The sequence below is a fragment of the Saccoglossus kowalevskii genome, chromosome 1 (assembly GCF_978046115.1).
Source record: "Saccoglossus kowalevskii chromosome 1, keSacKowa6.1, whole genome shotgun sequence".
Classification (NCBI taxonomy): Eukaryota; Metazoa; Hemichordata; class Enteropneusta; family Harrimaniidae; genus Saccoglossus; species Saccoglossus kowalevskii.
This window is the reverse complement of record NC_140641.1, coordinates 32,493,470-32,637,648: the sequence shown is the minus strand read 5'-3', so window position 1 is coordinate 32,637,648 and position 144,179 is coordinate 32,493,470. Positions and strand designations below refer to the sequence as shown.

General features: G+C 35.5%; 2 protein-coding genes across 3 annotated transcripts in view; one reads left to right on the top strand and one right to left on the bottom strand.

The window, feature by feature from the left end:
- LOC100371313 (uncharacterized) overlaps window positions 1–55,726 on the bottom strand; it is a 62,481-nt gene extending 6,755 nt beyond the window's left edge. The window contains exons 1-29 of the mRNA XM_085497586.1: window positions 55,534–55,726; window positions 52,797–53,022; window positions 51,690–51,796; window positions 44,994–45,059; window positions 44,603–44,764; window positions 42,503–42,648; window positions 41,590–41,734; window positions 39,554–39,725; window positions 39,387–39,466; window positions 38,258–38,402; window positions 30,353–30,540; window positions 26,356–26,534; window positions 25,990–26,113; window positions 25,127–25,248; window positions 24,496–24,556; window positions 23,964–24,101; window positions 22,392–22,538; window positions 21,641–21,817; window positions 20,964–21,149; window positions 19,463–19,594; window positions 14,087–19,127; window positions 13,483–13,704; window positions 13,252–13,359; window positions 11,553–12,139; window positions 9,508–10,822; window positions 8,599–8,703; window positions 8,338–8,375; window positions 3,797–4,655; window positions 1–2,226 (exon numbers count right to left, since the gene is read on the bottom strand). The exon at window positions 1–2,226 is cut by the window's left edge and continues 861 nt beyond it. Coding sequence (XP_085353712.1) covers window positions 1–2,226; window positions 3,797–4,655; window positions 8,338–8,375; window positions 8,599–8,703; window positions 9,508–10,822; window positions 11,553–12,139; window positions 13,252–13,359; window positions 13,483–13,704; window positions 14,087–19,127; window positions 19,463–19,594; window positions 20,964–21,149; window positions 21,641–21,817; window positions 22,392–22,538; window positions 23,964–24,101; window positions 24,496–24,556; window positions 25,127–25,248; window positions 25,990–26,113; window positions 26,356–26,534; window positions 30,353–30,540; window positions 38,258–38,402; window positions 39,387–39,466; window positions 39,554–39,725; window positions 41,590–41,734; window positions 42,503–42,648; window positions 44,603–44,764; window positions 44,994–45,059; window positions 51,690–51,796; window positions 52,797–53,022; window positions 55,534–55,605 — 13,276 coding nt within the window. The 5' untranslated portion in view covers window positions 55,606–55,726. The remainder of the gene's footprint in view (window positions 2,227–3,796; window positions 4,656–8,337; window positions 8,376–8,598; window positions 8,704–9,507; window positions 10,823–11,552; window positions 12,140–13,251; window positions 13,360–13,482; window positions 13,705–14,086; window positions 19,128–19,462; window positions 19,595–20,963; window positions 21,150–21,640; window positions 21,818–22,391; window positions 22,539–23,963; window positions 24,102–24,495; window positions 24,557–25,126; window positions 25,249–25,989; window positions 26,114–26,355; window positions 26,535–30,352; window positions 30,541–38,257; window positions 38,403–39,386; window positions 39,467–39,553; window positions 39,726–41,589; window positions 41,735–42,502; window positions 42,649–44,602; window positions 44,765–44,993; window positions 45,060–51,689; window positions 51,797–52,796; window positions 53,023–55,533) is intronic.
- Window positions 55,727–64,793: 9,067 nt separating this feature from the next.
- Window positions 64,794–137,095, top strand: LOC100371466 (fibronectin type-III domain-containing protein 3A-like). 2 transcript variants are annotated; one of them, XM_085500903.1, is made up of 20 exons: window positions 64,794–64,871; window positions 101,540–101,815; window positions 102,738–102,962; window positions 109,665–109,904; window positions 111,598–111,820; window positions 112,832–112,891; window positions 113,738–113,930; window positions 116,197–116,321; window positions 118,388–118,550; window positions 119,515–119,601; window positions 121,692–121,830; window positions 122,609–122,674; window positions 123,350–123,468; window positions 127,508–127,789; window positions 129,691–129,879; window positions 130,602–130,936; window positions 131,421–131,630; window positions 131,750–131,916; window positions 133,719–133,846; window positions 134,193–137,095. In XM_085500903.1, exons 2-20 carry the CDS (start codon window positions 101,572–101,574, stop codon window positions 134,499–134,501), a joined length of 3,504 nt encoding a protein of 1,167 aa, XP_085357029.1. In that variant the 5' UTR covers window positions 64,794–64,871; window positions 101,540–101,571; the 3' UTR covers window positions 134,502–137,095. The 2 variants fall into 2 exon arrangements, with proteins under 2 accessions (XP_085357029.1, XP_085357028.1); XM_085500902.1 differs by having other exon boundaries at window positions 102,738–103,115.
- Window positions 137,096–144,179: the final 7,084 nt, after the last annotated feature.

Genomic DNA, 144,179 nt, shown 5'->3' with positions numbered 1-144,179 from the left:
CATTAGGTTTCAGTTCTGATACAAATGTTACATCACTGTCATCAAATTGGGGCTTATCCTGCACCTGTTGACTGACAGCAGTTTCTGCATATCCAAGACGATGCATTGGAGATCTATAACGCTCCTCGTTCCCAGCATCATCATCATAATCATCATCATCCTCCTCCTCACCATCTTCTTCATTAGAGTAAGCATAATAATCCTCATATTCATCATAATAATCTCCATCTTCACCTTCATAATAGCCATCATTGTCATCTTCATCCTCTACTTGGTCTCCGTAAGATTGCTGGGAAAACGATGAAGGGACAGTGGATGGTATGGAAAAACCTTTGAATGCAGAATCACTTAATGTAAAAGTACTTTTATTGGATTCAACTGTTGTGGTTGCTACACTAGCAGAAGCAGCATTTGGTTCTTCATCTTTCTGTCTTTGTGCTGCAAGAGCACTAAGTGTGGCAGCAGCAGAACTGCCAAAACTGAACCCACCATCTGTCTGCGAAACTGGTTGCAGTTTTTGTTCTGGGGACACAAAACTGAATGAACTTTGAGATGCAGGTGTTCCAAAAGAAAACTTTGAAGTTATTCCTGTGAATGCTGTTGCTGGTGTGTTTGTTGACTCAGAGGTAACAGCTCCAAAACTGAAGCCTGAGGTCTTTGGAGTTCCACTGGTTGTCTGATATGAACTTGTCCCGAAGGAAAATCCAGTAGTTGCTTGAGACACAGAGGTGCCCACTTGAGGATTCATTCCAAAAGTGAATCCAGTACCAGTTTGTGGTACAGACGTACCACTACCAAAAGTTGTGGTACTACCGCTTGTTGCTTGAGACACAGAGGTGCCCACTTGAGGATTCATTCCAAAAGTGAATCCAGTACCAGTTTGTGGTACAGACGTACCACTACCAAAAGTTGTGGTACTTCCGCTTGTTGCTTGAGTCACAGAGGTGCCCACTTGAGGACTCGCTCCAAAAGTGAATCCAGTACCAGTTTGTGGCACAGACGTACCACTACCAAAAGTTGTGGTACTTCCGCTTGTTGCTTGAGACACAGAAGTGCCTACTTGAGGACTCGTTCCAAAAGTGAATCCAGTACCAGTTTGTGGCACAGACGTACCACTACCAAAAGTTGTGGTACTTCCGCTTGTTGCTTGAGTCACAGAAGTGCCTACTTGAGGACTCGCTCCAAAAGTGAATCCAGTACCAGTTTGTGGCACAGACGTACCACTACCAAAAGTTGTGGTACTTCCGCTTGTTGCTTGAGTCACAGAAGTGCCTACTTGAGGACTCGCTCCAAAAGTGAATCCAGTACCAGTTTGTGGCACAGACGTACCACTACCAAAAGCTGTGGTACTATCACTTGATGCTTGAGTCACAGAAGTGCCTACTTGAGGACTCGCTCCAAAAGTGAATCCAGTACCAGTTTGTGGCACAGAAGTACCACTACCAATTGTTAACCCAGACGACTTTTCATTTGTGGTTGATGGTTTACCAAAAGAAAATCCTGGTGATGCAGAGGCAGTCATTTTTACATCTTTCCCAGAAGCATCACCGCCAGGTCGTTGATAGCTACATGCCATGCATTTATTTTTATCTGCAGGATTACTTATGAGACATTGTGAGCATTCCCAAGATCCAACTTTTGGTTTAAATATGTCACTGAGGCTTTGCTTCTCAACTTTCCCTTCAATTTGTTTTTTTGTAGCAGTTATCTCAGTAGTTGTGGGTGCATTCTTCAATAATTCCTGACATTCTTCAAACTTATTCTTAAATGCAACAGCCATTTCTGGTGTCTTGAATTTAATTGCGAACATCTCTTGCTTGGGTTGTTCATCAGCAAAGTCAATGGCTGTCCACACTAGAGATCTGTCTGAGGTGGTATTGGGTTTCATCTTAATATCTGGTGTGAGATACTGATTAGCACACACTTTGAATACTTGATCCCTTCTCATCAGTATACGTATTCTTCCACTAACTCTATGTTTCAGCAGTTTGAACTTGCCAACACCTCTTTCTTTCCACTGGTTGACATCAGTGTCATACCGATAAAGCTTTGCTCTTTCCGAATAAACTACTTCTTCATCTTCTTCTCCTGTGATTAATTCGATGTGTTCATTTTGAATACCAATTTCTCTCATCATATTTTCCTTAGATTTGCGAATTTGGACACATGGATCTTTGTTTGGCTGTGTTTGATGACTTAATTTACTGGTTATTGATAGCCCACAGTCTGAAATAAAACAAAAGAACATAATCATATTGTAGATAGCAAAAATTACACATCAGAATCTTTTTCAGATTGAATAAACAAATAACTGACATAAATAAATTGTATGTGCAAACAATCACAATCACGGTCTCAGCACTGCAATCAGACACGCTACCTACCATGCCACACTCACTGCATAGGTGATCAATTGAGACCAGCCTCATTCTCATGTCATTGTCGAGAATTACCAAGAACTAATGCTAAGCTTTTATCCAGTGTTGACATGACTACAGCAAATCTCACATTGCATCAGAATGTATTTCAACAGTTTTGTAGATGTAATAATACCAATATGTACGTTTAGACATTTTTTTCATATTTTTTCTGTCAAAGACATGGATATTATATATTAAAATATTACTCCAACGACCATTTTTCACGAGCGATGCACAATTTCATCGTGTGTAACATTTATGTGACATGGAAACAAAAACAAATGATGATGTTTTTTACTGTACAATTTTTAGATAAAGACACGAATATCAAGATGTAAGCCCTGTAACACAATATCTCATATAATGTGAGACTGTTAGAATCTGAGTTTTCTGAGCATTCAGTGAGGGATAAATCAAATATGTATATGTATACAACTACTATGCCATAATTAAATAGCTAATGTAATTGTTGGCAATGCTCAGTGTGCATTGAACTGAACTGATCACCAATAATTTGACATAAGGGTTGATTTTTTGTGACATTTGATATTGAACTCAAACTGTCAACAAATATGAACAGCGTCGTCACTGGATGTCATCCAAAGTTATATGGTTTCAACAATAGAATAGCGTCATCAAGTGTCGACTATTTGAGTGATTTTGTTTGATTTATCCTCGTTCAAGGAGGGTTCATGCCGAAATTAAAGCAGTATCATACAACTTAATACAGGCTAACCAAAATGTTTGGTATAACCAGTATTACTTATACCAGGGTCTATATTTTGGTGTTTATGAATGATTGATTTCCTATGAATATTGTATGCTCAATGTTACTGATGTTGATAACATGTTCCTCCTGTAAATGTTTCCTGTTTATGTTGGCATGATCTAAAAATTCTAGACAGATCACTTTTTTAACACTGAAACGACACTGGCAAAACACAGGATTACCTCGACCCAAACACTGCCTTTTATTTCCTTGTGCCATTACGTTCTACATAATAATAATATTAGTTTTTTAACTGACTGGTAAATACAGTACACAGAAAAATACTTACACAACACAATTACGTGTTATATTCATAGTCGTTCCAATAGAACTTTGAATTAAGATATTATGCCAAATGTTCATATATTTATGCAATGGGACTTTAATTTTACTAGTAACTTTATGAACATTGCACAGACTGTTATCTATTTTGCAGCAGTGTAGACAAACTTCAGTGATTACCCTTATCATTGGATAATCGCAGCTGGATATTAGTATTATACATCTAGTATTTAAATGCACCCTTTATATTTATTTGCAATACGTGTTTTGAATAGGTACATTATTTCAAATGATTGAGATTTATCTGACAAATGAAAATATTTACCTGCAATAACCATAAAGGTGAAAGGTGACCCATGTATTTGCCTTTTCAGAATAGATATAGACAGGTGATGAAGACCAGGCTGCTCCATACAAGCTTCCAAGATAATCATCCTCTTCTCATCCAAGTTGTTTTCTATCACCATCACTTCTACCATATCACCAGGTGTCTCCAGAGTTGCTTCAACGTCTTCTTTTCTTGCTCTTACTTGATTTCCTCTGCTCAATATTGTAAGCTGCAATGTGATGGTTTTACCCTTTCTAACAGTATGGGGGATATTGCTGATTTGATATGTGAAGAAAACAATTTCCCCTATTGTTCCCGTTTTGTAAAAATTCATGGTTTGTTCAAACTTCATAAATTGATCTTTGTACACCAACAGCTCTTGACGTTTTGCTAATGATCTTTGTATTGCAGAAGTCATTTCTTCCTTATAAGACAATAAATGACCGGGGCTACCATAGCGTACCAGACCTTCAGCATATTTACGTAGTTGAATAATTCCTCTTGTGTGAAAGTCAATTTGTGTAATTTTCTGGTCCAACTTACCACGTTGGGACACATATTCGTCTTTCAATTTATTTCTGATTTGTTGACAGTTGTTGTGAATTTTATCTTTGAATTCTTCAATCACTTTAGAAGCAACATTGCTAATGTTCTTTTCTTGTTCTTGAAATTCGCTTAACAATGAATCTATCACACGCTCAATGGACTGCTTAAAATTGATGTTTTTTTGTTCATTCTCTTTGATTTGCTCTATCAACACTCCGAGATCTTGGCGTATTTCAGAGGTGGTGTCTTTCAAATACCGTTGTTTATGGCCATGATGGTCAGCCGAAAAGCATTCAGAACATAATTGCACCTTGCATGAACAACAGTAAAACTTTATTTGCACATCTGGATGTTTTGAACAATATTCCGGACTTTGCACTGTAACAGGATCTGTGATCTTTGCCCTGTGGTACGTTTGTAGGGTCATCAACCTATGTGCTTTGGTCGGTGGAAATACAGAGTGCCCGTTCACACAGACACGACATATATTTACTGCGCAATCTATGCATCTGTTTGTTGCGGCATTTCTGCAGACATCACAACTCTGTTCTAGCACATTCATTTGTGAGTGTCTCAATCAGGTCATTTAAAAATAGGTTAGCTGGTAGCGCACTTACGTTTCCAATTGGAATGTCATGTTTACGCCCACACAAAAAGCACGTAATACGTGTTGCATTGTCAGCAACGCTGACTAAACACTTTTCACAGAAACTATGTTGACACGGTAGTAATTTAGCGTTCTTGTATCTACTATTACACACACTGCAATTCAGTAATACGTCATCACAATCCTTGGAAAAGAATCCTGGCAATGTTGTAGCTTCCATTTGTATTTGCCTGTGTAGCTTGGTGATACTGAACAATTGTGCTGTACAACGCAAATGACCTTATTTTTGATTGACCTCTTGTAAGTAGCCCCAAGTCATATATGACACAAGCAATTTGATTGGTTCCCTAAAATGCATGTATGACTGATCGATAAATTATGATTAAAGACAGCAAAGAAAGTAGATGGTACAGGGTGATGCATGTGTACACGTTATCTACTGTTTAATGTAATCATTGTTGGGCACTCATCCACATGTAATGAAGTTGTTTATGACGCTATTAGGATAAATCCCTCGGAGCCTGGACATCTCACTCTGCCGGCTTCCAGCAAATCAAAGGTGTTTCTTTCCGAATTAGGGACAATATGGTGTAATGCCCAAGAATTTCAGTATGCTCTAATTTAAATCTAAAACTAACCAGGCATTGTAACCACGTCTTGTAAAAATGGAATAATTGGTTTTGAGATATCTGTGCAAACATGGTGATTAGTATGCAAGGATTATAATCACAAACTAATAAGGTATGGGGCATTGTACCAAGTTACATTAGAATGTGATGTTCAGTTTTTGAGATGATAGGAAGCTGCAATTAGACAATTAGAACACTGTCAAGTTATCCGTAATCCAAGTTCGACATGTGGTAGAAAAATTCTACTGACTGAGGCTTGGCAAACACCAAGTTTGGTAATACGGTAAGTGGCCAGATTGTGCTCCAGGAGATGGACTGGAGCACGGTGTTTGTCTGACGAAGCCTTGTAACAATTTGAGCATGCGATAGGCTGTAGGCGTGAAGATGGCAGATCCGCCCTGTAAGAGATTATCAACAACTCTGGGTCACGAGGTAACGCCTTCATTTATAGAAGCAGTGGTTTTTGACAGTTTCTCGAATGGCGACATTACCAGTGCAAATATAGGGAAAAGGTTTGTTCCAACTGTTGTCAGAGCATCCAAAACCAGCACAGACCGGCAGAAGGGTGTATCACAAGCTTGATGTTTGCCAAACTATAATTCAACAGCAACATGTAATGAGAATTGTTAATGAAGTCAGAGACAGTGTGTCAGTGAAGGTTTGTTCATCCCCCCTGATGTGTCTGAACTCAAGTGGGATGTTATGTAGAAAACTCGAACAGCTTTTCTGCAAGGTTGCTGAGCGATGATCAAATTCCTCCTTTGACCCTCCAAAGATGGTTAAGAACGGGAAGGGGGTATTCCAACAAACCAGTGTTCAGATATGGTCCACTACAGCACTCATCAGACAGTCTGACTGGCAAGTGCAAAAATGTCACATTACCAAGAAAAATAGGCCTACTGCACTACCTGAGATACCTGGCTTGTTCCAACATTTGTCCAGGATGCTGAAGACAATGTCAACAATGTCCATCCAAGGTTAGTCAGATCTTAGAAAAAGTTTGTGACTGGGTGTACAGGTATGTGCAGGTACAAATCTAGAGCCAACAGAAAGTTGATAGTCTACATGATAGGTCATGTGATATTGATATGTTGTGTACACAGGAACCATACAAGATGGAAACACTAATAAGGGGTTCATAATGAATGCATTTACCAATCATGACATCCGATGTGATTAAAATCTGATGTATTGTACGACATGCATTTTATTTTCTATATTTCTTTTACTTTTATTGCAACAAAGGATGCAATAATGAAAGTGACAACGGTATATTATAGTAGAAAATACACACTAATGTTTGCTCAACTCGGGCTGCGACAATACGAATTTGTATATATGGTACTCCCACTGACCAACATTGCCAGGTAAGCTGGGGTTCGTAGCCCAAAAACCCTATTTGTCGAGTTTTTAATGGTTGGTGCCCACCAATTTGGTCGATGTGCTTAGTTCTTGGGTATATAAAAATAGTAAATATATATAATTTGCCATTAATGAAGTTAGTGGTTCAGTAATGAATAAGTTAATTAAAATTTAATTAGGAAAACTACATTGATAATTGCTGCTGTAACTATAATTGCTATGTCTTTATGACGTTTTGTATATCATATTCATGCCAATTTTTAACAAAGTTGGCGGCACATCTGAATCAAAGAAAGCTTAGAAAGAACTCCTGTTTGCTGAGAGTATTGGAGACACATTAAGATTTGCATTTCAAACGAGAAGCTTAGTAACTAATATTTGTCTGCTATTTGCGATGCACAACATGAAAACAATGTGATTTACATTATCAAAATTTTATTTACTTGATAATTCAAGAGCACCTCTGTGATGAATTAAATTTAAATCTGATTTTTTCAGACATCAGAAATTAGCTAATAATAGACAATATGCATATTTATAAACATTAAACTAACCACGTATGTAGACTACCTCAATGAACCAAATGAATTAGGCAATTATTATGCATATATTTAGGTCTGTGTGTTGTTTCAGGGCGCACATGTACAAAGTTTCATTATGTGATGATTATATTAGTGGAAAGCTGAATAGTAAATTATGCAAATTAGATAATTATTATAGATGTATATAAACCTAAAACTAATTAGATCATCACATTATGTTAGAATATATATGTACCAAGATTCAGTGAATTTAAGTACTATCACAACCCATCTATGTATGGGTTTCAATGAAATGTGATCAGAATTATTATGCAAATTAGGTAATTAATATGCACTGATTTTAACCCAAAACTCAGCAGGTCTCTGCATTGTTCTAAAGCACCTATGTACAGAGTTTCATTAAAAAGTAATGATGTGATTGTACTTGAAATATCAAAAGCTACAGACAGGCTAACTGCAAACATCATTGTGTGCTTTGCACACGGGAGACAAAAGTCACATGATATGGCATACAAATTAACATACATACAAATTAAGGCAAGACAAAAGTTGTATTGACAAATTTACTATATTAATTTGAAGAAAAAAAACAATTCATTAATTATTTAGTATTAGTAGTCTTCGCACAACTTAATTTTAGCTTTATTTTAGTGTTATAAACATAACAAAATCTTCCCATTACACTAAAACTCCAATAAAATTTGATATTATAAACTATAGGTTAAAGCAAAATATCAATTTATCAAGAAATAGACATAAAGCAGTAAGTGACGAATGAAATGACATAATTTAAGAATACGTTAATTTTCTTTAGAATTGATCCTAATATTCCAGAGGCATGCTCGTCTTTCACCTTTCTTCTTGGTCATTCACATATCGGTCTGTGTCAACTGAAAGATACAACAGTAAAAGTACTTTAATTAAGCATTAAAACATAGAAATCATAACCTTGTTATTATGTCAATCTGGTGACAAACACTGAGTCTGTACTAACCGGAATAGTCTGAAATACTTTGAAAAGTTACACTGGCCATATTATACCTGACTGTTTACACAAACCTAACCTAATGAGGTAATTACTTAAGATCAAAGCATCTTCAATTACATACTGACCTTCTTCAATTACCTCTTGTAAGGCTTCTGCTAAATGTGGGTCACATGATCTGATTATATCATCTAAAGGTTTGTTTGGTGCACCAGCAATTGTAGAACTGGATTCTGAAATATGAATAAAGTTGAATTTAGATAATGAAGTAACTAATTAAATACAAGGTTCAGTTCAGTTCGAAGGGATATACACTTCAATTGTAATGCTAACGCAAGAATTGCACGATTTCTTACAATATGATGACATTGAAAGCCCTAATATAGTAGGCAGTTAAAAAAGTCTCAAACCATGTATGGTTGTGATAGGTACATGAAGTAAATATCAATTGAGCATGGCTACTTCTCATTATTCAAATTATCACAGAGATGATCTATTTTCCAATCCAATGTACATGATGAATAGAACTAGAGACAGTCACAAATAACCTTCCTTTTAACATACCATACAGAAACAATATGAATTTGCTAATTCACAGTCCCTCTTGTATATTTAAAAGTTAAAGACAGTAAGCATATAGAATTCTGTTATTTGGTAAAAAGTAAAGTAATAAAAGTAGTTTGGGGATGACTATTATTATCTATTCTATATCGTCCTATTATATCCACATATGTCGTGATAATGAATGATATCACGTTTACAGCAAAATAACATATCAACAACATAAAGGTTCTTAGCCATAATTGTGACACCAGATGACCAGAGCATATACATGTACTTAATTTGTGTTCAAACTAGCTCCTACTCCTTAATATTGTGAACATATTAGATGGATCAAGTTGGCCTTTTAGTTTTTGTTTTTACTTTAAGGGTCTGACCCCAAATACATGTATATTGAATGAAGCCCTATCAAGGTGAGTGAATGTGATCATGTGTGTGGTTAGTACTTATGATGTACATTATATCATTACACTGACCTCTGGGATTTACTGTAGAGTCTGCTTCTACTTGCTCTACGGTAGTTGCTTGTGTATCATCCTCATCACCATCATCACTTTGTACAGTATCTATACATTTCTTGGGTGAGCAAGCAATCAATTTCTGGGCTTCCTCGAATTTTACTTTGAACTCATCAGCGACATCTGGAGTTTTAAACTTCACAGCTAGTTGTTCTGGCTTGGGCTCTCCATCTGAAGCATCAAGAGCATTCCAGACCCATGACCGATCAGAGCCTGCATTAGGAACTAAGGTCATCTCAGATGTTAAGTAATGATTGGCACATACATTGAACACTCTTTCACGTCTCATCAAAATCCGTACATGTCCATTCTCTTTATTTTGAAGAATTTTCAAATCTCCAGTCCCACGATCCTTCCATTGTTTCAGCTCCTGATCAAATCTGTACATTTTGACTCGATGAGAATATAATATATGCTCATCTTCTTCACCAGTTACCAAGTCTACATTCTCTGGTAAATGGGCAATTGGTTCAAAGTGAATACTATCTCCTTCCTCTTCAGATTTATAATAACTGTCATCTTTTGAGTCACTGTGTTTGTATTGTGCAGGGCTGTGTGCTTTGTCTGGGCTATCAAGTTTCTTGGGACTTAAAGCTTCTTCCAAGTTTATAGAGAAAGAGAATCCACTTGTATCTGATTTAGCAGCTAAATCGAGAAAAGTTGGACCACTGAATGTTTTGGACTTTAGCTCTTCATTCACAGTTGTACTAGATAATTTAGATGTAGTTGTTTGTGAGATATCACTACTGCTGCTGACAATATCATCTGACTTGATGCACTCAATTGTAGTCCCATCTTTTTTGCCAAAGTCAGAACCTATTGAAAAGGTAGGTGCAAGGTTGAATGAGAAAGCAGATTTAGTCTCAGAACCACTTGCATCTGGCTTTTCCCCAGCTTTACTTGGTGTTGTGAAACTTTTCCCGAATCCAAAATTAAATCCACTACTACTGGGAAAGGTGGAAGAAGTGCTAGATGTAATATTTTCTTCCTTTGGTTCTGTTGACTGTGACTGCGCTGAAGGGGGAACTCCAAACAAAAATCCTGTACTTGGTTTAGAAGAAGCAGGTGATGAAAACAGACTAGATGAAGGAGTTCCAAATTTAAACTGCTGTCCCTCAGATTGGGAAGTAGATGATGTTACAGGTTCTGTTGTCTCATATCCTGGTCTTGATGTTGCACACGCAATACACGAATTACTGTCAGCAGAATTGCTCAAATAGCAGGCCCCACATTCCCATGCACCTGCTTTGGGCTTAAATTTGTCACCAAATCCCTGAAATATACAATTACATGCATAAATTTAGACATGCATTGCAAACATTAAGTTCATCAATACATTACTTCTGTGAACACAGAAACTATTGAACCAACTCTCCAAGAAAATATTTTTTTCAGTTTGCCATCTTACAATAACAAAATGTTTATGAATGCAACACCAATCCACATTGACCTTTTCATTCTAGTCACAGTATTATAGTGACAGTGTGTCAATGTGAAAAACACTGAATACTGGGCAGGGACTATATATGGACATACACGTGGAGGTCAATCCAGCAGGCACAGTTTACATATTAGCAGAGTAGCAGGAGGTAATTAATAATCACACATGTTCATCATACTTTCAGTACTATGGGTTTGTGTCATCAGGATACCGTGATACCGGAAATGAAATATTGTCATGAAAAATGGTCAAACTGGCATTTTTATACTTAGTCTAGTTCTAATGGTGAAATTATTTCTTGATGTCTCTAACTTTTGCTAGTTGACATGAGATGAAAAAGTTGTATATTATGATTGACATGAATACTAAAATTGTAAAAACATATCAAAAAATGAACATACAATTTAGTGAGTTTATATTAATTTTCAATTATATACAATGGGGGGGGTGATATTTCCTATAATGCATTGCATACACATGCAGTAACATGCTCAGCAGGGAAAAAATTGACTTCAACCTAAAAACGTTCTTAATTGATGATAAATGCAAATGGCAAAAATACCTGAGTGACGGCTTTAGCATCTGAACTGCTGGATGGATTTTCAATTATCACTTCCTCTTTTACAGCTGGAAGATCACTGATCATTTTTTGACACTTTTCAAAAACGTCTTTGAAGTTCATAGCTAGTTCAGGTGTCTTAAACTTCACAGCTAATTGTTCATCTTTTGCTTCTTCTTCAGAAAAATCCAAAGCACACCAAACCCAAGATCTGTCGGAGCCAGTATTGGGACGCAATTCCATAGCAGAGGTGATATAATGGTTTGCACACACTTTTAAAACTTGATCTCTTCTCATGAGAACGCGAATTCTACCAGTTTTTGAATGTTTTAAGAGTTTTAGAATTCCAATTCCCCGTTCTTTCCACTGTTGTGCAGACTGATCAAAGCGATACAATCTTGCTCGTTGTGAAAACATTGGCTCCTCTTCTTCTTCACCAGTTTTAAGATCAACCTTCTCAGGAAGCAACACTATTGGTTCAAAGTGAATATCATCACTCGGAACAACTTGATCTCCTTCTGCATCTGATATTCTAGAAGACGAAGAACCAAACAACATACTACCAGCTCCTTGAAATTTAAAAGATGGATCTAGAAATGAAAACGCCCAGTTTAGTATAATTTGAAAGTATAACTGCTAGAATACTACATGAATACTTTCAAAAAATCATGTTAAATTATTTCTTTTTATGCATCCATTATATACATATATATATATTATTACATGTGTACTGCAGTAAGTCATAGTCACAAATTTGCAAAATAATATTGGTATTAACAGAACAAGCAGCCTCACGGCGGAGATAGCTCCACTGTTAGCAATTCACATTTTAATTAAAAGATTGAAGATATCTTCAGAAAATCGACAAATCTGAGAGGTCCAATTGTAGTACCTATGCTTAATATCAAAGCAACTAGAAAATATTCTTTTTACCGACAAAAATATTCCCTAAAATTAGAGAATTAAAGATATCATCATGAAATGAATAAATCCAAGTGAGGTCTACCCAAGGTACATATACACCTTGTATCAAAGCATTCAGACTTGTAGTTCTCAAGAAGTAGTCGAATAAGTAAAAAGTTGATACGGACGACGATGGACAACAGCCGCTGGCGGACAATCACTCATATGATAAGCTCCGCTTGACTAAGTCGACAGCGGAGCTAACAAATAACTGGCAAACAATCAACAATGACATTATGCACACAGTCAATAAGTCAGAGAAAGGTACATGTATATAGACATCATGCTATACAATAGAGTGATACCAGATTTTTCGTATAGAGTGAGCACATCCTGTCCCACATAGGACATCCACCATATATCATTTGGAGTCGTAATTAAATACCGAGGATAGTTTATGTTTGAAATGTGAATTCTACACCGGACAAGTTTATGTGGGTGTATGTGTCTAAGTATGACATCGAGAATGCCATAGAACAACTCACACCTACAGGATGTTGAAAGGCCGAACTGCCACATAGTACTGTAGAATACTTTTATTTTTGCTTGGAATTTATTTTTACTATTTTCGCTGAAGGGATGATTCCGTGAAAATAAAATCCAGCGAATATACTTTTTTTCCTATATTTCACATTAAACTCATAAAAAAATCAGTGAAAATAAATTCCATACAAAACGTCCAAAAAGCCTTTTCAGCGAAAATTTATTCCAGCGAAAATAAAGTATTCCACAGTATTACCTTTCTTTCCAAATAGAAAACCATCTGGTGATTCTGATGCCACAGTACCAAAAGATGCACTATTGGAGCTGTCAAAATATTTATCTTTCTCTCCTTTCATTGTAGATTCTAGAAATCAAAATAATTAAAGAAAACGTAAGTAAGTATTTGTAATTCTAAATTCAATTGTTTTTGGCTGTAGCATGTTATGGTAACAGGTAACAGGTTAAAACAAATAATGAACCATTTTACCTGGTCTTGGTGTTTCTGCACGACTATCATCAAGATACAATGGTTTGTTAAGTCTATCAGTCCAACTATCCCAGTCATCAGGCAATTTGTCAGAACAGCCTCGACATCCGATACAAGGAGGTTTTTCTTCATATAAATAAAATGTTGCAGGTAATTTGTACTTCTTAGCGTCAGTCACTTGCTGTGATGAAGGCTTGTTTTCAAACACAACTTCAACAAAATCTAAACAAAAAATATTTATTATGAATGAATAATAATAATGTAATAATTGCCCTCATATAACATTAATTGTAAAAAAAAATCAAATTTGGTATGAAATAACAAGCCGAAATTAAGTTCAAGTAAAAAGAGGAGAGCAAAATGATTACAACATTCAAAAACACAAAATACATGTATTACATGATTTGTGTATAAGAACACAATCGAAAACAGTATGAGATGAACACTAGTCAGATCCTTTCACTAATTTACATTAGAATTTCTGGAAATGTAGGTTTGTCTTGTGAATGCATATCACACCACTTCACAGAACACATATACAAACAAAAGTAAATGAGATATTCAAGATCTGCTCTACATGATGAAATTCAATGTCCTTCCTTACCTGGATCTATAGCCGTCTTTTCTTGAGACTTTGATTCACCAAATATACTTGACGTTGATGATGATGGTTTTTCATATTGTTTTCCAAATGAAAATGTGGCAAATGTTGATGGCTTGGCAGCTCTTGCCTCGGATGAAGTAGCTGATGAATCTCCAGAGTTATCTGACACATGTGGCACATGTGTGAACTTCGGTGGTGATATCAAAGTTCTTAAACAACCTTCTTTAACAGGGGATGCTATTTTCTGTGAATCTTCTGCCTTTGCTAGTTTCTGTGATTCTTGTGCTGCTAAAAACTTATCATGGAAGTATTTTGCAGTATTTGCAGTTTTAAATTTTACAGCTAACTGTTCTGTTTGTGGTTCTCCTTCAGAACCATCCACTGCATTCCAAACCCAGGAAAGATCTGATCCTGCATTGGGTTTAAGAGTCATCTCGTCTGTTATATAATGGTTAGCACATAATTTGAGTACCTGTTCCCGTCTCATTACGATTCTAGCCTTGCTTGTTTCTCGGTGTTGTAATATTTTGATATCACCAACTCCACGTTCCTTCCACTGGCTTAAACCTGCATCAAAGCGATAAAGTTTGGCTCTGTGACTGAAAATAGATTCTTCATCCTCTTCTCCTGTTTTAAGGTCAACTTTTTCAGGCATTGAGACAATTGGTTCAAAATGAATGTGATCTCCTTCATCTGAATTGTAATAGTCATCCCCCTGTGATGCAGTGGACTTATTCAGTTGACTCTTCTCAGAACTGCCTTCCACAGAAGTGGTCAAAGAAGTAAGTGACAAGCCAAAAGCAGATTTGCTGGTACTTCCACCATCAAATTCAACAGGAGCACTAGTATTACTCTTCACAGAACCGAAAGAAAATCCTGAAAATGCCTTTGGAGTATCTTTATTATCAGCGTCTGATTTGGTGCTACTGAAGGTGAATCCAGTGAAGGTTTTCCGATCTGTTTCAGATTTCTGAGGCTGATAACCAAAAGTAAAGGATCCAAGACCTTGACTCTCAGTTGATGTGCCAAAAGAGAAGCCCTTAGTGCCACTTGCTGATGATTCCTCGCTACCTTCAGCACCATCTTTAGGTGTACAGCAAGCCAGACATGCTGTCTTGGATACTTCATTACGTACCTCACAGACCTTACATATCCAAGATCCTGGAGGTGGTTTGAATAATTGTGTCAAAGTTTTCCCTTGCTCAGTCTTTGAGTCAGTAGTTAATAATGACATTAGCAATGGAGAAGCCTTTGAATTGGGAGACACACTTGGTGGTTTCTCTGGAGTTGTTGGTGCACAATTTGCAAGCATTTCTTGACACTTTTCAAACATATTTTTGAATTCATTAGCAATGGTGGGGAATTTGAACTTCACTGCTAACTGTTCTAGTTTTGGTTTCTCATCGGCATAGTCCATAGCATTCCAGACCCATGTTCTATCTGATCCAGCATTCTCAGTCAATTTCATTGAGGTTGTAATTCGATGATTAGCACAGACTTTGTGCACTTGGTCACGCCTCATTAAAAGTCTTATATGTCCAGTCTTGCAATGTCTCAGTAGCTTTAATGTTCCAACTCCTCTCTCCTTCCACTGCCCATTAGAGTGGTCAAACCTGTATAATTTGGCTCTCTCTTTGTATAGAATCTCCTCATCTTCTTCACCAGTTGACAAATCAACGTTCTCAGGTAACTGAGCAACTGGTTCAAAATGAATGTTATCTCCTGCATCATCTTCAAAGTACCCATCTTCATCCCCTTCATTTTTAGAATGTCCAAACAGCTGACTACCTGCCCCTGCAAATCCTTTGAATGAGCCTGAGGTTTTCCCAAAAGAAAATCCATGACCCTGACTTGACGAGGCAATACCTTCAAAAGTTAGTCCACCTTTCTTTGTATCACTAAATGGTTGATCACCAGGAGTAGATTCCTGGTTTTGTTGAATGATCTGTGTACCTAGAGCTTTCCCAGGACTTGTAACGATGACAAGTGTTTTTCCATCGCTGTGAGTTTTCATAGTTGATAATTCACTCTTTTTAATCAAACGAGGTGGTTCTCCCATGTAGCTACTTAAAGATTTCTCAGGTTTTCCAAGGTCATCATCACATCCTCTGCAACCTGGACAAGGAGGTGACTGTTCATACAGATAAAATCCATCAGGAAGCTGAAGTTCTCTTGCCTTTTTAAGTTGCTCTTCATTAGGTTTCAGTTCTGATACAAATGTTACATCACTGTCATCAAATTGGGGCTTATCCTGCACCTGTTGACTGACAGCAGTTTCTGCATATCCAAGACGATGCATTGGAGATCTATAACGCTCCTCGTTCCCAGCATCATCATCATCATCATCATCATCATCCTCCTCCTCCTCACCATCTTCTTCATTAGAGTAAGCATAATAATCCTCATATTCATCATAATAATCTCCATCTTCACCTTCATAATAGCCATCATTGTCATCTTCATCCTCTACTTGGTCTCCGTAAGATTGCTGGGAAAACGATGAAGGGACAGTGGATGGTATGGAAAAACCTTTGAATGCAGAATCACTTAATGTAAAAGTACTTTTATTGGATTCAACTGTTGTGGTTGCTACACTAGCAGGGGCAGCATTTGGTTCTTCATCTTTCTGTCTTTGTGCTGCAAGAGCACTAAGTGTGGCAGCAGCAGAACTGCCAAAACTGAACCCACCATCTGTCTGTGAAACTGGTTGCAGTTTTTGTTCTGGGGACACAAAACTGAATGAACTTTGAGATGCTGGTGTTCCAAAAGAAAACTTTGAAATTATTCCTGTGGATGCTGTTGCTGGTGTGTTTGTTGACTCGGAGGTAACAGCTCCAAAACTGAAGCCTGAGTTCTTTGGAGTTCCACTGGTTGTTTGATATGAACTTGTCCCAAAGGAAAATCCAGTAGTTGCTTGAGACACAGAGGTGCCCACTTGAGGACTCGCTCCAAAAGTGAATCCAGTACCAGTTTGTGGCACAGACGTACCACTACCAAAAGTTGTGGTACTTCCGCTTGTTGCTTGAGTCACAGAAGTGCCTACTTGAGGACTCGCTCCAAAAGTGAATCCAGTACCAGTTTGTGGCACAGACGTACCACTACCAAAAGTTGTGGTACTTCCGCTTGTTGCTTGAGTCACAGAAGTGCCTACTTGAGGACTCGCTCCAAAAGTGAATCCAGTACCAGTTTGTGGCACAGACATACCACTACCAAAAGTTGTGGTACTTCCGCTTGTTGCTTGAGTCACAGAAGTGCCTACTTGAGGACTCGCTCCAAAAGTGAATCCAGTACCAGTTTGTGGCACAGACATACCACTACCAAAAGTTGTGGTACCTCTGCTTGTTGCTTGAGTCACAGAAGTGCCTACTTGAGGACTCGCTCCAAAAGTGAATCCAGTACCAGTTTGTGGTACAGACGTACCACTACCAAAAGTTGTGGTACTTCCGCTTGTTGCTTGAGTCACAGAAGTGCCTACTTGAGGACTCGCTCCAAAAGTGAATCCAGTACCAGTTTGTGGCACAGACGTACCACTACCAATTGTTAACCCAGACGACTTTTCATTTGTGGTTGATGGTTTACCAAAAGAAAATCCTGGTGATGCAGAGGCAGTCATTTTTACATCTTTCCCAGAAGCATCACCGCCAGGTCGTTGATAGCTACATGCCATGCATTTATTTTTATCTGCAGGATTACTTATGAGACATTGTGAGCATTCCCAAGATCCAACTTTTGGTTTAAATATGTCACTGAGGCTTTGCTTCTCAACTTTCCCTTCAATTTGTTTTTTTGTAGCAGTTATCTCAGTAGTTGTGGGTGCATTCTTCAATAATTCCTGACATTCTTCAAACTTATTCTTAAATGCAACAGCCATTTCTGGTGTCTTGAATTTAATTGCGAACATCTCTTGCTTGGGTTGTTCATCAGCAAAGTCAATGGCTGTCCACACTAGAGATCTGTCTGAGGTGGTATTGGGTTTCATCTTAATATCTGGTGTGAGATAATGATTAGCACACACTTTGAATACTTGATCCCTTCTCATCAGTATACGTATTCTTCCACTAACTCTATGTTTCAGCAGTTTGAACTTGCCAACACCTCTTTCTTTCCACTGGTTGACATCAGTGTCATACCGATAAAGCTTTGCTCTTTCCGAATAAACTACTTCTTCATCTTCTTCTCCTGTGATTAACTCAACATGTTCTGGCATCTGAACTATTGGTTCAAAATGAATGCCATCATCAGTTGTATCACCTTCTTCGCCGGATTCCTCTTCGGTAACATCTTTGTTTTGCTCAAACAATTTACGACCAGCCCCCTTGAAGGCTCCTCCATCTCCAAAACTTGTTGTTTTATTACTGTTTGCCATGTCCTGGAATGTCAACTCTGATGCACCAGTTCTAGTTCCAAAAATGGAAGTCTGTGCAGGAGGAGCTGGTGCTTCTTTCGGCTTATCAGGTATTTCTGAAGACTCTGAGCCAATCAAATAAGCCTGATTTGATGTTGACAGAGATACAGAAGTGGTTGTGTTGTTATAACTCTGTATAGCAGAGCCAAAGTACGAGTCCGGTCTTGGAACAGTTTCATGTTGTATCAGTGGTGCAGCAAAGTTGTAATCCCCAGTACCTTGAGATGCAAAACTGAATCGAGGAAATATCCCACCACTTTCCACTGTTGTAGTAGATGCGACAAATCCTGGCCTGGAGGGAAGACTGGACTCAGTTGATGTGGTAGCAGCATGGAAACTATCAGTAAGAGTAGATATAGCTGTGACTGGTTGTGATGCCATAGAGCCATAAGCACTATCAACATGTGGTGGTATAAGACCAGGCATACCACCTACATAACCATGTAACGCCGATGATGTAGCAGTAGTGACTGTTACAGACCCAACACTTGAAGGCTGAACTACAGAGGCAGTGATAGGTGGCATTAGATGTGGGAATCGTTGGCGATATGCATAGCTATAATGTAACTCTTGCATAGATGGTGGTACCATAGGCACTGGTGTGACTGACAATCTTTTAATATCTTGGACATCAGACTATGAAAATAAACATATTGAAATTTACAAATCAAAGTGTTATGCTATGGCTGCCACATAATATACATGTAGTGAATTAACATTATGATGGCACACTATCCATAATTGGCCATCAACTGATAGCTTCTGATAGACCTAATAAACATACATTAGAAGGCAACATCATGGGGACATATTTAATGGCATAATCCATACTAAGTGCCATATTGAATTCAAAGAGTGCCATATTGGATTCAAAAAGTGCCATATTGGATTCAAAGAAGACTGAACACCAGACACCCTGCAGTATGCATGTTATCTCACATACAATAGACTTCTCAAATCCTAATACTTACTCCAATCTGCTGTAGTTGATGGGCTAGTATCAGTATTTGTTGTTCATGTGTCATGGTTGATTTTGGAGATGAAGCAGCTGCTGCTTGTGGTGGCTCAGGACGCTGTGATGTCTGAATGTCTTTTAATTGCTTCTATAAAAACAAAACAAGCAAAGATTGTGACTATATCAGACAGAATAAAATAGTAAATACTATCATGAATGACCAGATCATGGGGACACATCTGAGGGCGAGAACGTCAGACTGTTAGGCCAGTCGTTCTCCTGTGCCACAGAACTGCTAGTTTAGCCTAGGCTCAACAACACAGGTGTTGGACGTGTCAACAGCAGTCATCTGTATCTTCACAAATGACTCAAGGTTCACTCTGAAGAATAATGATGGCCGTATTCATGTTTAAAGATGCCCTGGTGAGTGATTCATAGATGTCAATGTCCAAACAGCACTACGTATTTGGTGGCAGAGAGTAGCATAGCATGGATTAACTTTCCCTATCATAGGTCTTTCTCTCCTCGTTATTGATGGCAGCTTAACTGGACAATTGACCATCATCCCCATCTGTGAATCTGTGGCTGATCCCAAATAATTACAAATAATCCCCCTACATCACGTCTGAGACATCATCCATGAATGATTCACAAACCAGGAGTTTTCATATGCAAGCCCTCTCTCGTTCAGTTGTCATGTAACAAAACGTGCAATCACTACATGCAGGTTTTATAATTTCATTCATTTTGCAGTTGTTTCTCATCAATTCTGTAAAACATTGTGATCTATTTTTATTACCATCATCGTCATTCTCATTCTGGTATTGCCTGAATTGGTTTTAGCAGTACATATAGTTAGAGCCATCTTTGGAAAGCTCATTCAAATGCCTCAAGGTTGAGAAAGAATTTGAAAACCTGATGATTTTTTTCTTTCAGTAACAGTTGTGAATATGATACAGATTCAACAGGCCAGTCAAAGCCACTGCAAATGTTTGGACAGATTTTTGATTTACTGCATAACGTGCCTTTGTTGATGCAATCTGAGGACATTTATGTGTACCTTCATCCCTGGCACTTGCAGAGACAATGTTGATATTCAGCGTTGGTAACTGTAGTTTGACATTTAATTTACATAACTGTATCAATTATATTACACATGGAAGATAAAAATCAATGTTGGTTGACAAATTGACAGTCATTGGTTATGTCATTTAATTAATATCTATGACAATAACTATAGAAAGGTCACTTGTCCATAAAACAAACTCAGAACATGAAAACCTCCATCAAAAATTTTTTTCAATAATAATTTGTAAGTTCCCTGTACTAGATAAAAAGAGCAATCTGATTGGCTGAACATTTCTCCATTTCAAATATAGTGGCTCTATTATAAGATATGATGTAATAAATATGTGGAGGCAGTAAGCTGGGACAATACACTTAAAAATTCAAAATGACATCACAGGACAACAATGCATTAACACATGAAATACACTACAATAAAGAAATTCACATACCATAACATCTGAGAGTTGTTTTGATAGGGTTTCAATCTGCTGCTGACTTTTACCATAGTTGTTCTGTAACTCTGAATATTTCTCAAGTAATTTGCTATGGTTTTCAACCAGTTTAGTGTGAGAGGAATTCAAGTTCCTCAATTCAGCAGCAATACGTCTTGGTGAGGGATCATACAACACACATGGCTGTAAGCAATAAACATTTCAATATGTCATATATGTGTAAGAACATTCAGGTGAATTCAAATAATGCTCTTTTGATAATGACACAGTCGTGATTATAATAATAAACAAAAAATCAAGTCAAATATATTCAGGAATTTCTGAATATCATCAATGGCAACTGCAACACAGCAGTGATTTATCAATGTTGTAGTACAATTTTTTAACATTAATTTAAACGGGAAAATCGCATGATTTAAAAAAAAAAAGGCAACAGAAAATTTTTGGAAGAATGAACAGAGCATTGAGGAAGAATTTAACAGTTTTTATGGTGATTGCCGAAATGATGTTGACCCGTTCACAATAAACATTGTCTTCTTGAATAGTGGCTGGCAAGTATAAAAATTTAATTTAAGGTGCCATTAATTTAGGTGCCAGAAAAGATTGAATTGTTACAAAAAAATGACACCTAAATTAGAATATGATTGGAGCTTGGTTGATGAAATCATACAAACCTGATCCTCTCTGACTGTGCTTTCTAAGACAGGTCTGTCAAGTGGTGACGTCACATCTCCACTTTCGGAAACACTACTTACACTACCATTAAAGTTTAATCGCCTTGTCACAGGGGTCAATGTATCAAGTATGGAATCCACCTCCTCAAGAGCTTCAGCAATTTTTCTATTTAATGGCTGTGGAAAAATCAACCATGCCAATTACTGAACATAGAACCATTCATAACAGAACTTAAGAAATGGTACAGGTTTACGAAGCAATTATACTAGTCAATGGGTAAGCAAACATTTAGCTGTGAATTTAGCCAATTTCTAATGGGCTTATGATTTACTGTAAAATACTTTATTTTAGCTGGAATAAATTTTCGACTTTTTGGCTGTTTTGTAGGGAGTTTATTTTCACGGATTTTTGATGAGTTGAATGTAAATTATAGCGAAAAAGGTACATTTGCTGGATTTTATTTTCACTGAATCATCCCTTTAGTGAAAAAAACGAAAATAAATGTTTTTACAGTATACGAGAAATTAAGATATTAACAATGAAATATTAGCCTGCTTTACCTTTGTAAATTGTATTGTTGACGGCTGTGAAGCTCTTTTTTTACATAGATTGGTTTGTAAACCAGCTATATTTATATTGCTAGCAAAAAGAGATGAAAGCCAACAAGGCAAACATACATAACCATATGGGGTCCACAACCATTACAGTAATTGTAACTCCTACCATCATAACACTATAATATAAACTCACATCATCAGAACGAGTTCCTAGTTTGTCTACAGCCATATACAAGCACTCTCTGGATTTCTTCAGCAAGTCTAATTTCTTGCGTTCATCATCCGAATCAATATCCCCTTCTTTATCCTCCATAATTCGCTGAGATAACAATTTATAAATCTAAGGAACAGAAACATTTAACCACATCAACATTAACACATAGTAGTATTGCATTAAGCATTAAGCCCATTTTATTTATCACCCCCAGAAAAACTTCATTTGTAATTTAAAGTTACTAATATATTGCATTTTTGTATAGGATAGCAAAGAACAGTGAGAGCAATCTGAATACCAGTTTTAAGGGGAGAAAAAATTGATAATAGATAATGAATGGCAGATGGATCACCTTATTTGCTCTACTAGTAGCACAGAATACAGTCTACAGTCAAAGTAAGACATATTTCAATGATCTAGCATACAATATGTGACATTTTGGGTTTTATATATTTTGAGAAAATATGGTAATCAGTAGGACCATAAACCTTACATCCAGTTGACAAGCAAATTTAGAGTTTATACGCATCATAATTCAAGATGTTAATATCATAGCATAATACCGTACTTCCCCGAGTACAAGCCCAGGGGCCTGAACATGTAAAATCGTGAAAATTAGGGGGTGGGCTTATACTCGAGGACCACCTCAGAAAAGATTATTTTTTGGTGGGTTTAAAATTGTAACCATCTTCCCAACCACGAAAAATTATCCAAATTCCATTTTTAGTTCACAGTGCCGGTCTCGGTGAAATATTACGTTTTTTTGAGGAAAAAAATGCCAAATGATTCGTCATTGATTTCAATGAAGAATGAAGAAAGAAAGATGTTCATAAAAATACACACATTTTATTACAATACGGTTTACATACTGTCTGAACTCAGATTATTGACTAAATAATTTTTTCAATGCAATGCTAAAAAGTGAATTACCGCGATGTTAAAATACAATCTGCTAACACTGATTTCTACAAAAGAAAAGTATTTAAACCATTCACGGTAACAAACAAGTCATGTCGAAGAATAGTTTGCTTGTTCACGATAATCTCAATGGACACGATTATTGGGAAAATTAAAATGATGTTCAATGACCAGGTTTCACATCTTGACGATCATAGTTTTGGCGTTTCGAAAACTACTACTCAAAGGAAATATGGATTACTTCAGTATTGCAACATCGGGGTTCATCCTGACTACATGTAAATAACATAATAGAAAGGATGCAAACCATGTTTCATACGTTTGCCATGCACTCTGAAATTAATGCAAGTTTTCTGGTGAAAGCAAGAACCAAACTACCATAGCAATCATGATTTTTATGCAATGAAATATACTTTTAACATGCACATTTTAATAATTGTCGTTGACGCCCAGTAAAAACACTTCGGACCTATACTCCCGGATGCCCTCAACTCGTTAAATATCTAAAAACAGAGGGTAGGCTTGTGCCCGGAGAAGTACGGTACATGTATTTACAATGTTTTCGGAAGTATTCACTCTGATTTCAGAACTCACTTCAACCTTAGATATTTAAACACGTTTAACTGCACTTACCATTGCTTGGTTGAAAACAGCATCAGCATTTCCAATGGTTTCAAATAGTTCTAGGGCTTTCTCATGATCTCCCTTCTCAAACGTCATAGATGCAACAAACTTCATTCCCTCTCTAATATACTCTCTAACTTGAGATAGCTGCAAAGCAAGTTTTTTATAATTAGTTTTTAAGGCAACATGCTTATAGGATGGCATGCTTGTTTTTTTGTACAGGACTTGGTTGGCAAGAACTGTTTGCATCTGAAGGTGGAAAGTTTGCTGCTGCTGTTATGAAATAGACATGTGTATTGGTTTTAAAAAAACATTACAGCTGATCATTGGCTAGTGCTGATTTTTTGGCAGAAATGCATATGAGCAAAACACAAACGACAAAATGGAGAATGATGAGAACAAGGTCAATGTCAAAGTAGACTGTCATCACTTGATGATCGACCTTGCCCTCATCTTCCTCCATGTTATCATTTGTTTCTATTTTGTTCATATGCATTTCGGCCAAAACGTGCCATCTGTTTTTTCTAATTCTGTAACTTACTTGTAAAGAAGATTCCACATGTTTGAAAAATGGATTAGATGGCTTGGAGACGTTCATATCCCTGAAAACAGAAGACAAAGTATATAGGTAATGATCAACACAATTTACACATCGCCTACTGATGTTTTTTCCTTGTAATTTTGGCGATCCATAGAGGCTTTCATCAGGTAATGTGTTGACTTTGATGGAATAAATTGTTAGCTCCGTTGTCGACATTATCAAGTAAAGCTGTTGATATTACTGATTAAACATTGTCTGTGTCAACTTTTTGTCTTCTTGAAAATTGCAGGACTGCTTGCTTTAATACTTGCTTGGGAGGACCGTTCTCAGATTTATTCATTTTATGATGATATTTTTTTATTTGTGTAAAAAGTGCTATTTTGACTTTTACTGGTAAATAGGTAGCCAAATTGCTTCAATATTTTATATATAGACACATTGAGTGGGACCTTTGCAATATTTGTATACTTGGTGACGATATCCTCAATTCTCTAATTTTAGGGTATATTTTTATCATTTTTGGTAAAAAATGCTATTTTAACCCAATTGTTTCTGAATCTATATAGACATCTCATGTGGACCTTAGTCAGATTTTTTCATTGTTCCCAGTAAAGATATTGTAATAACTTACTGAGCGAATCTTTCTAGTATTGGTAGCACTCCTTCCCAGTAAAGAGCAGCTCTTGACTGTAAACACAGGTACTGATCCTGAAAATACCACTGCTGTTCTGACATCTGCCGTGTTTCGTTCATCTGCCAATCAAAATAATATCAGATGACTATGAGAAAAAACAATGCACTTAAAATTGTGGAGAACACTGATATAAGATAGTGGAGTACTTCAACAAAAAAATAAGAACATTTTCTTGTACTATTTTTCATATGTTGATTGATTTGCAACTAAAATGTGAGCAATATGGAGAGGCTCTAGTTCAAAACTAAGCCTAGTGGCCCTGAATTTTATAAGTGATATTGAAATGGATTTCTGTTAAAAGTGATGACTGTCCAGGTGTGGCTCTATGTTCTTTACAGAAGTAATGATGACCAGTTCTATAAGGCAAACAAGAATGGTGGTGGTGAATGGCATTTGCTGGACCTTAGACCAGTCTACCAATCATACACTGCAACTTAGCTTGGCACACTGTGGTAATAATTTTCACACAGTTCACATACAGCCTCTTTAGATGCTTGTTAAGGGGGTTATATAACTGCAAAACATACGGTAACATAAAACTCAAACTTTGACATGCACATTACGGCTCCCAGGTATATTTGTAAATTAATCTCTACGTCATGGACGATGGTCACCATGCAGTGGACATTCAAATTGTATTTAATTGAACAGGGTATTTTACAACAGTTTGCATTGCACAGAACTCATTCCAAATCTGATATGTCACAACTACCACTCTCCATTAATAAAAAAGGTTGCAGGCTTACAACTTTTTAAATCATGGAAAACATGCATAAATAAAATATATTATGTGAGATTACCCTGGAAGCAAAGCACTTTGCCAGATGCACTAATAACTCAGTTTGTATACCGTGTTTGCCTATAACACGAATCACTTCCAAACCTTTCTGTGCTTTCAGTCGAAGTTTACTTCGTTCACTGGCACTACAAGTAAAAACAGAGAGGTATATTAGAAATGCAAAGATCATTAGAAACATCATGATGCGACTTCCTTCCAAAAAAATCCTACATGTTCTGGTGACGTTTTTGTATATTTTTATGTATTTTTTTGTAACATCATCACAGTCTGGCATCAGTGCTTGTATTTTCATATTTCTCACAGAAAGAGACATTACTGCTAGTTTTATATGAACATACTGCATACACATACACTAGAAAAGACTTGCCTTGCTTTGCCTGTATACAACGAACATACAGCATTCCACCATTCCTCTTGTTCAGTTGTTACTAGTTTTTTTGATAAGCACAGTGGCAGCATTTCCTGCTGGTAATCACTCATATGATGTTCTATGTACTGTTCTCTAATTAAATGTTTACTGCAGTACACAACAGCATAAACAAAGCTCTGTAATTATAAAACATGGTAAAACAGTTTAGAAACCTTGATCACGATGTCGTTGGGGATTGCTTGGTAAATGTGAGCATTACAAATAAATAAACAGATCTGTGCAACATACAATATAATGATTCAACAAATAACAGAGGATGCAGACATATGGATTCAATGCTAAATTACAAGGATTTATTCTCATCTGATCTACAAACAATTTTGTATTGTGATACCATACTTGTTTTGATGAGTTTACGGCTGATATTGTGAAGGATAACGTTTATTCCTTAGTACGATGTATAGTTGTGGTAATCCGCCGTGTTTTGCGTGACATTCAGTTTAAATAGTGTTTACTTATTGTAGGTTATAAATCATAAGCCGACTATTGTTCTATTAATTCAAATAAAACAGTATTTTATTATAATAGCTGTGTGGATGGAATTTCAGATCATTATTCATTATTTTTATTTGGGAACTATTTACTTGTGCCGAGAGCACTCCGCGGAGAAGACAAGAAGGCAAGATTTGCGACGCCATGCGGGAGAGTCATATTCGAAAACTAGATTAAATAAAGTCCGGGCGTCAACATACGCAGTACACCTGAAGTAATAGCAGTTTCAAGCTCACTTGGAAGAAGTTTCATCCTGTTTAAAAGATAACTAAAAGGAATCGTCATACATCCTGAAGTCGGTAACTGTGAGTACAACTCCCCGTGGGCGAACGCCCCATGATGCATTGCGAGGAGAGCTAAACATGGCCACCTTCATGCTACGCTAACGTGTTGTGCGATTGATTGAACTTGTCTTGTAAATCATTGAACTGACGTTCTGTTCTTCGTTAATCGGGGATCACAGGCAACCTATTCTCGCCTAACAACTGACTGCTGTTACCGATGTCTGTCAGTGAATAGGATTAATGAAAGCCTTTGCGAATATCCATGAATGTGAAGCTACGCTAATTCATAGCAACCGAATCAAGTCGAATCGACATATAGATACATGTTAGTAACATTGGCCTATCAACTCTGAATTTAGAAGAGTCGTGAACACTGTTAGCCTCCGCCGTGAACTACAATATCCAGTCGTGTGTCGTAACTGATCTATGACGCGTGTGTGTTTCTTTCGTACTACTACTACGTCGTCTAGAACACCAAAGTGAAGCGTCGGCGAACCTCCTATAACCAGAACACTGATTGAACTCTCCCTGTAATATCCCACCATGCTATTGTAATGAGTTATTACATTTATTTGTACGATTTTTGTTTTGGATCTCTTGTATAATATTCAAGCTGATCAATATTGTGACCCTAGTCATTGAGTGATTATTGTATTGTTATCACTTTATACATTTATTAATATTTCTGTAGTGCGTTACCAAGGCTGTAGGCCTGGGCGATTAATAAGGTTTAGCATTTATTGTAATTATATCACACTTAAGGTAGCGGGACTATTATTTGCATACTTGTTTTCATCTTCTAATTGTGACCAAATGACTACAAATAGACCCAGGAAAGTATATATTTTTAGAATCGCCATACTTCAAGCTTGTCAAAAGTGTGTTTTTCATGCTCGTATCTGCATTCTACGATGCGTTACTCAATCAAAGGTGAAAAATTACTTTTTCTGTAAAAAAAATAATTACGCATTTATGCTAGCGATAAGAAGTATTTTTTTCACTTTTCCTAGTTGTTCAATAGTCTGGTAAATTGAATGTGTCTGGTCAGTTTTATTCACGCAACGCGTTTTAAATAATAGTGTGCTGAATTTCAATTACTGTTTTAGTCGCATTGCCCCCAACTCAAACCACAACTCGTTGCTAAATAATAATGAAATAGTTTGTCTGGACACATTCAAGCTCCTCTCACTGTCACCCAAAAGCTGTGAAAATTTGGTGTTACTCCGACGACAATAAGTATAAGTTATTTTCTGTTAAAGACCTTGTATTTTGAAAAACATAAACTCCTAGAAAACGTCCATGAAGTAACAGCAAAGATTTTCAAGCTTGTTTATCGGCACAATCAATTTGTTTTCAGATCAAGGTCTGTTTTAACATGTGTAGGACATCCAAATGTGTAAGGCTATTGGAAACCAAAAAAATAAAGGAATGGGATAGCTATAATTGGATAAATTCGGCATATGAAAACACCAAAATCAATGATTTTTTTTCAGTGGCTGTGTGACCTTGTGTCCGACACATTCATATGCAAATGACTAATCTGTGAAATAAACAGGGGCAGAGACAAACCACTCAAATGTTTGGAAACACTCATTGGGTGTCAGATAGCTACTGATAACACATTGCTTTGTCTTGAGTTTATCTTTGAAACTTATAGGCACACAAATTAAACCTGTGTTGTTGATTTTGGAAAACACTACTGAGGCTGCCTTACTTCCCTTCAGAAAATCTACATTTTAACCAACTTACATGACATTCTATGTTATGTTGACTTTATCACACGAAAGTTTATAGTGCATTTCATCAATTAACAAATAAATGTGAAAATCGTAATTTTCAACACAAATAATAGTCTCGCTAACTTAAGTGCTGACCACTTGAACCATTCTATGTAGATTACATAGGGTTTTGCTCCTATTCAAATTTCGACGCATTGTCATTTGTTGTTACTTGCAAAGTACGGGTCAACTCAATTTGCACTGATTTTATTCATGCTCTATTTGTCGAGTGTGTGAGCAACCCCTACGTTGCTATTCCTTACCATTGACTATACCTGATTGTAAGTGCGCCCTCTGTTGTAATTGAGGAGTTATTCTTATTCTCTGCGAAGCAAGAGATATCACTCTGTGTCTTAGTTTGTTGTATGTTGTGGTGCTTGTATGTGGGTGAGACCGACTGAACATCTGGCGGACATACCCCTGGTAAATTGGGCCATTCCAGTTTATATCTGCACCCCCCTGTTGATGAGCTTGTTTGTCTACTTCATACAGGGTATAATTTCCATGGGTGTACAAGTCATACAAAGTTTTATTTCCAAATCACCATTCACCATACAGTAATGGAAATCCAAAACTATAGGTCCTACTTATGGTGTTGATGAGTTTCTTTGTGACACCATACAGAGTAGGATTTCCAAATATAACTCTCATCATATGCTAATTTACCAAGTTCAAAATTTTATATCTGATAATGGAAATCCAAACTCGTCCTGATTCACGGTGTTGATGACCTCATTCGTGCCACCATCCTTATCTAATTTCAGTAATAACTATTTCATACTGGCCCAATTTTTTTACCATATACAGTCAGAAGTTTTTTTAGTCATAGTGTTGGAAATCCAACCTCATCAACCGGTATATGGCGAGATAAACAAGGCCATATTTTATTTAGTAGCCATAACTGCCTGGATTTCCAGGAATTTTTTTCCATACTCGTCTGGATTTTCAGATTCTGTTTCTCCATATACAGTTGGAATTCCGGGGTATTTTCCCTATCATACAGTGCTGGAAATCCGACCACATCAACAGGGGGGTGCAGATATAAACTGGAATGGCCCATTGTACCCGTGCTAGTCTATTTCGAGAGGGACTTGTATTGTCGTTTAATTTTGACCTCTCTGTAAACTGGTAACAATTGCACTCATTTTGTGAATGTTACAAGTCTTATGTGGAATCAAGATGCGATGAACTACTAGTATACTTATCATGAACAGAAAAAAATTAACATTGACAACAGACAATATAATAGTTTGTCATCTTCATTAACATTACAAGCAAAGTAACATTCCAGTGTAGAGGGTTTGAACATCTTAGATTGAGTGTTAAGTGTTATATTGTTCTCCACACAAGACTTGTGCCTTGCAAAATGTGAACACTTACCTGTATATCAAGCTGGCAGATGGTTTCCACGGCTACGCTTTGCAAATTCTGGACATTATAATGAAGCTTTTCAAAGGCAGGTGCAAGAAGGAAAACAACGTCAGGCTGAACATCACTGCTTTGTGAAAACCACTGCAATGCCAGCCATATAATATGTCTGAGACTGTGAGGCTGATCTGCAACAACTCCTACAAAACAGTTGCAAAGCAGAATAAGATTCAATGGCCACATTATTTCAGGTCAATTCTTTCAGTGTATAACATCCTGGATTTCAGTTAATAGATATCATAATAACGTACAAAGCTCATCAAAAAGAAACAGTAGACAGTGGTCTATGCACGATGACAATAAGCTGACAGTGGTCTATGTATGATGACAATAAGCTGACAGCCACCAGACAGTGGTCTATGCATGATGACAATAAGCTGATGGCCACCAGACAGTGGTCTATGCATGATGACAATAAGCTGACAGCCACCAGACAGTCGTCTATGCATGATGACAATAAGCTGACAGCCACCAGACAGTGGTCTATGCATGATGACAATAAGCTGACAGCCACCAGACAGTGGTCTATGCATGATGACAATAAGCTGACAGCCACCAGACAGTGGTCTATGCATGATGACAATAAGCTGACAGCCACCAGACAGTGGTCTATGCATGATGACAATAAGCTGATGGCCACCAGACAGTGGTCTATGCATGATGACAATAAGCTGATGGCCACCAGACAGTGGTCTATGCATGATGACAATAAGCTGACAGCCACCAGACAGTGGTCTATGCATGATGACAATAAGCTGACAGCCACCAGACAGTGGTCTATGCATGATGACAATAAGCTGATGGCCACCAGACAGTGGTCTATGCATGATGACAATAAGCTGACAGCCACCAGACAGTGGTCTATGCATGATGACAATAAGCTGATGGCCACCAGACAGTGGTCTATGCATGATGACAATAAGCTGACAGCCACCAGACAGTGGTCTATGCATGATGACAATAAGCTGATAGCCACCAGACAGTGGTCTATGCATGATGACAATAAGCTGATGGCCACCAGACAGTGGTCTATGCATGATGACAATAAGCTGACAGCCACCAGACAGTGGTCTATGCATGATGACAATAAGCTGATGGCCACCAGACAGTGGTCTATGCATGATGACAATAAGCTGACAGCCACCAGACAGTGGTCTATGCATGATGACAATAAGCTGACAGCCACCAGACAGTGGTCTATGCATGATGACAATAAGCTGATGGCCACCAGACAGTGGTCTATGCATGATGACAATAAGCTGATGGCCACCAGACAGTGGTCTATGCATGATGACAATAAGCTGACAGCCACCAGACAGTGGTCTATGCATGATGACAATAAGCTGACAGCCACCAGACAGTGGTCTATGCATGATGACAATAAGCTGATAGCCAACAGACAGTGGTCTATGCATGATGACAATAAGCTGACAGCCACCAGACAGTGGTCTATGCATGATGACAATAAGCTGATGGCCACCAGACAGTGGTCTATGCATGATGACAATAAGCTGACAGCCACCAGACAGTGGTCTATGCATGATGACAATAAGCTGACAGCCACCAGACAGTGGTCTATGCATGATGACAATAAGCTGACAGCCACCAGACAGTGGTCTATGCATGATGACAATAAGCTGACAGCCACCAGACAGTGGTCTATGCATGATGACAATAAGCTGACAGCCACCAGACAGTGGTCTATGCATGATGACAATAAGCTGATGGCCACCAGACAGTGGTCTATGCATGATGACAATAAGCTGATGGCCACCAGACAGTGGTCTACGCATGATGACAATAAGCTGACAGCCACCAGACAGTGGTCTATGCATGATGACAATAAGCTGATGGCCACCAGACAGTGGTCTATGCATGATGACAATAAGCTGACAGCCACCAGACAGTGGTCTATGCATGATGACAATAAGCTGACAGCCACCAGACAGTGGTCTATGCATGATGACAATAAGCTGACAGCCACCAGACAGTGGTCTATGCATGATGACAATAAGCTGATAGCCAACAGACAGTGGTCTATGCATGATGACAATAAGCTGACAGCCACCAGACAGTGGTCTATGCATGATGACAATAAGCTGATGGCCACCAGACAGTGGTCTATGCATGATGACAATAAGCTGACAGCCACCAGACAGTGGTCTATGCATGATGACAATAAGCTGATGGCCACCAGACAGTGGTCTATGCATGATGACAATAAGCTGATGGCCACCAGACAGTGGTCTATGCATGATGACAATAAGCTGACAGCCACCAGACAGTGGTCTATGCATGATGACAATAAGCTGACAGCCACCAGACAGTGGTCTATGCATGATGACAATAAGCTGATAGCCAACAGACAGTGGTCTATGCATGATGACAATAAGCTGACAGCCACCAGACAGTGGTCTATGCATGATGACAATAAGCTGATAGCCACCAGACAGTGGTCTATGCATGATGACAATAAGCTGATGGCCACCAGACAGTGGTCTATGCATGATGACAATAAGCTGATGGCCACCAGACAGTGGTCTATGCATGATGACAATAAGCTGACAGCCACCAGACAGTGGTCTATGCATGATGACAATAAGCTGATGGCCACCAGACAGTGGTCTATGCATGATGACAATAAGCTGACAGCCACCAGACAGTGGTCTATGCATGATGACAATAAGCTGACAGCCACCAGACAGTGGTCTATGCATGATGACAATAAGCTGACAGCCACCAGACAGTGGTCTATGCATGATGACAATAAGCTGATGGCCACCAGACAGTGGTCTATGCATGATGACAATAAGCTGACAGCCACCAGACAGTGGTCTATGCATGATGACAATAAGCTGACAGCCACCAGACAGTGGTCTATGCATGATGACAATAAGCTGATAGTCACCAGACAGTGGTCTATGCATGATGACAATAAGCTGATGGCCACCAGACACTGGTCTATGCATGATGACAATAAGCTGATGGCCACCAGACAGTGGTCTATGCATGATGACAATAAGCTGATGGCCACCAGACAGTGGTCTATGCATGATGACAATAAGCTGATGGCCACCAGACAGTGGTCTATGCATGATGACAATAAGCTGATGGCCACCAGACAGTGGTCTATGCATGATGACAATAAGCTGATGGCCACCAGACAGTGGTCTATGCATGATGACAATAAGCTGATGGCCACCAGACAGTGGTCTATGCATGATGACAATAAGCTGATGGCCACCAGACAGTGGTCTATGCATGATGACAATAAGCTGATGGCCACCAGACAGTGGTCTATGCATGATGACAATAAGCTGACAGCCACCAGACAGTGGTCTATGCATGATGACAATAAGCTGATAGCCAACAGACAGTGGTCTATGCATGATGACAATAAGCTGACGGCCACCAGACAGTGGTCTATGCATGATGACAATAAGCTGATGGCCACCAGACAGTGGTCTATGCATGATGACAATAAGCTGACAGCCACCAGACAGTGGTCTATGCATGATGACAATAAGCTGACAGCCACCAGACAGTGGTCTATGCATGATGACAATAAGCTGACAGCCACCAGACAGTGGTCTATGCATGATGACAATAAGCTGACAGCCACCAGACAGTGGTCTATGCATGATGGCAATAAGCTGATAGCCACCAGACAGTGGTCTATGCATGATGACAATAAGCTGACAGCCACCAGACAGTGGTCTATGCATGATGACAATAAGCTGACAGCCACCAGACAGTGGTCTATGCATGATGACAATAAGCTGACAGCCACCAGACAGTGGTCTATGCATGATGACAATAAGCTGATGGCCACCAGACAGTGGTCTATGCATGATGACAATAAGCTGACAGCCACCAGACAGTGGTCTATGCATGATGACAATAAGCTGACAGCCACCAGACAGTGGTCTATGCATGATGACAATAAGCTGATAGCCACCAGACAGTGGTCTATGCATGATGACAATAAGCTGACAGCCACCAGACAGTGGTCTATGCATGATGACAATAAGCTGACAGCCACCAGACAGTGGTCTATGCATGATGACAATAAGCTGACAGCCACCAGACAGTGGTCTATGCATGATGACAATAAGCTGACAGCCACCAGACAGTGGTCTATGCATGATGACAATAAGCTGACAGCCACCAGACAGTGGTCTATGCATGATGACAATAAGCTGATAGCCACCAGACAGTGGTCTATGCATGATGACAATAAGCTGATGGCCACCAGACAGTGGTCTATGCATGATGACAATAAGCTGACAGCCACCAGACAGTGGTCTATGCATGATGACAATAAGCTGACAGCCACCAGACAGTGGTCTATGCATGATGACAATAAGCTGGTGGCCACCAGACAGTGGTCTATGCATGATGACAATAAGCTGACAGCCACCAGACAGTGGTCTATGCATGATGACAATAAGCTGACAGCCACCAGACAGTGGTCTATGCATGATGACAATAAGCTGACAGCCACCAGACAGTGGTCTATGCATGATGACAATAAGCTGATGGCCACCAGACAGTGGTCTATGCATGATGACAATAAGCTGACAGCCACCAGACAGTGGTCTATGCATGATGACAATAAGCTGACAGCCACCAGACAGTGGTCTATGCATGATGACAATAAGCTGATAGCCACCAGACAGTGGTCTATGCATGATGACAATAAGCTGACAGCCACCAGACAGTGGTCTATGCATGATGACAATAAGCTGACAGCCACCAGACAGTGGTCTATGCATGATGACAATAAGCTGACAGCCACCAGACAGTGGTCTATGCATGATGACAATAAGCTGATGGCCACCAGACAGTGGTCTATGCATGATGACAATAAGCTGACAGCCACCAGACAGTGGTCTATGCATGATGACAATAAGCTGACAGCCACCAGACAGTGGTCTATGCATGATGACAATAAGCTGACAGCCACCAGACAGTGGTCTATGCATGATGACAATAAGCTGATGGCCACCAGACAGTGGTCTATGCATGATGACAATAAGCTGACAGCCACCAGACAGTGGTCAATGCATGATGACAATAAGCTGATAGCCACCAGACAGTGTGGTCTATGCATGATGACAATAAGCTGATGGCCACCAGACAGTGGTCTATGCATGATGACAATAAGCTGATGGCCACCAGACAGTGGTCTATGCATGATGACAATAAGCTGATGGCCACCAGACAGTGGTCTATGCATGATGACAATAAGCTGACAGCCACCAGACAGTGGTCTATGCATGATGACAATAAGCTGACAGCCACCAGACAGTGGTCTATGCATGATGACAATAAGCTGATAGCCACCAGACAGTGGTCTATGCATGATGACAATAAGCTGATGGCCACCAGACAGTGGTCTATGCATGATGACAATAAGCTGACAGCCACCAGACAGTGGTCTATGCATGATGACAATAAGCTGACAGCCACCAGACAGTGGTCTATGCATGATGACAATAAGCTGATAGCCACCAGACAGTGGTCTATGCATGATGACAATAAGCTGATGGCCACCAGACAGTGGTCTATGCATGATGACAATAAGCTGACAGCCACCAGACAGTGGTCTATGCATGATGACAATAAGCTGACAGCCACCAGACAGTGGTCTATGCATGATGACAATAAGCTGGTGGCCACCAGACAGTGGTCTATGCATGATGACAATAAGCTGACAGCCACCAGACAGTGGTCTATGCATGATGACAATAAGCTGACAGCCACCAGACAGTGGTCTATGCATGATGACAATAAGCTGACAGCCACCAGACAGTGGTCTATGCATGATGACAATAAGCTGATGGCCACCAGACAGTGGTCTATGCATGATGACAATAAGCTGACAGCCACCAGACAGTGGTCTCTGCATGATGACAATAAGCTGACAGCCACCAGACAGTGGTCTATGCATGATGACAATAAGCTGACAGCCACCAGACAGTGGTCTATGCATGATGACAATAAGCTGACAGCCACCAGACAGTGGTCTATGCATGATGACAATAAGCTGACAGCCACCAGACAGTGGTCTATGCATGATGACAATAAGCTGACAGCCACCAGACAGTGGTCTATGCATGATGGCAATAAGCTGATGGCCACCAGACAGTGGTCTATGCATGATGACAATAAGCTGACAGCCACCAGACAGTGGTCTATGCATGATGACAATAAGCTGACAGCCACCAGACAGTGGTCTATGCATGATGACAATAAGCTGACAGCCACCAGACAGTGGTCTATGCATGATGACAATAAGCTGACAGCCACCAGACAGTGGTCTATGCATGATGACAATAAGCTGATGGCCACCAGACAGTGGTCTATGCATGATGACAATAAGCTGACAGCCACCAGACAGTGGTCTATGCATGATGACAATAAGCTGATAGCCACCAGACAGTGTGGTCTATGCATGATGACAATAAGCTGATGGCCACCAGACAGTGGTCTATGCATGATGACAATAAGCTGATGGCCACCAGACAGTGGTCTATGCATGATGACAATAAGCTGATGGCCACCAGACAGTGGTCTATGCATGATGACAATAAGCTGATGGCCACCAGACAGTGGTCTATGCATGATGACAATAAGCTGATGGCCACCAGACAGTGGTCTATGCATGATGACAATAAGCTGATGGCCACCAGACAGTGGTCTATGCATGATGACAATAAGCTGACAGCCACCAGACAGTGGTCTATGCATAATGACAATAAGCTGATGGCCACCAGACAGTGTGGTCTATGCATGATGACAATAAGCTGATGGCCACCAGACAGTGGTCTATGCATGATGACAATAAGCTGATGGCCACCAGACAGTGGTCTATGCATGATGACAATAAGCTGACAGCCACCAGACAGTGGTCTATGCATGATGACAATAAGCTGATGGCCACCAGACAGTGGTCTATGCATGATGACAATAAGCTGATGGCCACCAGACAGTGGTCTATGCATGATGACAATAAAGCTGATAGCCACCAGACAGTGTGGTCTATGCATGATGACAATAAGCTGACAGCCACCAGACAGTGGTCTATGCATGATGACAATAAGCTGACAGCCACAAGACAGTGGTCTATGCATGATGACAATAAGCTGATAGCCACCAGACAGTGGTCTATGCATGATGACAATAAGCTGACAGCCACCAGACAGTGGTCTATGCATGATGACAATAAGCTGATGGCCACCAGACAGTGGTCTATGCATGATGACAATAAGCTGATGGCCACCAGACAGTGGTCTATGCATGATGACAATAAGCTGATGGCCACCAGACAGTGGTCTATGCATGATGACAATAAGCTGACAGCCACCAGACAGTGGTCTATGCATGATGACAATAAGCTGATGGCCACCAGACAGTGGTCTATGCATGATGACAATAAGCTGACAGCCACCAGACAGTGGTCTATGCATGATGACAATAAGCTGATGGCCACCAGACAGTGGTCTATGCATGATAACAATAAGCTGACAGCCACCAGACAGTGGTCTATGCATGATGACAATAAGCTGACAGCCACCAGACAGTGGTCTATGCATGATGACAATAAGCTGACAGCCACCAGACAGTGGTCTATGCATGATGACAATAAGCTGATGGCCACCAGACAGTGGTCTATGCATGATGACAATAAGCTGATGGCCACCAGACAGTGGTCTATGCATGATGACAATAAGCTGATAGCCACCAGACAGTGTGGTCTATGCATGATGACAATAAGCTGATGGCCACCAGACAGTGGTCTATGCATGATGACAATAAGCTGATAATTTAAAAAAAATAAGGATTACAACGTACCTTCATCGTAAGTGATGAGATCATCATCGATGTTAGCCAAAGCATCGTTACCATTAACTTGACAAAATTTAATATCTTGATGGAAGAATGACTTTGCTGAATTGTATCTACAACTAAACAGCTTATAAAATATCTCTTCTCGTCCCTGCATAAAAAAATAAGTATGGACAATTGAGTCACTGTCAATAACACCAGTATCTAACTTAATTTGGCTGAAATGACAGAGGAAACCAAAAAATTGTCAAAGCACATAGTTCTCTAAAATTTCGTTCACCTCAGATTCATGGTTTTGGATCAATAATTTAATTAATGAAAACAAACTGTTGAACTGACTGAACATGATGTTAGGAAGAATGTAAACATCATGCAAACAATAATCTACTATATAGTGTACACATAAAAATAACTTACTTTTTCAAAGTTCTAATATATTGCTTACTATTAAGACGTGCCCCTCGATACAAAAATACAGAAGTGAATTTTAAAGTTACAGTCCGATCTGTTAGTAATTTGGCTGCATGATGTTTTTCAGCACTTTTTAAAAGATAAACTGAACAGTTTTCACAATAGCAAATGACATAATAGCATTTTACCTTCGAGCAACAAATCTGCAAGTTTTTTCTATGGTTGTACTTTTTTTGGAGGGGGGATGATGAGATATCACAAGTAATTGTGTTGTGGCAGGAATTTTGCTCTTTGGCAATATGTATGCCATATAATGTTTTTGTAATCATTAATTTCAACCACTTAAAAATTTTGTCTTCTATAAACTCAACTGATTATTTAAAAGTTGTCAAAATTTTAGAGATTTCACCGTAAATCAACAACAAATACAAGGACAGACATTTTCTCTTCAAAACCTTTCCCTGGCGAGAAAGGCAACAATATTGGTCAAGTGAATCAGAGAATCATTTAAAAATAAAACAAAATGTCTGCCATTCAGCCATTTTGAATTAAAATGCGAAACAAAATAACTGGCACCAGTAATAGTTCACCACGATGATGTTATTACCAAGTTTGAATAATATTGACTAATGATGAGATTAAATTTTGTGATATATAAACAAACTTGGAACTTTTCATGATCTGCATGCAATACTAAAGTGAAGTATCAAGCACCAAAGATTACCTGTGGACTGCACCATTTCTCACAAGTTTTATCAAGCCATTCTCCACCATGATGCTCATATAGATTATCCACAAGATGAGCTAAAATTGAAATTAAAAAAACATAATTCATACTTGATTACTTTCATTGAAATACATTTACTGTAATCCAAAATAACTAATACTCACCAACTTGACTGAGTCTGTTACAAGCGATATAATACCATCTCATTGGTTCCTGGGCATTATTTCTCATAGCTGTGGCCATCCAAGCTGTCTGTGTATTTGGTAGTGAGATTTCAAGACTTGCTAGATAACAGACTGCCGTCAGAGATAGTGCTTCACTCCATTCTATGGCACCCTATCATAAAACAGAATTGGGGCTCAAACAATCTAATGAAAATAATTTACTTCAATTACAAATATCACTGAATCTAAAATAAACTTATTTGATATAAATTATATTGTTAACAATGTCTGTCATGTGACCTCATTAATATGCATAACTGTAATTCTAAGCATAAATACAGTTATTCTACCAAGTTAGCAAGGGTGTGCAACCATGACTGATGCCAATAACAGCCACTTCAAAGCAGGACATTTCCTTCATTTCATTCATCTATCTGTCTGTCCTTGTCTATCTGTCCATCTGCTAGTCTGTCCTAGATTTTTGACTTTTTGAAAATAACTAGTCTGATACCAGCTTTTGATACTTAATATGTAGGTATTTTAGGTGGACTTTAACTTATTTTGTGACAATATCTTCAATTTTCTATTTGTAGCAAATGTTTCATTCCCCCTACCGTAGAGGGCGTTTATTTATTTGTCATGTGACAAATAGGCCAACAAAACTGTTTGTTTTTTTTATATTTTATATTGTTTTCTGCCACATATGATGATTTTTTTTTGTTTTTACATGTATGTGTTAAACCGTGCCCTTGATTCACAGTATTTTCCTCACTTTTACTTGTTGTTAGCAAGGAAAAAATGGGTCAGTGAAACAAGTTTTTATTATTCAGAAAACCATATCTTCGCATATAGATGGTGTAGCACGATAAATAAGATATTGTTAGAGAGCTGAATGTGTCAACTACAGGTTCAATGATTTTCTTGAAAATCACTCTGTTTCCTTACACAACATTTGTAAACAGATCTGTGATTAAATATGTTATTTCCACTTTTACAGAACATGCCCAGTGTGGCACTGTGATAGCATTTTTGTCATACCCTTCCAAGAAAAGACACACTTTTTATATTGTAAATAGAAATGATAACCAAAGCATTTCTCATACACAATATTGTTCAATGGGTGGAAAAATACAGTACTTGCATTTTTGTGGATTAAAGAATGGATTTAATTCGTAAGCAATACTGCTTAGCGGTACTTTGGTAAAAGGTTCAGATTAAAATTAGCGAGAAGATGACCAAACACTGCATATTAGTTCATCACTTTAAATTATGAATTATGGCTGAGATTCTAAAAAAAAAAAAAAAAAAAAATTACCACATCACTTCAGCATTTAAATAAGAACATGCTTTCACACCATTGGTGGTGCTACTCAAATCTATTACTCATGTCGTATTGTCCGACAATGGTTAAATCGCTCAGCTGCATTCCGGCTGATTTGCTATTAAACATGACAATTCTATAGCTTAAAAAATCATAGATGTATAAAAACCTCCCCAGTCAAACTAACACTCATTCACTATAGATAGAGGGCGCTATATTAACAGCCAGTAGATACTGTAGAATACTTTATTTTCACTTGGAATTAATTTTCGCTGAAGGAATGATTCAGTGAAAATGAAATCCAGCGAATATACCTTTTTTCCTACCTTTTACATTCAACTCTGCAAAAATCAGTGTAAATAAATTCCACAAACACACCTAAAAAGTCTTTTCAGCAAAAATAAATTCCAGTGAAAATAAAGTATTTTACAGTACATGTATGAGGCAGAGTATTCAATCAAATCATGATGACCAAGCAGTTCTTAAAATAATTACTTGAGAAACTATTCAACTTGAGTTTAGACAAGTTGTATGTCTGTGATGTCACTCACAGTTGTGTAATGCAATTGTATTCATAGTATTTTTTATGCCCTAGAAATTATGATAATATGATTTAGAAAACGAATGGTCATCTTCTATGTGTAAAAAAATAGATCATCACATTACTTGACATAAAAACATTCATGCACATGACGAGGAGACGAGGTAAACATACCTTGAACGCCATTTTTGTTATAAGAACGCCACAAAGATAGTAAAGTTGTCCTCGCATCTCCCTAAGTGCAACAGTCCATTCTGTTTCTTCATCATCATTGTTGATTGGACAATAATTGTAAGCATTTAGTAAATATTGATCAAATCTAAACAAGAGAAATAAATATAGTATAAAAACAGTTGTAAATTGTAATTGGAGGATATCTACACCACTATATTTGCCCATACATGTAGGTTCTAGAGAAGAAGGGCAAGAGAAACTGGGAAATTTCCTTTGATGCAGTTGACTTTCTTCTCATTTATTGAACACCTCCCCCCTAGGTCAAAACAAATGATTAAACTCTTATTTTGACTACTAGTATATAATGGGCCTAAAACAAAGTTAATGGTAATTGGAACAACCACACTTCTGCCTATGGTGCTTTGGAATCTTATATCAAAATATCTTGCATTTGAGAAAGGGTCTAATATGAATTGTACTGTATATAGCTAATTGTTGTTCAGTGACACAGATCTTGGATCTACTAATCACATGACATACAATCAATGTGCCAGAAAATGTGTTAAGACAGATAATTGACAATTTAGAATTGTTGTTTTCCAAACTATTTCAAAAATGCTGCACAAAATTTAAAAATTGCTTAAACAGCACTGCACATGGCCACTCTTTTGTTAACCTTAGATAATGCAATTATAAACAACAGTTAATATAACAAAGCTTGTACAGTTAACAATCTAATTACTTTTGTTGTTTGTCAGTTTCTTCTCTAGGTTCTATGATATTGAATACAAGAAAAACAATGCATTTTTACATCATATCTGGCATTTGCATATACAATATAATGATAAAACTCACGAATTGTTGTTAAAATCATGGATTTATAATAACTACACTAAATAATGCAGAGTCTCACCTTGCTAGACAATCTGTGCTCTCGGCATATGCATCGTGCTGCTCCATCGATAGCAGTACAACTTTACTAGCGACGTTCAACAGATTAACATAGATATCCTGAATTAATTTATTGTTATTAGACTTTTCTTTACTTTTTAAATAAGCCTGGTAAACAAAACAGAAATGACATGCAGTGGTTGTTCAACTTAATATGTATACATTTGTATGATAAAAGGGGTAACTGTATGCAAATGAGAAAACAAATGAATTCAGATGGAAATAATATTTTTTCAACACAAGTCTATATGTACATTTGTATATACCGGTAGACAGATACAATATAGACGAATTTGTCTTCATTATTATTGTTAACCTTTTTACTACCTACTGCTCTTTCTCGCCCCAAATCTTTCTGTACTTTTTCCTTATATACTTATATATATATATATATATATATATATAATATTTCTAAAAATGAACCCTAATTTTCGAGCCAACAGACAAAATTTGAGTTCAATTTTCAGGTTTTACTCAAAAAATTTGGCTATTTTTGTCCCAGTCTTCAGAAGGAAAGTACAAACTATAAACAGAACTATTTTGTGAATTTGTTATGAAAAGTGAGAGCTGGTGGCGAAAAGGTGTTACATATGTGACAGGGCATATTGCTAACAACATGTATTGTGATTTATCAAAGACTAAAAATTGAGCCTTTGCAGAACATTACATACATGTAGTTTTTTTGTCCACAAGTGCCACAATTGTTATTGTTTGTATCAAAAAAATCAGCGTATATGCGAATTAGAGAATTTGATTCTTTTATCTAATGAATACTTTTACTGTTTTTAGTTTATGATAAATCATAATCCAACATCCATCAACATCCACGACACGATGTTTCAATCGATATCATTAAATAAAGAATTTATTCTTGCATGCAAATTTAGCAACTTAAGCGAACAATTCTTCTGTGAAAAGTAACACAATATATCATTCCCATGACCTCATGCACACATATGTGGGGTATGTATGAAGCAACAGCAGGGGATGTCGCATCGCTTGAGAAAATAACAAACCCCTGCCTGCAAATGTCATAGTGAGGTCACTAGGTGCAATCGTATTACCACAAACTCTGCTGGATGTTCCACTTAGTATCACCAGGAATTAAGGATCAATCCCTATATGTACATTTATACCAAGATTTACATGACACAATGTCAGCAATATAATACAAATGTGACTTCAATAATAATGGTTGGCTAACTTTTAGGTTGGCTTAATAATATTTGGACCCAAAATGCCATTTGTTGCAGCTAAACCAACAAAATTCCTTGTTCATTGGACCCACTCTTACCTGCCTGATCACATTTTGGAAATTTTTATTTTGATTTGTGCTGCGAGATTCTAACAAGTTGTGAAACCTCGCGCCCAGAGTTGTCAGAGTTCTTAACCGTATTCTTAGCCATATTTCATCACTGGTGATCGCCTGCTTAAACGTTGGCAATATTTTCTTTCTACGTTTTGTATATCATTTAAAAAATTTGTGAAAAAAAAAAATCTTCACTACACTTTCAACTGTTAGGTCCACGCTAGGAATCAAAACATACGAACTAACAAACAAAATTATGTCATATTTAAATATGTTCAATTAATGTACAATTTAGTAAAGATAATTTAAATACATTCTGCGGTGTTAATATCAGGAAAAATTAGTAACACAGAGGGCAGATTGAGAGAACATATTTGTTATTATTCTTATAGTATTTTTTCAAGTTCACAGCAAGAGGGGGATATATTTCATTAGACATTTTCCATGTTTCACTTCATCTGCAGTTCTAACTTTGTGTACATTTGCATTCTGAAATGGATCTTCTTAAGACTACTATGATTATTACAAATAATTCCTGTGGCAAACATGGTGATAGGTGGAGTTATCTGACCTCAGCTAATAGCATACAACAACATTATTAAAATCATGCAAATTATGCAAATTACAAAACAAAAACTGCAGTTAACATGTTTTACTGGACAACACTTGGAACAGATTGCAACTTTTTGTGGTGTCAGTTGTCAGTGATCACAGATATAAGAGACTCATCAGAGGACAATGAGATGACCTCACCTGTAATAAATCAGCCTGTAACACAAACCACTGTAAGTTGTTGGAGAATAATTTATTCCTTTCACATTGGATACATCGATTGTATGCTTCGTCCAAACGTTTGTTGTCCTTGTACAGTTTCACTAGTTTGATATGCAGATCAACATTATCCGGACTACTTGCCTGTAAATAAACACAAGACTGTATGCACATCTATAACCAAACACAGTATAATTTTATTAAATTATTCAACAAAAGAAACTCCATGCTAATACTCAAGGAAAGAATCACATGCTTGTTTAACCCAAGATTATTAACTATGATTAATAATTAATAATCATAGTTAGACAACTAACACCTTCACTGTTCCGTTTACACACATAGTTCATACTGCTTTAAGCCCAACTCTTACCATCTCTGTGACCAAGAAATCTTCTATTTCTTTCACACTTGCTCCATTGATCCTCAAAAGGTGTTCCTGAAACAATTCACATAGAAAATATTAAATACAAGACAAGGGGCACACATTATGGGAGGGATCACCAATTACCTACTACAGTCAAACCTTGATTATCTGAACACTGATTATCGAAATTACGGATTATCCGAACATGTTTCCAAAGTCCCATATGAAATTTATTTACGGAACAGAACTGCATTTTTCAGCTCCATTGTTTGTTAACAAAAGAGTTGAAGAATGGGGTTCTTGTCACCTCTTTGTTTTGACGGACTTGCTAAGTTGCGTCTTTTGTTTACCATGATGAAAGTGGTGTTACCGACACACGCTCCATCATCGCGTATTTAGCACGTCCGTGTCGGACAGTCATTTTATCACGGTCGGTTCCTTTGCTCAGCGGGAATAAAATAATTCACAGGTAAAAATGATTGACGTACACAAACAATGATTTAAAATGAGAACATTTTCTGGAATATCATCATTCACTCAACGACTTTGTCACGAGTACGATCTACGCTTATACCTACGCTATTCTACGCTATTTTACCATGTCATCTATGAAGAGAAAACGTACACCACTAACCATCGAGCAGAAGAAGGAGATTCTACAACGACTAGATAAAGGGGAGAAAGCAGCAAAACTGGCACAAGAATACAACATCGGACGAGCAACTGTTTCGGACATTAAAAAAGCACGGCCAATGATCGACAAATTTATAAGCCACAGTGATACAGCGAGTGCTCTAAAAAGAAAGTCTATGAAACCAGCAAGAGACGAACAACTAGATCAAGCTGTGTTTTTGTGGTTTTCACAACAGCGTGAGAAGGGAATTCCGATCTCTGGTCCGATGCTACAAGAAAAAGCTGCAAGTTTGCACGAGCGAATCCATGCCGATGAAACGCTACCCCCGTCAGATCACACCGTATCAAGTGGATGGTTGCAACGATTCAAAGATCGGCATGACATTAGACAACTCAGTGTCCAAGGTGAAACGATGTCCGTAGATGACGGTGTTGTCGAAGAATATCATCAGAAACTGCAGGTCATAATACAAGAAGGAAATTATGAACTCGAACAATTGTACAACGCCAATGAGAGTGGTTTGTTTTGGCGTGCTTTGCCAGACATGCGTCAATGCTACCGGGATTTGTAATACACGTTTATTAATTAAATGTAATGTACATGTATCAATAAAACATGAAATCAACGTACACTCTATTGTCCTTCATTTTATGTTAATTTTACGTTCGGATCGTTTATCCGAACGATTAATTAACCGAACAAATACGTCACCGCCGACTGTGTTCAAATAATCGAGGTTTGACTGTATTCAGTGTGCACATAGGGGTCCTAGCAACAATAATCTACTTTCAACTCGTAATGCAAATATATCTAACTGACTGGGCTATTGTATACTATCATAAAATTACAGCCAATGCAGATTTGAGCAGGTAACTTCCAACTTCCCTAGGAAATTCCCTTTCAAATGTTGCAATATACCTATTTACTTCCCTCAGACGGTTGCAGCGGGTACAATAAGATTTTAATGGGTAAATTACAACTTCTTTTGTACAATGTATACTCATAACAATTACATGATAAAAATTAATAATTATTACTTTTTATGAATTTCGCCTTAATTGTGTGTACTTTTTGATTACCTGAGAATAACACTATATTTAATCCTCTTATGACCACTTGGTGTTTATTGTAATCACCAGAAAATTCAAGATGTTTCAACTCATTTGAAACCACTCTTGATTTAGTGTGATTGAGCCAAAAGTGAACATTAGACCTATAGTGATTAAGTGTGAACATATGTGGGAGTGGGGAATATGACACTGCTTTTATGATATCAGATTGAATTTCACTGTCCTTGAGCAGGAATGTTTAGTGTGAGCTAGTTGTTGTTTGACAGGAGTGCAGTCAATTTCCCTGTGTGCAAAAGTGGCAAAAAGAAGCATTTTCCCAATCCAGTGGAGAAAAATATTGGATTTAAAATATCATTTTCAGTCACAGTCGGACAATCATCCATTGACAGTAAGTACCAAATGGCTTGTATTCTAATCACAGTAAGTTGCAATCGGACAAGTTTACAATCACAGTGTATGTAGTGTGGGCACTGATTGAGTCACAGTAATGCCTATGCGGACAGTCCTTGAGTTCACAGTAAATACCATATGGACGGCAACTGATCACACAGAATAATAAATGGACAGAAGCAATTTCACAGTAAATGACAAATGGATAGACATACAAAATAAATCATGTTAACAAGCTTGTTTTTCAATTATTTTTTTTACTTAAATTTTCAGTGCCTTCCAGGAGAAAGAAAAAGCATATTGCCACTTTGGGTGAAAACATGACTCTGAGAGATTTAGCAGCCCTAAACCTTACTCAAGCCGAAAATACTCTGCTGATGGAGGGGAAAAGGACCAGATCAGGTGAGGTATCAAGGTTATATATGCATAAAGCTGATGCAACTGCTGATGCAACTGATGATGCCTCTCATGGCCCCTCAAGCAGTGGTAATTATAGTGCCTCAGTCAGTACTGCCAACACACAGTCAGATAATAAGAGAAAAAGTAGAAAAAGAAGGCGTGAGAAGAAAAAAGAAAAACGTATGGCGAGTACCACCTCACAGTCAGAAAGAGAGGAGAGTGAGCATAGGAGAAAAAAACATCGTAAGAAGAAAAAAAGTAGAAAAACAACAAAAAATGAATGCAGTAGTGTCCCTGAGCCAGACAGGGTAGAGGGTAGTGAAGGGCAAATTTATGACAGGGAAGATGGGGAAATTGTCTCAGAAGGAGACTATGACAAGCACCAGACAGGGGGAGAGTCAATGGACATTGATGAGTCGGGTAATGAAGAATTTAACCAAACTAAAATAGTGCAACATGGAGAGACTGAACATGGTGATGGGAAAGCAGGTGAAAAACCAAACCATAAAGAGCCTGAGCTTTGTGATGGGGAAGCAATTGAACAACCAGATAATGGGGAGGCTGAACATAGTGAAGGGGAAGTAAATACACAAACAGAAGCAGCAGAGACCACAGAAATAGAGTATGATACTGATGCTGGCAGTCTTGTTTTCCCCAGTGACTCAGGGGAATCAGAAGGGTCTGATATGGATACAGTTAATCCCTATATTGGACTAAGCAATAGATCCAGGCAACGTATAGGCAAAAATATTGCTGTTAGAAGAATAGAAGACACATGGACACATAAATATAGGTATGATGAGCCACAGGAATATCCTAATGATAGCAGTGATGATGATGCAGATGATGAGGGGTGGTCATCACATTTGCATCGCCATTCAGAAAAACCATTCACTGGCCCTGAGCCTGGGCCAAACATACACATTGCTGAGAATAGCACTCCCCTTGATGCATTTCATACAATTTTCACTCATTGCTTAATGAAAAGACTTCGCAAAGAAACTAACAAGTATGCTGAATGGAAGCAAAATAAAAAACGCAAAAAAGATGTATCATGGTATCCTGTTACTGATGAGGAGATGCAAGCATTTTTGGGAATAGTCATAACCATGGGTGTTGATCCGAAAATGGCACTTAATGATTATTGGTCTACCACAGAAAGCCTAAGAAATGAATTTGTAGCCAAAACCATGTCCCGTAACAGATTTAAAAAAATAATGCAGTATTTTCACTGCAATGATGCTGACAAGGATCCAGCCAATATATCCATGCCTTTATTACGTGATGCTGGTAGACGGGCACAGCCATTGTACAAGGTAGCACCAGTGATGGATGAAATTATGGAAAAGTCATGTTCATCATACAACCTCCACAGACAAATTGCAATTGATGAAGCCATAGTGGGCTATAAAGGGAGCAAATCTGGTATTCCCACTGTATTCATCCATGGTAAACCTCGGGCCAAGGGGTTCAAAGTGTATGTAATGGCTGATGCAGTATCCAGCTATGTAGGTGCAATTGAGTTCATGACCACAACTGCAGCTGACCACACTAGAGCTGACAAAGTAACACTCAATTTATGTGTTGACTTGATTAGACATATCGGTGGACGTAACCACATCTTGTACACCGATAGTTATTACTCAAGCCCAGAGCTTGCAATGACCATGTTGAATGAACATGCTGTACTCACCATTGGTAGCACTCGCCAATCAAGGATAGGATTTCCTACTTGCCTCAGAGGGGAAAAAAAAAACCCAAACATGGCTAAAATAGAGCATTTAGAGCGGGGTCAGTTTGAAGCCAGACAAAAAGGAGAATTGGTTGCAGTGGTTTGGAAAGACTCCAAACTATTCAGTGCCCTAACAACATGCCATGATGGATTTCGCCATGGAGATAGTCGGGTAGTTAGATATGTGAAGGATAAGACGACTAGAAGACGTGTTGCATTTACTCTGCCTGCACCTGATATGATAGAAAACTACAATGAATATATGGGTGGAGTTGACAGGGCAAACCAGCTGAGATCATACTTTTCTGCACAGCGCCAGGCTCAGAAATGGTGGAAGTATGTTTTCTACTTTTTCTTGGATATTGCTCTGGTCAATAGTTTTGTAATATACAAGGAGGTGACAAAGAGCAAAATGGCACACAAGCAATACCAAGCTGAAGTGGGTATTTCTCTGGTAGGTGGTTATACATCTCGAAAACGACTGGTCCGAAATGCTGAACAAACCATTACAACATACAAAAACCATGTATTGGTGAAATTAGCAGGACGTGGCCACAGCTGCAGATTTTGTATAAAAATGGGGCGCAAGACAAGGGCTGGAGGATACCACATTACTAAGTACCTATGCAGGGAGTGTGGCATCAATCTGTGCAAAGATTGTTTTTTGCCATATCACCACGTATCCACAGGAAAAAGCACCATAACCTGTGAGACACAGTATGATGAAGCAGACCAAGTGCAGGCACAACAACTATGGGCAGATAGAAGACTCACTACAGGCAGAGGAAGAAACCCCACAGTGAGAGGAAGACCAACACTGAGAGATGCAGGCAAAAGGGGACAAAGACAGCGAGGAAGAGGAAAAAAAACATAAACCAGGATGGGCTCATTGGGGTGGGGGGACATGAACAAAAACATGGAGTAGGAACAAGGAGGTGGGGGATGGGGTTAGTGTTGGGGGCATATGAAAAAAAATTACCAAGAAAGTTGGGTTTTGGAGCAGGGACTTGGTCAGTATTATATAATCCTGACCATGTGCACTTATATTTTGCAGGATTTGAAGAAACGAAAAAGATACATCTGCCATAGTTGAAATTTAGCCTGTAGATACTAGGTAATAGCATTTATTTGTGGCAAAGCAAACATTATTTATTCAGTAAAAATTTATAATTTTGTGTGATTTAGTGATAACTTTTGACTAACCAATTGTGATTCACCATGATTTAGTGCCTGTCCAATTGTCATTTACTGTGATTCAATGCCTCCGATTGAGATTTACTGTGAATGAGTGACTGGCCACTCAAGATTTATTGTGACTCGATGTATGTCCAATTGGGTTTCACTGTGAAAATTTACCTGACCAGTTGTGACTCACTGTGAAGCCAAAAAGTCAAATGTAATAAAGTGTCTGCCTATTGTGATTTACTGTGATTCATTGCCTCTCCAATTGAAATTTACTGTGAATGGGTGTCTGTCCGATTGAGATTTACTGTGAATGAGTGACCGTCCGATTGAGATTTACTGTGAATGAGTGACAGTCCATTTGAGATTTACTGTGAAGCAACATAGGTAAGTGGAATACAGTGACTGCCTATCGTGATTTACTGTGATTCAATGCCTCTCCGATTGAGATTTACTGTGAATGAGTGACCGTCCATTTGAGATTTACTGTGAATGAGTGACCGTCCGTTTGAGATTTACTGTGAATGAGTGACCGTCCGTTTGAGATTTACTGTGAAGCAACATAGGCAAGTGTGATACAATGACTGCCTATTGTGATTTACTGTGCCTGATGCCTGACCATTCAAAATTTACTGTGATTCAGTCTCTGTCCGATTGTGAATAATTGTGAGTTTGCCTGCCCAGTTGTGAATAAATGTGAACCATGTACAATGCCCGGTTGTGATTTAGTGTGTCGGTCTACAAGGCTCAAAAACCGGCCAGCCAAATCCCATTCACATTAAATCACAACTGGGCTAGAAAGAGTCTTACCCCCTGGTCATAAGAGAATTAATCTAGTACATTTGACTCACAAATGCAAATCTGATTGTTATTCAAACCCAGGTCAAACTTGCACAAGGTACAATGAATCAGAACGCCGTGTCTACTGGCAGTTTGGATACAATCATAATAATACTAGTATAAGTAATAGAGAAGTCATTAGCGTAGTCGCTCATTTGTCTATTTAAATAATTAAATAATATATAAATATGACAAAGAAAACCTTTAAATGTGTGTTACCATAGCATGGATGTACTTTAAATGAAAACAGACATACTGTAACTACACAAAAAATAAATAATCCATAATCAAGTGGCACCAGGGGAAGTGAGATTGTTACAAAATGTAGCGAATTGTTTTCATAACATTAGATCATTTGACAGTGGCTATATTGCAATGTCCATAAGTTTGTTAACTTCCCCAAACGTATCTTGTTTGCACTCGCTGTAAACACAAATAAAACATAGTTTACTCACTCGAAGCTTGAAGATAGTTTTGTGACCTTGAAAGAACCGAGTTGCCTGGTCAACCCAGTACTGCGCACGTTGTGGGTCTGTTCGTACATGACAGTAAAGTTCAGCAACTGAAAGTAAAATGAATATATTGTAAATATAACATCAGTGTACTATATTGTAAAGATTATATCAGTGTACTGTGTTGTACATATCACATCTATGTACTGTATTGTAAAAATACGTACAACATCTCTGCAGTGTGTTATTGCAAGAATACCACAAAACATACACAAAGGCAGTATTGGTTACTTGTATCAACTGATCAGACACTGCCCCAGTACATATGTTGTGTATTCTTGTGATAATCTTAAAGGCAAACAACATAATGATTTTAGAAAATAAAGCTTTACAAATGTAGGAGAATACAATTTACATTTTTTTTTTTATATCACTTTACATTTTCTAGATATGTCAGAGTAATTTTCAAATCATTTTTCTGCAAAGAATTGTAATTGAAACATGCAATATTTGTTTATTAATATAATTGCTTATTTCGTTTTATACAAGTTCAATAATATTCTGACTTATACAAGCCTACATTGTTTCAAAATGCGGATTCTGAAGTGAGACGACGACACAAGTGCGAACATGGTAGAAACCATCGCAGTGTGTTCTTTTGTTTCAATTTTTAAATTCATCCAATTAGAGGCTTTCTCGCTAATTTTCTTACATGGCCAAGATCTTATTGATGTATATCAAGGGCATACTGCAAGTTCTGTGTCATTCTTACAATTTGTGTTATATCGTATAATCTTGCGTTGTAAGTCTTAGAATTGCCAGCGGGATTTCTATCAGTAAATAAATCCTGAATGTATTACAAGTCTTTCTACTGTGGTGGTTGGTGCTGCTTGTGTAACAGATAATTTTGCATACTAATTTTTCGCTATTTTCCATAACCGCAACATATCGTTCCCCACAAGATATTCAACTTCTCATCACTATATGTAGTGCACTAGCTTAATTCTCCGTCCTTCAAGATTTACTGGCAATTCTAAACCTAAAACAGAATGGCTTAAGCTTGACCGAATTCTTGGCTCAAAAACCAGGCATTAGAACATATTTAAATACCTTGTAAAACTAAATCCCTCTGGGTATTATTCAACTCATATGATCTTCTATAGGAATCAATTGCCTTCTCATAATGTTTCTTTGTCTGTTGTATCTTTCCTAACAGTCTATGACCTTTAGCATCTGATTGGTTGACACTCAAGTAGACAGTAATGTAGTGGATTGCTTTATCATAGTCTTGTGCTTCGTAATACATACGAGCAAACGCATAACCTTTAAGATTTTGCTGAAAAAATAAGAGGAGTACATCAACCAATAAAAATTATTTTCGTTATGTTATTTGCTATTTTGTCTTCTGATTTGAAGATGACCATATCACAAAATTAAGAAGAATTCTTAATTATTTCCTGTATAGCTTCCCTTCAGGATGTATATAATCACCAATTGTCATATATCGTCACTGCAAACATAGAAAATCACACACATACTTCTTTGACAGGTTGTGTTTAGTGAAATAATTTCCAGGATAGATTTTTTTTTTTTGCAGGAAAAACATCAATACCCAAATAAATATGTCAGGGTTTGATCAGTGGTCAGAATAGCTCAGACACCTTCAAGTCATTGGTATATAACCAGTAAATGGGGAATAATCTAGTATTTTTTAAGAGACAACTAAATGCCATATTGTATGTTGTTTCAGGTTGTTGTGGCATTGTATAATTGCGTCAGAATGATTTCCATTAATCACATTGCATGTGTAAGAAGATTTCTGTGGAATAGACTATTGCCCTGTCCTCACTAGAAAAAAATTAAGCAATTTCAATTTGGATCGAAGTTGGTTCAGTTGTCGCCATTTGAGCTAATCTTGTTCAAAACCATGTTTAACTAATTCAAATTGAAGCAGAGTCAAGGGGTACATGCAAGTTTGAATAAAATTAACTAATATAGTTTATTGATCCAGTGGGGACAGCAAACCAAATTTTATTCAAATGAAATCCACTTTTTCTCAGGAACTTTGAGGTTGAAGTGCACTCATGCATACTAATTTTGCGATATTTTTTTTCAATAATAGGTGCGAAAGTTGAATGTCGAGGCCATCAATTTATTGCCCCAGTAGAGTGTATAGATTGAAATGGAACTGCCACAGCAAAATACATGTAGTAGAATATATACTTAGATTACCAAATGTCAAAATGAGTATCCGGATGTTAAACATATGACTTTGCAATGTAGAATCAAAATTTGACACAATCTTATCATCACCTCAAAAAGACTGCTTACCACATTTTTCTATTTGTGAAACAAAATTAATGGATTTAGTTATGCAGGAAAAGCTGACAACCCAGGCTGAATAGCGTGTGGGACAGCTAGTTTGGTGATTTCTAGACATCTCGACCCAAAAATTTCTTGGCCCAAGACACTTCGACCCAAATTGGACATCTCGACCTAGACACCCTGGGATTCTCGACCCACCAAATCGACCAGACCCTATCTAAGTGTGGCGACGCGAACCTCTATCTAGTTCAACGTTGATAATGTTGCTCTTTGATAACTTAAAATTCACGCCCTTTGTTACGTGTGAATATTAGTGGCAACACGTTTCGGTGTCACCTCCTTGAAAAATAACTTATCACCCATCAAGCGCGACAATGGATCAATCAAAAAATGACGTCACTTTCAGGGGTCGCGTGCTGTGAAATGAACAGCAAAAGCAGCAAAAAAAAAAAAATCAGTGAAACAAACACTGTGGTCTACGCGCACTGGGAAAAGTACGACGCTATTGAGAAAAGTACGACGCTATTGGGATCGGGTCGAGGCGGCGGGTCGTCTGAAATAGGTGGGTCGAGATGTCTAGGGGTCCTGGGTCGAGTTGTCCAATGAAAAATGGGTCGAGATGTCCAGCACCCTGGCTTGGTAATTACAGCGAGACAAAAACTAGTTTGCATCTGCATTATAAACTGAATTGAATTAGTTAACATGGATTTGATTTGATTTGAAGTTTTTCGTTTCTAATCATTGTATTTGAAAAATACAATCAGTGTGATTGTACATTTATCTTTATATATAATTTCAACATTTATTCAAAATTATTGTCTATAATTGTCGCAAAATACAGATTCTGGAGAGGTGAGATGACAGAGTGTGAACAAAGTAGAAAACACTACAGTGCTCTGTATCCTTCCTTACAGCTTTGGAATAACTAGTTATACTGTGTTGTAAGTCTCCTGAATACCAGTGGGCTATCAGTTATGCAACAAATTCACTATTGTGAATTCATTTATTGCAAGTTGCTCTACTGGGATGCAAATTGCAATACTAATTTCTGCTATTTTCCACAGCTACAGGTACTATGTAGTAATTTGGAGACTAGGGAATGCATACAGTGATTTTAATTTTGTTTTTTTCTTTGTACCACTGCCGAGATGTCGGTGGTTCAGGATAGTCTTTTCTTATTTTGGTAAACAATATATCGTCCCATGGATCTAGACGTCTGTTTATACTTCCGTGTTGATGGTTTTATTTCTGGGAACAATAGCAAAGAAATAATATTCGCATATCTGCTTCGTATTAAAATGTCAAAACAAACACAGACACAAAGACAAGTTTACTGTTCGACCTCGATAATGAATGCATACACGCAGTACTACATCCACTGATCGATCTGGTGGAGTGCATGGAACGAAACATCGGCACCACCCGCCACATGTTGTAATTCGTTATCAAATGGCACCCTCAATGGACACCGGACATTCAATTTCAAACAACGGTATCCATTTCCGGCGAAAACGGTACTCACCTCGTGTGGGCTTGAAAGGTTACGAATTGCGGCAGACACATATTTATCAACCTCCTGCCTGCTGCGGATCATTTTTGGTATATATGGGTAAGTTGAATTCACAGAAATAAACAGTCAAAATAAATGCACATCATAAGAAACATGCCTTCACGAGCCGGTTAATTCAGAGACGTCACAAGATCGGACCCTCCAGCCTATCGATAAATAGCAATATGTGCAGGAAGAACAGGTGAGTGCCATGCATATTATAAATGAATCCGCGGCGGGAAAGTTTCGTTGAGCACAATTTTGCAAGTTAAAAAGTCAGCAAAATAATTGCGTGGTGACCAATGTCTATAGTTTAGGTTACTTTCAAGAGGGTCGGCAAGGGATATATTCGCAAGGTGACAGTAATCAATTATTTTATTTTCGTAATAATGTAATTTAAAAAAAATAAAAAAACGTAAATTCATAGACATGGGCAAGGTGTAAAATCGTTCGTAAAATTATTCGTCCGTATTTTGTACAAAGATATTATTTTTTGTAAGCGTATATTAAAGCATTTTTCAAATGTCGTAATTTGTACACAATTTTCAATTATGATTTGTAGATACAAATTATCAAAAATATTATAAAAATGTATTTAGGAATTTACTTTATATGTAAAGTGTAAAAACCTATTTTACTATAAATGGAACTTTCGTTTTATTTCCTGTAAAAACGTGAAATGCCTTTTTTATTTTCTATAACCTGTATCACCTACCCCTTGCCCCCCCCCCCTCAAATTTTCAAAGGCGCGATACAAGAGACCCTATGCCACCATTTATATTCGTGTGGGCTATTTAGATCTTTTTATATAATTTAATCATGTAATGATGTACCTATTATATATAATATGTACATGCCTTAAACAACAATACAAATCTTAGAGAGGTGGGCAAATTGGGGGGAAATGAACGGGAACAAAAATCATGCTAACAATCAGGGGGTAACAGAATCTTGAAGGAAAAATATTTCACACAGAGAGACAAAATACAGAAAATTCGTCATGAGAAAAATAGCAAAAAATCAAGTGAAGACAAAATAATTGAGCTATTATTCTGCCACGTACGAATTTCTAATGGTCCACCCCTTAATGGGCATCAAATTGGATACACTGGGAACTAAATGTGCTATATTCGTAGGTGATCTGTCATGCTTTGTTGCTGATGAAAATTCGGCTCAATTTTTATTCACTATGTTGGGAGATTTTTGTCTCGTTTCTGGGCTGCAAATAAATAAGGAGAAAATTGACGCGGAAATGAAAAAAAAACGGGTTGGGGATTGAATATTGAGTATTGAATATTTTAACAATGGCCAGAACAACCTTTCAAGATAGCAGGGGTGTACGTTTCCTGCAACAGTTACGCTGATCCCCTCATACTAGATATTATCAAGATATGAAACTATAGCTTATTAACGTTGCCTGGACAATTTCTGATTTTGAAAACATTTTGCACTTTCGCGATTTAATTGTGCACTAGACAAAAATAAAAATGAATAAAAACAAAGTGAATTTAATTTTACAGGATTCTGGAATTTAACATTCAAATTACCCTTCAAATGAGGCTGTTCAAAGTGACAATTGACACCCAAGCGAGCATTTAACAATTCAAGCTACTACACTAAATATTGTTTACAAATTACGAAGTAGCTAAAAATACATGTTGATGTGATGGCGAAGTACTGGGCCACATTACTATTATTGGTCCTGAGACCTTTTGGAATTAATTTTATGATTGCTTCAAGACATGTCTAATACTGACTAATACTGTTATTTTTTGTGTTAGATTTTATTTTTGGAAACACTGCATATTCAATAATTTATAAACATATACTGCTAAATTACAAAAAGACATATCTTTTCAATGAAGATAAAAAGAAAATTGAAAAGATATTTTCCTCTGTTCAAACTGTTAGTTGAAACTAATTATTCCCTGTAGTTCCGAGTTAGACATTGCAAAGAAAGAAAGAAAAATCAGAGGTGTATTGTCGGAAATGAGCAAATGGGTATACTGTATATGTTAATAAAATATTCCTACACTGAGTCGTGCTTTTAACATGACAGTATTTATTCACAGCGTTTAGAATCGAGAAGAAAATGTTCATTAGGCGCATTCAGATTCAATGATTGATCGTGTTTCGCCGATTCTGTTTGCGATGACGGTAATATGTATGTTTTTATAGAATAATATGTTACAACATATTTCTGTGATGTATTACACAATATCTATAAATTAATATTACAGGGAATTCTTTTTTTAAGATATATTTCTAAAATTAGTATATACCACAAATGACGGGCACCTTATATTTGGGCCCGGGTTTGAGTACAGGACGGGTTCACTAATTTTTCTTGAATAAAAACGATCTGTTATTAGTGTCAGTTATGTTGAAGTGTGTCAGTGACATATGGGGGTCCACGTACAGTCTGTATGTATGACGTTTGGAAATATCGTATCGCATTGAAAATTGCGTTGTTGTTTTTTTCAAATTAAAAAAAACAACAACTACTAATGCTGCCGCTGAGGGCACCATAGTGTGATAGGTTGTCTCATCCTCCTTGGACAAATATTGTATGTAGAGCGGTGGGATTGTGATCATGTGAGCAGGCGGGTGGACAGAGATATATTTTATCTAACACTAAATTATTTGTGCAACATTATCTATTACATTAAACATAACATAAATACCACATAAAATAAATATATATGTAGTATTTAGAGTTTGATTCAACAATTCGTAAACAAACTTGAGCTTTGTCACGTTACGCTAACATCTGACCTTAGTAAAATAAAAGTACAAGATATTTATATAATATTTTCAAGTTGTCATTTCTAACTATGTACAGACTTCGTAATACTTATTCTGAACTCGTCATGTTTGATAATTTCTAAATATAGTGAGTGGTTCATGGATGTAACTTATTTTGAATTGGTTAGACGTGTTTAGTTTGTAACTGTGCCTCAAACTCTTTAGCCAAGTTCAGTGTCACGTCAGTTGAATTAATTAAATAAGCAATTAATGATGAATACTGACCATGTATTGTAATTGTTACATTTGTTTGAATTGAAAGCACTGAAAAACGCTACGTCCGCGTAAGTTACGCTCAGTAATTAAAAAGATGAGGATAAGTTCTTGCATTCACGTCAGCAGTTCTTAAAGGCATATTATAGCGGTCATGGGACAATCGCGTCGACTTGTAGATAGTGGTTCGGTTGGTCATACATTTTTTGTTTTTTCGTGAGATAGTTTTATTTTCAATAGATAATAGTATGGATCTTGCGCTCAAGATAATAACTACGACTACTGGTTCTACAAAACAATGAGCTAATGTGGTACATTTGTCTCGAGTTCACCACGAGTTTGTCTGTAGATTTGTTTTTAACTACTCAGAAAAAAATTTGAAATATAGACCTTCTGAAACACTATTTCCTGCATTTTGAGGGGCAAATTTTGATGACATAAAAAGGTTTCAGCTTGATTTTGGAGGGGCGACGCCCCCAACATGATTTTTTTCGAGGGGGGTCCGCCCCCCGCCCCTCGTGCCGCCGCCATTGACTACGTGTCACAGTCACAGTCCCACACGTGGAGACCTTTTAAAAACTGAAATAGCATAATACATGTCGCATTGACGGCTAATTCATCGAGTGGATGTTGAAAAACTAGCAATACTGAATGGGTGATGGTTTCGGAGAAACAAAAATATCAGTATTGGCCGAAAATTCACTAAACATTTGCCTGTAATTGAATACAAATCTGAGATGCCATGATCAATAAATGAATAAATATGAAACTATTCGACTCCCTACCTGACAATTAATTCGATAATTGCCCACAACTTGAAAGCAGGCGAAAATGCTTTGATGAATAAAAATGTTAATCAAATATATAAATATCGTCAAAAAATTATGATGGCAAATATGAAAGTAAACATGATTTCGTATAGTCATTCCGTCCACAGATGGTTGACGAAGTCAGTAAAGTCATGTAATAGAAAACAACATTTCAGTCTGCTCGGCCATGCTATTATCTGAACACCACGGGCTGCAATACATTAGATATTAAACAATCTGCCATAAATACAATACGTGTAGAACATGTAAAGGTAAATTGTGTTTTATTTCCAAATTAAGAAAGTGAAAAGTATTTGAATGCAAGATTCTTAGCTATAATTAAAGGCGGGACACATGTGTAGACACGAATTCTCCGAAACGTTACTCGGTAAATATTGGGTTCCCTGAAAAAAATCATTTCAAACTGACCCACCAGCGAAGTGGGGCGATCAAATCCCTGGCTACCGACCCATCAGAGTCGGACTGGTCACCCGACCCACCAGATTGTGGTGACCCAAATACCCGGCCACCTGGCCGACTAGGGTGTGCCACTGACCCTTCAAAAATGTGCCAGTGGAGTGACTCGTATTCCAGGCAATACGATCAGATTGGGTCACCCAAGTCTTTCGCCACCTGACTTGCCAAAATGGGCCACCAGAATACCAGGCCACCCAACAGAACATATTAAGGTGGCCCATCGGACCCTCTAGCTCTGGGTTACCTGGATCCCCGGCCACTTAACCTACCAGATTGGGGTAACCCGAATACCTGGCCACCTGACACACTAGATTGGGTCCGGGACATTAAACTTAAAACTGGGTAGAGGATGCCACTGAGCCTTCCAAAATGTGAGCATATTTATGCCCATGTATTGACAAAATCCATACCCATACAAATTTTGCAATCCATATGTATATCAAACAGCGACGAGCATTCTATGTAACTATGTTTCAATTTCATTTTTTCTTCATATGCCACTAAAATAAAAAGAAGAAGAAAGGTGCAACACATACCTGTCAATATGAACTTACGCGGGCGATAACCGGCAAGAAATAATTCAGTAATTTGGCATTATAACATAACGCTTCAAGATTATTTTTCCCATTGTTCGGTATATGTAAAATAAGATTTCCGTTCCTAGATAATTAATGGGTTAGATCGAAGATGAACATTGAAGGCGATAACAGTTTGCTTATACGTATTTTCATTTGGCGAGACTTCATTTTGGATGTGTTATGTGATTTCCATGTGGGTGAGAAGCGAAACAATTATTATAGGCATCAACAAATGCATTGCGATGTCAATCCCATCATTCTTCACATCAGCCAACGGTATGTACTTTCAGAATATGTGATTTCATTTTTGGAAGGGGTATTTTAATTAAAACAAGCTACCACAAAAGTTACCCGACTATAGTAAGCAGGCAAGTTAGAATTTCATCTATCGTGGGTAAGTTACGATCAGGTAATATTGTTTTTACGAATCTGTTGATTAATTAATTTTAAAATGATTCTATATTTTCAAAATAATACGACCCGGCTTATACGTTTTGTTTATTCGTGTTTTCAGTCATTTGGGGTTGTTCTACTCCAATTCCGGGACTAAATCATTTTATATCTTGTTATAATGTTGTTGTTCTAATAATATACTAGTAATGTATTAATTTAAAACTAAATTTAAGTTTGTGGCAAATAGTAACGACAGTACATGCATTGACCAACCTCTCAAACCTAATCCGAGATAACTATCTAGGTGACGTATTGAACTTACATGAAAAATTTGAAGAGGCCATGACAAACAAAAAGCAAAAGTTAAAAGGACAAAATACATTATTGCAACTAAAAAAGAAAATTGGTTACAAACGAAAAATAGGAATTAAAACTTTACTCTCTCTCTCTCTCTCTAATTCGTCCAACTTGAACGTATGGTTGTCAAATTTGGGGTCTTGAGAGTGCCTGCTAAACAGCTGTAGAAGTGGTATACCTCAAATAGTATTGGTTCTTTCTAGGATTGTCTAAAAGTAGTCCCATAATAGGCAACGTTCTACTAAAAAAGAAAATTGGTTATAAACAAAAAATATGAATTAAAACTTTACTCTCTCTCTGTCTATTTCGTCCAACTTGAACGTATGGTTGTCAAATGTGGGGTCTTGAGAGTGCCTACAAAACAGCTGTAGAAGTGGTATGCCTAAAATAGTGTTGGTTCTTTCTAGGAGTGTCTAAATGTAGCCAACTTTGGGGAGCTCGGCAGATTTCCATTAGATATTTAAAGACTAAACATGACTTGACTTGACTTGAGCTCTAGGCATAATTTTTTGCAAGAAAGAAAACACGATTTCTCGCGAGCGCTGAGCTTGTTTTAATTGGTTGATGTAGCAAATTAACACATTTTTTGAATTAAAATACAAGTTTAAAAGACGAGTAATTAATCTCTTTTTTAAAGATGCTGCGTTAATAAATAAACAGATTAACACCTAATAGTACAGTGTAGAGGAAACACAAATAACAAATACCGACCATACCCTTAGACCTTTCTAAGGTCGATGCACTCACCATGGAGCTAAGCTCCATGCACTCACCAAGCCCACATTCTAAAACTATTACAAAGAAACAGTTTCATTTCTCTGTTTTTTTCCACGAACTATTTGACTAGGGGAATCATCAATATTGATGAGTATATGTTTTGTGTGTGTGTTTGTTTGGTTTTTACTCGACGTATATGGCAATAACTAGTGATAGCTTTGATATAGGAGAATATTATGAGCAATGTCAAACCTCAGACTAGTAGTATTGCTAGTCTGAGGTCAAACACCATTAATTTTTCTGTGTGCGTTTTTTGTTTTTTTTAAAAAAGACGGACGTTTCGGCCACGCGTGTTTTATTCATACGAATATAGGAAGTTTTCTGAAGTTTCGGTCACGGCAGATTCGTGCGTTACAATCACGACAATATTAGCAAATAAATATAAATATGCCGTGATTATTTTAATTTTAACATCGGTAAATACACATTCACGTATGCCTAATACAAACTGATAATGTATCATTTTAACATCGGCACACATAAGGAAATCACGCCTCATTTTGACAATGAACCAATCCCTACAGCTAACAGATGAACGTACAGCTAATGATTGGGTAAGATCAGTTAAACACGCATTTTAACTTTAAATTATATGTATGGAGAGGCGAATTAATTGGATGAATATTCTAAATGTAAAAGTACATCACACAGCAAAAACGGTAGCTACAAGAGAAAAATGTAGTTATACCGCACTTGTATCGCACGAGTTATTTTAAATTAGCAGATAAATATAAGTATGCTGTAACGAACGGGTTATTGAAAAAAATATTTCAAGAATACATTATTTAAAATCATTTTAAGAATTCTAAACGTCCGCGGCCGAAACGTCCGCCACAGATTTGCAAGATTACTACTGTCTGCATTATTTTTCGAAAAAGGTAATTTTCATCAGCTTCTATTACGACGTAATTCAACAAATATAGTTCCGGACCGCTATTGTTGTCTTGTCAAACAACTGTGGACAATTTAATTGATTATCTCTGTGTACGCACCACTATCTCTGCATGCAGAGAGATCAGCGATGTAATGTCACTAAAGGTACATGACAAGGAACAAAATAAGTGTAGCAATGTCATTGATCACAGCTGATTGAATGGTTATTTTTAAGGAAATATTGCGGCTCTCTTGAATGTTGAGCACTCTCGTCCAGATAGTAATATGAATTGATAACATATTGCTATGTATTTAGTAGAGTCGTCACCTGCGCATGCGTCAGATGGCCACAGCGTGTCATTGTTTACAAACAAGCGTCTGCCCATGACATTTTGTGTTTTTAGCGTGTGTCGTTTCCCGCGCGTGCGCAGGCGACGATCCTCTCGCTTTATAACTAAGAAATCACTTGATAGCTTAGGTTTTATGAGGTTTGAAAGTGGAACAATTCAAGACAATTATTAAACTATTCGATGAGACACACCACCTAAACTCATGAAAGTGACCCCTCACATGAGACATACTGTAAAATGACTAATTTTCACTGGGTTTAAATTTCACTGATTTACCATTTCGAGCATATTCAGTGGGTTTTAAATTCACGGTTTCGTCATTTAGAAAATGTGTTCTATGCTAAATTTTACATATTCACTGTGTTTTAATTTAGCGCGTTTTTCCAGTCAGCGAAATAAGCTAAATTAAAACCCAGTGAATAATTACCCCCTTTACAGTACTTTCATTTTGTTTCAACTCGACAAATGATACATGGCATGTATGTGCGTGGGAAAGAAACACATTTGCTGATGCTTTCTACACCAATTTGACCAGCAATGTTTTAGCGTTTTCCAATTTCGTGAAAAGGTCACGAACTTCTTCTGACTTCACTATGTATTTTAGATACAGTTCTTAAAAGGTATTGCCTTTAATTTTGGTTTCGCATTGTCGTTACGAATTAAAACAGCCTTGACAATACAACATTACAATCAAGTTGTCTGTATTATTCGCGTTGTCTTATTACGAAAACTAGGACACGGGTAGTTGTATGGATTCTTTTATATTAAAAAATAAATTGACAATTCATTACCTCCGAATAAACCCCGCCCATCCTATTTTTTCTCGTGTCATTGTACTTTCATAAAGCATGGCGCTCTTCATTTTCATGTCCATGATTCAAGTTGCAGTTTTTACATAATTGATAAGGAATTTCTCTCTGTTACGTTTCATGTGCCTTTTTGTCTAATTGGGACGGACACTTTAGAAATATAAGTTGTGTGATTCTTTTTAAGAAGAATATATAGAAATTGCTAAGAAAATTGTTATTTGTATCGACCAAAGAAAGGTGAGATATTTATTCGGGTTATAATTTATGTATTTATGCATTTGTTACACGACTTCATTATATGTGGCTAGAGTGGTATAACAACCATAATCATTACATTAAAAAACTTTTAATTTAATGATTAACACTAACATTTATTATATTTTTATCCAAAATAATTAACACAGACACTTTTCAAAATGTAAATGTAAACATCACATTCTATTTATTATGAGAGTGGAAAATTACTCATCTAGGATATATTCGTATACAATTCTGTTTTGGAAGCTCGGGAGAAGTGCGTTAATTTCGGTTTCCTAGTGCGTGTCGTAAAAATATGGAATATCTCGTCACACTCAGGCTAGTAAATGAGAACAAAATGTGTGAAATTTTCAAATGAAATCATACAAAAAAAATATTATGTGTTATTATGAAGCCAATTATTAGCATTGGTATTGTCATTCGTCTTATAAACCCTAGTTTAAATGTTGGGAATTTGCCAGAATGTTTTCCGAGAAGGACTTTCCGTGACACTTTGTTCGTTTTTCTAGGGGGATATCGCCGACGTGGGCTGGCATTCCCGGCATGCGCAGCACAAAATGGCGCCGGACGTGTAAACAGCAGTATATTGGACTCAGAATTCCAGATTGGAAGGTTTGTAAGCTCATTTCTTCTTAAAATGTCATTGATTTGGCATTATCTTTGTAAGTACTCAAAGAAATGGTGAAAATCTGTGATACTGATCGAATGTTATGGCAATTTTCTTTTTCCGTATGCCGAAAAATGGTGTCAGCCAGCACTGTCGGAGGTAGACCCGACATTATAATTCAGATTGCTACGAGCAATATGGACGAGAAGGATTTTAATTAGCTTGCATTTCCTCTTGTTTTGAATGTCACTTAACATATGATATAAGAACCAACTGCGATTTTTAATATTTTGGTGAATTATGGATAATCTGATGTCCATTTATCAGTCTTCTTACTGTTTAAGATCTTCGCTTTTCTCTCTTTCCTACGTCGCCGATGATCGTCGCGCCCTCCCGTCTGATGCTTTGACACGCACAGACTATCCATTGAGCGTCAGCTGTGAGCGTGAAAAATGAATGAGAGGGGATCTTCGATCTGAACAATTCGGCACTTTCTTGATAGACTACTTATTAAATGAGCGAATTTCAATTAATGCACGTACTTTCCACTACCGTATTGATGTTATTTCCTGCTTCAATCTTGCAATTTTCGTCCGTCCTTTCTCACATTGACCTGTACAGTATACCATGAACGAAAACAATGAACCATTTAAAGGTAAAAACGTGTTCATTTCATGGATTGACCCCTGATAAATATTCGTCTATTGAGATGGCCATATGTTACTCCAAAATGATTTACTAGTAATATAATTTTAAATATTGAAGTAGTGCTTCTGCCAATGTCAGAATCGCCAATAAATGCAACATCGGATCAATATCAATAACTGTGTATATATATTGTATGCATATTCTCATAGGATTCAGTGTTTACATTAATTTTCTGTTACTTGTTTCTCAGTAGATATCACAACCCAGTTTTAAATACTACATGAATGTAATAATGATTTTTTTTTGTAATATTTGCCTCAGTAATATTATGTTCTTACTTTTTGAATATTTTTTCCCCCAAAAAACATGAATTACATACATTTACTTCCAATTTACACAAGCTACTGTCACAAAATTGTTTCAAGAAAATATTTATAACTCAGGAAAAACCTGTCCACACAGGAAATCACTTGTTCCACTTACATTTAAAGAAACAAAGTATTTATAATTTTAAAATGTCATCCAGCTAAAATCCATTTCCCTCATAATATTAAAATTGATTTCAGTCTTGTATATCATTCAATCAACCTACCCTAAGGGACATCAAACAGTGACACTAAACTATACTCATTTTATATCGTAAATTCTGATTTTGTAAAATCTAATCCCCCTCCTCTAAATAATTACACAACAGTTAAAATACTTAGCAACCAATTAAAAATACACATGAGAAGTACACATGTGTGTGTATTTATGTGTTCTTCTTATTATTATCTACCAGTTGCTACATTAATCATTGTACATGTCTGTATCTTTTCACTATCGACATTACTGCTCAACCCTTTCAGCCTTATTGACATGAGCTGTGCCTGCCCATTATTCTCTGTGGATGCTAATAGGAAATGTAGGTGAAAGTGTAGATTATTAGAAGAGACCTTTAACTACTATCTATACAACCTCCCACTAGAACACCCACACATGGCCAGCATGATTTTTTCCCCTCTAATAACCTTATCATATCAATTTTAAAATTTGCATTGATAAATTTATGTTCTCTGTTTTTTCTAATTTGTAAACTGAACCTCATTGTTTTATGTTTGTCTCCCTATTTCTGTATTCTTTGAGAATCTAAATAATGACATTCATACCCGTTTCGAAATGCTGCTTGTTTTTCATTTCATATCTTCACCTGCTGTTCTGAACTTGGTCATACTGTTTATTTTTTTCAGTACTGAGTTATAACTTGTCATTCTATTAATAATCATACAGTATATTCTTCTTTCGTCAATCCATTATAATGAAAATTGTCACTTTCAGTATAAAATAGATTTCTATTTGTATGTGTAACACTGTAGTCTAAATTGGTTTCTGCAGAAAAATTGAAATAATGATCAATTTTGTGGATTTTATTTAAATGAAAGGAAGATGAATTATAGTAATTACCAGTAAGCTATGTTGTTATTGTTGTAGTAGTTCAGCATTAGCCATTTACTGAAATAAATGTAGCTTTATAAAACAATATTGTCATTTTTTTATGACAAATATTAAAATTAATTATAATAATGAGTTGAACAATGCTAACTGCATGTGGTCGGGTATACTTCTAATGACCCATTACCACCTGATGTACATAATTGTTCATGAAAAATTACAATTTTTTGCACCTCTGTTTCATCAAAGATTTTTCTGCTTTGCCTATTGACTTTTCTGTTACAACAGTCTCTACTTGTTTATCTACTGTGATAGATTTCTTAACTTGGCTTGTGTATGTTTAGGGACAGTCCACACTAATGCAGATAATTCATTTGGGAGGCAACAGTCAGCAAGTAGATTTTTTAATTGAAATGTCATGTATCATAAAGGAACTGAGAAAAATCTTTTTCGCTTGCTTGTTTGGCAGCCGTAATTTATCATCATGTCTATCAGCTGTACGCTCATTTTTATTTATTTATTCAAAACAGTAATTGACTTTTTCAGAGGACAGTGCTTTTAGTCACTGATGTCATACCTTGATTTATCAACAAAGCTTTACTAATATACCGGTAGTACATGCTGGTAGTTACATGGATTTGACCATGAATTTGTCACCCTATAGTGTTGATAGAGGGATGAAATGCCCTCATTATGCGAGGAAGATCCATCTCTATGATTTGCATAACAATGAGTGTATCAGTATCATGCATATATTCAGCAAAGGCAGGAAATGTCTCTTTCTAATTCTCTGTATTTTTATATGGTAATTTGATGGATGTTTTTTGTTGTATATCCTAACACAAACCTTGTTTGTATGTTCTGACCCAGTGAACATTGGAAAAAGTCATTGTTGAGTTTCTTGTACACATTTTCCTTAGTAGTTAGTCCATTAATACAACAATGAGATAGCAAGGAATGATATCAGCAAGGGTCATTGTAAGGTAGCCTTAAATTAGACAACCATGACATTTCAATCCATGACATCTCTACTCCACTTTATCATGACTGACTGTCCCAAGACACAATGATGCTAAATGTTGCTGAAGTTTGTCCCTTCTGTCAACTTGAGGGAATCAATGTGTGCAAGCAAATAATGAATTAATTTATAAAGTGTTAAACTGTAGTAGCTGATATAGTGTATTAATTTTTTATTTCACATAAACTGTACTTTAGCAATTAAAAAAGTTTAACTACATGACTCCTAAAGCAAAAAGACAATCGTCTGGATTTGTGACAAAACAAAGGTGGTTTAACTTTTCTTACCATTCGTAAAGTGCACATGCAAAGTATTTTTTGTATTTAAAAACAATTATTTGGAATTAAAGAGGCAACAAAATAAAATGTACAAATACTTTTGGTGGAAAGAACAAATACCGTATTTGTTCTAGTTTTTATGCTCTAGTATAGAAGAAATCTAACTTCAGACTTCATTGGCTAACGAATGTGACTTTTGGGGGAACCTTGATTTTTGTTCTGCAGGTGCTTGTGTTCGGCCGAGCCTGGTTGACACAAGGATAACATATTCAATTTCCATAATGCCATATAGAAAGATGGTCACACAGCTCTGTCACGTAATTCCAAACTGGAGTATGGTCTCTGTGGGAAAAATGTACTACATGTACTTGTCAGCACTTACACTACTAATCTTGTCTTAAGAAACACAATTTAGTGCAGTTTATTCATCCAAATATTGACATAAAACTATGCTTTGGATAAAACAACCAATGTCCAAAAGTTGAAATATATTTCTGAAAAGAGTGGTTGATTCTATTGACAAGCTAGTGATAAACTATAGTGAATAAATTTCTACCAATATGGGCTAATCTAATAGTATGAATTCAATGAAAAACCAAATTATCATCTGCAGCTGCCCACACTAATTCTCATTGCTCTGTCACTGTTTTCGCAGTGCTGTATCTGTGGGAGTTGTACACAGAGCTTCAGAAATGTATGTGTATTGCACAAATATGGTACATCAGAAAATATTATTCCTGCATATTCAGATTATTTTGACATGAAGTTTTGCAACGTGGTCCGACAGTAGCATGCTGTATTGTCTATGCCACACAAACAACTTAAAGTCTGTACTGGCACCTCTTTTTAACTTCCTGGAATATACACCTCATCATCATCATTACATGTGATCACCTAAAAATTCATAATTATGTCTTGAAATTAACTCATACAACACTCCAAATTAGCACTGTACAAACCTAGTAGAAAAGTAATCATCAAGGTTCGTTACACTTAATTAACATCTCATTCCTAAAATTGTTAAAATGTATCTCCAGCTGAAAAAAATCCTTCAAATTACTCTAGCATTATCATGCTATAAAAACAATTAGTAGTGCCACAATAACCAAATAACCTTTGAATTGGGTGGGGTGTCACTCGTATCAGATACAGTACTTGTTTATGTGTCAACTTGGATGACAAATACGTACATTTATATGTACTATGCTCAAACACGATTCAATTTGAATGAAATGATTTCCTTCTGTTGATTACTTCTGTTTTTCTTAGCCTAGTTTTGTTTGATACTGCAGTTGCAAATGATTTCATATATCGATCTTGCTGAGTGACTTGCTTAAAGTAATCCACTACAATAATCTTCTGCTTCAAGATGACACTCATTAATCATTATTATCAAGTTAACCTGGTCATACCGATAATACAATGTCTCACAACAACTTATTGTTTGTCGGGTTAATGCATGGTCCATAACACTGCACTTGGAAGAATCTGACTGCCAATGCACCAAGAGCATTCACCCTAGAGAGCAAAACATGTATGACTGTCTTAAGGCCATCTAATAAACTACCAAAGGATTTTGTGAAAATCAGTAATGAAATAGCAAGACTGAAAATGAAGTTGATTGCTTTAGACATCAATGTATTACTTTGTAGTTACATAAACTGGACATGCTTTGTCACATTCTCAACATAATAATGTGTAAATACATCTACTTCCAATAAAACAAATACTGTATCGATATTTACTAATTGGGATTTGAAAAATAAATAATGTTTGCAAAAACCAATTGTCAACAAGTGAATTTTACAAAGATTACTGTAATACCGCTAATGTTATCGAAAGTCAACTATACTTATTACTGTGAAATCTGTATTAGAAGCCGTGGCTTCAATTAAAATGGTACAATGCAACAGAGGGGATACGGCTTCTATTAGAGCATCGACACATATAAGAAATGATGAATTTTTGGTTCTCAATTGTTCAAAAAACATGGGTGCGACTTCTATTAGCGTTGCGGCTTCTAATACAGATTTTACGGTACTTCTATAAGCGCCCAAAATGCTTGCATTCTTTTTAACTTTTCGAGTGTAATAATTTTTCTTGCTCCATTTTGACTGTTTTTATGTACCGGTATTAACGGTATTCTATATTTGTTTTGTTTTTTTGATAATCTTGGTACAGATGAACACAATTTCCCATTGGCTACAATTCCTAATCAAAATTTTAGAAAAAAGTATGAAAAAATTGTGTGGGTTAAAAAATTTTGATCAGTGACAAACGTTTATTTTGGCTCTCAAAAGATGTAGCATTAAAGGTTTACAGGTATCGTATCATTTATATCTACAGTTCTTGTATTTATCATATCAATGTTCGCTTTGATGTTCATTTAAACTTTTGTTATTTCTAAGCAACCAACATGTATTATACACCCATTATACGGTTTTAAATTCACTGGGTGAGTTATATCAAAACTTTCTTATAAAGGGTTTAAGATCAACTGCTTGCATTCTCACATAATTTTAGAAATAATATTTGTCTTGCAAGTATTTCATTTTTTGAGCTAGAGTGGTTTTAAGCTACTGCACTCAACCCTCAAACACATCTGTTGCAGTCTTGGCAAAATCATGTGATTGCCATGAATGTAGGACAAGGAGTGCAGACCGATAGTATCACACACTACCAGGCACAATGGTATGATATAACTCATGATTTATTTGTTGTCTTTCGGTTTCAAATCCAACGCTCTGATTGGTTCACTCTCAATACCTAACATGACTAGCAGTGCATACCATCAAAAAAAAAAACTTTAATGCAACATGATAAAACCGAACATGCTAGAAGCCACAATGCAACAGAAAAACCATTATGTCTGTCACGTTGCATACCTGCCACAGACCACCCTCTACAACACAACAGTCATAGAGGGTGGTGTACAGTGGTCTTTTAATATCATTCAGCATGGATTGATGTTGACTTCACTAATGCTCACTTAAATCATTGACAGTGACACAGGTATGTGCAGTCCTGAAACAAAAAAGCTGCTCATAAAATACACTTCTTTTTCTTTTACTCGTAGTACCTTCATTTGACCATGTTATACCTATCACACTTGTTCTTGATGCATGAGTTTTGATCTAATCAGCTATTGCTGTCATCACTAGTCCAAGGTTTTCAGACAAGAGTTGAAATTAAATATGACAACAGTTACAGAATATGGATGTTTAACACTCGGGTAACTAATGCTATTGTTAACATCTGAGACATGATATGATTTGCATGGTTTTCTACTGTTGGCTTCCTCAAGAAGCCATTCTTGATCTACATATAATTAGAACTACATTAGATCTGATTGGAAGTGTCAATAACCCACATGACCAATCAGAACAGCTGTAATAAATTGACATATCGCTATTCAGTTCACAAAAAAGTAGGGTGTAGATGTTGGGGTCAAAGGGTCAGGTTGATATAAGTTGAAATCTTAATTATTATGATGTCTCTAATTCTGATCATTTTTCATTGACTTACGTCAATGATTTATTTTAGATTGTTTGTCTTAATAAAGCAAAGTCAATCATATCAAAAAGTGGTAGACTCAGCAAAAGTATAGTAATGCACCTATCAATGTTTTTGACCAGTGGTCGGGTGGAGTTGGAGGGGTGGTGGAAATTGAGTCTACTAGTGGATATTTATACAGGAAAATTTTATGTTAGGGATAATTATATCACCATCAATTTTATTTCTACCTTAAAGACAGTGCATGTCGAGGTCAGTCTGCGATGTATGACGAAGATCTGTCAAAAGTTTTCCGAACATTTTTCTCAGCAAAACTATAAGTAAATATTGCATATCCTCCTGATCAAAGGAGCTGATTTGTATTCTGGTTAAAAAGGATGCATAATGTCGGTGAAAGTTATTTAAAGGCTAATGAAAAACTGTTACATGCAACAACATCAAATTGACTTACGATTGGTTTGCAATTTTATGGAGTCTTTCTACCTGTTATAATGATAATTAAGCTACAGGAAAATTTCTCTACAGTGGAGAGTGATGGTGTAGTGGCCTATAACCGTCTTTTGGGCATTATGACCTATGATTAAAATGCCTTGCATTTCGCGAATGCATTACGGCATATGGTTAAAATTTAATTTTCAAATTTAAATTTTATTTAAAAAAATGTCATTAGCTTTGTGGAATTTGTTATTCTAGTAACAGTTTTCAAGATTATGTTGATTACTGTGATGATCATTAAGGTTGCTTGGGCATCATAAGTATATACCTCATATATTGTGAGTTTGACAAGTGATATGCTTCTATGTACTTCTTCATTATGGGGAATGGTATGTCAACTTCCTGGCACATGTCTGCCATTAACTATCTTGACCAAATTTAGATATTATTAGATGACAATATCAATATAATCGATAATATCAAAGAAAAACGAACTGCCCAATAGTTACCATAGAGAGATGTCGAACGAAGAAATTGTTAGACATTATTAGACGATGAAACCGATGTCTGGGCGGCTATTGAATAAGTTGATTTTTGACTCCCGTGTGCGAAGCACAAACAGGGAGTCTTTACAGTTAGTGTGTGTGTGTGTGTGTGTGTGTGTGTGTGTGTGTGTGTGTGTGTGTGTGTGTGTGTGTGTGTGTGTGTATCCATCTGTTCCACTGATATCTCAAGAACCATACATCAGTTTTTTATGAAACTTGGTGCATAGATGCTCTGGGCCAATGCGCAGATTGATTAGGTTTTGGTAAAAATCCATGCATATTAATTTCCTTAATTTGCATGATAATTAGCTGATTTTTAGCTGTTCCACTGATTTCTAAAGAACCACTCATTGGATTTTGATGAAACGTGGCACACATATGCTCCAAACTAATGCGCAGATTTGATTAGTTTTGGGTAAAAATCTGCAATATTAATTACCTAATTTGCATAATGATTATCAATTTTCGGCTTTTCCACTGATATCTCAAGTACTAATCATCATATTTCAATAAAACTTGGTACATGGATGTCATAGGACACTGCACAAACCTGATAGTTTTTAGGGTAATATCAGTATATATTAATTAGCTAATTTGCATAATTAATTAATTTTCAGCTTTTGATATTTCAAGTAGTAATCATCACATTTCAATGACACTTGGTACATAGATGTCGTAGGACACTGCACAGATCTGATAGTTTTTTGGGTAATGCGAGTACATATTAATTACCTAATTAGCATAATTAATTAATTTTCAGCTTTTGATATTTCAAGTAGTAATCTTCACATTTCAATGAAATTTGGTACATAGATGTCATAGGACACTGCACAGACCTGATAGTTTTTAGGGTAATATCAGTATATATTAATTAGCTAATTTGCATAATTAATTAATTTTCAGCTTTTGATATATCAAGTAGTAATCATCATATTTCAATGAGACTTGCTACATAGATCTTGTAGGATTATGCAGACACCTGATTAGTTTTAATTGGATATTAATTACCTAATTTGCATAATGTTCCACTGATATATAAAGAACCACAAATTGGATTTTAATGAAACTTTTAAAGAGAACTATGCAGAAACCCAATTAGTTTTTGGTAAATATTCATGCTTATTAATCACCTAATTAACATAATTAATTAACACTGATATCTCAATTACTGATCATCACATTTGAATAAAATTTGGTACATAAATGCTCGAGGACAATAGACAGGCCTGATTAATTTTGGGTTAAAATTTGTTCATATTAATTCTCTAATTAGCATAATAATTCATAATTTTTTTGTTCTGTTCTGTTCATATTAGTTACCTGATTTACATAATTAGTTTTCAGCTTTTCCATCAATATCTCATGTACTAGTAATTTTGAATTAATTGATAATGTGTCCTCAATACTCTCAGCACACGGGAGTTCTTTCTAAGCTTTCTTTGATTCACCAATATTATCGTCTAATAAAGTCTAAGTCAAACACCCATGTCTGGGCAACTATTGGGGAAGATCGTTTTTCTCTGATATTATCGGATAATTATCGTCTTATAAAATCTAATGAAATGTTGTCAGTGATGTCTAACTTAGACATTATTAGACGATAATATCAGAGAAAAACGAACTGTCCCAATAGTTGCCCAGACAGACCTGTCTAACTTTATTTTTAGACAATGATATCGGATAACTTAAAAAAGTGCAATGTCGCGCCTCACTTTGCGCTCACCCAAAAGTTAAATTTCAGTACTTAATTCATGAACCTTGTAAAGTGTAAGTTAATAAAATAATTGAAAAATAAGTATGCATTGGACAGAACAAGGTCGCAGTAACCCCTACAAGATACATTTGTAGTCTGGACTGTTTGCATGCATTATTTGTTATCCTCTTAATAACCTTGTATTCATATGTTGTGTTCTATAATACAACAATCATCCATACATTCTAGATAACCATCTGAATGAAATTTATTTCCAGACATACCGGTACATGTAGGTAGATACAGTTACTAGATGTTTGTGCACCTCTAGACATATTTGTATCAACCAGTCCAACATCGCAATTGTGTACAGAATATGCCCCGTTTAGACATAAATAGTTTTTTCCAAAATATATTAATCCTTGGTGAGTTGATCTTCGTGACTCTTCCCATGCTGTGATATTTATGTAATTTATTATTTGACCTGGCCTCCTACACAGAAAGAAAGAAAGACTGCAGTGCTTTATTTCTCAAATTGACCCACTTCATACAGGAGTTATTTTTCTACACATAGTGTATGTTTCCATGTTTCATGATAATCTGCATAGCAAAATTTAGGACGTCGCATGGATTTTTTGCATCAATTTCTATATTTCACATGATTTCTGAGGGGGGGAGGGGAACTGATGATTTTAGGGTCAACATTCAGTCAGAAAATTCTGATTCAGATCATTTATGTGAATTATTTTCACTTACTACAGCACTTAATGTCCATGAAATGCATAGAATAATTATATAATATAGTGATACAGTACACTGCTGGCTTTAGTAAGTATGAAGGTGTACTTTCTTGATTGTCAAACAAATAAGTATACATTAGTACTGTACATCTTAACAAGTATAAAAGTAAATATTGATAGGTTAATTTGACTGCTTGACCTCTCTAGCATAGTATCTGTGTCCCTATCTCAAGAATGTTTGTGAAATGCCTTATGAGACCATTTGGAAATTATACAGCTCTTGAATCACTATAAAATTGATCTTGATACATAAATATATATTTAGTTAGCGAGAAAGGAAACAAAGGAAATAGTGTAATTGTGATTACGATATTCCCTGCCAGTTACCAAGCATGTAACTGTAACAATATATGTGTTCTCAGAAAGCTGGTATATAGGGCACTACAATCAAGGGCTCTTTGTGGTAATATTTGCACAGGAGATTAAGTTTGTGTGAACTATGCTATAAAGTGTAGTTTTTTACAGGATTGCCTTCTTCTTGCTGTTCGTTCTTTCTGTCGTTACCCTTACAAGATAATACTCTTTTGTAAGTTGGTCTCAGGTTGTTATGTTGATCATAGAAGATGAAAGCCATTTTCTATTAAAATGTTCTCTTTACGCTGATTTAAGAAACAAGTTCCTCCATACCACAAAGGTCATTACAACAATTGACAAATCTGATATTGAAAACACTGTAGACATTCTAAAAACAAAAGATAAACAATCACTAATTCATTTGGCAAAATATATCTTTGAGTGCTTCAATTTAAGAAATGACACTCATAAACAAAAAATACCAGCTGCTTTATAATTAATATAACTTATTAAAATACCTTTTCTGTTTTGTTTTTTTCTTACCATTTCTTGTTCTTCGTTTTTATTTGATTTTATTATGTTTTCACTTTGTCTTCATTTGTATTTTTCGTCTTGCCATTCTATATGTATTTGAAACTTTATTGTATTTTAAAAATCCAGATCCTGAACAGGATATGATTTCAATAAAGGCATTACTTACTTACTTACTAGTTCAAGACATATAATCTGTCAAATTTAATGGACTAAATTTCACAGACTGGTCTGTCATCTTTAGCGGTCGTAATTTAAAATCAAGGCCCACATAACCGTTGATCAGACCCTATTTTTTTAGACCATTTTGATTTGAATAGATGGTATACATGTATTTTGTGCATCATTAAGAGTAAGAAAAGTTTTGCAACCCACTGAAAAACATGGGTGAACAGATTAACCTGGTCTTGACCCAGGTTAGTTTAACAGAGTAAAAGGGCTGGTTTCAACCCAGGTTAGTTTAACTCAGAGTAAAAGGGCTGGTTTCAACCCAGGTTAGTTTAACAGAGTGAAAGGGCTGGTTTCAACCCAGGTTAGTTTAACTCAGAGTAAAAGGGCTGGTTTCAACCCAGGTTAGTTTAACAGAGTGAAAGGGCTGGTTTCAACCCAGGTTAGTTTAACTCAGAGTAAAAGGGCTGGTTTCAACCCAGGTTAGTTTAACTCAGAGTAAAAGGGCTGGTTTCAACCCAGGTTAGTTTAACAGAGTAAAAGGGCTGGTTTCGACCCCAAATCCTGTGTTTAACCCTGAAGTGAGACACATGTGAACAAGAACTTTGGGGTTGAAAAAATGTCTAGTGGTGCAATGCTCTCTAATGTATTGGTTCATTATTACTCTAGAAACCAGAGCATTTTGACTTTAATAGATGTTTGATGAATTTTTGCCATTTTGTCGACAATTGCATGTGACAAGAGGCTCTTTCATTTGCGCAGATCAAATTAATTCCATTTTAAACTCAAATTCTGAATCCATTCAACCAAAAAGTGATAATGAACACAATGGTGGACAATGTTGAATCTGTCTCAAATGCAGAAGTGTAAATAGAACTAACAGAGACATGAGTGCGTGTCTGTGTTTTTATCGTTCTCCATCCATGTACCATCGGATTATTACTTTTTCCCGTAAAGGGTGTGAACAGGTGTGAACACTGAGTTAAATATGCAATGTATGAACAGAATGCAGGTTAAGCCCACTGATATCAGTGGCAGGTTAAGCCACTGATACAGACCAAAAAACCATGCATTTAGTTTGTTTCCCATGAGGCAAAATGTATGTACAGTGAACAATATGGAAAGGAAAACTGTGATTGTATAATTTTCTAAGAATGTGAAAACTTGAAAAATAGTAAAAAATTTAAGCTTTTAGTTGAGATTACCCTGTTTCCAGCAACCAATTACTCCTCTGAAGCCATCTCTTCTGTTAACTCCATCTCATTCTGCATCCTATCCTGCAAGCCATCTGTTTATTCCATTCAAACTTGACACTCAAAAAATCTATAATTCAACCAATCAATTTATAGCTGCATTCATTTCATGAATGCAGAGCCCTGATCATGAATAGCTACACACAACCAAAGTTCTGGTGTACCGGTAATATTATGTCCTCTAATTAATTTATACAAGTAGTAAGGTACACTGACTGCCATTATGTTCCAAAATGAGAGTGGTGATGACATTTAGTGACATATTTAACTTGGTATTCATACAAAGTAAATATAGAATATATAAAGTGCAATGTAATATATATAAACTTGTTAGCCAATATCCATTGTAGCACCTTTAACAAATGTCTGTAAAAGTGTTATGGTACTATATAGGCAGTTGAAGAGGGGAAGCAGCAGACTGTTTTATTTTCCTTCCACTTTACAGTTGACCATTTGAGTTGATTTATTCCCATCTTATATTGCCTCTGTTGACATTTTTGCTTTTCATAATAAGTGGTACTTTCATTGATTATTCCTATTTTGGCCTATATACCCACATATATTATTTCATATATCTCTGAAGGGAATGCACATTTTTACTGTTAATTTAATTTCAAGATCGCAAATTAATGAAAGTACACAAATTACATAGCAAGTTGACATTTATCAGTACAATGCATGGGATCATGGTGACCTCCAGCTGACGTGTCTGGTATGCCAGTCAGTCTGTCTGTCTGCTTGTCTATAATCTACCACTTTCTCACATGCACACATCAAAGTATCCATACCTATACTAAAATTAGGCCCTTCAGTGACCTCACTTCTTTTCTTTTATTTGCACTTATTAATTGGATTTATTTGATTTATTTACTTGCTATTGGAAAATATTAATTCCTGTCTTCTAAGTCAACTAATTTTCTGCAGTACTTAAAATCAATTTAAACTTTTGTCTACAACATGAACAAAAAAATCTAGAAATGCAAATTGAGAAGCGATCATAAATATAAATCAGATTAGTTGCCAAAAAGAAGAATGCTATAATGTTAATAAAGTCTAAATCTGACTTGCGTATGTGGTAACTACAGTTTGACCTTTACATGACCTTGACCACAGTCTACATTACTTCTGTATGTTACTGGAATATCACTACTCGTACTGTGTGTCATGAATTGTTGTGAAGCACTCTGTGACTAATTATCAAATACTCTCTCATAAAGGAATCTTAATTGGTATTTCATAATATCTTGTACTAAATGCAAGTAATTCTGGCTTCAGATGTCATATCTGACATTTTGTGGTTTCTTTACATGCCTGTGTAAGGTGGCAGTTGCAGGAAGAATTCTACCTATTTAAACAAAAAGTGTTATCATCTAATATAACATTTGACAATGCAGACTGAATACATCTGCTGTTTATTTATTGTGCTTAAATTGAGGAGTTTATACACACAAATAAAAGTTTTCAATATCATCTTCTGTAATTATTGCATACATAGTGCTTATATACCTGTAACTGTTAGACCAGCTGCAAAAACTATTATCACTCTCTAATTAGGTACAGAATTTCAAAACTATCTACCTACTAGTATTAGGGACAATTTCAGGTTGCCAATGTTTAGCTTCGCTGTCTTTTCGAGGGGAGATTATCATATGAGTGATTGTCTGTGTCAACTTTTTACTTTTTTAACTTCTTGAAAACTACAATTCTCAGGGGTTTTTCTAGAAAAAAACTGCAAGGGGGAGCACTGCAATTCAGAGGCGCCACCAAGTGGGGGAGATAGGGTTCTCCCTAAGTTAAAATGGCTTCTTTAGGGCCAAAATTACTATCAGACAGGTCACAGTTGAAGACTGTGGCCACATGTGATCACTGGTTAATCAGAATTTTATGGTTGCCAGAGGATCTGCTGCGCTTCTGTTCCCTTCTTTAAAAAAATCCCCGATTCTTATTGCTTTGATACTTGGGCAGACCTCTCTAAGATTTGTTTATTTCATGATGATATCTTTAATTCTCTAATTTTGATAAATATTTTTGTCATTTTTTGTAAAAAGTTACTTATTCGACATCTTGTTGAAAACTAAAAGTCCAATTGCTTTGATATTATATATATATAAGTACTACAGGTGGACCTTTCTCAGATTTGTTCATTTCGTAATGGTGTCATTAATTGAGGCTACTTGTTGTGTATATTATTATGAATTTGTCTATATTTAATAGCATGATTAAATTATCCGTATTTCCATCATTTGCCAATCTACTACATAACAAGGCATAGTGAACCATCCTGTGACTGTGGTTTACCTTAAAACGTGGAGTTGATGGAGGGTTAGTTTCCATTACCAGTGTGTCAGTGTGTGCCTATTGACTATTGTGAGTATCCATACAAATATTGTTGAGAAAATTATGCAATCACAAGACCAGTTTTATACTATAAAAAGGCTTCTTTATTCACTGTATTATTAATTTCATTCATTGCTCTAACTACTAAAAGCTCTAAATAATAACATCATTGTATTCTAGAATACTAACAATGGATGATGAAACATTGCAATTTTTTTTGAATCTTACATTTTTTTTATCCACTCTTCTCAGACACCAGTACTCATATTTCACATAATTTGTTTTTCCTTTTTAAGAGAGCAAAAAAAAATTATCCATGAAATAACATCCGTTAGTGTATTTAAGATTGGATTCAAAGTCGGCACACTGTTGAAGTCATTGGTTAAATAAAACATACACAAAACTAATTACATTGGGTTTCCTATAGGGAGTCTACTTTCTATTTATCCAAACAGTAAATCACTGATTCACAATCTTTTTTTCTTGTTCAATGTATTCTTGCACCAAAACCTCTTTTAGGTTATAATAATCTGCTCTATTCTTTGTGAAACATACTGCAGCCCGGAGGCTTGTATATCTTAGTTCATAGATTTGTGAAAATACTCTGGGAAACATGCTAAATGAACTTCATCAGTGCTTTAAATGGGAGGCTAGGGAGCTCTACAGGTGTGATACAGTGATTGGATGATGCCACATGGAAATAATATTAATACTTCCTGTGTATGATTAATGGGCTTTGCCTGTGATAACATTCCTTTTGCTTTTTTGTAGTCATTTTGGGATTGCTGTAGATTATACTACAACACCTGTTGCCTCAGTATATGCCAGACATTGCTTAGTTTGTGGCTTTAAATCAAAGCAATATTACAATTTTGGTCTACATTTAAATTTTCAACTCTTTACTATATTTTTGTCCACCTAACAATGAACATTTTTGACATTTTGGTATTGTATGGCCTTACACACAGAGTATTATTATTCTTTACATAATTTATTCAATATATAGATATTTTGTTAAGAATTGACAGTAAAAGTTTATGATGGCATAATTGTACGTCTTTTGAATGCTTAACCATCTAGAATTGTTCTTTATTGCTTGGTCATTTTGTTTTTACAAATTCCTCTTTTTTTTTTCTTTTTCATGATTTCTCTGACAAGTATTGATTGAAGTTTTGTACATTTGACATGAGGTTACACAATGGTAGTAAACAATATATGCTTTAGACACATTTTTAATCGCCGTTCGATGCAGTCTGAAAACCAAAACTTGTGGATTGACCTCTGTGCGTCTGTGTGTGCGTGTGTCTGTCCGGACCTGTATCTTAGACATGCCTGGACCAATTACATTCAAACTTTGCCTATACATCATACATAAAATTGTACATATGCACATCAATTTGTTTCCTGATCTGATTCAAGATGGCCGAATGGCAGCCATTTTTGTATTGAAAAATCATCAAAATCAAGCATTTCTTTGCTGTTTACAGATGGATTTTGTTAAAACTTGGTATATACAGTATGTACATTTGACATTATAGGACCTTGATGCACATCATTTTGTTTTTCAAATAAGATTCAAAATGGCCGATTGGTGGCCATTTTGTTTTAATGAATGTGGTTCTAGTGCCATATCTCTGACGTGCTTTGACTGATTATGTTCAAATTTCAAATATTCATTATACATCATGTCATAGATATTGGTTTGACAATCTTTTTAAAAATGACCGAATGGTGGCCATTTTGTGCTAAAAAATCATCAAATATCAAGCATTTCTGGCATTTATGGATGGCTTTTGTTCAAACTTGGTACATACATTAGATATTACGTGTTCCTGATGCACATCATTTTATTTTTCATATTGGATTCAAAATGGCCGACTGGCAGTCATTTTGTTTTAATGAATTTGGTTCTAGTGCTTTGACTGATTATGTTCAAATTTTAAATATTCATTGTACATCATGTTATAGATATATACATGTACCCGGTATTCAAAATGGCTGATTTTGTTTTAATTAATGCTGTTCCAGAGCAATATCTCTCAATATGGACAAGTACTCGTTTGATGATCAGATACAAATGTCAATCATTTTAATGTTAAACAATCATCGTAATCATATTCCTGACATGTTTATATTTCAGCTATACCCGGTATTACTATAAACAAAACTATATATCTTAAATTAGATAACTAACAGGAACTGTGGCATGCATGGCTTGTGTTTTTCGTATTCAGAGTGACAAATTTATTGTCTGGCAATCATTCTGTTTGTAAAAAATAATTTTTCATGCTCGTATATATAACAAATTATTGACAACATTTGTTTGTATTTGACACATGGACGCAATATCGCTAAGTACATACATCCAGCGTCACTCAATTATTGATTTTAGAACCCAGCTACATGTACATGTACATACAGATATGTTGGACAAGCCGAGTAAAGAACCAATCAGTAGTATACTCAATTTTTACGCAAAATTTACAAAACTCTAGTTCGTTATTTAGAAAATGTACTGATACTCTATTTACATTCAGAAAAGGCATCACCAGAAGTCTGTATTTCAATAAAGCTAGTAGAGAATACGGTACCAAAAATAAAGACCGTTGAGTGATGATTCTTGTTCTCTCGCTGTTGAAAACATCAAGGACACTAGGTGTTATTAAATATGTGGCCAAATTCAGAGTGGAGTCTTTGCCTCGGTCAGCCAACGCTTCAAACCGCATGCAATCACAGAGCCCTAAACACAGAAATTCTACTAAAAAATTGCTTGATAGGAAGCCCGGGAACTATAATAATCTGTCAAGCCTGTATGGGAAGGGGGCTCTCTGTGTTATTACAGCAAGAGAAATGCATTCAAGATTGATGATGAATTGACCAACTCCAGTCAGTATAAGAACCATTCAATGTGAAACAATACTTCACTGGTGTTATTTAAGTTGAGAAAGCGTACCAGGATCACAGGTGAAAGATCCACTTTGACAAACTTAATGTACACGCAAACCTATGTTGATTTGGTGTATACTGTATTCTAATCCAACATTCTTTGGTAGGGACGTGGGACATTCAACTCTGAAACAACTCCCCTCCTTTGTATAAAAAATTTAGTACACCTGTCCAGATTTGTTTTTATAATAAACGCGTACTGTACTATACCGAGTTGAGGCGATACGCTGCATTGGAAACGCAATGCCACGTGGTGTCTGTAATAACCATATTTGGATCCTTTTTCAGTGTAAGAGTATAATTTGATGTCTTCGCCATATTTTTGAATTCACTTTGTTTTCATTGTTACAGTGGCTATGTTATTCATATGGTAGTTTGTCATGAATGTTTGATATTTTGGAATGGTTTTCCCCATCTGTTACATGTTACATCTGTAGGCAATTGATATGTCAAATGGGCATGCTGCCATTCCAACTGATTCCTTACCTGATATTGAGTATTAAACTCATCCATAGTTGTTGTCATAGCAACTGTGCATTAGATGAGAGGTACACCTGAAAATAAAAGATTTGTCATAGACGCAATTCCAAATTATAGTGCATTGTGGGATTGTTATGTCAGGTTGCACAAGTTGGCACACCTTGTGATTGGGTTCGATCATAGTTTGATTCAGTTAAAACTATCCCACAATTCACTTTGATTCAGAATTGCGATATGGTCTTTATATTATAATCATCTCTATAAAGTGCTACAGGGCTTGAAGATAAGGGTAGTCCTATAGCTCAGGACAAGAAAAATTTGCATTTGAACAACCGAGTAGTAACTCACTTGCCTTCACAGACTGATTAATATATGGGCAACTTACATTACATAAGTGAGATTGAAAAATTAAATTGAAGCCCAGTGTTGAGTACCATCATTAAAATATTTGTTGTCATCTGGTCAATATTCTAAATATCACAATGCTATTCTGTTGAACAAATAAACTGTTTTTGCTGTTCCTTTTACAGTAACTACTTTTAATAAAATGAAATGTACATGTAATTCTCCCAGGTAAAATCAATACTGTTTTATTAATTTAATCTGTCATTATTTTATGATTAGTTTTGGCTATCATTTTGGATATGTACATGTATATATTTGTGTATGTGTACAAATTATTGATGTGTTGAGAAGAATTTATCACCAGTTTAGTTTGCACATGTAATTTGTCTGTCTATAGGAAGAACTTACTATTGTGGGTGTGAGTGTTTGGAGACATTTCTTGGTTATGCTTTAACTGGTTTAGTTCCATCGTCTGAATCACATACATGGTCTTGCAAGCTTGATGTAAACATTTGCCTACATGAGTCTATGCTCGATTCAACCCAGAGGTCACAAATTAGACCTTGGTAAGATGCTTTGATCTGATTGGGGGAGCCTCTAAAACATACTTCCAATCAGGGTTCAATGTGATAATATCACTAGCTGATAATAGTGCAATGACACTAACTTGTATTATTATATCACCTGAAAGTTTATTTCTGAAAAAAATAATCGATAACCATCACTGACTGTAATTGCCAAAATTGTTTCCACCAATGTACTTTAGCATAAATTAGCATATGATTTCTAAGCGTAATTCTCTAAAATTATGATTTATATGTCTTATTTGACATGTTATTACTCGATATCACTTATTTGTGGAGAATTTAATATTTGTGGCATCATGGCTGTAATATCCATTTGCCCTTTGGTTCACAAATAATACTGGCTCATGGCATCACCTGTACCATTCAGCTCTATAAACAAATCATTTCAGATGAAAGCCTCATGTAATCAATCTTATCAAATATGGCCATGACAGCCGTTTTAAACATCCCAGTTGACAAAATCCATCTTATCAGGACAACAGTATTGGTTCCTTTTTACAGACAACAGCATACATGTATTGCTTGGAAACAATTTTGTAATATGAACGTAGTCGTAGAGTGGGGACGACCATTATAATGAAACCATATTTGATTGATGGACCACCTGATTTTTGCTGTTATATTTTTGTTATTACATCTTAATATTATTATTTGTATTATTAAATAGTTTTTGAAATAGTTAACAATTTAGTTTCCAAACTATCTTAATTACCTTTCCCCATTACAGATTTTATATGGACAGTAACATTAATATGCAGAACTTGGTATGCATGAAGCTTGTGATTTAAAAAATATTCATTTTATAATTCTTCTGTTACAATGATTTTTGTTTGTCTATTTTGAAGGCTTGACATGTAAACCATATGTTTTCAGTGAAATGACAATCCACATGCTGGAAAATAATACAAAATTTCTATTGTCTAGTGACAAGGAAAATGTTTATTGTGAATTTATCGCAGGTACTGTTTAGCAAGCGAGCAAACATACCGGTAGTATTTTAGCTTGAGAGTTTTTATTGGGATATGTATGAAGGCAATCGCCCATACAATACACATATTTTGTAATCATGTTTTTGTGTTATCATTTGTCATCACATTTAAAGAACTAAACAACAATCTTTCTGGGGTTTTTTTTGAACGACTAGAACAACCAAGGTATAAAAGCCATATTTCCTGTTCAATGGGAATACCATTGTTTGTTCACGTAATAATTATGTGTTATCTCTCTGTATGATGTTATTTAAATTTTTAATAATCAAGAGCTGTAATGTCACCAGTGTTGTGACTGTTCTCTACTTTCTGCTGGCAGCTTCTGGTTATGTTGAGAAAAAGATACACGCACACATAAATGTAATAGTATACTGCTAAATACCCCCGGTAGTAGAAAATTATTGAAATCCAAAACTCAGAGTCTACTGTCTCAACCCATGCACATGTATGGTAGATTGTCCTATAACCCAGTTCTCTTCAAATGTATTATACTTAGAACAGGAAATCTCTTGTTGACATCAACCCATATTGTAAACATAGTTGACTTGTATTCGTTGTCACAGAGTTCACAGGTTACATTCAACTGTCATTCACACTTCATGTAAATACTGTGCATTACATGTACTCATGTAATTTACAAATCATCTGTATCGTTTTAAATTGTTCAGCAAAAAGTAAAAGTGGAATTTATATAATTGATAGTTTTCTTATTCAATTGGCTCTTTATTTTCAGGATATATAATTCACTGAATCTTTGAGTGTTTACAGCATTTTATAACAAGTTTATACATACATATGTACATCACTAGTTGTAATTTATTTTAAGAAAGATTTAGAATGAATAAACACTTCTCTTTTACATATTATTATTACAAATATTGGCTGTTGTTGCATGGGCAAAAATAAAATTATTCTTAAAATACTGTAAATGCATCATTTATTCACTGGGTTTTGAATTTCTCTATTTTTGCTGATAAGTGTAATTCACTAAATTAAATCCATGTGAAGATGTAAAATAACAATAGAACTCATTGTTTCACTGCCAAATTTGTGAACTTAAAACCTAGAGTAAATATGCCAAAAACTTCAAAATAGCAAAATTGAACGTCAGTGAAAATTAATGGTTTTAAAGTACATGTACATACCGGTATACTAATTAAAACATTTTTTAATATTTAATTTAACCAGAATTCCATGTTAACACAATATCATGTGTTGATTTTTTCTGTGAGGGGGGAATCCTTAGATTTCCTTCCGGCTTTCGTTCTATTTCAAGTGAACTGTTATTCATACCAGTCAAGTACTTGCAGGTGTGAGTTCACATATATGTACCGGTATATGCATAAAACATTTTCTTTTTAAATCCATCGACAAATCTAAGATGGCTTAAACGTCTATATTTAGGCTATATACTCAATCTCCTTTGTTAGGACACATGTGGGTGGTTTCATTTCCATTCTTGTCTCGGTGAAAGTTTACATTCTGCTTTTCTAGACCCGAGTGTACTAAGGCCTATATATTTACTTGATGAGAATTATTCCACCTGTGATTAGATTACAGTCTTCTGTGCTAAATTTAATATAGTCTTATATTCTAAAGCAGTCAATACTTTCAATGTATGAAGTAATGATTATTATTTAAATTGAATAGAATATTTTATTTCACAATAGTATATGATATTTTTTTTTTATTTTTGTGGAATATCGACATCTATCTCAGTAAGAATTTTTTTCCCCGACACCTCATTTCTTTTAGAGCAAAATTCCATTATACATGAATAAGTACAATGACTGAACTATCATGCAACAGGAGTCCCAGTATTCTCATTCTAAAATTTCTTTTGAAATGTATGTGTATTTGATTCTGTAAACAGTCTTGTTGGGTTGAAATCAATAACCCTCATGATGACATTACAAAATTTGAGGTTTCAAACCAACTTTATATTGGTACAACAATTCTGGATTGTAGTAATATTCACAACAAAGGTGACGATTTGCGATAAAGCAAGCAAAATCTGGTTGTGAAGTCAAAATGCTGTCATTAGGACATCCTGACAGATTGTTTAAACGGAATATTTCCCACAAATCATGTTTATTCTGCCTTGTAATATATTACTAAAATAGGAAATAATTATGAATTGTACGGGTATATGTTTATCTATATCTAAATAATAGACAGTTGTTGAAAAATACCCTTAAATTTAAGCTTCTGAAAATTGACATATTGAAATGCGAGCTGTGTATATAGTATGTTATAATCATGCTCTACATGCATTAAAGTCTGTAATACATGTAAGATATGTAGCTCCATCACCGGCGAACGATTAATGGATTGTTGATAACATGTTCTTGGTTCATGGCCGTAGCTAGAAAACTAAGGCAGATGAAGGAAAACCAAGATGTGATCATCTAGCCAATAGTGTTACGAACACCCTGTGCAATTTACTGATCATTTGCATGACTGAAAGTGTTAAAAAACAGTGTTTTACTAGTGAAATTTGACAAAACAGCACAATAGCAAAATTGGTATATTGGTATACTACGATATTCACCCTTATCTAAGATGTACAGATTGTTATAGTAGCACACTTTAAGTAATTTTTAGAGAATGTCTGTATCACTGATCAATATTTAACACGATTTGCCCTTGTTGCTACATGTACCTTAGAAAAAATAATTTCAATATATAAGTGGTTATGAACATGAGTTCATCCTTAAAGCTATATAAAATTCATAAGTATGTGTGTATCAATTCGATTATAACTAGAAACGCTGTGTATTTTTCTATAATTAGTTTTTTTACTTGCAAATGAGAATCATTATCACATGTGTGGCAAGCAGTTACTTTTCCTGAATACAGTATGTTCGTTGCAAAGGCTAAATGTCTCAACACTGATTACTCCATTATAGTTATTTCAGTCAACCTACATATATTTTCTATCTGTCATTTCCTAGCTGTTTGCTCTTTGATTAAAACTTATTAGTACAATGCATGGCCTTTTGAGTTCATTTCCTGTTTCCGGTATCTATCTGATGAATGCCTCCTGAATAAACTCAGTGGCTATGTACAATCAATGTCATTGACTGAATTTTGCTTCAACTCGTATCAGTTAATGAATGTACTAATACAAATTCCCCTATTTTCAATATCTAATATTAGTTATCTTCAATATTTAGTTAGAATTGATTTCCATATGCGAAGCACGAAATGGGAGTCTTTGCTGTTACCCTTTCTGTCTATATGTGTGTAATTATACACTTACAACTTTTATGCTTAGAACCAATTACAGGATTTCAATAATACTTTGTATGTATGTATGTATATGCTCCGGGGTAATGTACGCATACGTTTATTTGTTTGGGAAGGCTGTGCATATTAATTACCTATTTTGCATACTAATTTGCAAATTTTTACAGACATGATTAGTTCTCGGTTGAAATCCATAAAAATTAATTCTAATTCTTATTAATTCTAATTGATTTGCATAATAATTAACCATTTCCTTTTATATCTCAAGACAACCAAACAGATTTTGATGAAACGAGCTGTGTGGATGTGCCTTTCAGTACAAACCTGATTAGTTTTGGATTGATATTCATGCTCTTTAATTGCCTGATTGGCATAAATTACTCAATCTTAACTGTACCACATATCTCAAGATCTACTCAATAAATTACAAAGATAATGTACCTACCCTGACTGGTTTCTTATTAAAGGTTGTCTATATAATTGTCTAATTTACATAATAATTAGCCAATTACTGGTGATATCTCTGGAACCACACAATAGGTTTCAATGAAACTTAGGGTAGTCTTGTTTGAGGTTGAAATGTGTGCATATTAATTCTGTATCATTATTATCTGATTTGTAGCTGTTCCAAAGAATACTAGTCTTGTATAGAGTTTAGGAAAACTTAGGTACATAGGTGTGAGATAATCCATATCTTTCTCAAGTTTGGGTTTAACTCTTATATACAATAAGCTAATTTTCAGCTCTTCCACAGATAGGTATTAAAGTATATTTTTTTTGTTATAATGTTTCTAAAGTTTTCTAGTATGATATTCAACACGCAATGGATCAAATTACTTTCACAGTTTGCATCTGAAACCACAGAGCTATATCAGCTAACAGTAAGCTTCCTTTGATTTTATGTTTGAGATCAATTTATGGTTACTGTAACTTTTTTTGTCAACCTAGGTTTCTTGAGATTTGTGTCCATGTCAGTTATGAAATACTCTCATTTGATGGTCTCATGATAAGCTTTTAATATCAACTGGATAAGCCTGATGAGTGACTACTATGAGCTTAAAATATATATTCCTGCTGTATCTTGTGTAACAGTAATTTTGTGAGTCATGTAGGTACATGTATACATGGTCACTCAGTTATTTTGAGTTTTTGATATATGTGCCTTTATTGTTTTGCTACATACCTGTAAGTATAATTAACAGAGCTAAATAATATCAAAATATTTCATTGTATCATGCAAATTGGAAAGTTGTCTGTAGCATATTTAAAATTTCAGAAAATCATTCAAACCAGAAAACACTGATGTGTATTTTTGTACTCACTCACTCACTCACTCACTCACTCACTCACTCACTCACTCACTCACTCACTCACTCACTCACTCACTCATTGTATACGTAGAAAGTGAGTTTTTTATAATTCTGTACATAATTCCTTTTGTCAAATGTTGTAAGTCAGGAACTGTAACTATCCTGATGGATTTGATCTGTGGTCAGAAGGGAAAGAATATATTGTTCTCTTCTGTACACTAACGTAACATAAAATATGCCAAGACAGTTTTTCATCACGTTTGTAGTGGATTCGAGCATGAGTTATAGTTGGTGCCATATTGACATGCTCTACTTACGGTTTATCAGTTTTGTTGCTAATGTGATCTATTAGCTGTCACTTTTTCATATTGAACAGTCTGGTCTTCTATTAACATATTGACATCCACAGAGCTTTAATGTATTATAATTTATTCATAGCTTTAATGTATTATAATTTATTCCTGCTGCTGACAATGTTGTATTAAAGGGTATAGGTACAATACATGACCTGGTACCATCACAGATTTCTCATGAGTGACCCTACAATATCAGATTTATTAAACGAGTGGAAATTTTCATTTGTGAAATGCAAATTACAACCTGAGTTTAATAAATCTGATATTGAAGGGCCATGAAATTGATATCCTGTTTATCCCATGTATTGTTTTGGGAACTATGCTCTTTTGTTCATTTTAAGGACAACTATATTTAGTTAATACAATAAGCTGGGGATTGAAAAAAAAAAGTAATTGAGGTACAAGAAACTTGTAGATGTCTTAAGATAGGAGAATTTAAAAAAAAGCTAGTTAATTATGGTATTTATGTTTCTTTTTACAACTGCTCATCTCTGCCCACGCACGTGTACACCCTAGAGGCAAAATCTGTGATAGCATTGATTTTTTCTATTGTGAAGACTCTTTTTCTGCTAGTATATATATATATGTACAAAATTTTTATATTCATTATATTACTACAACTGTTTGATTTAATTTCATGTGTATCGTAAATAATTATGAAAACAAGTTCTATAGTCAATCCATTAACATATTTGCAATGTATTTTTGCATTACAAAGTCAGTAGTTTTCTAGTGTAAGAGGTATACAATGTTATTAGTCCCCGTTCAGACGTAGTCCGAAAACAGGGACTTATGGTTTGCCCTGTGTGCGTCTGTGCGTCCATGATCACCTGTATCTCGCACATGCATGGATCGATTAAGTTCAAACTTCACTCATACATCACACATTATACGGGACATATGCACATGCATTTTTTTCATGATCTGATTAACGATAGCCGAATAGCGGCCATTTTAAGGGCGAAAATGCATCAAAATCACACATTTTCACCATTCCGGACCCGGATCTCAGGTATGCATGGACGGATTTTGTTCAAATTTGGTACATACATTAAACATAATAGGACCTTGATGCACATCATTTTGTTTTAAAGAATTCAGTTCTGGATCCGTATCCGAGACATGTCTGGATTGATCAAGTTCAAACTTCACACACACATGGTACATCATGTCACAAATAGATATGTGCATTTGTTTCATGATCCGCTTAACAATAGCTGAATCATGGCCATTTTAAGGCCGAAAATGCATCAAAATCACGTATTTTCACAATTCTGGACCGGATCTCAGTCATGCATGGATGGATTTTGTTCAGATTTAGTACAATGTGTTGTACATATGCAGGTGCATTTCGGTCATGATCTGCTTTGAATGTATATGTCACTCAAATATGAACGGAACGGGGACGTGTCATTGACAATGACTTGTCTGTCATTAGGAACTTTAGATATACGGATGTATTGGTTTGACAATCCGATTCAAAATGGCCGACTGGTAGCCATTTTGTTTTAATTATGCTGTTCCAGAGCAATATTTCTCAATATGGACAAGTACTTGTTTGATGATCAGATACAAGATGACTGAATGTCAATCACTTCAATGTTAAAAAATCATCATAATCAAGCATCAGCTTTTGGATCTATATGTTCAAACAATATTACCATAAACAAAATTATATATCTTAAATTTAATAACTAACAGGGACTATGTCATGCATGGCTTGTTGAAATTTAAATAAGTAATCTAATAACTGTGCAAGTCATGAACACTTATTTTTCAATTCAATATGTGTTCTGTCATATTGTCATATATGATTGCAATTATTCAAGGTATATTTAATTTTCTTTGTTGAGTAGGAAAACACCTATAGATTGTTAGTTCAAATGATAAAAACCTTCTAGTGGATACAACTAAAAATTTATTAATAAAATTATTTTTATTAGCTCTGATGAGCTACACCTGTCATTGTTCATCCGTCGTACGTTGTGGGTTGTGTGTCGTCAGTCAACGTTTTTCATTCAAACGACTTCTTCTCCAAAACCGTCAACTGGATTGCCTTGCTATTCATACCACACCTACCTGGTCCTCTGTCAGATTTATTCATTTCATGACATCACATGTAAATCTCTATTTTTTCTGAATATTTCTGTCATTTCTGGTTAAAAATGATTTTTTTTCACAACTGCTTGTCAGATTGCTTTAAACTTTTGCATGAATGTTGTTGACATGGATAACACTCTGACTTATTATTTTCGTGGCGACATATGCAAGTGTCTAATTTTAGTGCATTTTTAACTTCTTCTCCGAAATCGCCTGCCACATTGCTTTGAAATTCATAATGTAGACACATGGACTGGTCCTATCTCAAGTTTGTTCAATTGCTGAAGATATCTCCATTTTCGTGGAAGTTATAATTTGTTGGGGATTTTTTCACTTCGCCATAGTATATATGGGCTATGTATAATGAGTGGACTTCAGTAGACAACTGTATCAGTTGAAAGCTAGGTTTTGTCAGTACACATTGTTTTGGAAAATGAACTGAATGGGCCAGCAGTTCAGGTCAAGGTCATTTCAAGGTTATATGTTTGCTGCTTTTATATGGGTTATACTGAACAGTCAGGCTGGGAGGGGACTAAAACACCTCTCCAAAATCTGTAAGGCTGGGTTAGGGTCATATCAAGGTCACATGTTGATTGGATGTTTATTGGGGTCAGGAGGTCACGCCTCCATCAAGATCTTTCAAGGAAAAGGTTTGAGGTTACCTCAAGATCACATGTCACCTGGTCATATTGTCTAACTTTGTCATTCTCAATGTACAGTAACCAAATAATGCAAAAATATATTCTGGTAATAGCGACAACAACTTCAATTTCCTGTACACCCACATCATCAATTATACATACATTTATACATACACAAATATGTTTCCTCTTTCGGGATATGCCTTTCCAGTGACCATTGCCACAATTACTAAACTGTCATAGATCTCACTTCTCCTATCCACCTAGTAACTAGCCCTCTGCACTCGTCAATTAAAGCGGAGTTCAACCGGCCACAAAGTCACTGTTATATTATGTCCTTGAAATCATCATTGACTCCCATGTGCGAAGCACAAAATGGGAGTCTTTGCAGTTAGTGTGTCTGTATGTGTGTGTGTATGTGTGTATGTGTGTCCGACTGTTCCACTGCTATCTCAAGAACCATACATCGGTTTTTGATGAAACTTGGTGCATAGATACTCTGGGCCAATGTGCAGATTTGATTAGGTTTTGGTAAAAATCCATGCTCGTTAATTACCTAATTTGCATGATAATTAGCTAATTTTTAGCTGTTCTATGACTGTTCCACTGATATCTAAAGAACCACTCATTGGATTTTGATGAAACTTGGTACATAGATGCTCTGAACATATGCGCAGATTTGATTAGTTTTTGGTAAAAATCCGTGCATATTAATTACCTAATTTGCATGATAATTAGCTATTTTTTAGTGGTTCCATGACTGTTCCACTGATATTTAAACAACCACTCATTGGATTTTGATGAAACTTGGTACATAGATGCTCTGAACTAATGCTAGGTTTTGATTAGTTTTTGGTAATAATCCGTGGATACTAATTACCTAATTTGCATAATGATTAGTCAATTTTCGGTTTTTCCACTGATATCTCAAGTACTAATCATCACATTTCAATGAAACTTGGTACATAGATGTCATATGACACTGCACAGACCTGATAGTTTTTATGGTAATATCAGTACATATAATTACCTAATTTGCATAATTAATTAATTTTCAGCTTTTGATATAAGTAGTGAGCATTACATTTCAATGAAACTTGGTACTTACATACTCAAGGACTATGCAGAGATTGATTGTTTCGGATAAATATTTGTGCATATTAATCATTTAATTTGCATAATTAGTTAATTTTCAGCTTTTCCATGGGTATCTCAAGTACTAATCATCGCATTTCAATGAAACTTGGTACATAGATCCTTTAGGACTATGCAGAGACCTGATTAGTTTCAGGGTAAATAATTGTGCATATTAATTACCTAATTTGCATAATTGATTTTCAGCTTTTCTACTGATATCTAAAGAACTAATCATCACATTTCAATGAATCTAGAATTATGCAGAGACCCAATTAGTTTTTGGTAAATATTTGTGCATATTAATCACCTAATTTGCATATTTAACCAATTTCCAACTTTCACACTGATATCTCAGGTACTGATCATCACATATCAATGAATGTTTATACATGGATGCTGTAGGACAATAGACAGACCTGGATAATTGTTGGTTAAATCTGTACATATTAATTACCCAATTTGCATAATTAACCAATTTTAAGCTTTCACACTGATATCTAAAGTACTAATTTCCATTTTAATGAAACTTAGTACAAAGATGCTCTAGGACAATGTACAAACCTAATTAGTTTGGGGTAAAACTCTGTTCATATTATTTCCCTAATTAGCATAATAATTCATGATTTTTTGGTTCTAATCACATTTCAATTAAACTTGGTACATAGAGTTTTTGTTACATTGCGCAGACCTCATTAGTTTTACAATCAAATCTGTTCATGTTAATTTTCTAATTTGCATAATTAGTTTTCAGCTAAGTAATTTCAAATTATATTTAATGTGTCTCAAATACTCTCAGCACATGGGAGTTCTTTCTAAGCTCTCTTTGATTTTTACTTTGTCGTATCATTGTAGATGAGTGGAAAATGTCTGTCCTCATTGTTGTTGTCATTATTGTTTGCAATAACTCAAACAGTTTTTATCCACTTTTTTTAAAACCTGGATATTACATTAACCAGAGATCTGAGCCAAGTTTGATTATGGTTTGTGTTTTATGCATAGTTTTCAAGATATTCATTAAATTTCACTTTTTTCTAAAAATCCCGGATTATGCAACCTTATATTGTGTACTTTCTTTATCTTTGGTCCGAATTTACAGTGCACGATGCATTTGTTGAGTAATTTCAATTTATTCCCGGAAACTTAGTTGTAGGTGAACATGTCCTTCATGCATTTACATATCATGTTGAATGGCAGACTGAAGACAAAGGATTTAATTTGCATACTGATTTGTTGACCATCCAGCTTTATTATATTCTGTGTAATCTATAAGTAGTGTTCGTTACGCAATCGGAGCACAAACAATCATTACACTATAGTATTTCAAGCTTTTCTCTGTGTTTTAATAACCTAATATATGATAAGAAGGAGTTCTGATAAGAAGATGAAAAAAAAATGGTCGCCGAAAAATGTCTGACGCCGTTAAAAGATATCTACCGTACTCGACCGCGTTAGCGCCCATGCCCGGGCAAGCGCCCACCCCCCACTTTTGCGCAATTTTTATATTTGTGGTCATATTCGGCAAAGCGCCCACCCCTTCAAAATGCAACTAATTTAAAACTTGGTCTTGCGTAACGAATCTTGGTAATCGTTTTTATATGATACAGCGTGGATATCGACTGCTGTGAACATGTTGTGAATGCGTAGAGCACGGTAACCGTGCGTAAACTACGCTTCGACAATGACCTGTTAATACAAGTAAAATGCGGTAAATATTTCATGCCATATTCAGTTTACCTCTCAAAAATGGCTAGTTACTAGCTTTTTGGAAAAACCATGTCGTTTATTCGCTGAAATCAATTCCAACAGATCGTACTTCGACATCGATAATTCACTTCCGCATTGCGTTGCCGGAAAGTCTTCGGGAATTTCCGAAGAATTGCGTCAGTGCAACACAGCATTCTGATTGGTAAATAACCATCTTGACCCATTAGGTAAAAGGATGCTGCTGCAGGTCAAATGCAAATGCATCATGGCGGAAAGTGATTTTCGTACGAGTTTGCGTACGATTCAACACCCCCTTCGTCAGTGGAGATAATATGACAATTTTGACTTCGACTGTGTTCCAACGGACTCAAATGTTTTTAATTTCATAAATTCTGGTGGTACGTAATTAATATTGTAATAAAATGTGCATATTTTTTGTGATCATTTCTGTTTCTTCATTGTGAAAATCAATGACGACTCAACTAATTTCGTAATTTGGATTTCCCTCAAAGACGTAATCTGTCACTTGATGAATAAATTTTTTCATTTGCACTCTTTTTCGAGGGGGTGCTCGGGTAAGCGCCCACCCCTAAAAAATCATGATTTTCTGAGTTGAGGCCCCTGGGCGCTAACGCGATCGAGTACGGTAAATGAAAGTGGCCTGGGCTCATATTACAGTCAGCCCGCAGAGTGGAATCAAAAATGTAACTCCGTGACTGACATTTTTCCTGCGTCAAAAAAGAGTGGACATTCTTTTGATGTGAATCATAAGCTGGTGATCGCGGCTCGTGGCATTGGAAAGGGTAGTCGCGCAATGCATAAATTTAGTAGCTATATGGGATTACCACCTCCTCTATTATATCTGGAACCACATTCAGAGAAAACACTCACAAAGTTTTAGACGTTGCTAAAAGACTATTAGAACAAGAATTTCAAGATGCCGCCGATGAAATAAGAAAACTCAAAACAAAATTGGCGGAGATAGACGAGAGTGGTGACACCGATAAAAAAACAGTGGATATAGCGGTTTCTGTTGACGGGTCAAGTTGGGTGGTCCCAGTCCGAATTCAAATATCAGTGCGTAAACTCTGGAGGTCATTACCCAATGCCGCACATAATTCAAACACGTGGTTAGTAGAATTCAGTCGAAATGTACGTGAATAATGCGATCAAAGTGCGCTGCCCAGAGTTTATTATATTATAGTATGGTTTATATTACATTACATATTCACTTCATTTCGAATAAAATAATTCACCATTGATACATCGATGAATCACAAGTATTTAAAATATTTTCTTGACTTTCCGTAGACACCCGACTACTATCCTTTTTAATGATTTAAATGCGCCCATGTTTATGTTTGCGTAATTATTACGAATGCAACGCATTATCAAGTCAGTAATATTGAAATATTCACAGACCCAATATCCCGGGTCAGTGCCCTAACAATAGTAAAAGATAAAATGAATTTTGCGTAGTTATCATGAAAGCAATACATTACAAAGTTGAAATATTCAGAGCTGGTACAATATTGTAAACAAATTTGCATAATTAGAAAAGCAGTGCACCAAGTAAACGATGTTGATATATTCAAAGTACAGAGTTGCCTACAAGTTGCGTAATTACAGTACCGTCGGATATAAGTTTACTAGTTCGACGCGCGGAGCATGAAAGAAAAAAGTTGCTAAGATAACGCGCCAGTTCAGTGTGTGATTTGGGGTCAAACTCCGGTCAACATACACTTGATGTCAGCATCGCCGCACAGCAAGTTTCGCAAAAAAGTACTTGAAGTTCAATTGCACCCCAAAATGATGTCACTGATCACTCAGTTGTTGCATCGTGTGTTGTGTCATGTCATGTTCATGATGCACCCCGTTTCGACTTTGGCTTGCTTTTCCTGCTTAGTGCATGTTCTTGTTCACGTAAAATGCGACCTCTCGCCAACGTATTAAAACACTTTGAATTTATACTTTGAATGATTATATTTGGTCAGCGCAGGGTTATTTTTTCAGACAAGATGGGCTTCGTAATATCTGCCATAACATCGCCCGGGCGTACTTTTGGTTCACATTTTTCTAAAAAAAAATCGAATCCATAAGATCGCCCGGGCGGGGTATCGGCCGAATCCGGTAGCGCTGACTTAGAGCTAACTGATTATAACAAATCCGATAACGGTACACTCTCCATAGGCTGAGAGTAATTCAAACATATCTGTACTTAAAGGCATGTAAATCCCGTGAAGTAAATATATGTTGTCATGAAGGCCCGCCCTATGTTTAGAAAACCGATTGCACTGTTGACGCTGTTCAACATAACAAAGGGACTTGAATAAATTAATTGTGCGGTACGCCATCTTGCTCAAGTTAGCACCCACTTTCGACGAAACTGCTAAGTTTTGTCACGTTTTAGGAAACAACCGACAAATTTTTCACGATCTAACATTCCACGCATACCAGATACTTGTATATTTACAAAGTATGATCGAAATGGTCGACATTTTGTCATTAATTAGCTGTTTATCTGTGGCCAAATTCGAAAAAAAAGTTTTATTGAGTTTTTACAGAAACTAATTTTTAACTATTATTACTATTGAAGATGTCATTTTTCAACACTTTTCTCTACGCTAACGATGTATAAATTACACAATCTATTCGCCACAAAATCGGCTAAAATATGATGTCTCATGGACGTCTATGTAAGCCGTTGACGTTGAGTTACGGCCTTTGGAACAGGAAGACGTTCGTAAAAGTTAGTCCATAAAGTTCAACAGGCTTTATCTCCAGAACTATGGGGCACATAAAAATTTCGAGACGCATTCTCAAAGATCATTATCTTTTAAAGCAACAGTGAAAAGATCAGAAACATAGAAAAAAGGAACACCGAGAAATGGCCAATCCCGCAAAAAAACTCTATGTTTAGGAGGTTAATGGGAACGATCGTAACTTAATCCCCTGAGCAAATATCAAGACGAAACATATATTATCGTATTCTGCTATATCTCAGCTTTCTGAAAACATTGCCATAACTGCATGCTTAGTAACTGGTGAGGAAAGTCCTAAACTCCATTAAACTATTAATTATGTTTCCCCTCTCGCTACCATAAAATTGTCTTCTTCTTGCGGTTACAATAACTCCAACAATTTTTAAGGGATCATCTTCAAATTTAGAAGTTTTATCAAACACTATGAAATGTCTACCAAGTTCAATTTTGGTTTGACTAGCAAGTGCAATTTTCAAGTGATGAGATATAATTTGTCTGAAATGAAACATTTGTTAAACACAGAAATAAGTGGACAGGATGAAGACATGCTGCTGATAATGAGAACCAGATGTTAGTAATATGCTCTCCAATTCTGTCAAATAAATAAGTGTAGTACACCAATAAGTTGTTTTCATTAGTAGTTGTCCAGGCTTTTTTTAAATCTGACTAGTATTCTATTTTGATTATATATATTACTGCGCTAATGTTTGGGAACTGTTATAAAATTCATGCAGTATTATTTTATAAGGGACAATGAGATTAATACAGTACGTGTAGTATTTATTGAGAAACACATTGGCTAGTGTTTTTCTTGCCAAATTTTGCTTACCAGTAGATATGTTGCTGTACTATTATATTTTTAGAAACTTTTATACAATTCATGTTATATTATTCTATAGGAAACATTGAGATTAATACAGTATGTGTAGTATTATTTGAGGAACAAGAACATCAATTAATTTTTTATGCAATTATGATGACTGCATTGTTCTTCAGCATTTTTTATCAGAATTGTTCCGACCTAAATTTTATTAAATTATTGTATTGTTTCAGGACTTTCATGCTTACTTTGCCATGCAAAAAAAGATCATGCATTGTTAGTCCATGCATTCATTTTTTTTTTTGTATTGGGAATCTAGATTCTCAATGGACAAGGTTGTAATAGTTACGCTATGTTTATCTGGGCTATCTTGAAGGATGCTGTACTAATATTTATTGTTGCATAAATATGGAACTAGTAATTGTCTATTTGCCTATCTCTCACCTTTTCAGCTTTGATGTCTTCAAAGATGACTTAGCAGAGCTGTTAATATACTGTACATTGTAGGTGATAGTTCGTTGTCATCCGTTCTGTGTCTGCGTTTTCATTTTGCTATCAGATTTGTTCATTTTTTGATATATTAAAATCTCAAACTACTGATTGTCCATCCTTGTCAACTTCACATTTTCGACTTATTGGTAAAAAATGCTATTTTTGACTTCTTCGAGAAAACAGCTAGCCCAATTGCTCTGATATTTTATATGTTAACACCTTGAGTTTAGTTTTGATAACTTCAGTTTTCTCTTTTTAGTGAATATTATTTTTATCTTGAAAATGACTTGACTGATTGATATGATATATTATATATTGTTATTATGTGTCTCAAACACTGTAGCTACATCAGCCTTACAGGCTGTTTAAATTTTTGTTATTTTTAGTGAGAAATTATATTTTCAAATCCTTCTTGAAAATTGCTTTCTTGATTACTTGCAATGGCATTGTGATAACAATAACTGTGAAATCTCATCCTACATAATATTATCAACTTTTTTTTGAAAAAACAATCTACAAAGACCGGGGAGCTATTTCAATCGTAAGGTCTCTTGTTAAACAATTCACTCAACCTGTTATTTCTGTCCTTTTTGTGCTTTTATTTTACATCTTCAGTGAAATCGTTATCAATGGTTACCAACTTTCCATCACTTTAAAAAGCTCTTATTTTCCTTTAATGCTATAGTAGTCGTTGTATTGGTCATAAGCGAATAAAACACACTCAAAGTTAATATTTACAATAATATTAATAACTTATATAATAGTATTAACACTCATTCCTCAGTGGGATTCGAAAATTGTTCCAAATATTAGTGTTGTTGTGTCTAAACTAAGGACCTTGGGTCAGATATGTATCAACAATCTGTCTGGTCGTGAGAACAGATTAGTCGTGGGAATGAATATTTTTGGATAAATACGATTGGCTAGAAACATGACATGTTTTTATTCGGGTAGTTTGTTTTCTTGATTATCAACACAACATTGTACAGTGTAAAGGTACAGTACTAATCAGTGCAGTGCTGTTTTAGTTCCTCGGTGTCACAAACAATTGATCATGTGAACACGCTGACTAAATATCGTATGTCATCCAGTATTTTGTTTTCAACCAAACAGTTATGGTGGGTCATCTATTGGATTTGGTCATTGTGATGTATTTTGGTATTTTTCTGTTTTTGGTAAATATAACAATTTTTTTTTTAACCTTTAATGGTAAAATTGTTTACTGATTAATGATAGAAGTTTCGGAGTCGATGTTATTAAACATGTATTCAACAAACAGTATTATGTAATTTTATATGATATACATTACATTTGTATATGCAGTTTGTGTTTATAACTGTGTGAGGACCATCGGATTAACTAATGTTTTGTCCTGCCTCCATAAATATGAGAAAAGTTATAACATGAAATTTCTGAATATTTTCTATATCTATTTATGACATGATTATTCATGTTATTGTTTATGCATACACTTCCATCTAAATTGTAACCTGTTTGACTATTGTGATGCATTCCACTATACTGTGCTACACATGTTTATGAATTATTATAAAAAAAACAATTATTACTACATACAACATGAACTGCCATACCATTCTCCCTCACCAGGGTATTTTTTTTCTTTATACTCCAACATAGCAACTATTTCGGTACTGTAGGACAATCTACCATATTTGTCCTCTTCTTAACATTTTACTAACATCTAAAATTCTATCTTATTTAGGTTTAAAATACTGTCACATTGTTAATAGCAATAATCGTTAATACACCAGAATGAAATTTGAGACCTTTGTCTTTTTTCTGTTCTGTAGGTCTTTAAAACACAAAAACTTTAAGTGCAATTATGGCCGAGACTCAACAGCATCCAGAGGAAATAGGGAACATGACAACTAACTGCAGCAATGGGTTACTAAATAATGGACCATCTCAACTTGTGGAAGAAACTGATACAGGTCAGGCACCGGTGGGTCCAGATCCAACACAAAATCAAGGAATTCCAACTGAGCATAGATATGTGTTCTATGTTCATGTAAAACCAGGAGAAACATTCACTATTAGGCAGGGTGATCAAGTACAAACTATAACTGGTAAGTGGAGTATTAACCTTATAGACTAGTGAAGGAGAAACATTCACTATTAGGCAGGGTGATCAAGTACAAACTATAACTGGTAAGTGGAGTATTAACCTTATAGACTAGTGAAGAAGAAACATTCACTATTAGGCAGGGTGATCAAGTACAAACTATAACTGGTAAGTTGAGTATTAACCTTATAGACGAGTGAAGGAGAAACATTCACTATTAGGCAGGGTGATCAAGTACAAACTATAACTGGTAAGTGAAGTATTAACCTTATAGACTAATGAAGAAGAAACATTCACTATTAGGCAGGGTGATCAAGTACAAACTATAACTGGTAAGTGGAGTATTAACCTTATAGACTAGTGAAGGAGAAACATTCACTATTAGGCAGAGTAATTAAGTACAAACTATAACTGGTAAGTGGAGTATTAATCTTATAGACTAGTGTATTATCAGATATATTTTGCTTGTAGCATTGGACGTATGGATTAGTAAGAACCATACAATTTGCAATTATTTAGATTTGGCTGTAATTCAGTTTTACCCGAAACTGATGCCTCTTTAATGCAGCCTACTTAATTACTTTAAATTTGATGAGAAGTAAGTTCAGAATTGATTTGATGAGCACTCACTCCATTAAGTGTCCTGTCCTTTCTTTTTAAATTTGTACATGTTATATGAGATTTCATAGCATCATTGCCACTATTCTCAGAAGAATTCAAAAACATGTTGCATGTCAGGAATTTAGATATTCCAAATAAAAAAAATAAACCGAGTTTCAACCCAGGTAATTTATGTTCGCCCTAACTGCTGATGCCAATTCATTGCTCATTTTACTATATACGCTAAAACTTACAAACCTGTAAATTTTCTATTTTTCTTCTTCTAAGGTATGCTTGTCACTCAATGTATATGTCCCATTTCACAGGTCCTGCCAGTGTTCCAATATACTCCAATACTCCCAACCCACCCATCATTCCAGTACAGGGAGGCCAGTATGTTCAACAAGTCATACAAGACAGTGATGGTACTCACAGAATTATCTTCACACCACCTGGCCCCGGTGGACAGTTACCGCCTCACATGGCACCACAGATGTATCCTCACCCAGGAGGAGCGATGTACCCACACATGATGCCACCATCAGGAGGAGGTATGCCTCCCCATATGTACCCACAAATGGTTGGTCCAGGTGATGGTAGTGGTGTGCCACCTCATCTGCATCCTCATATGTATGCCTATCCACAGCCTGCTCCACCTCAATGTAATAGCCCAGAACTTAATCACAACTCAGTTTATGGTCACGGTAAGTGGTGGCTTCACTGTAAATGTACAACTGTACATCCTGCTTCTGCTAGTTTCACCTCATATATGCAACCCTTACCTGCTTGCGTAAAACTCCATTAGAGCTTAAATTGTGTGCATTCTCATATTTTTAACATAGTTATGCTATGTGGTGGGTGTACTTATCTTTATAGCTTCTAACCATGCATGATGTGTGTCAATTGATGTGCCAGCAAGTTTTGATTCATTGGGTTTCTTTGCATTGGGATAAACCATTTCACATTATAAACCACATATACTGTACTAGGTACAGAACATGTATGGTGACCAGCCTTTATTGACATTGAGATAATTCTAACATATGAACATTATTTCTTTTTAGGTTACACTGTATGTGTGTATGTGAATTCAGTAATGTTTTAACATTTGATCTCGATACTTGATACTCGATATGAGGACATAAATTTTATTTGGTCATTTTATGATACATTTAAGTTTTCAGATTTACTGTCCTAATGGTATGGCGCTCCTAGCTACAAGATATAAAAACATGTTTCTCTAATTTTGCTGCCCCTCTCAACCACATGTTATGGAATTCTTAGTTACTTGTACATGCAGTACATATACAAACTTAGTGCTTGGTCCTCCTACAAATGCATGGTATGGGGTCCCTAGCTGAGATAAAATAATGTGTCTAGCATCTTTGTTGCCCCCTTCCATAAAAATGTGGTGTTCAATCCTTAACTAACTGTAGTACAGATAAAAACAGTGTTTTCCTGATTGAAACAGTCATTATGGACTCTTAGATACTTAAATCTTTATTATCTAAAAATAACAATAAACTAATATTTTAACATGAAATAAATAGGTAGTAGTGAAAGATATTAGAATAGATAACTACAAATACAAAACAAAGGAAATAAAATAATTTGGATAAAAAGAATCTAAAAATAGCTTAAACAGCTAATCTACATGTAGTTTTGACTTGTACCAGTAAATAAAATTTGTACATATACTACATGTCAAAAGTGTTGATGCCCACAATTTGAAAAACCTGTAATTTTCTTACCAAAATGACAATCAATTGTAAAATTGTAAAAAAATTTTTAGCACGTTTTTTTTTCACCATTGTTTTGCTATGGTGTGTCATCTCATTAGCATAAAATTTGCATAAAAGTATTCCATTGTTCAACGTTTTAATTTTCCCGCCCATTTTATAAATATTCATGATATGGTGAATTCGTAATCGCCGATCGTGTTTCCAGTGTGATTTAATCAAGGTCAAAGGGTGAGAATTTTTTTTGTTAGCAACTGTCACTCTGTTTAACATTTACTTTGCATTGATAGCTCTGCCCATTTTGTAATATGCCCGAGCCTTACAGATATCAGATATTATGAAGGGTCAGATGTTAGCAGAGCGTACTTTGGGCAGGAACAGTGCATGATATAACAAATTATATATCATTTGCTAGCTAAAAACTTTATTTCTGTAGAAAACAAATCAATTTCTATTAATCCGTTAGAAAAATATGCAAATTAGTATAAAATATTGACGTCTCGACAATACTTTTGACATGTAGTGTAGCTCTAAACTAATACAATACAATACTAAGTATTACACCTGATGACGAAAGGTAAATAAGTAAGTAAATAAATAAATAACAAACAAATAAATGATGACAGTAATGAAATTTAAACACCAGTAAGTAGTATCTTAGGGAGAAAGTCCAAAAAGATTTATTTTGAGTGCAAATTTTCCCATGGAAGTGTTCATTTTCAGTACAGCAAGGTCCCCTCGTTTTTTCTGTTGAGTGTTGGTATTGTGATGGATATACTTTAAATTGTACATAAGCATGGAGTGAGGAGTTTTCACATAGAAAAGGTCATAAATGAACTTAGAAAGGAGGAATTGGTGAGGATTATGAGTTATTTGAAAATGGGTGCACAGTGAAATCGGAGAATGTTAGAATTCTGGCGACCATTTTCTGTGTAGTTTCAATACTTTCCAAATGTGAACTTCTACCCAGCATGATTTGAAGTTATCTTGTTGCTAATATAAACAGCAAAGCTCACTTGTTTGTAGTAAAAGCTTCCTGTTTACATGAACAGATGTTAGTTGTTAATTTGAGAAAAAAAATCACAGAGAATTTATGTAACATTGCTATTGCCATCAAATTAAGATAGTAAAAAAGGAAAAAATAAATATAATATGTAATGTTACATAATCAGTATTTTTTGAAAAAAAAATTACTTTTATTTTTGTTTTCCCTCTTTCACTACCTTAAAGGGGAGCAGAAGGCTGGCTTTTGACACTCTGTACATGAAATTTGAGATCTATGAATGAATTCTGTCGATAAAAACAACTTGTATGTGCTGCGAAATGCCCTAAATATCGGGTATTAAACGTTCTGTGAAGCAGACGACAAACGCCCGCTTTGCCAGGCGTAATTTCGCCTCTAGAGGGCTAGTTCAATGATGTCATCAGTGAACACTGATAATTGAACCCATTCATTCTAGTACGCCAATCTCATAGAAGTGCTCCCAGGGAAGACCTTGTTAACTTCCAATTTAAAAGTTTAAACATTGTGAGGTGTTGTGCTATGAATGCCATAACGATTAATGTTAAGTTTCTCGAAATCCAAAATGGAAAAATCACATTGTTGGTTTTGAGAAATCGGCAGAAGAACTAACCAGAAAGTGAAGACACGTACAGCGTTCTAGCTATAGTGAACAGTGAGTGAATAAACATTGTACGTGTTAAAACTAAATTAGAAATACGCTAACGTCACTTGAACTACAGTACTCATTTCCCCCAACTTCTCACTTTTTAATCGATCGCTTAATTTCTGACCGGACGGTATTTTCCGACCGGAAAACAACCACATTTTTATCGTTTGCGAACACAACTTTATCTGTGTCCAATATTAGAGCCGGTACAATATTGTAAACAAATGCCATGATATCTCAGCCATATCGCTATTGTATACACCATGGAAGTACTATCCGTTAGTACCTTCCATGTATACACGTACCTTTTTTATTCTGGTTTGCACAAACGTTGAATAGCTGTCAACAATTCAAATATATTTAGTGTTTGACTATCTATAATTATATGCACGCAATCTGACCCTTTGACCTAGATTTGATTGGGATGGAATATTTTCTTTTAAACATTATTCTGACGATACGATACTGTCCCCAAAATGTTTCAACACAATTGCGGTATGCTTGTCCGATTTACAAAGTACATCGGCGTAATTTCTTGGTTTCCTTTTCTAATTGTTGATTTTTCATGATGTGTTTGTATGATTATGTTTGTAGTCACAGTCTTACGATAATAATTTTGATTGTTTGGAATGCTTATCGACAGTGTCCCGGTAGTAATTTGTTTAGAATGTTGATCGTTGTTTGTTTCTCATAAGTTTAGGATGCGTCGGTGTCGACGTCTGTCAGTTACTTCATTGCGCAACTTACTGCGTGGCGATGCTGACATATAGTGTGTGTTGACCGAAGTTTGACTTTCAAGTCACGCGCTGAACAGGCGCGTTACCTTAGCAACCTTTTACTTTCATGCTCCGCGCGTCGATCTTGTAAAATTGTTATTAGTTCTGACGATGCTGTAATTACGCAAACTTGTATATTTTAAGATCGTTTACTTAGTGCGCTACTTTTCTAATTACGCAAATGTGTTTATAATATTGTACCGGCTCTAAAAATTTCAACATTGTAATATATCGCTTTCATAATAATTATGCAAACTCAGTTATTTAATATTGGACACAGAACGTTACAAAGTGGTATAGTTTTGAAGAGTAGTTCGGAATTTAATAATACTTAGTACCCGTTGTACCCACAAACTGTATCACTAAAACCACCATTTCGATCACTCCTGTGCCAGGGACCAGTGTTTGGGCGACCGGTCGGTGTTTTCATTGAGCCAGCGAGAGAAACGATAACGGTCAGAAAATACAGTGCGGTCAAAAATTAAACGATAAGCGGTCGATTGAAAAGCAAGAAGTTGGGCGAAATGGGTACTGTAGTTCAAGTGACTTTAGCGTATTTCTAATTTAGTTTTAACTCGTACAATGTTTATTCACTCGCTGTTCACTATAGCTAGAACGCTGTCTGTGTCTTCACTTTCAGATTAGTTTTTCTGCCGATATTTCGAAACCAACAACGTGATTTTTTATTTGGGATTTCGAGAAACGTATGGTATTCATACGCACAACACCTCACAATGTTTCAACTTTTAAATTGTCAGTTAACAAGGGTTTTCATAGTAGCATTTCTATGAGATTGACGTACTAGAATGAATGGGTTCAATTATAAGTGTTCACTGATGACATCATTGAACTGGCCCTCTAGAGGCGAAATTACGCCAGGCAAAGCGGGCGTTTGTCGTCTGCTTCACAGCCAATTTTTTACCCGATATTTAGGGCATTTCGCAGCACATGCAAGATGTTTTTATCGACAGAATTCATTCATAGATCTCAAATTTCATGTTCAGAGTGTCAAAAGCCAGACTTCTGCTCCCCTTTAAATGTTACTACAGAGGTCTTGTAAGCTGTGATGTCTCTAACAATATCTGAACATTAGTATTGTAATTATATTAATTAATAAGCAAAAAATATATTTAACTTTGCAAATTGTAAAAATGTTTATTAGCCCCATCAGACAAATGCAATATATGACAGAAGATGATGACAGAAATAATGACAGATGTTCAAATCCTAATTATCAAGCAGTTTTTTTTTGATGTGAATGTAAATGAACTTTGCAGATATTTAAAACATTTATAGCTTGTACATTAACTACAGGTTACATTACATGCCTTAAAGCTGTTCCATTACTGATTACACCAGCATAGGTATATGTCTGAGAAATTTGTCATGCAAGGACTTATTAAACTTGATAACCTACGGGCACTGTGTAATGCAATTACTTTTTTTTTATCTCTTATCTTTTAACATGTATCATACAAATCAGTGTGAGAAAAAAAGACTTGTATGCACTTGTTGAGAATAAATACTAATTTTATACTGTTCTCCCTCAAATTTGTGCTTTTGTATCAAAGTGAAATGTCAGTCTTGGTAACGATTCTTCAGACTTCCTGATGGTGATATTGCCTGCAGCATAGCTGTATTGTCAATGAGTTTTCTGATGATGTCATAAGAAATCAATTCATACGCTGATGATGTCATAAGAAATCAATTCATACGCTGACGATGTCATAAGAAATCAATTCATACGCTGATGATGTCATAAGAAATCAATTCATACGCTGACGATGTCATAAGAAATCAATTCATACTATAAAAGCAGATGTAATTATTCACTTTATAGCAGTCAGGATAGTAGGAGAAGTTCCAGATGCATTATGATATATGTGTAATATCATTATTTCTTTTTAATTGTATCCTAGATTGGTTTGAAAACAGGTCTTGTAGCTTTAATTTAAACATCAACAAATAATTATTTTTGAGATGGCTGAATGGGTGGAAGAAAAATTTGAATTATATTTTAGCTCTTCTCTCATCGAGCTGTTTGTATGAATGATTATCTGTTGTCATTTATGTCCTGCGTCTCATGTAAACTTCTTTTTTCAAAAAACTTCTTCTTGAAAACCGTTAACTCTATTGCTTTTATACTTGGTACATGAGATTTGATCATCAACTTCAAATATAAATATACCTAACCCACCACCTGTTTGCAATGTGGACTTTAGCACCATGCCATTGAGAGTATTGTGTTCAATTTAAACTAATTATCTAGGTATGGTTCAGGTAAAAAAAAAAAATTTGTTATACATGATGACCATCATTTTCCCACACAGCTGTTCGTTTGGGCAGTATGCAACACTATTTCTGTCAATAGGTAACTGTGTTCACTCTGTGCTGTTCTCAAATCTTTCAACAAACTATACTAGTCATATTTGTTTTGATGTATCAGCATCATCAAATCCACAATGAAGCCTTAATATAACTTATTTATTGATACCTTATATATTGTTACAGCTTTTGATGTCGCTGTGTGTTTTTACACTAATTATATTGCAATGGGAATTACCTGATTAGCTTTCTTATATTGGAACGCTTTTTAATTTATTCAAACAAAATTTAATCAGCTAATGACTCTGACAGTTAGCCTGTCATTTAGTAGAATTGTCTTGTTAAGGTGTTTTTAGATACTTAATGTTGATACATGTATATTGTGAATTGTTTATTTGATATGCTATCAAAATGATTGATAATACTAATAATAGATTGAAACGTAGGATATGACATTTAGGCAATTCTAAAAATGAAAACATTTGTGAAAGTAGGGGCACTTGTCATTTCCTAAACACTATACCCATGAGTTGTTTTGTTGTTGGAGGGGTATGTTTTTTTTTTAGCTCATAATGCATACGTACTTGTATAAAAAACACTATTTTTGTTTTGTTTTTAAAAATAATGGAATAAAAAGTTAGACATATTTGCATTTTTATATGAAGTTTTGGTTCTTGAAATGCAAGTCATGGTATATTTTTGACAAGGAATACTAAGTACCTTCTTGATTTTACTCTGAATAGAACCACAACAGAGGCCACCAATACACCGAACCAGACCAAGGGATGATAGGACAGATAGACAGAGAGACAGATTACAGAGAAAGCTTAGAGATAGACAAAAAGAAAATTTAAACACGCCCATGAACTGTAATCACATCCCCCATAAAAGCCCATCAACATCACCTTTAACTACAGAAAATGGAATAAGTCGATCAAATGGTAGAAGTAAAAGGTACAATGGTATTGAAAATGATATTGGAGGTGAGAAACTTTAAACTTTTGCCCTGTGTTAAATCATGCAGACAGTCCACTCTGAAGAGGATGCAAACATTGACAGTCTGGTCCATTACCAATGAATCACAGTATGTCGTTTGAGTCTAGCAGACATGCAAATATTGCACTCTTCCATATGTAACTATGACTACAGTTGGATGGTTTGCTTTTTTTGAAAAATCATAATTGATGAAACACTTCTGCAGATTTGCCACGACTGCTGTTGCTAACCATACCGTATTTGCTCTAATTAGAAGTGCAGCATCTGCATTAGAGGCGCATATAAACCAAACTCCATTTATGCTAACTTGTTAACAGGTCATTTGCATAAGAGCATGCGCTTCTAATAGAGCTAATACAGTATTTCTTCTATTAGATTTACATTTATTGCTGTGAATTATATCACTGTGCCCTTTTTATATATCAAGGATAAGACCCATGTTTGTTGACATATGTTCAAAGTGCAACAATGTTTCTGTTTATATGAAAATTAGTGTTTAAACTTTTTTTGCCGCCAGCATTACCTGCAGCGGGCATTGTAATTTCATACAGACGCAGTACAAATCAAAATATAATTGTAGAAATGCAGATGAATAAGCTTGGGAGAGAATATCGATCTAGCAAACCTGTCATTTGTTCTCTCTTAGTGAACAAAGTCGGTTAAAACAGGAGTGACAAGTCGTTATATTCTTACAAAGTGGTACATCGCACCACTATTGAATTAAGAGTTTTTTTAGATACAGTGTAAGGGCTCAGCCATTTGCAATCATGGGAGGTTGGCTTGAAAATTTAAAACAAATCAAAAAAGAGACACTGAGAGAGAAAAATTGCATGCAAGGTGAAGGGAAAAACTGTTGGCTATTCAAGAAAAGTAAAAAATGTTAAGATAAGACACCACAAATAAAGTTAATGTGCTGCTTACTTTCCAGCAACCCTCCATGATTTCAAATGGCTGCCTTCTAACTGAATTTCAAACTATTACATTGAGAATAGTAAAATGAGAAACAGGGAGACCAAAGAAGCTCATTAAAAATAAACTTGCCCACGACGTCTGAATCACATTCACTCTGAAAAATATACTACATGACCATTGTCAAAAGGGGATAGAAACCAGAGGTGTATGCATGAAGATGTTAAAGTTAATATTTTTTTTTTTCTGAACCAAAGCTGCAATTGTAAGGAGACAGTTTTAAAATGAAAATGCAAATATTGTTGCACTATTGTAAACATCGCCCTGTGCTTATTAGGGAAACAATCATAATATTATTATTATGTTTGCGTACGTTTGTTGAATGATGTAATTAGGTCATCATCACAATATTATTTTTGGGTGATTTGGACAAATGTTTCAATGTGTTACGTATGAGACACATATAAAAAAATATATACGCAATATAGAGGACTGAATATAGATTTGAAAAAATACAATAAGCAGATTTTGATCAAAAATGTCATACAAACATGGGTATCATTCTTGAAGGACATCATAGCTACAGTTCTGTATTGCAATTTTATTATCGACATTGATCGAAAGATATCCCTAATGATGAATTTTGTTAGACGGGTACACTAAATCAATTTTTAAAGGAGTTGTGCCTGTTCCAACGTTTTTTGTTGACTTTCAATTTGGTAGTTAAATCTGTTTAACAAAGTGATGCTACTATGATGAACTTATTTGTAGATGATCCAGAAGTAAAACGAAGGCGAGAATGCTTATCCAGTATTCAGCCACCTGTAACCTCCAACATTCAAACAAGAAGTGTAACAGTCAGGTGGTCACCTCCGTTCCTGGAAAGTTCAGATGAAGAGAGTGGCCAAGACGAACCAATTGATCCTTTACCATTACTCTATGAACTCTTATTGATGGAGAAAGTTAGAGATGGTAAATGGAGGACAATCTACAGGTAAAAGTATTTCTATGATAAGCCTCTGTATTACACAGTCAGATTGTAAGTTCGTTTACCGAGATTGCAGGTAAATGGTTCCGTCATTGGTCTCAGACTGGTAATGAGTGATGATTCTATGTTTTTGTCTTGAGAGTACACTCTTATCTTATATAGAATTTCCATTCATATAAATGCTGCATGACAGACCAATACTGTGTTGCATCCCCAGTGAGTTGGCCAAATCCCATCTTCCTATCAATTACCGTGTCAGTTTTCTTTTTGTGTTTAATTATTTGTGTCTGGAAAAATCTTCTAATTCTTCAACACTGTTTGTATTGGCCTCTATTTTGATGATCTTCCTATTAATCATCATGTCAGCCGTTGGTTTTCATTTTGTGTTTAATTATTTGTGTCTGGAAAATCATCTAATTCTTCAACACTGTTTGTATTGGCCTCTATTTTGATGAATTTGAACCTGTATTTGTTACCTGTAAAATAGATCACTTGTGGAAAATATTTATCAGAAACTTAATTTTAGAGATAATAATAAACAGTAATCATATAAATAAACATAATCAATGTCAACTGATCCTACTTGGTACATTTCATCATAAGGTTCTTACATAGTGCTTACTGTGAAGAAAGGTTTTGTTGACCCTTGATAGATGGACACAGTTTGTGTATTGCTGTCAGTATCTAAAAAGGCAATATTTGATTGAAACTATACAATTTATGGTTTTCATAAAAGCATCTTCAGGTCTAATCAGAATAAATAAAAGAGAATCCAGACAAAATAAATGGATTAAACTAAATGCAGAGATCTCAGGTGTAAATTCTGATACAAAGTGGTAACGGTGGTAAGAATGGTACAGATAGTAAACTTACAAATAATCACGTAGAAAAACTGATACAGAATTAGATTTATGTGGAGCCAGTCAATGAATGGTGGTTCCAGCATATCAACTAGTTTTCCAGAACAGGCAGCATTTTTCTTGTGTATATTCTGAAACTTGATTGCTTTTGTTCTAGTGGAGCTGAAATGGAGTTTGTTATAGCTGATCTTAAGCCTGCCACAGAGTATCAGTTGAGGTAAGTATGCATCCATCTATAAAAATAATGTATTAAACAAAATGTAATATCAAATACTATCGATTCACTGATTGACATGTATATATAATAAAATCTTTTGAATAGCAGTAACTAACACTTAATACAGCCAATAAAATTTGTGTTCAAAGTTTGAAATCTCTCTCATTTCCTCATGTATCAAGTAGTTTGAAAGAGAATACCTTTGAACGCAATATAATCGTACGCAGAACGCACTCTGATCATGGAACTAGCAGCATAAACTTATTTACGCAATTTTTTAAGTTTCATGTATAAATATTCATAGTAAAGAAATAACTGGAATGTTTTATTACATTTGTAAGAAAAATCAACCGACATCAATCAACTGCTGACTTCAAAACCTTTCATGTTCTGAAGAAACTCCTTGCACTTCTCACGCCATATGGGTCAGATCGGTGTAGAGAGGGTGCCAACCTGCAGTGTTAGTGTGATGTAATGTAATATTATTTTAAAAGTATGCCTTAATGAGTATTGGAGTTATTGTATGAAAAACCTTGTTGGTTCACACTCACACAGTTCTTGACACCTATTCTAGTTTGCCTCCACTACAGCCCACTACAACCAAACACAGATTGAATTGAACTTAATGAAAATGAGGAGAGGAAACTTTACAAATTAAGCATATGCGCAACATTGATTAATCCATCTATCTGTTGTCATGGTATTAACAATTAGTTTACAATATTAAACATTTAACAAATATTTGTAAGTTGCTGCAGGTCATAACCCTTTAAAGATGGCCCAAATAATTCACTTTGTAGTACATTCATATAATTAAATAATTTTTACAATTCTTGCTATTTACAGTGTATGTGCAATATGGGAAGACATACGAGGATCACTGTCCAAATCGATATCTTTTAGAACGTTAAACTGTGCACCAGCAATTCCAGCACCGCCAAAATTAGGTCAACGTTCTAAAAACAGCATATCAGTGAAATGGAATGCACCATGTGACAATGGTTCCAAAATTCTTAGTTATACATTGCAGTGTGATATGGTGAGTGTTATAAGTAGAGGTCACTGTTTGTTATGTACATGCTATATTTACAACACATTGTATAATAAACACCCCTACAGAGAAACAAATGACCTTTATCAAACAGCAAAAAAAGGGAATAAATTGTGGCATTATGTTGGGAGTGATATCAAAAGTGATATTGTCAACTCAATCAGTTTAGTACATTTGCCTATTTCTGGGTGACATTCTAGCCTGACAAAATAGTGTGAGTTGCGCCCTCCGCGGTGCTCCAAACTCATCACATGCCTGACAAATCGATGTAGATTTTCACTTCCCCAGCTATTTTTTGTTGGTACCAATCAAATTGCAGGAACATCAGATAGTGACAGCCATAAAAGGGTAACCATTTACGGCAGAGATTATTTGTTGATATAATGTGTGATAAGGTTCTGGTAAATTTCTGCCCAATGTTTATCATCTTGCAAAAATGTTTTCCGACAACTGGCGACAAAGCAGATGTTCTAGAGAAAATTCCAAATCGATTTCTTTGTTTATTTATCAAGTACCTTTAATTTCATGATTGATGGTGTTACCATGAATATTCATTGAAACTCATTGCAAGAAGGCGTGAACTTGCAGAAGGTGTGAATTCGCAGTTTGATCTTGCTGACAAGACATACACTATTCTGTCAGGCGTTAGCCAGTCAGGCTCAGCACGGTTACTAAAAAAAATAGTAACCGTGGGCTAGGTGACTTCTTGCTGAACTATTACATGTTTGATAGTTATCTTGACAAATTATCCACAGTGACACATCAAGCATGAGCTTGTACACTTTAGTATACCTAAATTTTTTTATGTGTGCTGTACGTTTCTCACCATTTACTTTTTAGTCTCCGTTCGGACACAGTCCAAAAACGGGGACTTATGTTTTGACCTCCGTGTGTCTGTGCGTGCGTGCGTGTGTGCGTGCGTGTGTCTGTGCGTGCGTCCGGACCTGTATCTTAGAAATGCCTGGACCAATCACAATCAAACTTCACACATACATCATACATGATATTATACATATGCACATCAATTTGTTTCACGATCTGATTCAAGATGGCCGAATGGTGGCCATTTTTGTGCTAAAAATCATCGAAATCAAGCATTTCTCGGCTATTTACAGATGGATTTTGTTTAAACTTGGTGTATACATTAGACATTACAGGACCTTGACGCACTTCATTTTGTTGCATGATCTGATTCAAGATGGCCGAAGGGCGGCCATTTTTGTGCTAAAAAATCCTAAAAATCAAGCAATTCTCGGCTGTTTACAGATGGATTTTGTTCAAACTTGGTATATACATTCGACGTTATGGGACCTTGATGCAAATAATTTTGTTTTTCAGATAAGATTTCAAATGGCCGACTGGCCGCCATTTTGTTTTAATGAATGTGGCCCTTGTGTCATATCTCTGACTTGCTTTCACTGATTATATTCAAATTTGAAATATTCATTATACATGATGTCATAGATAGACAGATATATTGGTTTGACGTTCCTATTCAAAATTGCCAAATGGTGGCCATTTTTGTACCAAAAAATCATCAAATAACAAGCATTTCTGGATGGATTTTGTTCAAACTTGGTACATATATTAGACATTACAGGTTCCTGATGCATATGATTTATTTTTCAGATCGGATTCAAAATGGCTGTCTGGTGGCCATTTTGTTTTAATGAATGGGCTTCTAGACCCATATCTCCGACTTGTTTTGACTGATTATATTCAAATTTTAAATATTCATTATACATCATGTCATAGATAAACAGATATATTGGTTTGACGATCCTATTCAAAATGCCCAAATGGTGGTCATTTTTGTACTAAAAAGTCATCATATATCAAGCAGTTCAAACTTGGTACATACATTAGATGGGTTCCTGATGCACGTCATTTTATTTTTCAGATTGGATTCAAAATGGCTGACTGACGGCAATTTTGCTTTAATGATTGGGGTTCTAGAGCCATAAATAAATGGATTTGACTGATTATATTCAAATATTATATATTCGTTATACATCATGTTATATATATACATGTATTCAAAATGGCCGATTTTGAATTCTGTTCGAGAGCAATATCTCTCAATATGGACAAGTACTTGTTTGACAATCAGATACAAATTTCAATCATTTTAATGTTAAAAAATTATATTCCAGCTATATTACTATAAACAAAACTATATATCTTAAATTTGATAACTAACGGGGACTGTACCATGCATGGCTTGTTATTAATACTCTACTGTTTCTTACTGCAGGGAGAGAAGGATAGCAATTTTGTAGAAGTATTCAAAGGGACACAGAAACTGTACAGACTAACTAAACTTCAACCTTCAATGCCTTATACGTTTAGACTAGCTGCAACTAATGAAATTGGTACAAGGTAAATAGAAACTTTATGCCATTGGTTATTTGTGTGATTTCATCCAACAAAACGATTATTTAATCACTGGGCTTATGTTTTTTGCTCATTTCATTGAATGCTAAATGCGCTGTTAATTCAAACTTTTTTAAATATACCAAGTGTATTTGATTCTTTCAAAAACCCTGATATTAGAACCTAGTATTCAGTCAATCAAAAATTAAACATAATTAACAGATCTATTTTTCCAGTAAAATTAGTAAAAATATGTTAATAACATTTGTAAATATTAGTACAGTTACAATCTATTTTCTGCTTAAAAGACAAGTTGTCAATCCCATGATAATACTTGGTCTAATTCCGCAGAATATTATTTCATGATTAAGCGCATTAATTTATAATAACACTTTTTTTTTTTTTTTTGACCATTGATTTTTTGAGCTGGTATACAGTGACCTTTGACCCATAAACTGCCTCTAAGGTCCTCTAATGTATACATCCTCACTAAGCTATAGTATAATGTATTGATTGATTTAATACTCTAAACATGTTTTATCTCAATATCAGTAAGATTTAATTACTCTTCTCCATAATATCAGCTGTATTCATTTGTGTAATATTTTAATAGGATATTCATGTAATAGCAAAGTTTGATGTCCTATACCAGTAGATGAATGCATTCTCAACTCTGGAGATGAACCCCTGTAATTGAGATTTAATACTACTAATATTGTCTTTACAATTAACACTCTATCACATATTAATAATCAAATATTTAGCTTTCATATCTATCATAAATAGTCTACATGTCATGTCTACACATGTCAACAGTTGTTACATGTCAAAACACTGCTCTGCAAATCACTGAGAATTTAGAAATAATGAATAAGGATTAAATCTCTTGTCTTCAGGTCTTTACTATTACATTTTTCTGTATATAAAATATCTTTCAAGGCTATTTAGAAATGAAATTTAATACCATATTATACATTAGACTAAGTGTAATTACACTTTTCATTTTGTAGACCGAATGGTGAGTTTATTAGAATGCACTCGGGCTGTGGTGACATATGCCCTGTCATATCCTGAATTATGGTGACCTTTTCCACCGTTTAGTAGATAGTAAATCATGTACAAACTTTCTAAAACTGTGCTACGCAAATGTTCTGAAAAATGAAATTTGTTTGTCTAAAGAGTAATGTATTTATTGTTGAAAGATTTACTGGTACATGAAATTGAAACTTCTCATGAACTGTTAGCATTTTGATGTGGAAGCATATTGCTGACATTAAACTGTTATATACTGATTATGGACGTATATTTTTAGTTGGAGTTCATTCACATGTGATTTACATGTATCTTGATATTACTTAATGCCTAAATGTTATACATGTACTCTGTAAAATCTGTATTAAAAGCCACAGTTTCTATTCAAATGGTGCAATGCAACAGAGGGGATGTGGCTTCTATTAGAGCATATACACATATGAGAAATGGTAAATTTTTGGTTCTCAATTGTTCAAAAAGAATGGGTGCGACTTCTATTCGGGATGCGCCTTGTAATACTGATTTTATGGTAATTATTTTATTTGGGAACTTGTGATATAGACATGATGATCAATGTCCAGGCAGGAATATTAAAAGTCTGCTCATGATAATTTGGAGGAAAATTTGTTAAATGATGTGTGAAGTATCTCATGGTAATATAACATAGGTTTGATCAGTGACTGTATATTCCTACATGAAACGGGTCTCTTAACATTGTTAAAATGTTGTTGTTACTAATTTTGAAGACCAGCAGGACTAAAATTCCCAATTTACAGACTTTGCAATAACAGCAAGCAATATAAACGATATATACCATCTACTGATACAATCATAAAATAAAAGGAAACAGTGAATTGTCAAGCCATGTCTTCAAAATTGTGATAAAGTTATAGTTGCCATATGTGAAAAATAGCTGAAACTTCACCAGGTTTCCTTTGATATAATGTGATTGCTAAAAAATGTGGGGAGCAGGAATGGTGGAAACACCTGCTAACTTGAACAAACTGTGATTGATTCTTCTGTTCTGTTTTATTTGACAGTGAATTTAGCCCGACAGCTAGTTACTACACCGCTGGCAGTGTACCCCAGCAACCATCACCCCCTCAACTTGTTGAAGCAGCTGTTCGTTCTCTCACATTGGCCTGGGAGAAAGCTGCTGATGATATTACTAGTTTTACTTTGGAAATGGAAGATGTGACAAATGTATGTATTTTCAAATCAATGTCACCTTTGTAACTTTCCATCACTTCAAATTTACTTGTTTCTGTTTGTGAGTTACCTATTGTGTGTCAGATGTCACCACTTTAGTGTCACATGTTACTGTTTGTGTGTCACATGTCAACACTATAGTGTCACATGTTACTGTTTGTGTGTCACATGTCACCACTATAGTGTCACATGTTACTGTTTGTGTGTCACATGTCACCACTAGTGTCACATGTTACTGTTAGTGTGTCACATGTCACCACTATAGTGTCACATGTTACTGTTTCTATGTCACATGTCACCACTATAGTGTCACATGTTACTGTTTGTGTGTCACATGTCACCACTATAGTGTCACATGTTACTGTTTTTGTGTCACATGTTACCATTATAGTGTCACATGTTACTGTTTGTGTGTCACATGTCACAACTATAGTGTCACATGTTACTGTTTGTGTGTCACTTGTCGCCACTTCTGTACATTACCGGTAATTCAATACCACATGTAGATATGATTTATCATATGCCTTATTACATAGCAATATATTATTTATAATGTCAAATGTTTTGCTATAACTACATGTTGATGCACATAGTATTGAAAATCACATGTGTGGAGAAGAGTTTTAATGCCGGTACTTTCTCTGATGAGTATTTTTGGACTATATACATATTAATGTATACATGTCACTGTGTATCAAGAAACTATAAATCCTTCATTTGTGTCAGTGTGTGCTCACTCTTGCTGAAGCTATATGAACCAAATCACATTTCAAAGTCACTGACTGAAAACAAATAAATGTCTTTGTCCATTGGTTTGTGATGTTTTCATTATGTTCTTAACACATACATTTGATCTGATGTCGTGGTTAATGTGTGTCTTACACCCCTCTCCTCCCCAACCTTGATATCCATAACGTACATTTGTAAGTTAATGCTGAACTTCTCCATTGCTTTACAGCGGTATGGATTCCAACCGATTTTTTGTGGTGATGAAATTTCTTATACTTGTAATAGCCTTGTCAGAAAAACTTTATATAAATTTAGGGTAAGTACTATCCAATGAAACCTTTGTGTTGTTTTCTCTTAGGGACGACGTCAAAAAATCGATGTCGAATAAAAAAACTTATTTGCTTTAGTTTAGGGGTGGGTTTTGAGGTTTTGACCTCAAAAAGTTTCCATTCTACAAAAACGAGTATTTGTAGTTCATTTTTTTCTATTCAATCATGGACAAAAATAACAGAAAATGAAAAAAAAACATCCAAGAGAAAATGGTTTGGTCCGGGTGTCAATATGTGCGTCAAATGAGGTCAATTTCAGGGCTGGACCAAGAGCATGCGCAGAACCCAGAAAAGTAGTTTGCGAATGCATATATTCCCCTTCATTAATTCCTTTTGACTTTTAAAAAAAAAAAGTTATGGAGACGCAATTTGATTAGTATTAAAAAATAAGAAGGGTAATGATGATATTTACTACATGAGAACATGCAAACAATGTGTAATGACAATTTCATTGTACTACCTACCTTTGTAAATTAAATGTACTTCTTAAAAGAAAGGTACAAATAAAGCTTGTTTTTCTTTGTTATTGGTGCATTTGTAAAGTCTTTTTACATCCACACGACAACCAGCTGATATGCCATACTACTGTTCGATTATCTATTTGTGTTTAATGGTGAATGTAGTCTGACGCCATGATCAATATTTATCAATTAAGTTTCAGTGGGGGGAAAGGGGGGCTAAAGGAATTAAGTTTTTTATCCTACATAGATCTTTTGACGTCGTCCCTTATTACTGTGAGTGATTTGAAGTAAACATAATTTAAATATACATGAAATGTCTTTCATTCGTACATCCAATGTCCTAGTATGACACATTTTGACCACTTTTTGAATTCAGAACTACCAGTACTGTAACAATATTCTAATATCCTCATCATGCAAAAATGTTTTAGCTCAACAGACTAGGCTTTATAAAAGTGCTGAATTTTTGAAGAGATGATGAGTGTACAGGGTCCATAACATTGGGAAAATCCTTTGAAAGTCTTTGGATTTTTTGAGGTGTGGATCTTTGAAAAGTCTTTAAATTTCTTCATAGTTATTACCGGCACCGGAATTCATTTTAGAAAGGCCGTTTTCTCTGCATAGAAACTTTTTATATAAAGTGTTTTCTACCCCAGTTCTCTTCAGTGTCTGCAGTAATTGCTATTCCCGTGCCCGAATTATGGGTCAAAGTGTCTTGGAAAAATGCAAGAAAGTTTGGGAAAAGGTCTGGAAAAGTCTTGGAAATCATTTGGGTCTTGGTGCTATGGTCCCTGGTGTAGATGGAAATTTGTTCATGAGAAGTTGACCACCAAAAATTAAAATTAAAATGCTTAAATGACTTCTACTATGACACTATTTTGTCTACAGTGCTGATATTGATAGTGCACATGTATTGGGTTGACACCTGTCAGATTTTTGTTTTGTTTCGATATATTAAATTCTTTATTTCTGTTTAGGTAAAAAAAAAAAAAAAATTCAATCTCTTCCTGAAAGCTATTATCTCAATTCCTGTTATACTTGGTATATTTTTGGAATAGTTTGCTAGTGGAAATCCACTAAATCTAAAGCTAGAAATCTATTAGTTGAATTATTGTGTCCGGTTTGGTCATCAAGTCTTTTATTTATATGTTCAACTTATTCTTGCCTGCTACGAGTTCAGTAATTTGCATATGTGTATTTGATTGTTGTGTCAAGGCACACACAGGGAATCACTGCAGTTTAGTTCATCTGTGTGGATGTCTGTAAACTTGTGTCTGTTTCACCCATATCTCAAGAACCAGTCATTAGATTTCACTGATGCTTTGTATTTATGCATAGACCTGATAAGGTTACTGTGGAAATCTGTACATACCAATATGTAATCGTGTTATACCCTGCCCGAAAACACAAAAAAAAAAAGAACTGCCATTCATTTTTTGACAAAAAACTGTTGTTAAGTGACCAATCATTTGGTCTATTTTTTTTAACCTAGGTAATAAGTTTCAGTTGCTGGTATTCAAAACAAAATGATTCTGATTAGAAAAATAGTTTCATTGTTATTATTTTTTTTTTTTACATTGTTTTAATCTTAATTGCATTATTTTCTCACTATCTAGTTATGTGCCATAAACGATCAAGGTAACAGTCCATGGAGTGAAGCTATCAGTTTTATTACAGTTGCTGATAAGCCTGGTGCCCCATCAAAACCTACACTCAAAGGAAAAGTACATTCAAATCATTTTAAAGTTACATGGGGTAAGTTGTCACTTGTCAGTTACTGTGTGTATCACTTACAAACTTTTGGTTGTGTGTTTAGAACAGCCTGCAAATAAAATGTTATATACAATATACTCTCAACCACAAATTTGTGTGAATTTTGTTATCAAGTTAGAACATATTAATGTTACTGGGGATTACATTGTAGGGGTACTAACAATTGTGTACATTTTTGGCAACAAAAATTTAACAGTTTACTATGATTATATACTGAATTTTACTTAGTGATGAATCTTTTATTTTTTGGAAATTTGTAAAACTTGTATTCTATATTACAATCGAATCAGGATTTTAGAGAAGACATTTGGTATCCGTGAGTCTCTTGAGTCTTTTCGTCAATCATGGCTGTTTTACTCAGAACAGAGACCAAATAAATTCACAATGTTTTAAAATTTGCAAATATAGAGTTGGAATTGTCACTGTAATTTAGCACAGAATGTTTAAATTGTAAAACATATTTATTTTTAGGTAGCAGGGAAATTGTCACAATTGGTCAAAGATCACACTGATCATTGTGGAATTCATCCACCTTGGTATTGTGATTGGTCAGGTTATTTTCAAATGTAATTTAAAATTGTTAACATGTTACAGTTGTCTTTAAAGTGTGCTCGTTTATATTTTTAAAATGTTGAAACTGAAATTTGGTCTGGTTTGTCAGAATATCTACATTGGAATACAAGAATATGAAAATAGTGACACAAATCCGGTTGTGTGTGGGTAAATATAATGATATCATGTGTTGTGTTTTGTTTTGTAGATCGGCCTAAAGATGATGGTGGTACTGAGATAACTGTGTATATTCTGGAGATCAATGATGGACATAGTAAGTGACTTCATTCCATGTGATTCTCTGTATTTATTATTTGAGTGAGTGACATTTGTAAATTTAAATTCAATCTATAATTAACAAGTGTAATTTAGCAGAATTCGAACAGTGATTTTATCTTTGAACATCTGTACCATGTAACATTAGAAAATTGTGTCTGCCTGTTCATGGTGACAGATTATTGTACACTTGACGCAAGCTTGAGTCCTTTGGTGTAGTGTCCAGGTTGTAGTGATAGGTGCAAGAGTAATAACAGTTTCAGGTTTGGACTGACCCTTCTGGTTGTGAATACGCTATTTTTTATTGCTCTGTTCGAATGTAATGGCTTTTGTGATTTGTATTTAAGTCAACATATCACTCATATTAGTTCTTGACTGTGCATCTTTGCAATATTTGTTGATTCAAAAGAACCTGCATAGAGTATTCAAAGTTGTTCTGTTGGATATACAGTTTATCTTAATCCAATCCGCCCAATGTCTTAAAAGTTGTTTTTGTTTCACTGGTATGAATACAAATATTTCTTCAAACATGTATATTTCAAGTCTGTGTTGTCTGTTACCGTATCCCCTGCAGTTTTTTTGCAAAAAAAAATTGTTTTGTTTATTTGCATAATTGTATTTGCCTCTCTATTTTTCTCATAAAAATCATTTTGTCCTTGTTTGTTTTTTATAGATGGGCCATTTGAAATTGTTCACAAAGGTGCTGATACAGAATTTATCTGTGATAACTTACAACCTGGTTGTACATATAAACTTAGGGTATGCTGTGTAAGTGAAGGTGGGCAGAGTAGGGTGAGTAGTTAAAACAAATTTGTCATATGCCACCTAGTCTAAGCTGTGGTTAGGATAAAACAGATCTTTCATATAATATGCCACCTATCCTAAGCTGTGGGTAGAATAAAACAGATCTGTCATATAATATGCCACCTATCTTAAGCTGTGGGTAGAATAAAACAGATCTGTCATATAATATGCCACCTATCTTAAGCTGTGGGTAGAATAAAACAGATCTTTCATATAATATGCCACCTATCTTAAGCTGTGGGTAGAATAAAACAGATCTGTCATATAATATGCCACCTATCTTAAGCTGTGGGTAGAATAAAACAGATCTTTCATATATTATGCCACCTATCTTAAGCTGTGGGTAGAATAAAACAGATCTTTCATATAATATGCCACCTATCTTAAGCTGTGGGTAGAATAAAACAGATCTGTCATATAATATGCCACCTATCTTAAGCTGTGGGTAGAATAAAACAGATCTTTCATATAATATGCCACCTATCTTAAGCTGTGGGTAGAATAAAACAGATTTTCATATAATATGCCACCTATCCTAAGCTGTGGGTAGAATAAAACAGATCTGTCATATAATATGCCACCTATCTTAAGCTGTGGGTAGAATAAAACAGATCTTTCATATAATATGCCACCTATCTTAAGCTGTGGGTAGAATAAAACAAATCTTTCATATAATATGCCACCTATCTTAAGCTGTGGGTAGAATAAAACAGATATTTCATATAATACATGTATGCCACCCACTCTAAGCTGTGGGTAGAATAAAACAGATCTTTCATATAATATGCCACCTATCTTAAGCTGTGGGTAGAATAAAACAGATCTTTCATATAATATGCCACCTATCTTAAGCTGTGGGTAGAATAAAACAGATCTGTCATATAATATGCCACCTATCTTAAGCTGTGGGTAGAATAAAACAGATCTTTCATATAATATGCCACCTATCTTAAGCTGTGGGTAGAATAAAACAGATCTGTCATATAATATGCCACCTATCTTAAGCTGTGGGTAGAATAAAACAGATCTTTCATATATTATGCCACCTATCTTAAGCTGTGGGTAGAATAAATCAGATCTTTCATATAATATGCCACCTATCTTAAGCTGTGGGTAGAATAAAACAGATCTGTCATATAATATGCCACCTATCTTAAGCTGTGGGTAGAATAAAACAGATCTTTCATATAATATGCCACCTATCTTAAGCTGTGGGTAGAATAAAACAGATCTTTCATATATTATGCCACCTATCTTAAGCTGTGGGTAGAATAAAACAGATCTTTCATATAATATGCCACCTATCTTAAGCTGTGGGTAGAATAAAACAGATCTGTCATATAATATGCCACCTATCTTAAGCTGTGGGTAGAATAAAACAGATCTTTCATATAATATGCCACCTATCTTAAGCTGTGGGTAGAATAAAACAGATTTTCATATAATATGCCACCTATCCTAAGCTGTGGGTAGAATAAAACAGATCTGTCATATAATATGCCACCTATCTTAAGCTGTGGGTAGAATAAAACAGATCTTTCATATAATATGCCACCTATCTTAAGCTGTGGGTAGAATAAAACAGATCTTTCATATAATATGCCACCTATCTTAAGCTGTGGGTAGAATAAAACAAATCTTTCATATAATATGCCACCTATCTTAAGCTGTGGGTAGAATAAAACAGATATTTCATATAATACATGTATGCCACCCACTCTAAGCTGTGGGTAGAATAAAACAGATCTTTCATATAATATGCCACCTATCTTAAGCTGTGGGTAGAATAAAACAGATCTTTCATATAATATGCCACCTATCTTAAGCTGTGGGTAGAATAAAACAGATCTTTCATATAATATGCCACCTATCTTAAGCTGTGGGTAGAATAAAACAGATCTGTCATATAATATGCCACCTATCTTAAGCTGTGGGTAGAATAAAATAGATCTTTCATATAATATGCCACCTATCCTAAGCTGTGGGTAGAATAAAACAGATCTGTCATATAATATGCCACCTATCTTAAGCTGTGGGTAGAATAAAACAGATCTTTCATATAATATGCCACCTATCTTAAGCTGTGGGTAGAATAAAACAGATCTTTCATATAATATGCCACCTATCTTAAGCTGTGGGTAGAATAAAACAGATCTGTCATATAATATGCCACCTATCTTAAGCTGTGGGTAGAATAAAACAGATCTTTCATATAATATGCCACCTATCTTAAGCTGTGGGTAGAATAAAACAGATCTTTCATATAATATGCCACCTATCCTAAGCTGTGGGTAGAATAAAACAGATCTGTCATATAATATGCCACCTATCTTAAGCTGTGGGTAGAATAAAACAGATCTTTCATATAATATGCCACCTATCTTAAGCTGTGGGTAGAATAAAACAGATCTTTCATATAATATGCCACCTATCCTAAGCTGTGGGTAGAATAAAACAGATCTGTCATATAATATGCCACCTATCTTAAGCTGTGGGTAGAATAAAACAGATCTTTCATATAATATGCCACCTATCTTAAGCTGTGGGTAGAATAAAACAGATCTTTCATATAATATGCCACCTATCTTAAGCTGTGGGTAGAATAAAACAGATATTTCATATAATACATGTATGCCACCCACTCTAAGCTGTGGGTAGAATAAAACAGATCTGTCATATAATATGCCACCTATCCTAAGCTGTGGGTAGAATAAAACAGATCTTTCATATAATATGCCACCTATCCTAAGCTGTGGGTAGAATAAAACAGTTCTTTCATATAATATGCCACCTATCTTAAGCTGTGGGTAGAATAAAACAGATATTTCATATAATACATGTATGCCACCCACTCTAAGCTGTGGGTAGAATAAAACAGATCTTTCATATAATATGCCACCTATCCTAAGCTGTGGGTAGAATAAAACAGTTCTTTCATATAATATGCCACCTATCCTAAGCTGTGGGTAGAATAAAACAGTTCTTTCATATAATATGCCACCTATCCTAAGCTGTGGGTAGAATAAAACAGTTCTTTCATATAATATGCCACCCACCCTAAGCTGTGGGTAGAATAAAACAGATCTGTCATATAATATGCCACCTATCCTAAGCTGTGGATAGAATAAAACAGATGTTTCATATAATATGCCACCTATCCTAAGCTGTGGGTAGAATAAAACAGATGTTTCATATAATATCCCACCTAGTCTAAGCTGTCGTTAGAATAAAACAGTTCTTTCATATAATATGCCACCTATCCTAAGCTGTGGGTAGAATAAAACTGATCTTTCAAATAATATGCCACCTATCCTAAGCTGTGGGTAGAATAAAACAGATCTTTCATATAATATGCCACTTATCCTAAGCTGTGGGTAGAATAAAACAGATTTTTTTATATAATATGCCACCTATCCTAAGCTGTGGGTAGAATAAAACAGATGTTTCATATAATATGCCACCTATCCTAAGCTGTGGGTAGAATAAAACAGATGTTTCATATAATATGCCACCTATCCTAAGCTGTGGTTAGAATAAAACAGATCTTTCATATAATATGCCACCTATCCTAAGCTGTGGGTAGAATAAAACAGATCTGTCATATAATATGCCACCTATCCTAAGCTGCGGGTAGAATAAAACAGTTCTATCATATAATATGCCTTTCACCCTAGGCTGTGGGTAGAATAAAACAGATGTTTCATATAATATGCCACCTATCCTAAGCTGTGGGTAGAATAAAACAGATCTATCATATAATATGCCTTTCACCCTAGGCTGTGGGTAGAATAGGGTTAGTAGTTAAACAAACACGATATAGTGCACCACCCACTTTAGGCTGGATAAACTTTGTTTGAACCTGTTTGTGTAAACATGTGTGCATAAAATTATGGTTCCTAGTACTCCAATAATATATACACTAATGCGCACATTTGGTATCATGAAACAAAAGCAGTGTTTTTACTGATAGTCATTATAAATTTCAAGTGATGCAATAATATATTTTTATGTCAACTTGTTTCTGCAGTACTCTGATATATCTCAGATAACTACATTGCCAGTGTCACCAGGACCATGTCATCCACCTAGACTAAATGGCAAACCTAAAGCTTCCTCATTGAATATCAGATGGGCACCACCAGAGTATAATGGTGGTTCATCGGTCTCAGAATATTTACTTGAAATGGACTCTGTTGATGACAATACAACTAAAGAAATGTATAGAGGGATTGATACTGATTGTACAGTGACTGCTCTACTACCAGGAAGAAAATATGCATTTCGTGTTAGAGCGTTTAACAGAGCTGGGGTGGGTAGTATTTTGAGTCTTTCATTTGTTAGTCCCCGTTCGGACGCAGTCCGAAAACGGGGACTTATGTTTTGACCTCCGTGCATCTGTGCGTGCATGCGTCTGTGCGTGCGTTCGAACCTGTATCTTAGAAATGCCTGAACCAATTACAATCAAACTTCACACATACATCATACATGATATCATACATATGCACGTCAATTTGTTTAATGATCTGATTCAAGATGGCCGAATGGCGGCCATTTATGCGCTAAAAATCTTAAAAATCAAGCATTTCCCCGGCTGTTTACAGATGGATTTTGTTCAAACCTTGTATATACGTTGGACATTATAGGACCTTGATGCACATCATTTTGTTTTATAATCTGATTCAAGATGGCCGAATGGCGGCCATTTTTGTGATAAAAAATTATAAAAATCAACCATTTCTCGGCTGTTTACAGATGGATTTTGTTCAAACTTGGTATATACATTAGACATTATGGGACCTTGATGCAAATAATTTTGTTTTTCAGATAACATTCAAAATGGCCGACTGGTGGCCATTTTGTATTAATCAATGTGGTTCTCGTGCCATATCTCCGACTTGTTTTGACTGATTATGTTCAAATTTTAAATATTCTTTATACATCATGTCACAGATAGACAGATATATTGGTTTGACGATCCTATTCAAAATGGCCGAATGGTTGTCATTTTTGTACTAAAAAATCATCAACTATTAATAGCATTTCTGGCATTTATGGATGGATTTCGTTCAACCTTGGTACATACATTACACATTACGGGTTCCTGATGCACGTCATTTTATTTTTTCAGATCAGATTCAAAATGGCTGTCTGGCGGCCATTTTGTTTTGATGAATGGGTTTCTAGACCCATATGTCTGACTTGTTTTGACTGATTATGTTCAAATTTTTAATATTCATTATACATCATGTCACGGATATATTGGTTTGACAATTCTTTTCAAAGTGTGCTATTTTTGTGCTAAAAAAATCCTCGAATATAAAGCATTTCTTGCATTTATGGATGGATTATAAACACACATTAGACATTACAGGTTCCTGATGCATGTCATTTTATTTTTCAGATTGGATTCAAAATGGCTGACTGGCGGCCATTTTGTTTTAATGATTGGGCTTCTAGAGCTATATCTCTTAAATGCTTTGACTGATTATATTCAGATTTTATATATTCGTTATACATCATGTTATATATATACATGTATTCAAAATGGCTGATTTTGAATGCTGTTCCAGAGCAATATTTCTCAATATGGACAAGTACTTGTTTGACGATCAGATACAAATGTCAATCATTTTAATGTTAAAAAAATCATATTCCTGACATGGTTATATTCAAGCTATATTACTATAAACATAACTATATATCTTAAATTTGATAACTAACGGGGACTGTGCCATGCATGGCTTGTTTATTCATGTGCTCAAGTCGAAAATGAGAAGAAAAAAAATGCGGTCTTCTGACAAATCATCAACATACAATATTCAAAAATGTCATGGAAAATAGTCAAAATAGATATTTTTACACTGGTTTCCTTGGTGAGATTCTTTCTTATCTGACAGATTTTGCATAATTTCAATAGTCTTTCATAAAATAGAATGGGAAGTTCTTTTCTACAATGCAGTAACATGCTCAGTAGTGCAAAAATTTAAAACTGGCTTGAACTGCCTTAATGTGCTACTACATGGCTCAGTTTCAACTCTAGGTGGCACTGTTTGGAAGAATGCAGTACTGACATCTGGTTTTAATAAATAAAACCTGTAACCCATGCTTAATACTTAATATTTTTTACAAAACATGATGTGAACTATATTATATGTTTGATTTGAAATTACCATTGATATTGATATATTTATGTTTCTGTTTTTTTCACAGGGGAGTCCTTTTTCAGACTATTTTTATGTGACAACAGGAGCTGGGCCTCCAGATGCACCGTTGGAGCCAAGTTGCATCTGTAAATCACCACATATAGTTATAGTCAGTTGGTATACACCATGTGGTAATGGTGCTGAAATTACAGAGTATAGATTAGAATGGGCAACCACTGAAGGCACATTTACACATGTAAGAATTCCAGTATCTCTAGTAAATCAAACTAATGAAGTCTAGTTTTTAAGTTATCAAATCATCACAGAAGTTAACAAAATATTTAGGGGGATTGGGTGATGAAATTTGATTCAAAGTAACTCTTAAATGCCTGTATGCCATGTCATGCACGTTTTTTGAAACAACTTGGATACAGTTCGAAAACTGGGACTTATGGATTGGCCTTTGTGCATACATTTGTGCGTCCATCTGTCTGTCTGTGTCCACCTCTATCTCAGACATACTTCAGCCAATTCAAACTAAACATATACATCATATATCTTGGGATGCATATGCACATCCATTTTTTTCACGGTTTGATTCAAGATGGTCGAATGGTGGCCATTTTTATGCCTAAAATTCATGAAACCATGCATCTCTGCCATCTCTGAGCCGGATCTTGGTAGTGTATTGATAGATTTCGTTCAAACTTTGTACATACATTGGATATACTGAGACTTTGATGCACATTTTGTTTTAATGAATGCTGTTCCAGAGCCATATCTCTGACATGCCTTGACTGATTGCATTCAAACTTTACACTTACATTTAATTGTAAAACTACAACAACTACAGTTTTGTTCACTATTGAATTTCAGAAACTCTGTCGTCTTATGACATGACATATTTTTATTTTCATTTGCGTTACAGTATGTCAATGACCTTGGCTTAAAAAAATATCCTATATTTCTTTTTTTCAGCATTACATTGGACCATTGCTTAGCCATGAAGTCAAAGGTCTCCAGCCAGCTACATATTATTACTTCAGAGTGCAAGCTGTCAACAGTGCTGGTCCTGGACAGTTCAGTGCTGTTGCAACTTGTGTCACTTCCCCCTCCTCGCCTGGTGCTGTTACACATTTAGAACTTCTAGCCCACACTGCCAACTCTCTTCGTGTGCAATGGAAAGAACCCAACAATTACGGTTCAAAAATAACCTCTTACAATGTAGATATTGGTGATAAACAACCGCTTACTGTTGCCAGTAATGTCACTGAAAGGCTAATTGAGGGACTTGTACCTGATACAAAATATAGGTAAGAATCACTTACTGGTATTTGTTTTCACCACAAACTAAATATACATGTACCAGATTCGGCTGATACCCCGCCCTGGACAATCTTATTGAGGATTTGATTTTTTTTAGAAAAGTGTGGACCAAAAAATCGCCCAGGGTGATGTTATGACAGATATTTCGAAGCCCATCTTGTCTGGAAAAATAACCCTGGTGCTGATAAAAGTGGAGGAAAAACAATGGCGACGGTCGGACTACCCATAATGTTTATTCTTTGTCTGTATCGCATTTCAGACAAAAAGTTCAAGATCGGTAAACAAAAAAGCCGTATCCAGTCGATAAAGAAAATCATCAATATTGTTTTGTATGATCCTCTTTACACTCATTTTGTCAGCAAGAAAAACCTTAGTTATACAATCAAGGAACAAATGAGCCTGAATAGAATAGAATGTTATTTCTATTAATAACCTCATAATAACTATAATAATGTTGATTACAATATGCAGGATACGAGTACAAGCAGTTAACAGCATTGGTGTTGGGCACTACAGTCCCTCATTAAAAGTATACACCTTACCACTACCACCTAATCCTCCCAAACTAGAATGTGTCCTACACGGTCATCAGAGTCTCAAACTCAAATGGGGAGAGAATTCCAAATCAATTGATGCCAAACTACTCAATTACACATTGCAAATGGAAGACAGAAAAGGGAGGTAAGTGTAATAGTAACTTTTACTTGTCATTTTTAATGTTATGACTATTATATTAAAGAATAAAACAATACTAGTACATGTACATTCCAGTTCACCACCTAAATGATTATATTTTTTAGGTTTAATATTGTGTACTCAGGGTCCAGTCTCACCCATAAAGTCAGTAAACTTAGTGAATTAACAGAATATAAATTTCGAATATTTGCCACTAATGAAGCTGGTAATGGACCTATGTCTGAAATATTTAGTACTTCAACTAGCAAAGCTCCTCCTCCAGTACCCAAAGGTAAGATTTATTTTTAAACAGACTCTTGCAGTGAAGAGAAAAATATACACTTTTATGAAATATCCATCAAGGATGAATGGTAGCAAATATAAAATATAGTACATGTGTGTATATCTGAATTCTAATACATGTAACTTTGAACAAAATAGCTTTGATTATTTTTTATTGCTATATTGACATTTTGTAAATTTGTGTGAACAAGTCTAGTTCAGTTTATATTTGAGTTAGATTCCCAAAGAATTTGATAATTTATGTTTATTGCATTTAACTAAATTTATAAACATTTATTTATTAATCATTACTACTGTAAATCATTTATTTTCACTTAAATTTAATTTCACTATTTGGATATTTTGAGCATATTTACTGGGGTCTAATTTTACTTGGGAAACAATGAGTTCTATTGTTTTTAGCTCCGCTGTCGACTTTGTCGAGCGGAGCTTATCATATGAGTGATTGTCCGTCGTCCGTGTCAATGTTTTACTTTTTCGACTTCTTCTTGAAAACTACAAGCCTAAATGCTTTGATACTTGGTGTATATGTACCTTGGGTAGACCTCTCTTAGGTTTGTTCATTTCATGTTGATATCTTTAATTCTCTAATTTTGGTGAATATTTTTGTCATTTTTGGTAAAAACTGATATTTTCGACTTCTTGTTAAAAACCGCAAGTGCAATTGCTTTGATACTACATATATAGGTACTACATGTGGACCTCTCTCAGATTTGTTCATTTCGTGATGATATCTTCAATTCTCTAATTTTGGTGAATATTTTTGTCATTTTTGGTAAAACTGATATTTTCGACTTCTTGTTAAAAACCGCAAGTGCAATTGCTTTGATATTACATATATAGGTACTACATGTGGACCTCTCTCAGATTTGTTCATTTTGTAATGATATCTTTAATTCTCTAATTTTGGTGAATATTTTTGCCATTTTTGGTAAAAACTGATATTTTCGACTTCTTGTTAAAAACCGCAAGTGCAAATGCTTTGATATTACATATATAGGTACTACATGTGGACCTCTCTCAGATTTGTTCATTTTGTAATGATATCTTTAATTCTCTAATTTTGGTGAATATTTTTGTCATTTTTTGGTGAAAAGTGATATTTTCGACTTCTTGTTAAAAACCGCAAGTCCAATTGCTTTGATACTACATATATAGGTACTACATGTGGACCTCTCTCAGATTTGTTTATTTCGTGATGATATCTTCAATTCTCTAATTTTGGTGAATATTTTTGTCATTTTTGGTAAAAAGTGATATTTTTGACTTCTTGTTAAAAACCGCAAGTCCAATTGCTTTGATATTACATATATAGGTACTACATGTGGACCTCTCTCAGATTTGTTCATTTTGTGATGATATCTTCAATTCTCTAATTTTGGTGAATATTTTTGTCATTTTTGGTAAAAAGTGATATTTTCGACTTCTTGTTGAAAACTGTAAGTCCGATTGCTTTGATACTATTCATATTGTTCATTTTCTAATGATGTCTTCAGTTCTTTAATTGAAATGTGCATTGCTAACAGCGGAGCTATCTCAGCCGATAGGCTGCTTGTTTTCATGTTCAATGTGGATTTAATTTAGTGGATTTAACTTATCATTAAAAATAAAACCCATTGAATAATTGATGCATTTACAGTATTTGCAATAGAAGTACATATGTGTAAAGTTTGTTTTGGATTACTGTGTGAACCATTTGAATATTTATATTTAACTGTGGCTGCATTAATCAGATATCATGCTTAAGTATCTAAAAAATCATCATTAATTGTTGTAAATATTATTATACAGCTGCTAAGGTGAAGAATATAACTGAGGATAGCTGTGAAATAGTTTGGCAGAGTATAGAACCAATGCAGGGTGATCCCATATTATATCTTCTACAGTATCAAAGAACTAAAGATAGAGAATATAAACAGGTTAGTAATATACATGTATACCTGTCGAGTTACATGAAAACACAAAAACATACAAATGTTGGGAATATGATTGTATGCCATTTTAAGGGGGTAATTACAACTAAGATGCTAAGTACATTGCAAGGAAATATGATCTGTTTTTCTAAGTTCATCTTGCTGAATTCTTTTTACTTGAAAGATGCTAGTGACAATCTATTGAATAACAATTTGTACTGCATTTTTACTTTAGAAATGATATAAACAAAAATCATCTACATATTAACTATATTTCTATACAATATTGATCAGGTTTAAATGATAAGTATTGTGTGATGGAACTGTAAATCTGTTTATTTTTTCCTGTTAGGCATACAGGGGGGCAGGGACAAGTACTAAATTGGATGTGTTGCATCCAAACATGGAATACCGAGTACGCGTTTGTGCCATACGACAATCACAAGATGGTATGGGAGATTTGATTGGTGCATATAGTACAGGAACAGTTTTTCATACTCCCAGTGATGAGCCAGTCAGGGAGGAGGTTACAAAAGAAGACAAAGTTGTGAAAGTTGAAAGGAAGCCATTAACTGATGAACAGTGGGCTGCAATTATTGTTGTCGGATTTGCAATCTGTGCCATTTTAATAGCTCTTTTGGTTGCCCAGTTCATGGCATAGCATATGGCGGAGGTATTCTAATTCATGACGTACCACATGGGGAGGTATACCTATTCATGGCATAGCGCATGGAGAGGTGCGCCTATTCATGGCATAGCACATGGGGAGGTATTCCAATTCATGGCATAGCTCATGGGGAGGTAGCTCAATTCATGGCATAGCACATGGGGAGGTAGCTCAATTAATGGCATAGCAATTATAAAAATATATGTCTGAGTATTGTAAGTTGTGTTGTTACAATCATTATTTTATTTTATTGGATGGAAGGGAGATATTGGGCGCTTACATTGAATGTTATTTTACCATAATCTGTTGGATAGCTTACACACGTATAGGATATGAAAACCTAAAAAGGGAGAAAGTATAAGACAGGGCTTGGTCGTTATTTTATCAGCATTTTATATTTACTATATTACTGAATTTCTTTGGCCAAAATTTTATTTCTCTGTTTGAGACATGCTATATTAATTATGAAATTATATTATAGATTATTTTCTGTTGAATGTTAGTATTATTTCATCACTGGTACTACACTGAATATTTAAATGTTTTTATTTACTTAATTATTAGTTTGGTGTCCTAAAATAAAAAGTCATAGTTAAGGGACATCCCATATTAGAACACAAATATTATTACCATACCAAAAATAGATTATATCTATCTTATTTTGAATATTTATAAAAGAAAAGATAAAAAATGATATGAAGAGTGTCATATCCCCACATACAGTCGCCATATATATGTAGGGCATAATATATATACTTCTATATACTTCTATTTTAAAGATTTTGAAAGAGAAAATTTTTATGAGGAAAGAAGGGACAACTTTACATAAATATTGGGTCCAATAATAGACATGGCTTATTTTCACTTGAATCATGTGGTATATGTGATGGGCTGAGGACAGTTATGTTCATTTATAAATTACTTACTGCTATCTTTTATTTCTATTTTGTATATTTTAGCTGTTTTTATTTTGCTAATTCTCAATCAATGGCAGATTATTTTATTATATTTTGGAAAATCCTGAATGCATGTGTTACTATGTTTACTGCATAAATCCTATGCTATGTTTTCATAACTAATTGAAAAGAACTTGCCAACTTCCTACTTCCGTTATGGTAATACATTTTAGTCACCCACCCCAAGTCACACTCACTGTCTTTTCTTCAAATCTACTGACTTTGCTTTTTGGGCAATATAATATAACAAGATGTCACATACATGGCAATACAGTTATTGTCCTGACTATGGTTCCATACAAAAATCTTTGTGTATTTTTCATGGTACAAGCAAGGACCTCTCATCAGATGTCAGTATGGCAATGCGTTTCACACTGTTTTTCACTGTAGAGGCAGACAGACAAAAAAATTCTAAGTATCAGTCGCTGTTTCGAAAAACTTTGCAATTTGAGTTCAGAAAGTTTGTACCTAACAAAACAGAAAGAAAGAGACAAATTTCCTCTGATTTTCTCTTACATTCAACGACTGTGCAAGAAAAAATATCTAATTTACAAATTATTGAGTCTTAAGAGTTAAAAATAAGGCTGTACAAAGATGTAACTCTGAACACATTATTAACAGAAGTTAAAAAAACAATTAACACTGTATTCCAACATCGGGTCTGTCAATTTTATTGGGTATCCCAAAGAAAGCATATTATAAACCTTGACATCAAGCCTTTCTCATTGACTGATCTGTTAACCATGGATGCTAATGAAATTCAGATTCCTTGCGAACAACCTTATCTGCTTCACCAAGAAAATAAAATTGTGTCATTGTCTCCAGTCTGCCCACTACACATGTATCAACCAACATCTGCACAGACAAAAATGCTCATAAGCACATGCATGAGATTTCCCTAAGATGTATTAACAAAAGGAATATGGCAAGTTATACAACATAACAATAACATGTTAGTTAAAGATTCAATCAAAAATAGTGAAACTATAGGGTCAGGGCTAAGTTTTTAATCAGTTGATTGGATTCTGTATAAGATTTTCAAATGAAAGTGACTGAATATTCATTTTGATTATATATGTTGTAGATTAGCTCCCATATATAAAAATACATTTATCTCAATTCTGCCATTTTTCTTTCATACAAATTATTAAATATTCATGCAGTATTGGTTATCATTGATTGAGTTCTGTTGAATTCAAAATTCTGAGAATCAGCATCTTTTTTTATATTGTTTGTTTGTTCTGTTACATTATATGAATATTCTTATTTTACTAGTCCTCTTTCAGACCTCAGATTGTTACATGATTTAAATAATACACTACACACTATTGTGAGAAAAGAACGTTCCAGGTACAAGTCATACATATGTATGGCCATGGTTTATAAGTTCTGTTATTTAACTGAGTCTTAATATTTACAATATTGCTGTTTGCATGAAATTCAAGGTGGTCTTCTTAGGTTTGGTACAAAGCTAAAGAACACTTTCTATGTATCCAAAAAATATGGCCTTCAAGATATAATATGGCTAAAACATGCCCCCCCCCCCCCCTCATCAAAGCTGCCATGAAATCTATAATCCTGGTTTCATTTGTGTTTCACCTGTAATGATAATGAAAAAAACTAAAAATACAAGTTCCACATTTGCTTTATGTCACACGCAACGTAATATTACCGTAATTGGTATAGTACAGGTGTGATGGTTCAAATACCAAAATGGCAACAGTAACAGAAAGACTTCCTTGGCGGCGATGATAAAATACGAATACGGAGCCAACAGATGAGGTTTCAACTGGTACTGGTATCATTTTGGTATTTGAACCATCACACCTGTACTATACCGATTACGGTAATATTACGTTGCGTGTGACACTTTATTAGTATCCAATAAAGGTGTAAGAGCTAAAGGTACAGCACATTCACACTGAACTATTCAAACTATCTTTCATAACAGGTTATTTACATAAATGCATGCAATTTTAATACAGCGAATATGATATTTTGAAATCTTACCTTACATAGTTTTCAAAACCAATGACCAATCATTAACTCTTTTCATTCTTGTACATCAGTGCTTTCTAAGCTTATTGCGCATGTTAATTTAAAAATTAACTGTTTTTTTTTTTTTTATAATTCTTGAACAAATTCTCTGCATATAGAGCATGTTAAGTTTCACTTCATATATGCTTTTTGTTAAATTCAGACATGTCCATTATGCTAAAATAGGAATGAGATAAATTTATCATCTTTGTAAAACTTCCTCAAAATAAACTTGAAGGAAGCTTTCTGCATGAATGTTTTGTATTTGTTCCACATTTTAGCATCATGTATCATGTTAATTTAAAATGTGACGTTGATTACAGTGACTTAGTCTGGCTTGAATTGTCTATTGTGTATAATTAAAGCGGCAATAGCTAATAGTCATTTTAAACTATATAGATAGATGGCATCTTCTGGAGACTTGGATGCAACCCCACAGCCATCTTTTTTAACTTCCATGCGATTTAATGTATGACATTGAAATATAATGTATATGCTATGCATTCAGTGTCCACATTTTGGCAATGGCCTTTACAAATTGACACTCATAACACAGGAAATGATTTATTAAAAAACAAAAATCAAAGAAAAAAGGACGATAGTTTATTGCCGCTTTAATGTTCACATTAAAGCGCGGTGGTCGTCGTGTTCGAATTTCATGTAAATAAACAATATATTTTACATGCGTTGTATACGTCGCTATGAGTCCCATATCGAACAGGACGCTACGCGACGACTGTCGCCCTTTAAACAATTAATTTTGCTAGATATTATCAAGTGTTAACTGTACAAAGAATTGAAATGCATACATTTAATTACACTCATTTTAAAGTGGTATTGAATTAGAGGTTTGGATTCTCATTCCAATCTGAGCATTTACTTTCAATTTAAAAATAACCCTTTGCTCATTTATATTAGTATTATAGTTTTAACATGTCAAAGTCAGTTTCTTTTCATTTACACACCAATTTAGTTGAAACCAAATTTACTTTCAAATTTTTCTTTCATTTACGTTACAATATTTACCTGAGTTTGAAAGACCACCAAATAGACTGCCATAATCTTTCAATAACTATCTGTAATATTTCAATTAAAACAATTCTGTTTTTATTCTCATCATCAATATGCTTCCTGAACCAACTCACATTCTGTTCTTTTGCATGTGTGGTCCTTAATTGTGACGTAAACCTTTTCAGGATGGGCATTTTACTAGTTTTTAGTCATGCATGATTGTATATTTTTGGGATGATCCAATAGCACTATCTGGATGGTACTGTGTTGTTAATAGGACTCAACACCTGTTTGTTTTAATGCACTATTTTGTGGTGTCTCATACATAGTAGGTTAAATGTATGGAAACAATAATATCATCCCAACTACAAGTTCATTAGTGTTTATCTGACATGTCTTGTGTTCTGTTAAAGCCTGTTTGGAGGTAACATCTGTTTGTGAATTTGCCTGTCTGTAAAGGTGATTGTAGAATTTTAGAATTGCATTGAATGCTGCATTTACATAGTATTCTGCTTTAAGACCCTATCAGGTCACTCAGTTTTATTCAGCACGTATCTTTCTACATTTTTAGCTAAATAACATATCTTTATTAAAAAATTAATTGCTTGGTGAACATTTGTGAGAAATGCTCGGTCGGGTTTCAAGGTGAGCTTCCTTTCTGTGTGGTTACATTGCAGATGGATTTTATAATAATGTGCAGGGTTACTCTAAAACAGCTATCATGTACCCATGTGATCAGGAGCTATGGTTTCCCAGTGTCCTTCATTTGGTGATTGAATGCTTGCATTGATACGTAATAATATTCCTTTGTCATGTTTTGCTTGGAATAATAAAATTAAACAATTATTACTATTTTAATTAAGGATATTGGAAAGCATATTGAATTGTCAAGTACATGTATGCCTATTGGTTAAAACATGTGGCATATTTTGATGCTCCCACATGTAGTACAACTGTAATGATATGAAAGTAACGATGCATGAAATCATTTTTAAATTTGGTGACTAGCCGTTCATAGTGTTTTAATGTTCACAATTGAATGCGATTGCAAAGTGTGTATCTGTATTATCAGTGTATTTTAGTATATTGTATGTAGTCACACAAACTCTGCTTTAAATACTTGTGTAAACTTTTCACAGATTCTTGTACTTTATTTTGTGATGTGTAACCTTTGACCTTAAAAGGGGACATACCAAATTCACTGAATTTTCAAGAGAACTTTTCACTGTCTTCTTAAATTTATTTAAACTGATAAAAAAAAAATTGTCAACTACTTAGAATTACAATGTTGAGTCTAAATTTGGGGAGAGGCATCCGAAGCTCCACTTATCTCAATGGTTCGCTTTTTAAATCATACACTATGTATTGTAAAATATAAAAAAAAATGCATGTTTATTAATATTCCACACAACAGCTAACTTACTAAGTAAACTGTAAACACATTTAAATATATATTTGCCAAGACTTTAAATGGCTAGTAAAAATGAAATTAAATAGTATTGACAAATAATTATACTTATAATTGAATAAGTGATGGTGGCATTTTGTCTACACGTCTTGCCTGTTGGCTACTTAAATATCCGTCTTTGCTTCTCTTTGCTAAAACCACATGGCTGATTCTATCCAATTACTATGATACTGACTAAAGCCATGTCAAATTTCTCTTGAGGCTTTGTCATTGCCTCTTAATATCTTTTCCAAGGCATGATATTGTGTATCACTATTATGGCATATTCCATAAAAGTAATAATATATATTCTCAATAAATATTATTTTATCCACCAGTTTGTTTATGGTATTATGTACTATATTACCTAACTATGAATGGCCTGGTGTGTGTTTATCAATAATTTGAATTGTGAATGTTGTGGTAAAGGTTGCCTTGTACATGTATAGAGGTGATATTATGGGCTCACTAGTATTTGCACTTTGTGTGTTATTTGCATTTGCATTTGCACTTTGTGTGGTAGTTGAATGTGTAAAACTGCAGATTGCTGCATTTCTATTGATCAAGAATGGGCATGAGCAAAAGTGGGCATACATTTAAAGATACAGATTATTTGAAAACCATGTGACAAGGTTATATTTTTAGCATTGTGCATGTGTGCATCCAACAGTAGTCAAGAAATAATATAAAACTTGCGTTAAACCATAATACTACCATAGATTCATGTAAGGTTTACATGCATTTTCACTTTAATTATACATCAGATTCATTTTATGATCTTGGAGCCAACGAATAAGGGTGGTTCCAGTCTCTTTCTAATCGTATGGTTTATTGTGGATGTGTGTGACACACAGCCAGTAGTATTTCCTCTCTGGAAACTTCCTGCATAAGCAACTGACATAGATCCTTTTCCATACATTTGTACATGTATGTCATGTGTGCTAGCATATTTGTAGGTCTGAGTCACATGATTTTTAACCCTGCTGCTCCATTTATACTGTCCATATGCTTACCTAGTGTTAACAATAGCATGTATGTTCAAATAATTACCAAACAATTACATCAGTATTTTGATCTAGCGAGTCCTGATGAGAAAATTCAGAGTTGACAATATAGTCTGTGTATCTTTATCACAAGTGGGACCCACTCTTCTTCAAAATGGATGGTTCTAATATTGGGGGTTCACATAATCCCTGCATGTGCCATTCAACTACTAGAACAATGTTTATGCAGTGAATGTGTACTATTAAAATTTATTATTATACAGTAAGCATACTGCAATGTACAAGTTTAATAGTTTTTGGTGTTGTTTAAATCATGAGACTGGGTGACCTCTCTGACTTGAAAGTTGTTGATTTTACACAGATCATTGAGGGAACAGTGTAACTGACATATCAGGATGGATTTAGACTTAGGGGGACATTATCGCTCCATCATCTGTCAATCTGGAATTGGATCAAGTGAGTGTGACAGCGACAGTAACAGTGTCAGCCTTGGGCCCATTGTTGACTATCTTGAATAAGCAAAATTACAGATTAGCTGAAATAACATGCTAGCTAAAAATACATGTTTTACTGTAAAGTTTCAGAAATCTACTATGCCACAAATGTGTTAATAGATGCAAATATTGTGTTACCAAACCTGCTGCATGTAAGGAATCCTTCGTGTTCTCCATATCTGGACATAGGGAGGTCTGCACAGAATCTGTACCAGTCAGTGGTATCATTCCTATATTAGCCAACTAGTTGACATTCCCTGGCTGTAGCCGAGCCTGGCTACAACGCAAATCTGTTTCTAGTACCAACACTTCATGGTGAGCTAAGACCATTAGTAGAGTCGCCCTTGAACTCCTCAGGTGACCTAAAGTGGTGCAAGATGGTTATTGCATGATCTATCAGGCAGTATGTCAAACACGATCTTTGGTGGCCCTGAACCTCAAGGATGCATTCCAACACAGACCAATGTATCCAGCAAGCCATGGCATACCAGTTTTAATTTTAAGTACATCCATTCATCCTCTGCTTGGCACTGCTGGTGATTACTGATGTGAGAGGCGGTGGTAAGTTCTACTCAACATGTTGAGCATCTCAGTATACCTGTAGATAGTCTACTTCATCAACTATATGAACACTTTGGCATTACTGGGGTTTGTCAATGTGGGAAGGTCACAGTTAGAGACAACCCAAAGTTGACGTACTTGGGGATGGGTCTATTTTGCCGCAACTGAATCATGGTGGGAATAGCCGAGATGTTTTCTGAGCCAATGGCATCACTTTATTAGAATGGGGTTAGCATGATGACATCAGTGGGAACTCTAGCTCCTCAGACCACATTGCACACCAGAGCAATTATAGCGCCTTCAGCTAGACACTCCAAAAGAGCCTGGTACTAAACCTGCCAGTCCACTTGCCAGTCAGGTGCAGGGAGGCACTAGTTTGGTCGACCATCCCCTATCAGCTGGTGGTTGGAACGCCCTTCATAAAATCCCTACTAAGGGAATCACCAGTTAATGTGACCAGGTGGGGGTGCCATTGAATTTACATTAATCATGAAACATTGCAAGCTTCCACATTCCAGCTCTTCTCCCTGACCTTGTCATCAGCCTCTATTTCCTTCGCACTGCTGCTGGAACACAATCTCACAGTCAACAAGATCATCATCATCATCATCAGAATCCTCTTAGTCAGTTTCTTAAGTATTGCACATTTTGGTTTTTATAGTTTGTAAATGTTCAGCGATTTTATGTGTTTTTGCTTGATCTTCAAATGATTTTCTGATTACATCCCTGGCAATTGCTTTTATTTTGCCTTGTTTCCCTTTGTTGATACCTTATTATGCTCTATGTGCTTTTCCAACTCAGTGATCTATTCAATACCAAAGAAATCTAGTCATATTCAGTGTGACTTTTTTTTGTTTCTCTTTTGTTTCTTTCTACCCTTTTCCCTAATGGTTTTCATTTGCTTTAGTGAGGTAATGTGTACTAAGTAGTCTATGACATATTGATCTACCACTGCATACTTGGAGAAAAATTCTTTGATGCTCTCAGTATTGTTCAAAGATAATAGCCCATTTTTGAAATTTGCCGTGATGTTGAAACGTGGCTGCCAATCAGCTGACTGTTTTCTTTCACCATTGTTATTCACACATAGGGTCTCATGCATACCTGAGAAGTGGTACGACCTCTCACTGGTTGTGAAATTCTCCTTGTTTTTGGTCCTATGAAAGGATGGGCTCTGCAAAATCTACAACCGTGTTCATTTGCCATGCAACGTTACCTTGCTTGACATAAACCATATATAGTTCACCGAAAATAAAGTGTTCCTCAATGAACTTAAATATTTTCCTCATGTATACTGCTCCTGGCACATTCTGTTTGGATCGGTTACGTGACAACGTAGAGTACCCCCCCCCCCGCGCAGAATTACCCGGCACCCCATTGGTCAGATTAACTGGTGATTCTCTAACATGGTCTATAGTCCATTTGACAGGCTGGGGCATCTCCAAACCCTGGGTGCCTGGAACACCACTCGTGTAGACAAACACATCAACTAGAAGGAGTTGAAGATGGCCATTTTGACCTTTCTGTCCCATATTTGAGGCAGATTGGTATTGGTGAGGTGTAACAACATCTCAGCTGTGACTTACCTCAACAAGGACGGGGCACAAGATCTTGATTCTTGAACAGTTTAACAGTGAAAATTCCTGACCGGTGTACAAGGCACAACATAGAGTGCAAGTGCATCAGGGGCATTCACAACAACATAGCCTAAGCACTATCTTGAATTCTGACCAAATTTGATGCGCATAATAGCAGATCTCTCATTGGATTGCCACAAAACTGTTCAATCTTTAAATTAAACACCCAAAGACCGGGTTTTGTGACACTCCCTTTGTCAGACAGCACTGGAACGAAACACAATGTTCACCAACTCGAACAACATCGATGTGTATGTGTTTGGTTGCACATACAAAGTTGCCTTTAACAAATGACACACTGACACTTCCTAGTTACTACCTATTACCAGCTGAGGACACTTGTGACTGCTTTTCCACTCGTATAGGCCATTCTCACACTTAGATCAGCATGAGATTTTTCAGTTGGATTCTTTCCATCCTTCTATACCCCAGTTAATAATCTACCATGCAACAAATATGGCCCCATCCAACATCAAGTTTATCAGTTTGGATAGGAAAATCGCTGAGGAAGATGCCATTAAAACA

Coding starts and splice junctions, on each gene's coding strand:
- LOC100371466 (XM_085500902.1), top strand. CDS start 101,572: ATGGCCGAGACTCAACAGCATCCAGAGGAAATAGGGAACATGACAACT. Junction 109,905..111,597: donor TATTGAAAATGATATTGGAG/GTGAGAAACTTT, acceptor ACTTATTTGTAG/ATGATCCAGAAGTAAAACGA. Junction 122,675..123,349: donor GGAGATCAATGATGGACATA/GTAAGTGACTTC, acceptor TGTTTTTTATAG/ATGGGCCATTTGAAATTGTT.